The sequence below is a fragment of the Columba livia genome, chromosome Z (assembly GCF_036013475.1).
Source record: "Columba livia isolate bColLiv1 breed racing homer chromosome Z, bColLiv1.pat.W.v2, whole genome shotgun sequence".
Classification (NCBI taxonomy): domain Eukaryota; kingdom Metazoa; phylum Chordata; class Aves; order Columbiformes; family Columbidae; genus Columba; species Columba livia.
In genome coordinates, this window is record NC_088642.1 from 35,551,465 (window position 1) to 35,695,643 (window position 144,179).

Genomic DNA, 144,179 nt, shown 5'->3' on the forward strand with positions numbered 1-144,179 from the left:
GCTTTGTGGTTTTACCACCTAGAGCCTGACATTGCGCAATCTCCTAATAAAATGATATCTCTACTCTGTATGCATATTCGGCTGCTTGCACACTGGGTAGAAAACCCTGGTTTTGGGACAACAGTGCTGCTTAGCTCATGTACTTGGGAGTACCTGTGCCCTGGCAGTGCTGTGAGCTTGTAGGAGGGAACCTAAGCAAAACCCCAGGCCAACTCTCCTTCCACATGGGCAGCCTGCTTTCCAGAGCCAAAGAAAAAGTGAATTTTTTTCTGTTCGTACTCAAAATCCTGCTACAATGAAAAAGCTGCGCTGCCTTCTTTGCAACACTCAGGCAGGGCTGGGCTGGTCTCCGGGCTTGGACCTGAAGACAGCGCATTCTCCACCTTATGGAGGGTCTCTGGTGTACCCCCCGAAACTCTGCCCTGCTCTACAGGCTGCCAGCCAAGCCAGAGCCCAGCGCTGCTCAGTTGGAATGCCAGCCTAGGACAAAATGAGCATGTTTAGCACTGGCCTGTTCATTTTTCTTTCCATCATGCTGAATACATCCTCCTCCTGCCCTCAACACAGGTACAGCCTAGTCTTCAGCAGTGATGAGACTTCCTCCATCCTGTAAATCCTTTCTAGCTGGAAACGCCTTGACAAGTTTTCTTATAATCTGAAAATAGCTATTCCTGCAGCTTTGGGAGCCCCTCTTGCTTAGCTAGCTCCCATCTGCAGCAAACCCTGCGTCTGGTTGAGCATTTTTGTAAATCCCATTCTGTGACCATTTTTTTCACAATCATCGCTGCCCTGAAACTTTCAGCACAGCATGCTGTCAAGCAGGAAGAGGACACATACATTTTTCTTGGGTGCAGAAACATCTCTGTCAGACTCAGTAATGCCAACCTGCAATGCCAGTAATGCCAGTAAAGCCAGCACTTCTGTCCCTGGGACAGCTGCAGCATGTCACATCAGTGCCTTCTCCACTGCCCCACTCTGCAGAGGAGGGTCCCTACTACATTCTACAGGGTGGTTCAAAAGCCTAAGAAAACACAAATTTCAGTGAAATCCTATAGGACTTCCCTATGTATACAACTTCTGGTGTGTCTGAAATGTCTCAGTATGGACCCCAACTTGAGGGTAGATAACATCACACAGTGGAACGTGTGGTAGCTTTATTTTTGGTGGCTTTAATCACAACTCTTTAAATATATCAAGCAGCACATAAGAATGATGCTCATACACAAGTACAGTCCTCTTCTGAGTCTGAGAATAAATTTGCCTCACTACACATCTTAATTGGGTGTCCTTTAATCACAGCGAAACTTTAGTGAAAAAGGTCAGTGAATAGCTGCATGGCTCAGAATATTCACACATCATAATCCCAGTCCTTGAGCTTCCCTCTTCCCCATGCTGCGCACTGTTCATCCCCAAACAGGAGCATGTTACAGATTCCCACCTCCTGTTCTCTTCCTGCTGTTCTCAAATAAAAGCAAAATAGTCTCCCTCTTGCTTAATTGAGCTTTGCTCCTATGATGCTGAGTATGTCGCATTCTGTCAGAGTGTTTATAGTTATCAACAGTTATTTTATTAGAAAGAAACCTTTGAAACAAAATCAATGCATTTTTTGTGTGAGAAACAGTAAAGTTGTTTTGGACAGCATGGTGGTTTTGTCTGCAGCCCCCACCCCTTTCCAGCTGTGAAAGCCCAGATGGTTGCTGCAGACTCTGAAAGGTATGGTTAGTGAGGAGATGGGAGAAACAAAGGAATGAATACATCTGCATCAGAAAAGACAAGATGGACAATGTTTCTCTTCCATTATGTGTATAGCCTGTCAGTTCATGATACCACAGTACAGGTGCTTGGGTTTTTAGTTGGAAAGTTGAGGAATTGTAAGAAGGGTTTGAGAGCACAAGTGACAGTGCTCTGCTGCAAAGGTGACCTGGCAGACATGACAAGCAAGAAGGGCATTTCCTACCCCTCTTATAATTCAGTCCTGAATCTCACCTTATTCATGACAAGGCAAGGGATTACATAATGTCAGTGTCATTTTCTTTCTCTTTTTGAAAAAACTATATATCTACTCACCATAGATGTGAAGAAAAACTAAAAAATACAACTTGAATGTTGCTCTAAAGGTCAAAAAATGAGACAGCAACCACAAAGAGCCCAACCTTTATTTTAATCTCTTGATATTTTTTCTAGCTAATTGTATTATTCTGCTAGGTCCTGCAATTTTTAAACATCTGGTATCAGCAGTGCTCATTTGCACTAGTCACAAGGCTACACTACCACTCATCTCCCTCCTTCGAGCTTTGCTCAGGGGTCAGCTCCTGAGAAGATGCTCATGTGAGAGCAGAAAGTGAGGCAACCCAGTTCACATGCAGCTTCTAGCTCTGCTTGCACCTTTTGGGGCACCAGCTGTGGAGAGATGTGGCAAGAAGGATGACACAGAAAGAGTCTTGGCTCCCTGGCTTCATCTCTCCTGATGCCACAGGAACAGTGCCTTGAAGCAGTACCAATGTTGTGTCTTTTCACACTGGAAAGACGCCACATGTTCCTGCCAGCATCCTCAGAAGCATTTCTGCCTAGTTTTCTTGTGGATTTCTATGGTGAACCACTGACAGACAAGTGAAGTCCTTCAGGGGCTGTTGGGTTGCACTTCACACCAAGGTCTCACCACACACCTCGAACCGTGCTGTCAGATGTGGTGGACTGTAGAAATGGATAAATGATGAAACAGTTGAGACCACCCTTTAATTCAAGGCCATTTTTCCTTTCTCCTGGCTGCAAAAGTAAGAGAAAGCACTGTACAATGACAAGAAATAGTTGGAAACACCCTGAAAATGAGGGAAATCATCTTCAATAGACATCAGGCCTCCTGCTGTATCTGTTGAAAGTGTTCTGGGACACAAAAGCCATCCCCCAGGTCCTGAAACTGCTCATCTGCAGAGGAGTGCCAGAGTGGTCTGATGTCAAATGCACTCTTGTCAGCCATCTCCAGCTGAAGCTGGTGCTCTTCTCAGAAATCAAGAATATCTTCTCTGCAACACAGTGAACATTAACAGGATTTTCTTGGTGATGCTATTCCTTAGGTACTACTGTTTAGAAAGTAGAGCTTGGCAGTTTCTGTCACTGAGCACTACACTCTCAGGAGCAGAATTGGTCCCAGCACAGGCTGTTAAAGTAGATCTCCACAACAGGTCATTTTGTGAGTCTTAAGTGATGCTGTGGCTAAGACAAGCAAATTTCCTTGGGCAACTATTAATCATTTTTTGATAATTTCACATTTTAGTGCAGCTCTCAGATGTCAGTGTCCACCTCAGCTGCTGGAGCTTGTCACTGGAGTGAGTATTGACCAAGGAAGTCCTGGCTTTGCAGTGTGAACCTCTGTTTTATACTTCTGCAAATCTAGTAGAACATAGCCCAGAGAAGCGAAAATCATCAGTTAGACATATCTGCCTCCCAGAATAATGGGATTCACTCTAATTACAGTTGCAAAGGTGTATTCTATCTCCTTGTAAGTTCCCATGTCTCAGCAAATGCCTAGGTTTATCTCGCACTGGGGAGGTCTAGCAAGTAATTGTCTGGGACTGAAAATATATCTATGGCAAATGTGAACCATCCAGGCCAAAGTCGGGCACTCGCAGTGCTCACGAGTATGTGCATGCAGTCCCACATGTACAGTGAGTGCATCCTGTGGGCAATACCAAGGCACAACACTTTCAAATGAGGAATACACCTCTCTCTTACACTGATTATCATTAAGATTTTGCACTTGTTCTTGTTTCCTTTATTTTCCTAATTCTAAAAATAAACCATGGAGACTAATACACAGCTTCTTAGACCCATTTTTTTCCCCTTCCCACTATGCCTAAGGGTTTCTCTGCACTTTGTTATTCATTGAAAAAACAATGCTGGATTATATATATATATATCTATATATCTCTATTTATGCATAAATATGCATGAATATATGCAATGTGAGCAACAGAACAAAAAGCATTAAACAATCTTTGCTTGGTTAAACAAAACAGATCAAAAGGAGCCAGTTATCCATACCATTTGCCTAAAAGTTTCTTCCCATTCTTACTCATAATGCAAGCATCCTGCTGCAATGGAAAGGTCCAAACAGAAACATTATTCCTAGCATTTCAGCAGTTCTCATTTCTGGGTGGCAGCAGGTATACTGTAGTGAAAATGCACAAGGACATTTTCCTTTTTTGGTTCTTTTGAGATTACTTCTTAGTATTTCAGTATTTTCACTCCAGGACATCTCATTTTTTGCCTAAACACCTAATTACAATTTCCTTCTTATTACTAGTAGGCATGAACTAGCAACCTGCAAGAAAATATGTCCAACCTCAAGCTGTTTGCAATCAATATCTCATCTTGAGATATGATCCAGGTTTTTGGAGACAAACAATGGGTCTGTGATTCATCCTTGTGATTTTAAGAGGCCAAAATTACACCTACAGATGAAAACCCTGTGAAGAACTAGGGTGCTCGAGACAAGGATCTATATTTTGCAGTGTGGGTTCCGTTTTGACATTTTAAATATTCTTACAGTAGCTCATCTGAGTGAGAAAATAAGTCCCTTGGACAAGTAAAACTATATGGATAATTTGGTTTAGCTTTTTACAAGATGAGTTGCCCATGTATGTGTTCTCTGTTTCCTTGGATACTAGTGATTTCATGCCACAGTTCAGACACACGTACATTTTCTGTTCCATTACAGCACTGGGAATATAAATGAAAAATCCTTAGAAATTGTTAAGACATGAACCAGGCTGTAGGTGTAACCCCAAGCAGAAACCTCCTAGACAGAGCCAGGTAGGAGTGGACAGGTAAGCAGGACAATCATCATCTGCATAGGCTTCTCAGTGGTGCTCTCTCTTGATTTTCTAAGCAGGTAAGACTTGCGTGAGAATATTCTCTTTCCTTCACCATTCTGAAGCTGGAGTTGTTCTTGCTTTTGGCATCCACCTGACTGGCAGACAGCTCAAAATATAATGAATTAGATGATGTGTGTTGTTTGGACTAAAGGCCAGTCCAATGCATTTTCAAACCAGTTTTCATAAGCCCTTGTGCAACCATGTGATATTGTGTGATACAAATCAGAATCTACATCCTCAAAGCTACACTTTGGTGTGCAGATCGACTTAATAATCTTATGAATCAGTTCACAAACTCACTCTTTCTGTTCACTTGTGTAATATTCAATCTCTGAATATTTGCCTAGCACTTTCTAAGTCTTTTGCAGGTCATGAATATTTTCCCCAAAATGGACAGATATAAGTGGATCAAGTTATATGATAATAATAACAACAAAGCTGGTTTAAACAGTCTTACAAAATTTCACCAGAAAACCTTTAGTAGACTTATTTTGTCTGAGCAGTGAAGACCTAGAAAAATCTCTTGACTACTTTCCAAAGAGTTCTTCCATCTTTATGTAGTGATTTCTTTGTGTTTGGTAAACCTAGATGGACTTTTCCCATTAACTTGTTTGGTTACTTTAAAAACCCAAACAACTTTTACCATTTACAATGCCTTGCAGCAAGGAGTGATGCAACTTCATTGTGTGCTTTTTGAAGAGTCACGTCCTTGTCCTTGTCTGGAACCTACCTGTTTATTTTGGTCAATATCCCTGAGGTTTTTTTTCTCAGAAGAGTCCATGAAAAACAGTCACCTCCCTCAAGTCACTCAAGATTTTACAGACCCTTGATTTCTGCCCCTTTCCAGACTGAACTGTTATAAATTGTTCTCTAGCTTCACAAATCTTGCCATTCATCTCTGTAACTTCTCATTTCTTTAACTTTTTCTGAGCTTTTTCAAACCAAATGCAGTGTACAAGATGCAGGTATATCATAGATAGACATACAGTGGCATAATGGCATTCCCTGTTTAGTCCTTTAACATCTTCTGGACAACTAGGATCTTCCTTCATTTTTTCTGACCATTGCTGAGAACTGAGTTGATGTTTTCACTGGATGCACCTCAACTTCTACAAGCCCTTTCCTTTTCTTGTTGCCAAAAAAAGAGGAGACACAATTCTTAATTTAACAGCCTCAGTTCAGTCTCTAAATTAATGTGATGAATTTGGTATTTAAACCTCATCTGAGAGTAACTGTAAAGAGAATTTTAGGCAGAATATAGCAGAATGTTTACTTACAAATCCTGCCAAGGCACTGAATATTTGGTGCTGTTCCCTGAACATTTTTGTTTTCTCTTCCAACTGCAAGTTCAGATGCACAAAACTTTCTCTCCACCTCTTTGCATTTCCAGCTTTCCTCAGAGGGAGGGGAATGTGCATGAGCTGTGGGATGCCAAGGCTCTGCACTGGTCACTGAATAGGGAAAGCAAAATGCCCTTACAGGTGACACAGGATTCCACTAAAGTGCTGAGGTATGTCTTATCTCCTTCCTCACATCAGTGATGGTTGATGCTTGGTGTCAGTGTTTTCACTGGGAATCCACTGCTGAGACCTGCTTGTCCCTTATGCCACTCAGAGATATTCCCTGGGATGCAATCTGGCAGATTTGGAGACACTTTGCAATGGTAACATCTGCCTAATGGGGCAAAGGCCACCGTGAATCAAGCCATCGTAGTGAAAGGCCATGGCAAAGCTTCCTAGCTGGATTGCCAGTATGTTCTTGCCCACGATGTAGGAAGGTGGGCTGGGAGGGACCTACCAGCCACTAGGGCAGGCTTCTTGTTTCCAAAAGGCATGTAGGGGTATTACTACTCCAAGGCTCACAGTGTAGCGATATCCTAGAAAATTCGTTAGGAATCCCTTCATAATGAGGCTTGCAAACTTTAGTTTTATCAGTTACACAGCAGAAGTAGTACTAACAAGGGTGATGGCACCTGCTGTAATAGAAGGATACAGTTTTGCATTTAGAGAGGCTTCCTGCATTGGGAAGCCTGTTTGAAGGCAGGATCATCACCTCCAGTTCCCTCTCAGGAGGGTGGCTTGCTTCATGACTAATGCTCTGCACAGTTAAGTGGCACAGTTAAGAGTTCTTGGCAAAGAAATACATGGTGTTTTCAAGCATTGTAGAAGTTTCATTGCTTATGTTTCCCACTTTGTTACCTTGTGACACTTTAGGGCACATCTTTGCTGTCGATCATTGCTGCACTAGTCCTTTTTACTTTTGTTTTCAAATGTTAATTATTTACAGTATTGATATTAGAAATTCATAATTCTAAGATTATGTATACACAACTTTGGGGGTTTCTTGTAACAGAGATTCCAAACTATGCAAAACCTTTTTGATGCCAGACTCTACCACTACTGTCCATCATATTCTACATGCTACTCATGAAGTGGGGACTCCTTGTGCAAAGCACTGAGGCCTTGGCTTTATGCCAGCTAGAAACTCAATACAGTTTTTGACTGCTTGCCACGTGTCCTTTGGAATAACAGCATTTTCATTTGCACAAGTGGCCTTTACATAAATAAACTTGGTTCAGAGGCAGCCAGAAAGGTATGTACACAGAGCAATAAAGCACAGCCATGCCAGGGAGGCTTACCAGTCAGTACAGCATGTTTATTCAGGGAACCACGTTTGCCTTCTCTGGAAAAGCCATTGTGATATTTTCTTCAGAGTCTAATGAGCCAGTCCCAGAACAATCTTTATGAGTCATCAGTTTCCATTTGCACAAACCTAGTGTTAAATGAAACGAGAGAGAGGCAGATAATCTGTTTATGTTCACAGGACTGATGACAGAGTGAAATGCAATGCTTCAGAAGGAACCTGCTGGGGGGTGCAAACTGCACTAGCCTGGACTGCTGAGAATGGAGGTGGACTCACCAAAGAAGCCAGGTGGCTGTAACTTCAGTTCTCTTCCCAGCCCTGTGTCTTATTTATTTCTTGAGTATACACTGAGGAACAAGGAAGCAGGTTTTTTTTTCTGGGGTCTTCTTGAATCTACCAGACTTTCCATCCTCTGAATATTCAAGGAAACAGCTTGTCATATAAACCAAACAGGAGTCTATGACAGCAATACTAATGTCAAGAGGCACCCTGTCCTGGAGTAAATGAGAACCTTTGTTTTTTCAAGAGGATGTGGCCAAATCATTGACAAGTGATCCATGCACAGTAAGAAATCTGGCATGAAAAACGTAAATACATGTAGGGCACCATTCTGTGCTGTCAGCTAGCTGCTCCACCCTGGTTCAGCACTGTCACCCCAGCCTAGAGCAGCAGTGTGGCACCTCATCTGCAGAAAGCCCCAATATTACCTTTGCCACACTGTTCTTGCTCCCTGCAGAGACCATTTCACACACAGGGGCCAGAACCAAGCCACTCTTTTCCCAGAGATCTTCAAGATGCTGAAACTGTCACAGGATGGCCCTACTACCAGCCATAATGCACAGAGACTTTGAGTCTGATCTGCATTTTGGTGGGGTGAGACATAACCTACAGCGAAAAGAAAGCAAAATTTGTCCAGCATAATATTGGTCTCTGAGTTTTGTAGCAGGTATCTTAGATATCAAACCTTAAGGCTTTCTTGTGAGAGGACAGTAAACCTAGGAGCTCCATGACCTTGGGAACATCAGGATAATGACTGCCTAAATCTCCACTGCTGTGGGATGTAAGGAGCTGGGGCTCCTCTCTAATCCGTGTAGGGTTCTGGCTGAATATCACCCCAAACCTGGAGAAGGCTGAGTGGTTTTCAGCCCCTCTTCTGATGACTTTTAAGTCTCTCGGAATAAAATAGAGCAAGCAAACACTCACAAATGAGCTAAACTAAAAAAAAAAAAAAAAAAAAAAAAAAAAATGACCTGTTTTAATGTGTTGTAATGCATCACCCAAGTCACATATTGACTTCTACAAATGGGAGAACAGCTGACAAGTAAATCAAAGCCAAGTAAATCAAGTGCAGTAAGATAGCACTTTTGCTGATCCTGAGTCAAACTGACCTGTAACTTTAGACTGCTCAAAAAACCCCACACATGCCTATTTCATTCACACTTCTTTTCAACAGCCACCTTTGTTGAATTTGCAAATATAGAAAAGGCATAATCTAGATTGCTTAGTCACTGCAGTATGTGTTTCTGAAGTTTACATTTTTTCTTGATTCATCTTCATGTTTGCAATGGTTTGTGGGTTTAAAAAAATCCTACTTCTTAACGTGGGTTTGATGCGGTCTGCAACAGGTTGCCACAGAAGAAGTAAAAGCTATAAAATTTATTTTACTTTAAGCTGATATGAACAAGTCCAGTGCATTGCTTGTGTTCCCTGATACTTAACCAAAGTTCATTTACTGCTCAGGCAACAGTTTATGTCAACCACTTGCTTCACTCACTTACATAAGCTTTGCAAATGATGTGATATGATCAAAGCAAGGTAAATCGGGCAGTGGCACTGTTCAATGCACATTCTCTCTGATAAACATGTATTTGTACTTCTGTGAAGCCCATTTTCTGCAAATCTGAGCTTCATAGCCTAATGATACTTCATTCTCCCACCTCACAGGCTGTACTGCCTTTATATGCATAAATAAGGAATGCGTATGTGATGTAAACAAAATCAGGAATTAGGCCACAAGCATTTTCATTTGGAGCAAATGGTGATCCCTGTTTTGACTTTGGAGTGGGAAACTTAGAGTAGCAGGTCTGCAGGGAACACACCAGCAGTTCAGATTACTCTGGAGCCTATTTCTGGGAAAGATTAGCTGCATATGTGTCCATCTTACACCATAAAAGTGTCAATGGTTTACCCAACAATAATAGCAATACCATAATAGTTGTAATTATACCACATTAATAATAATACCATGTAATGATAGTAATGCCACATAAATAACTTCTACGTTACTTTAGAGAAGTCCTTTGCTGGATGGAAATGCCGGAAAATACATACCGAAAACACTAAACATGTGCTTCAGATTTTCTCTTGTGGCAAATCCTCATGTTTTCCCCATTAGCTGAGGATGTTTCTTTTGCTGGAAAATTAGTTTTTAATTTGTTCATTTTTCAATATAATAAGAAATAAAACATCTACTGATGAGTAAATATGTAGTAATATGGGTAGACCCATGGAGTGTTATTTATGGAGCTGTAAGCCTCTTCAGAAAATGGACAGGCCAGACTGCAGAGCCGTACCTACCCACCTCATGGGGACCATCCATGGGGCTCCCAGAGGTAAGCTGTGTGCCATTTTAAAGGTAAATAATGAAAATACCTTTCTCAAGAGATTTCAACATTCAACCCTTAGAAATGTCATAAGACTAAAGTGCCAGTGCAGTTATCATAGAGTCACAGAATGGCTGGGATTGGAAGGGAGCTCTGGAGATCGTGTAGTCCAACCCAACTGCTAAAGCAGGTACACCTATTGTAGATTGCATGGGAATGCATCCAGGTGGGCTTTGAATGTCTCCAGAGAGTCTCCACAACCTCTCTGGGCAGCCTGTTCCAGGGCTCTGTCACCCTCAAAGTAAAGAAATCTCTCCTCATATTCAGATGGAACCTCCTGTGCTTCAGTCTGTGCCCCTTGCCCCTCACCCTATTGTTGGGCATGGCTGAAAGGAGTCTGGTCTTATCCTCTTGACACCCACCCTTGAGATATCTATAAACATTTATAAGATCCCCATTCAGCCTTCTCTTCTCCAGGCTGAACAGACCAAGATCTCTCAGTCTCCTCATCAGAAAGATGCTCCACACCCACAATCATCTTTGTAGCTCTCCACTGGACTCCCTCCAGTAGTTCCTTGTCCTTATTACACCGGGGAGCCCAGAACTGGACACAGTTCTCCAGATGCAGCCTCACCAGGACAGAGTAGAGGGGGAGGAGAACCTCCATTGACCTGCTGGCCGCACTGTTTCTAATGCACCCCAGGATACTGTTTGCCCTCTTGGCCACAAGGGCACATTGTTGGCTTATGGTCAACCTGTTGTCGACAAGAACTCCCAAGTCCTTCTCTGCAATGCTGCTTTCCAGCAGGTCCACCCCTAACCTGCACTGGTGTCTGGGGTTATTCCTCCCCACGTGCAGGACCAACACTTGCCCTTGTTGAACTTCATCAGGTTCTCCTCTCCCAGTCCTCCAGCCTGTCCAGGTCTTGCTGAGTGGCAGCACAGACTTCTGGTGTGTCAGCCCTTCCTCCCAGTTTGGTATCACAAGCAGACATGCTGAGGGTGCACTCAGTCTCTTCATCCAGGTCATTGATGAACAGGTTAAACAGGACTGGACCCTGTACTGACCCCTGGGGAACCCCACTGACTACAGGGCTCCAACCAGACCCTGCACCATTGATCACAACCCTCTGAGCTCTGCCATCCAGCCAGTTCATGATCCATCTCACTCTTAGCAATTGGAAATTAACTCGCACGTATCTTCAAAATAATTTTGAACTGTCTTTCCATTAGAAACAGTATAGAACAGTATGTTGCTTTGCATTTAGGTCTAGGTGTCTGAAGGAAAACTTCATTTGTTTTTATGCTGTCTTATCAGACTTCTTGTAAAGAAGAAAGTGAAATCTTCTGTTGAGAAAAAATAATATGCAAAATCAGGAAAGAAACTATCATAACAATATACATGTGCATTGGCAAATATATTTCATTTCAAACTGCTTTACAAATCCCAGCTTTTGTTCAGACTTAGTCTTTGTATGAGAATGTCTAAAGCTCATGTACATATTTCCAATAAGGTTCCATGAACTTCATAGGAGATGCAAAATCACATGTGTTTTTAGGCAGCACTGAAATCACAACTGTATCAGGAGAAGCCTGCTGTGAAAAGGAATGGATTATTGTTATTGTCAAAGTAATGTTTCTCAAACACCTTCCAGCTATTACTTGTGTCTAAGAATCTGTTGCAGGAAAGCCATGATATAACCATCACTGAGTCCAGAGCATGCTGGATCAGGCCTTCCTGATATGTTCTCCTGCACCACAACATTTAAAGCAGCATTTGAGTAGCCCTGGCTCTTTTTCTGTATGTGTGTGTGTGTCATTGACACTGCATCTGCCTGTATAATCATCAGCTCTCTTCATGGCTGCAGCCTGTTGATTTCCCAGCTAACATTAAACTAGCTCTAAACTAAGCAGAGAGCAATTAATTAGTGTAACACCTCAGAATTCAGCAGCTCAGTCTTTAAGTAGGGTTTCTGGAAGATTTCTGCTTGCTGGGGATGCATCCTGCTGCAGCTGTGCTGCTGTAGGGAGCAGAGCCCTTAACTGTATTGTTGCTAGCTGGTTGCTACCAGACCAACTGTGTAGAAGTCAACAGGAGAACAACAGCCAAAAAAGCTGTTGATTAAATGAGAATTAGCCCACTGTGTGCAGGAAAGGCGAGGAGACCAGTGAACTGGAATGTATACCCAACAATTAAAACTGATATTGGCTGGTCAAGTTGGAGGAAGATACTCAGCACATCTGCAGCTTGGTAGGCCAGTATAAAAACTGAGCGGGAGCAAATAATTATGTCTGCTGTGAACTGCACTCAATCCAAGGAAATAAAAATAATCCATATGAACCTAATGCCCTTTTTTTTTTTATTATTTGCCATAAGTAATTTATGTTTTACTTAGGAAAGTTATGTTTAGCCTTTAACTTTTTACTCTGCTGGCACTCAGGCTCTGAGCTTAAAGAGACAACCTGGGCTGTTGCCACTAGCACTGGACAGACCTGCTGTGTATGAGTTCCTCTTGATACAGAAATCCATTTCTCCCTGCCACTTCTTTTCAGAAATTGAATCGTCTCTTGATTTAGTTTCTTTTTTTGCTCTTTCTGAGAAACAAGGCAGAAAACCTGACCACTTTTTCCCTTTTCTCCCAGATGTTTGAAATTCCTCAGTATTTACAAATTCTGGCTTTCACAGTTCCTCTGGCAATGCTCAAAATTGCATAGGAACAAGAAAAACAAGAATTTTTCTTGCTTCCCTTACAACAGTTTTAAATGCATCAGGCCTTTTGTTACTGCAGTGGTGCTACAAGTCACTTGTCAGCTGGTTAGCCAAGTCCTTGTAGAAAGCAAGAGTTAAAAAATATTTGCTGTTTGGAATGGAGTAAAAAATTAATTTTTTTGTCACAATCTTTTCCCGCAGAAGCAGTGGTGAAAGAAACACTCTTCGAAGTGCAAAGGGTTTGCTCTGAGTAGATTTGTTATTTTTAAAACTTTAGAGCTCCAGTTTCCCTTGGTGAAATTGTCATTTTTGCAGATTAACAAACCTGTATACTTTATCTACAAACTCAGTCCAACCCCCATTGAGATTTCAAAATTTACTACTAATATTAGAAGACACATGGGATCCAGGCAACTGGGCTGGAGTTGGGTGAGGACAGCCTGAATGTCTTCCTTGGTTTCCCACAGACAGCACTTGGGACAGCCCTCACATCCCTTTTCAGAAGTAATTTTTAGGTTATTTCATTATCTAAGTTTTGAAGGCTTTCACTTGTCCAATACCTGTGCCTTGTTTCCCTCAGGAAATTCTACAATCCAAATGTTTGCTGGTCTACAAGCCCAAGCCAGAAAAAGCATCCTCTTCCTGGTAAGACTTGCAGTATGGACCAGCTATATCAAATAGGGACCCTGTCTTTGTCTGCATCTCTGCTCACTGGTGCAGTACAGACAAAAGCAAGACGAAGAGCATGGAGCTAAAATTACTGGCATTTATTTCTCTCTGTTTGCCCAGATGAAGAAATCTGACAACGGCCTACCAGCAAAAATCCTTCAAACAATCAAGGATAAGTTGAACAGGGTCTAATTTAAAGAAAAATTCCTATATAACTACATTTTTTACTGTTTTTATTATTTTGTGCCCACAAAATAAAGTATTGGAGGTATATGAGGGCATTGACAAGTTTACCCATTTGGAGAACAATATTTCCCAGAAGAACAAAGCTTAAAAACACAAGCTGGTAAAATAAAAGCTAGATCTTTTTCTGTTAAAGAGATCAACAAGCTAAATTAAAAAGATGCCATTCATAGCAGAAGTCACACAATGCAGAGGGCAACAATGGAGTCCTGTTCTGCAAACATCTGTTAGATGCATTGGCCTGTAAGGGGATACCTGGCAAGCACATGTACTTAGGATGTCTGCAGTCCATTCGTCAGCTTTGGCAGCTAATTTGGGCCTTGCAAGGGGGCGGCCATGTGTCTACAGGTGGTCACCATTCCAAAACAGATCCCCACCAAAATGCCATTACTGCAGCCTTTCAGCAGCCTCTGGGGGCAATTTCTGGATTTGTGCTGGTGTGAGCTTCCAGGCAATGGTGGGCACGCTGCTGCTCGGTGGTCATTCCCCTGTGAGCTGTGCCTGTGTTTTACCTTTCCCTTTTCTATTTCCCTTTCAGCTCATTCATTACCACTAAGGGGTCTGCCATATGCAAGAGCAGAATGCAAGTCTTCTCCTACAAACCGCCTCACGTGACTCTAATGTCATCATCCTGCTGGGAGAATAACTTCTGTTGTTGACTCATTTAATGCATTTAATGTTTTAGTGTATAATTATATTTATTTTAGTGTATTTTTAACTGTAACAGAAAAAGTAAATAAAAAGTAGACTACAGAGGTCCATGCATATATTTAGATAACCTGAACTGCTGATCAAGCACTGCAATGTTTGATGTATTTTATAGCAGGCACCATAGCACCACATTGTTTTTTGTCTAGATATCACGGAAGAACGATTAAGTGCGATAATGTTCTTCTTTAAGAAAAGTTTCTGGGAGACATTTAATATATTGACAAAATCCAAGACAATAATAATGCCCTCAAGAATAATGAAGCAGATGCCTGTGACAGCAGAATTTAATTTTTCTCTTCCTGATTCACATCATACTACTCCAGGTTTTACATTCTTACTTTTATACAGACAGAACTTTAAAATGTGGTTAGAAATCAGACTTTCACTGATTTTGGCAAGACTTAGAGGCCCGTACATTTCTGGCTTGTGAACAGAACCTTCGTAAAATGAAAATATAATCTATTGGTCCAATTCAACATTAGATTATTTTATTAATTTCTCTATCAATATTACATTACTTCTATGTTTATTTTCCAAAAGAGAGCTAAAAGCTTTAATTTTTTAATGTTAATCTTTATGTTGGATTGTATTTTATTCAAAACATATATACTGTTGTGCTCTGTTCTGCTAATAATTTAGGCAATTATGAAGATAACAGCAGTTAAGGCCTCTAATTTCATATGCACTAAAAGTGTTTACTATCTGGTTTATGGCTATGTCATTAATATTTTCGGAGTGCACAGTTTTCTGGAGCAGTTCTGCAAGCAATGCATAAAATCTGTAATACCGATCCATCTCTGGTGTTTAGACAACTGGCTTTTGCTCAGTCATTTAAAATGAAAAGCTAACACTAACCACTTTAAACCAGCTTTTTAATAATATCTACTAGGAGTAGTGGTGTGGAGGTAGGGAAATATATCAGTATTGCTATTACTAGCCTTTATAACCAGGAGACCATCTATTTTAGTTTAAATGGGGATAAATCTACTATGAAACAAAAGGGCCTAAGCTGGTTGAACCCTCCACAATGCAGGTTTGGGCAGAAATGACACCTAGGATTTAGTCCCAGATTAATGTAGTCTTTCAGAAGATTTGTGCGCAACAATGTGCCCAAAACCAATTAAAAACTCTGTTTCTGTACTTGATACAGATATTAGTTGTCCAAGTATTTTGATCCTCATATGTTCTTAGCATGGAATGGCATATCTGAGACTCAGTGGGTGTTGTCTCTATTTTGCAAGTAAACAGTGACTACTTCTTTCTGAAGTCCAAAACTTTGCTTCCCAATATCTCTTAATCACTATAATAAAAGGTATTTGAATTTAATTAGGTCTTACTTTCAGTAGCAGGCTAGCTCTATAGAACAATGTAACACACTGAATTGTACATAACATACACACAGGTTTGTAAAGACAGATGTTACTTCCATTATATAGGTGCATGCCTAGATACAGTGAGGAAGAGAGCATTCTAAAACTCTAGGCAAATGTCAAGAGTTCAGTGCAATCACTTGACAAATAGGGAAGCTTAAAAGTCTGCTCATTTTTTATTTTTTTTTTTGAGTTCTTTGTGCCTAGTTTTACAATCTGGAACAGGAAATAAGTCCAAATATTCAGGGTACCCATCTCTGGGCAGCCAGCTGTCACATTGCTGTACCAGCGGGGTGAAGGGGTTGCCCCAAGCCAGGACAGCCTGGAGGAACTGCCAAGACAGTGTTCCTGCCTCCCAGTCAGTACTCGGAGGACAGCATACATGTGGCCAGACAGTCAGAATGACAGTGTCCTCAGGAATTAAGCATGAGAGAAAATGCCATCTACTAACAGAAAAAGGTGGGTTTGATGCTTTTGGGTGAGCTCAGACAGCAGCTGCCATCTCAGGTCCTTCCCACAGAAACCCTTCCACACATGAAGAGACCACTAAGACCACTCTGTCCTGTGCATGTCATATAAGGTAGCTACAACATAGGTCTGGGGTCTGGCCATTCAGTACAACGTGATATCACATTTACTTGCAGACACCGTATTTTACACAGCATCTGCTTGGACAGCTGGAGGCTAACTCAGAAGTACACATTGGGATGTGTGGCCTGGTTCATTAATAAGCACACTAAAGCATGTTATGATTGAAACCTTCAACATTTTCGTCTTATGAATAAAAAGAATTTGAAGAACTTGGTGCTTGTGCTTTTGATTAAGATTAATTCCTGTGCATTAAGTCTCAGAAGCTGCACTGGGGTTATACAAGCATCTGTAGATTACCTTATGTCTGTTCCTTCCTCTAATTGCTGATCGTGACTCAAGCAGTTATCTTTCTTTTTCCCTGCTTTCTCCTGTGGGACTTTTGCAGAGAGGATTTCAATCTTTCTGGCACACCAGACCTAGGAAAGTACCTTGATATTGTACAATGAAGAGAGATAAGGTAGAGCTGTTAGATAAGGAATGATAGCTAAGCTTATTTTCAATAATGTTTAAAACCAGAACATGTGTATATACCAGCATGTATCACAAGAATGTGTCTTGAGACTGGTAACCAGTTCTGGGACTGGGACTGTGTAACATATTCCTCAGTACTTTGGAATCTGAGCCCAGAAATATTTCTTTCTTGGGGGACCTACTCAACCTTGTCAAGTTATCTAAGCATGTACCTGGTTAAGAGATTTGGCACTTGGACTAGGATTTAATTCTGGTGGCAACTGCACATGACATGACACAGCAGACAGGCACAGGCTCAATCTGAATGGGTGTCTCCAGGGCCACCAAGCAGCTCCTATTCCCACAGCTGTCCCAGCAGCAGTGGTAGGGCCCTCTCAGCATCTGCAAAGCTATGTAAAAGCTGTATGAAATTAAAAGGTTAAAATACATTTCGGACACTTCTCCTTCAGACATTTCCGAGACTAAGTTGTGACATGATATTTGAAGTCAGATTTGAAAGGGACAGTGCTCCCTTTTGGCTTCATGGCTGTGCACATACCACTGCATCTGCCTCTATACCCTTGCAGGAAGTTGAATTAGTGCAAATATGACAGGAGCAATCATGATGTGGAAAATAACCTGGCAGTCAGATGCTCACATCACATTGACTGCACCAAAAAGAGACTGAGGGCAGGAAGGAGAACCACAGATGCTGATCTAAAGGTAAACCACGCTCCCCATGGGGGTAACTCATCAAGCCTGATACACATCAAACCCAGCTATTTCCAGCTATGTGGCCTCCCACACTTCCAAACAACCTTCTCCTCCAGCCATGTTGCCTGATCTCACAGCTGGGTAACAGAAGAGACACGATGTCAGCTCGTTGCTTCCTGGGACATGGGTGCATTGGGAAAATCCTTCTGGGTCATTTTAGATGGCTTCAGGAGAAGGCACAAAGTGATCTTAATGCATGACAGGATCTAATGCCACGGGCACAAAAGTAGGACTAGAAGGATTACTTTTGTTTTGAATAGGTACTGAAATGCTAGTATGTATAGACTGATGTGTTAATGGATGCCTCCAACACAAAGATCATGTTAAAGCCATGCATCTCCCTGCAGTGGAGTTTGCAAGTGGTAGAACTCTCAAAATCTCCTTACATGAGCATTGTCAGAGAGTCAGTGTGCCTAATCACATGCGCATTTGCCACATGAGTTATCCCCGGGTCCCAGCACACAGTGCACTCATTTAAGTGCTCAGTGCATTCCGGTGATAGAAAATCACAAGCAAACTAACAAACAAAAGCCAAAAAATTCCTCTTATGTACTGTGGCAGTCAGACAACTCATAGTACCCTGTCATAAACGTCAATTCTTCTCAGTGCTGCAGGATACAATTGAGATACTAAAGGTTCTCAACAGTGTGGCACACCCTGATAAGTGTAATCTGACTTGCAGGAATGGTCAGAATCCAGAACTGCTCTCCCTAAAAGTAAATATAATTAATGGGAATAGCTCTCGACAGGTGTGAGAAGGGGAAGGATGGAAGAGAAAGAGCATATCAGTTCTACTGGAGTTTTCCAATAGAATAAAAAATTATATTGGGGAAAAAAATATGAACTTACCTTATACATGGAGAAAATTGCCTGAGAAGGTCTGTCTGAGCATATAACAGTTTGCTTAATTATGTGGTTTTGCAGAGAAATTGTTTCCAAGGAGAATGTTGAGCTTGAGGGATTTTTTCCAGCTTTATCATGTACGAATCTAGAATATACTACCAAATAGACTATCGTACATCCAGGGGTTTAATAACTCTCTCAGCACAGATTCAGCTAAATGTCTGTAAAGGATGCCAATCTGTATTTTGTTTTGCTCGGATAGTAATTCCCATCTGTTTATTTACAGGGCACTGAAATTGTGTGTTCATCACTTCACAGACCAGTGCCTTTAGACAAGAGAAAAGCCATGGTGCCATACAGCTCCTTGTGTGTCACCCATCCTGTGTGTCCTGAAGCTGCTACTCAGCCAGAAGGCAAGGAGAAAAGTGGTAGGGGCAAAAGTGGCTTTAAGCAATCTTTTGTGTTGACTCTGATCTGGGGATTACCCATGTGAGTGTTGTTGTGTGAAGCAGATGGTGCCAGTGACTAGTACCAGTGGAAAACACAGGAAAAAGTGTAAAGCTGTGGATATTATAATCAGCAGTGCTACAGAGTAGCCAACACCATCACCTATTTGGCAGCTGGCTTTGTGAACATACTACTCTCACCAGTATGTAAACCACTTGTAATCTCACCCTGACTTTTAGAATGTGGTCCATGCTCTGACACGGCTAAAACCATCTAATTATCCTGGCCTGTGAGCTGGTGAATTATCCTTGCAAATTCCCCTACTAACAGTCCTATCTGCTTGTATTATTCTGAAGCTATGCAATATATTGCATATTTTTCCCCAACCTGCCAGAGAGATCTGGAACATTTAGCCAGGGCTCTCACTTGCCTCAAAGCCCTCATCTTCCACAAGTATGTGCAGCTGGCTATCTTCTCTCCCAGGTGTAGTCAGCAGCATTACCCTTACTCACACATTTCACTAAGGGGAAAACCTCATTTTATGGCTGCCTGCATTTCCTTTACAATTGTCTGAAGCGTGGCTCAGCCTGGTATAAGAGCTTGTTTGTGAAGGCAAAGCAAGAATATCTCACTCTCTCTGTTGTGCCCCACAATGCTGGATTTTTTCAACCAAACCTATTTCTGTGGATTATCTAAGGGTTGTTGTGACCTGAAGAGTTGCAGTTGGTACTTCCTGCCAAGGACAGGATACTATACACATACACTACATGTTTGCATGTGATTTTTCCTAAATCGGGTATTATTTTAAAGGCTAAAAGCAGGACAAGCACAAATGCAGATGTGACTATTTATTTGATCTTGTGTGCCACAAAGTGAATGGTTAACCAAATGCTGACATACAGTTCCCACACCGTCATTCCAGCAGTGCGTGGCAATGCTGCAGCACCATCCACCCAAGTTCCCCAAGCACTACACAACACAGCATGTGTCTCAGTGTCGGGATGGGTGGTGCCTTTGTGACTTGCCTCAGGTCCCTGGAGTGGCTGTGCTGCAGGCAGGAGTGACATCCTCTGAATCCCTGTCACCGTCCCAGGCCCACTGCATTGCCATGCCTCCAGAATGAGCTATTCCACTCCTGCCACCCCCAGCGCATTACACATTTGATATCACACCATGCATATAAAAAAATTCTGCACCTACATGCACATGGCCATGTTTTATACATCTTGATAGCCCATTCTGCCCTGCTGTGTTATCCCTCCAACAGATACTGGGGTGGCTGAAGTCGCACATGAGGACCAGGGTTTGTGACTATGAGGCTGCTCCTGTCTGTCTCTAGAGGGCCTCATCGACCTGGTCTTCCTAGTTGGGTGGCCTGTAGCAGACCCCCACAATGTCACCTGTCCCTGCCCTCCCTTTAATCCTTACCCATAAGCTCTTGGTTGGCTCCTCATCCATCCTCAGGTGGAGCTGCATGCAGTCCAACTCATCATGGACACAGAGAGCGATACCCCCTCCTTCTCTCCCCTGTCTGTCCTTCCTAAAGGCCCTGCATTCTTCCATTCCAACACTCCAGTCATAGGGGCCATCCCACCACGTCTCCCTGATGTCAATAACACAGCCCTGCAGGTGTGTGCATGTCTCTAATTCCCCTTGTTTATTCTCCATGCAACATGTGTTTGCACAGAGGCATTTCAGCTGGGCCCATGAGGAAGCTGATTTACTGGATGGAGTGGCTGGAATTCCTTTATGCTGTACTACAGGTGCTCTGTCGCTGATCTGTGACCCTCCTCCAGGCTCTGGGCATCTATTGCTGGCACTGGCATCAAACTGGTAGGAGTAGGACGGACTAAGGTTTCTGTCCCCCAGCAGCTTTAAAGCCCTCTTCACCAGCCTACAACCAAAGATGCTCTCCCACGTTAACTAGCAGTGAGTGTGTCTTGCATCTTTCAGCCATATATCCAGAATAATGGAGGTGAAAATTGTGACTGTGATTGACATATGTATGTTGCTCTACTGGGTTATGCAGTTACAGTCCCAAGTCACACACATGCTCAGTTAGCTGCTTAAGCACAAGGACCTACAGTAACTATAAATAAAAAATGTATAAGTACATTAAAAAATGTAGCTTTTTAATTCTGATTAAAAAATTAATCCTGATTACTAATTTAACCACTCAACTCTCATAGCTACCACAGCAAGCTGTAGGGACTAGAACTGAGAAAAATAAAAGTAATCACAAAACCTTAGAGCTTTAATGTACCCATTATGAAATCAGTGTCAAAACTCAGAAACATTTCCATCTGTATCAATGCCAGGATATGCAGCTGAGAAAGACCAAGTGATTTTCTTTATCTGTGTATGGCAGTTTTGCTTTCCTTCACAAATATCCTTGCACTTGCCCCTAGTACAGCTCAGCTTTGCCAGCCAACCATTTTCCTCATACCCTCTCTTTTCTGTAGGACACAATTCCCTAGTGACTCTTCTTTATATTGGTAATGCATTCTTATTTGTCTGCCTCTGATTTATTTGAGGTTTTTGGAGTGCTGGTGAGCATGGCTTGAGTTACTAGACTCTTGGTCTGTATCTTACAGAAGAAGCCACAGAAAAGGCCAAAGAAAGAGAAGACATAAGAAAGTTCATCACACTTGACTGCATTTAAAAACAGTTAGAGAAAAGTAGCATAGGACTTGATAAATTAAAAACTCACGATGACAAAGAAGTGGCAGAGACAGCTGCTGAGTAAGGTCTTTAAGCCCCAGCATGACTGATGCAGTCAGCACTGTGACCTATGCAGTGTGCCAGTTTCAAACACAAGCAGCTGCTAAGGTTGTTGATCGAATATACAAATGTGTACCAGGGAAAGCATCCAACTTTTTGCTCTGTTGAAGTTTGGCCAGCCCTAAAACTTTCTGTAATTTTTCCAGAGCACATTTCTGTCCTCTGCTTACCGGGTCTAAGAAGGGAGGTATTTTGGAAGACTGGTACTTGAACTGAGGACTACCACCTTCGTCACATTCAAAATTATTTTAAGAAAACCTTTAAGGCCTAAGTAACACGTTAGGAAATGTTTGTGTTTTACTGGCATGCCTGCTATCTCTTTTTGTTTATTTCAAGTACAGTTGAGCGATATACATTCTTTTTCCTTTTATAACAGGAAACAGAGGTGAACAAGGAGAGAATTACAAAAGAACCTGAAAATATATGAATAAATTTTAGAGAATTTGAAAAAAAAAAAAAAAAAGAAGAAGGAGGAGGAAAGAATTGGAGAAAAAAAAAGGAAGGAACAGGATGAATTATTAAGAGATCAGATTCATTTGTTGTTTGCACAGTTATATATCAGGAGAGTAAAGAACACTAAAATGACATGTTCCTGTTCATTTCGGACCCTTGGATTTGTCACATGGATTTGTTCAGCTTTTTAAATTTCCCTTTTGGTCTTCCACTTCACTTCTAGTGTGAAATCTAGGGTTCAATCAGGGTTCAGATAAAGGTTTATTTTATTGAAATATATAAGCTGTGTTTTACAGAAAGGGAAAGAACGAAAATGGTATTTTAGAGGAGCAGATATTTCTGTGGACATTACGAACACAGATTTCTTTTATTCCTACCATCTACATTCTCCTGCAAACATTTACTACAATGAAGATACAGACTGCTGGCCTCGTTCTATACCTTGTGCTATCATTTTCTTTGGAGACACCTTCTACACAGAAGAAAACACGGAAGCCAAGCCACTGTTACTCACCATCATGTCACCATGCAAGGTCCCTTCCATCTAAAGCACTGCTTTATGCAAAAACGAGTTAGGGTAAGTAGGGAACAGAAAAGGGACCTCCTGTACTTCCACTGTCTAGCCTGGAGCTCCTTGATTTCTGGGGCAAGTTAAGCACTGGCAGGACAAGGTACTGGGGCACACTGACACTGATTTCTGGCTGCAGAGCAACAAACCTTTGTGTGTCCAGGCTGTCAGGTCTGCTAGCACTCCATGACAGGTCTCACAGGGAGAAAGGATGACTGCTCTTGTCAAAAGAAGGGGAGCTGACGGTGCCAGTAAGGGGCCAGGTCAGGTCATCCTGTGAAGAGGAATGGGGACAGCCAAAGGGCTGAATGCAGGTTATGTGACCTATAGACAGCAGAAGTTGCTGTTGGTTTCCTGGAAGAACAAATGCAAAAGCTACTTCTTTAATATTAATAGCCATCAGGTGCTTCTCAGATGACACCTGGTGGACAAAAACAAAGAGATGAAAGCATCCTGCCTTCACAACATGGAACAGTTCCATTCGTGCTGCATCTGCACTGCTGCACTTGCTGGGGGTGTGTGCCCTCCCTACTCTGCTTATCCCCTCCCAGAATGTATTCTTGCGGTGCTCCAGAAGAAGCACATACATCAACCTGTAACAGCTTTTTTGTGCACCTGCTTCCATTTTTTTTCTATTCCATATTCTGGCAGAGTTCATTTAACTCTGACTTGTGATCTTGAGGCTAGATTAGAGACATTGTTTTCAGAAATTAAAATACAAGGAAAGCCCATGTTGTTAGCAACAAATGTGTGCTTTTATAGTCTAAGATAGCCAGACAATTTTACAAATGTCTTCGCAAGTGGATAGTTGAACACGTAGGGTTAAACACTTTGATTTCTTCCGATCACTAATTTACACTTTCTCTTTTAAACTATTTCCAGTTTGCACATCTAACACTGGCTGTCTTTTCTGCTTGACACTTTACAACTGCCGTAATGCATTCTTTTTGACTTCCCAGAGATATGGCACCAATAAAAAAACTCACTCTGAGTTCACCTGAAAAGAAACAAGAACTTAAAGAAGTCTTTCTTCTGGGGATCTGCATCCACTGAGTGGATGCTTATGCCTCCTGGTAAGATGGGTGGTTTCTTCAAGGATCTCATGGATGTGAATACAACGTTGACATCCAGTCCTTTTCCTCTATTTGGCTTGAAGGATTTCAGTAAAATTTCACTGAACCAACACTGCGACAGATGAGGCCTTTTCCATAAAGTGGCTGTGACCAATTCTTTGCTAGCATTGTATCTTCCAGATTAGCAGTTTTTTTCTGTTACAAGGGCTTTTTGTTCTATGTGTACACAGTTCCTTTAAATTTTAACAGCTTTATTTTTTCTCCATGTGTTCCCATGCTTTATATTTGTGCAAAACCTTGAAAGCTTTTATGAAGCAAAACACACACAGAAATCAGGAACTTGCCAAATTCAAACACGAAACTGAGAGAGTGTGGGAGAGGTCAGAATGTAATTACCCTGTGGAATTACCTAGCTTGTTTCTTCTGGATCTGGATTACCTGTTTACAAAAAGTACACAGAGGCCACCCAAGAGCTGTGGTATTGTATTTGGTCTGGCTGGGACAGAGCTGATATTCCCCACTGTAGGCCACGCAGAGCTGTGCTTATGTTTGCAGCTATGTTTGTGTCTGGACATCACATACTGATGGGAAGAATAAATCTTTTTGCTTTCCTTTGCTTCCAAGTCTGGCCTTTCCTTTTATTAATTAAACTGCCTTTATCTCAGTCCATGAGTTTTTCATCTTATACTTGCTCCCTGCCCTGCTGAGGAGGGGGAGGGACAGAGAAGCTTGGTGAGCACCTGGTGTTCAGCTAAGGCCAACCCGCCACGTGTATCTTGGCTTAGATCAGTTCGGCTCCATAGAGCTAATAAAGTCACGTCTTGGCACAGCCAAAAGCCAGAGTTCATCTTTATATACCAGCGTCACAACTTGATGCCTGAGTTCTGGGTGCTTAGAGCCAGATCTAGCTAAGCCTAGCTCTGCTCAAATACCTGAAATACTTGTGCACATACTTTCCAGAGCACCTTTATACAGTTCTCTGGATTTTGAGTAATTCATGAGTAAAGTGTGTGGCAAGCAATAACATAGGTTGACCATCCAGAAATTGGTGAAATACCAAACAGTCTCTGAATTACGCTATGACCAGCTTGCTGAAAACAGGTGCTTGCTGTGGAGCAATTCCTGGAGAGCTATCAATTTGCTTGTCCTGATACAGAAACCTTGGACGGGCTCCCAGTCACCGAAGGAAAGCAAATACAAACAACTTCCAGAAGACGCACTTCTTTCTCTTACATCCAATAGTGAAGGATGAAGACTTTGAAACACTGCTGTGGAGAGAATACTTTTACAAGCCATTTCAGGTAGCAATGTGTGAGAACAATCCTCCTTAATTTATGCTGGTAACTATTTTCAGGTTTTGAAATGTTCTCCTTTACTAGTTAAATTCCTATTCAGCATATACAAAGAAATCAAATGTAAGTGCAGTCATGAAATAAAAAGAGGAAAATATAGCAGGAAAGCACTCTTAAAAACATCAATTAGGCAATAAAATGTCTTCAGCTTAGGCCATTTGGTTAGCATCTGTGAACACTTTTGTGTTCTGCAGCTGGGAAAACACCAGTTTGTAAAAATCTCTTTAGCTAGCAAAGCTACTGCATGAATAGATTATTTCTATTCTGCAGAAATGTTAACTGGCAACTCATTGAAAGTATGACTGGTGTATGTGAGTGAAAAACAAGATCTTTAGAGTCCCAAAAATTTACTTAGTAATAGGAAACTTTTATTTTCCGTCAGGATACACTCTGGTCTTCCTGAAGGAAGCTATCAACACAAAACCTTACATTCTGACCTAAATGAAACCAGAGCCAGTAACAAGCAGACTCCATGAGTCGAGAAAGCAAAATAAATAAAAATTGAAGTGTTATACATACAAAAGAGTTAATCAGTCATGGTCAAATTACAGCCATACATGGGTTTCCCCCATTAACCGCAGCCCCTGAGGAAAGAGCGGGACACAGAGACACCCTACTGCAAGCACCACTTGCAGCCATGCACTTAATGCATCTCCAGAGCGAGGACTCCTGAAGAGCCCACAGGTCAGGACAGTGCTGCCTACCGGGTCTGCAGCACGTCGCTCTGACGGGACACCTGCTTGTGACACCCAGACTACAGCCCTAGCTCCTCAGGCCACCTCGAACAGCACCGCAGCTCGGGGCCTCTCGGGGCCGCTGTCCCTTCCAACCGCTCACTCCCTGGGAGCGGGCCCGCGGGGCTCTCGGGGCTGCCGGTACTCTGGGTGGCACCTTCCCCGTCCAAGTGGCCGGCACGCCCCACACGGACACCACTCGGTTCAGACAACTGGCACCAGAACCTCTGCGCAGAAACCCCGCCTTGTTTCTGCCGAAATCCCGGGATTTTGGCGGGCTCGAACCGCCGATAAGGCGGGGGCGACCCGCGGCGGGCCCTCCCTCAGCGCCGCCGGCGAGGCGGGGCGGGGCGGGGCGGAGCGGGGCGGGGCGGCGCCGACATGGCTGCTCTGACAACGGCCGTGGCTGCGGCGGCCGCTCGGCAGCAACAGGTAAAGGCCGCACCGGCTCTGCCCGCTGCCTTTCCCGCCGGCCCGGGAGCCGCTCTCTGCTGCCGTTGAGGGGTTCCAGCCCGGTGCAAGGCGTTGGGATAGACGTTGAGACGTGTAGGAGGCAGTGCGGATTTGTTGGGCTGGCCTCTATGTGGTAGCTCTGTAACCTGAACTGGTGGTTTCGTAATCTGCATTCCAAACAGTGGTTATGTGAAGGATGTTCAGGGTCACTGTGGATGAGAGTTGGCAATTTGTGAGGAATATTAACCAGATTTCAGAAGTTAAGCCAGTTCTTTTCTTGAATAAGGTGTAATGCAGGTAATCTGCCTGGTGTAAATCCCATGCTTACACTCAGGTAGGTAGTTGCTCTGACTTGTCAGAAACTGCCATGAGACGCATGGTACTTGTCTTGATTTAGTGATGTAGTGTGGTGAGCAGCCTCTGTTAAAGCAAGCTGATGTTGCAGTCTTTCTGGTTTTGTATACAGTCGTGAGCTTGCCATCACTCATTGCTCCAGTTTTATACTTGTGCGATTTAAGATTAGTTGAGTTGTGCCGGTATAAAACTGAAATTATGCTGTTACTCTGCACTGTGGTATTGCCTGCTTAAAAATAATGAATGAGCATTTAAAAAATAAATCCTGGTTTTGAATAATATTTGATTTTGTTACGTACAGAATGACAGCTGTTCCAGTACTGCAGGTGCTGGTCAACTATTTCAGAACTGGAAGATGAAAGCTGAAAAAGCTAAGAAAGTTGAATTCATAAGAACTGCAGAAAGGCTAAAAGCTCAGTAAGTTAAACACTTCATCATAAATATATTTTCATGCTGTTCTGGTGGTAACAAAACTTGAGGATCAAGGTAAGGATTTATGGTAAAGAAACCTTTAGGCTAAGAATTCCTATTTAGGGGCTCAGGCAGATTAATGTTGCTCTTACAGTAGTTCAGGCTTATGAGCTCCAAAATGCCCTGTTGTTCTAATTAGCATTTGTACTTTGGTCAGTCATTTTCTTTGGTAAGCTATTGCTGCACTAAATGCAGAAAAAAAAGAGTCTGGTGCATAACTGAGTTCTCAGTTTTCCTACTCAGCTGTGCTTTTCTAAGGACCTACAGTCCTTAAGACACACCAACAAAAGGAGAATTGCAGCAACATTTCAACAGCTTCCTCAGACAAGACTGAAAGCACTTCATGTAGAATATCTAGGCCACTGCTTTGGAAAATGGGCATCCAAGGCAGCTTGGCATGGAAGTTACTTAAATCTGTTTCTGCACATCTTGAGTAAGTGCTGTAACAGCTACACTGGCAGCTGAAAGAACAGGGAGGTTTCTTCTTGCATGGATAAGCTTTATGAGGAAGAACTGACATAACCACCTAGCTGAAGGAGAGGTTTGTAGTTCTGAATCCTGAACAGTGACACTGAAGTCTCACAGGAGTGTTTTACACTGTGTGAACAGCTCCTCCTCGGTTGTTCTTGATGCTAGGTTATGGCTCAAAAAGTTACTGCTAGGTAAAAGAGACTTCCCAAGCAGCTTCAAACGAGGCATGCCATTTAACTGCAGCACATTGTCCTTCTGTACTTGTGTGCTGAAGGCTTTTTAGGGCAATGTATGTGCAGATTGGGTACTTGGGTCTGGTTTGTGAATTTCAGTGGACAGCAAACCATTTAAATTGTGAAACATAAACTGCACCCTATAGGGATTTGAACTACGTAATGGCAATAGTCTGCTGAAGAACCAAGTTGAGAAACAAGAGTTTCTTGGGTTGTTGCTAGTGTAACATTGGGAATCCCACCAGATCATAGAATCATTTTGGTTGGAAGAGACCCTCAGGATCATCAAGTGCAACTGTAACCTAAATCTTGTACTAAACCATGTCCCTGTGAGCCTCATGTGTATGTGTTTTAACCCCTCTGGGGATGGTGACTCAACCACTTCCCTGGGTAGCCTGTTCCAATGCTTCACAACCCTTTCCATGAATAAATGCTTCATAAGGATGTCTCTGTATTGTGTGGCACCAGTGTCCTGCTGTTCTGATCTCTAATGTGGTAGCAGCAAACTTCACAGATGTGCTCAGGACTGCAGTATCTGCAGTCCTTTTACACCCACCATTCTGAAGGTCAAACCCCAGTGTACTTATACTGTCTGGTTGTATTAAGGCAAAGCACATCCCACTGTGAGTTGTACTCTAAAGCTTCTGACTGTAGGAAGAAAGCAAAAGTCACATACAGCTCTCTGTATTATACATAAAGCACAGTCAGTAAGTAAAGTAGCAGCTTTAGTAAGTTATTTAAATGCTAATGAACTTGAATCTTCAGTTGCAGTAGTACTATCAGTAGTGTTAAGGCTAAGGGAGTGTACTTCTTTTGTCTATGCTGCGGCTCCATCTATGTGTGCAACTGCATTAATACAGTCTGTCTATGTCCCTTTGCTTTCCAATGAAAATTCTCATAAGGCTCCCTGTTAATGAGCATACAGATACAATTTCAGGCCATTTCAGTATGTGAACCACTGCCTGTCAGTGTGGTAATTTCCTGGTTAACTTCTTTTTCTTGTTCAAGTTCTTGGGTTACTTTGGCATGTAGTCTTATAACTGCAAAAAGATGTTCCTTGAAAACAGCTGTAGCAACAAACCAGTGATTTGTATAAAATCTAAGACAGTCCTGTTGACACAGCCTCAGCTGGCTACTAACCTTGGAAATCTTGGGGCTTTGTGAAGTATTTGTGTCTTGCTCAGTGTGGCCACCTTTTTTTCCAGGCTTGCAAATATAGAAAAAGACAAAAATGGACATCTTTACAATAGGAAGGGTGATTTCAGGGTAGAATATAGCCTACTAGAGGAACTGGAACGTAGCATGACTGTCACCAGGAAAACTGAAAGTAAGTGGGGTTGTTGTGTGTGGGTTTTTTGGGGTTTGTGTATGTGTCTGTTCTGGTGGGGGTTAGGGGGACATTTACTCTAATTTTGTTTGGTTAAATGGTTTAGTAACTGGGAGTACACTGAGATTAGTTCAACTGGAAGGTAGATGTTAATAAATGTGTGGTATTTTGCCACGTGTACTGCCTACAAAGAAGACTTCCATAATTCCCTTGCAATTTAGAGGCATAAACCGTTTGGGCCTTCTGTGTTATTGTTACCTTTTAATCTTGAATGTAGTGGATAGCATCTACAACAACTTCAGTGGAAAGTTACTGTTTCAGAAACCAGAATCAATTTTGTGTGCATAGTGCAAAATCTAATGTAGTCTAGTTGAGGTACAATAAATACATACTTACTGCAAGTTTTCACATGATTGCTGCCTCTATACTTTTAAACAGTTCTGTGTCTGTCTTTTTCAGTTTTGTGGATATTGAATATTCATAGTCTCAATAGTGGTGTGAGGTAGTACACAATCTGTCCCAGAATATCTGTTCCACTTAACAGACCAATTAAATGCTTCAGAAAAAAAACTGACTCCCTGGTCACAGTACCCAGATTCTTTCAGAAGTAATCAAATCATATTGTGCCTTCTGATACAGAAAAAAAAAGAATAGGATAAATGATGAAAGGGACACATAGAGACAACTAAAAATACACTTACCTTACAAATTTGCATGTGTTTTAATGTGTATCTTTTAATTAAGGAAACTTATATCCTTTACATCTTGCAATCCTTAAGAAATGTAAATAGTTTCAAGGAATGACTAAGCTAGAAAGTTCAGAAAATTGTTCAGGGGTAAGAAGGGAGCATGGAAGTATGGATGGAGATACTGTTGTGAGATAATAAAGAGGATAAAGATGAGAGGTGTAAGGACCTACATATGAAGTGTGAAGGAGTGGTAAGAGTATGATCTTTTAGGGTGTGTACTAGAGCCCCCAAGCTTGCAATTTTGCTGCATTCAGGTCTTTCAGCATGATTTATGTGCTTTTACACTTCATGTGGTCTCAGCAGGAACTAGTAGTCATGTCTTAAGTATATTTTCTTATGTTTAGGTCTTGAACTCTGTTATCCCTTCCTTGAACCAAATCTTTTAGGATAGAAGATACACCTCCTTATTACCTAAGATGTGTCCAGAACTTCATCCTCATCAGTATTGTATTTATGGACTCATAAGGATTCAAGTGGTAACAAAGCAAATAAGTGGAGCATGCAAAAACAGTGATTCTACTTTAGTTAACACAGCAAATAAATAAATAAATAAATCTCACCTAAGTAGCACATTCACATATGCTTTCCAAGTTTGCTTTCATTGCTGAGTGTTTTGAGGCCTAGGTCAGATTCTCCCTCAAAATTCCACAGGAGGAGTCATCTGCATAGGCAACGTTCTCCAAACTCCAGTTACCTGATAAGAGGTTTGCAAAAAAAAAATCAAAAAAACAAAACCAAAATTGAATCTAGATATGACTATCCCACTGACCCCTTTACAAATAGGAGCTACTAATTTTAAAATCTGTTGGCACTGTATGGGGAGACATAATGGCCTGTACAGTCACCTACATGCAGTTGCAGTCATGTTAAAATGCTTAGTATTCTGGTAGTTTCTTACGATGGAACAGAGTTTATATCCCTGCTTGAATTAAATTCTCAGTTTATTTTGGACACTTCATTGTTCTTGTTTTTGTGTTGAATATAATGTGCAAAGAAACTGTTAGACCTATCAGCCCCTTATTTTGTTTAACAGAAACTAAAATCCTGCAGCAGCTAACAAAAATACAAAATAATGTGAAAAGACTTCAGCAACAATTAAAAGATGTGAAGCCTACACCAGAATGTAAGTTGTGATGATGGATTTAAAAACATATTCCTCTACAGTCAGGTTTCTTGCATGGGCTTGTGATTCTCCTGCAGACTTGGGATACTCCTTCTCCAGTCTGTCTGCTTTTCCAGAAATCTCGGAAGGGAAAAATGCAGAAATGTAAGAAATGGTGACATATCATGCAGCTCTGTGTGAAAACAGGGAAACTTAGGTCTTAGAATTGGTATGGATTTATTTCTTCAGGCTGTTGAAAGCCATGTGTTTTCTATGTGTAACTCTTTGCCTTATTTAAAATAAAGTTATTATTCTAGTGCGGTTTAGATTCAGCTCCCTTTCATCAGCAAACTCATTTCTAGCCATCTGCATGGCTTGAAGTGCAAGTTGGAATATTCTGTGGAAAATTCTGGAACAACTCATTCAGTTTGGATGATTTGGAACTTTGGAAATACACACTGAAAGAACCACTCTCCTGTGATACTTTAGTACTTTGTGTAGAGCACAGATTAAAGCCCTCCTACTAGCTGAGGGCTTTCAGATGCTAGATAACATGCATCTCATCTCATTTATTTAGTGTCTCTTCTGTAAAAAAAAAGGCATTATTTTCTTAAGCTGTCAGCAAAGATGCCAAGAAATAACAAGTCATGAAAGCTGAACTAAGAGTTTTAGATGATGTAACTGTGCCAATTAAATTATTTTTTTTATAGTCAGGTTAGTTAAGCTATGTGTTCAATTAGTGTCTATAGAGATGTTGAGCTATTTTAAAACTGATTTGATACTTTTTTTCTACCATTGGAAAATAGAAATTCTCTAGACAGCTGTCAGTTACTGTCTTTCTCCATATCAGGACTGCAGCAAACTGACAGTACAGGATACAAAATCTAACTTCAATGTTTTGTTGTCAGCTTTGTAAAAGTAGTGAGCTGTGGGTTAAATAGGATTGCTACAGTCTGGTATAAACCAAAGATTTGACTGTGCATCTTAAGTCACTAACTGCATTGTTACAAAAAACAAAAGTGGATATTTTTTAGCATAAGGCTTGTCTTACTCTGATTCAATTGAAGGTTACTCAGAATGAGACTCTTGTTAATTATAATGGGATTTGCATCCAGTTGACTAAATCACTGTGAAATCACACCTTTTGAATACATTAGAGTTTGTCTTTTAAGACTGTTTGAGATAGAAATGCATGCTTTTTGGTACACTGAAATAAATGTGTCCCCGAATTCTCTGCAAGTGCCTGCATTTCTAAATAGTGCTGAATTATTGATAAATACTGTAGATTTCTTAAGTGATGTGCTTTTTTCTCCTTTTCAGTTATTGACAAGCTCAAGGAAATGATGGAAGAAGTTGAAAATGCAATCAATGCTTTTAAAGAGGAACAGAGGCAAATGTGTGTCTATACATACTTCAGCTATAAGAAAAAGTTCTTCCATAAGACACAATGAAAACTTTGCATTAATAAACTATTCTTTTGATTTACTCTTTAGCTAGTGATTCCTGTGGTATGTAAACCAAACTCAAGCTATCAACATTAGCGTTGTGATAAATACGCTTTTAGAGAGGCTGTTTATATAGCTTCTGCACTGATCCAGTGACAATGTTTTGCCTATGAAAAGCCTTTTCAAAGAAAGGCTGCAGAAGAAGCGGCTGGGTTTTTTAACTGGTGTCAGGAGGGGATTGAGTTTGTTGTTTGAGTACCATAAATGTGTGCTTTCACAAAACAGGTAACTTATTTCTGATATGTAGTGCTTTATTATAAGATCATTACAAAGTGCTGTCATCTGTGTTACCATTTCAGTTCTTAATCTTTGAAGCATAGCTTTTGTGTGTCATTGAACAGTTCCAAAATCAGTTTTTGGTGAATGAACAATTGAATATTGGATTTTTTTCTCTTACATCTCAATGTTTGTTCTTCTTTTTAGATATGAACACCTTTTGAAGGAGGAAAGAACTGCTATGAATGAGCTCAGTGTCTTTGAGAGAAAAGTGGATCTGTGGGCATTGGGCAGCTCAACAACAGAGAAAGTTTTGAAATTACCATCACCCAAAGTCTCAGTTGATAAAAGAATAGAAAATCATATACGTGAAGAAGAAGTAGAGTTTGAAAGAGTTCTACAGTGAACAGGAGGGTGGCAAGGAGGCTGGGATGATTATGATCATCAAAATTTTCTGAGAATATGGACAAAACACAAAGGAAGGCGGTCCTACTTGGATGAAGTCCTTCAGTATCTCTGTGGAAGAACAAAGGAAGATATTGAACAGCATGACAAATGGTATCAAGAATTTCTGATCTTATGTAGAAGAAACAGGTAAAACAACCCCTCTAGGGCTTTTGTAGCTTTAAGAAAAAGTAAGTACTTCTAAAATGCATGCATTTCTTACTTTTGTATTTGCCTCTCTGGTGGTAATGCTAGGTAGATTTCTGTTATAGCCGATGCTATGTAACTAAAGTCTTTAGCATCCTCAACTTGCCAAAAATATTTGTCTTAAAGAATTACCGCTAAGTGTAGACTTAACAACATATTGAAGTGGGCTGTGTGTTGCCAAATTATATTATAAATGGTTTTCATGGCAGGGGTCCAGCAAGTTAGATGCCAATTCCAGAGAGGTAAGTGATCCCATCTGAAATTGAAGTTCTTGTTACATCTGTCACTAAGAAGGTCTGTCCCACTGTATAGGCAATATACCTATGTCATACGAACATACAGAACTATGATCTCTTCAAGAACTATCCATCTAACATAAAAAATGAAATATAAAATAGAAGGTGGAATTATTGATTCGAATTTAAAAAATTAAGACCTGAAATACATTTGCACTTAAAAAAACTATATTACGCCAACATTTGTTGATATACTGTATAGTCAGCAAATTACTGTATAGCCAGCAATGTATTGTGTAGTGTAAGGATTTAACAACCTAACTAACAAAGATAAGGGCCCAGTTGCATCCTTGGTGGACGAGATAATGGGAATCTTCAGCATGGAGGCGGAGGACGATCCAGTTATAACCAACTCAGCAGTTTGGGCTTCGGCCAGCTCAGCATACCAGACCAAAGGTAAAAAGTGCCCTGCGAGGAAGACTGCAAACCTTCATCCAAAAGACCCCAGCCCATGACCACCAGCTGGCAGCGTGCATGCACCAAGAGGAGGAGCCCTGTGATTATAATAGCCACTCCTATTCCTGGGACTAATTGTGCTAAACCAACCCCTATCCTGAATATGTATGACATGTGAACATGAAAATGGATACCTTATGAAACGAAGCATGCTTTGGAAAAGATTCCCATGCCTGCTGGTGCCAGAATAAACATACCTGGTTTATAACTCATCTCGAATTGTAGAGGTTTATTCCACACGTCATTGTAACTAGCCAAAGTTAATATGAATCCTGTAACTTAAATAATATTAGCAGACACATATTAAACTTGCCTTTGTGATCCATAACATTGAAAAAAAACCTGTGAGAACAGACAGGGGTCTTCTTTGCCTTAAATTTTGACTTTATCAGACTTTTAATTCCTCTATGCCGTTCGTATCCTTGGAGCCTATGTTTTCCTCACACCAAGTCAATGGGAATGTGCAAAATTTTCATGGAAACGTTACTTTTTTTTTTTTTTTCCTGATGTGCTCTTGCAGCCAATTAAGAAGTGGGAATAAAAGCAGCAGCAAGAAAAAGAAGGAAGCTTGAAGGAGAAAGAGAAATCAGAAAAAATGCTCAAGGAAGAACAGCAACAGTGTGAAGAAGCTCTGAAGCAAAGCAGTGATTGAAGCATGGAAAAAAGAAAACAACAAGCATTAGCATTTGCCATGGAACAAGCATCACAGCTAAAGCTAGCAGAAGAGAAAAGCAACAAGAATGTCAGCACCACATGAAGTTACTGTCAGAAACCTATGCCTTGCAGAAGATAAAAAAGGAAGAACTTGAAAATCTTGAGAAGAGAGAGGAAGCTGAAAAGGAGGAAAGGAAGAGAACTGCAGAAGAAATTACTAAGTTTCAAGAGCATGTACGTAATTATACTCCATTTATACATTTTGTTGTTTTAAATTCACCTATTTCCTTCTACAATATAATCTGTTAAACACTTTTTAAAAATCTAAGTTTAATTCCTTTAAATCTGTTTTTGATTCACTATGAATAACAGCATCTGTTACATACAAGAAATAGGATGAAACTTTATTTTAGACAAAGATGTTCATTTTCCTCAATATTTGAGTTCTACAGGATTCTTCAAGCCTGTATTTCATTCTACAAATAGAAGTAGTTTTATTTTCTTCAATGTGAGAGTGTTTGGGGAAAAACACTTGGGCTGCATTGCTTGCCATGCCATAGAAAACTTCATAAGACCTGATTGTTGTATGCAGATACGAAATAAAAAAGAGGTTTTTGAATGTCCTGGAGGTTTCTGTTGCTGTAATGTCAACTTAGATCCCATATCAATGTAAATCTGGTTACTGGAAAACTGATATTTTTGTCAGCATTTATGCCAGTGTTCATTTTTCTAAACAGAAATAAAACTACTACAATCCATTTTTTCTCAAAACTGTGTAAATATGATTTGTTTGTGCAGGACAAGCTATAGCAAGTAGCTACCTAGTATAACTTTATTCTGTACTATTCTAATTTCAAAAGAAAAAAAAAAGTGAAAAAGCTGCATATATTTTTTCATATAATTTGTTTGCTTTTCGATTTGTTTTGAGTTTCAGGATCTACATAAACTGGAGCAAAGTATTTATGAAAACAAGCTAAAGAAGTAGAGAAACATGAAAAAGAAAAAAGGTTGGCAAAGTTAAGAGAGGAGGTAACTCATCATTTTCTTGTTTTAATTTTAGGTGTGTGCAGCTTGTTTAAACAACCTTTTTCCTCATTGATGTAAAAAGGAATTTTTCCTTACCTAAATGGTTGATAAAGGAAAAAAAATACATACTGAGTCATGCTTGTTATCAGGAGACAAAAATGCAGCAGGCATAGTTGTTTTTGTGTTTTTTTATTTTTTTTTTTTAAGCAAGAGAGAATGTCCTTATCTCCTGGCAATATTTGTTCTGAGTAAAGCCTATAGCTCATATAAATGAGCTGCAGTGTGGGTGGTGGTTTTTATTTTTGGAATGGTTTTCTACCATTAGTTAAAGAAGTAGGCTGTTTTCCAGAAGAGTTTTGGGAACATTGCCTGTTTGTTTGTTTTTTAGTTTAAGCTTTTAAATTACTAAAGCATAAATGAGAGCAAGCAATTGCTGCCCCTGTTACTGATCTCACATTTCTGACATTTCCTGTGGTAGTGAGGAGGGAAAATTCTCTTTCTGGGTAGCCAGCTGTGTACTGTTACTGTGCAGCTGTCCCTACGAGGGTGGCCTAGTGCAGGCACTCTGTGATCGATGAGAAGACCCATTTGTTTGTTTCACTCTGGGGTGGAGATTCCGCTAACCGCGGGTAACCAGAGGCTGGTCCATGCGGTGCAGACCTACCAAAGGCAGGGAGGACCACATGAGAGGTTGCACCAACAGCTTCAGAAACACTGTTACACACCCCGTGTCGATGGGAATGTCAGATTCCTGTTTTGCCTTGTTTTAGGAGCTACCCCCGCCTGGAGACAAGGGTTGTAGGTGAGCACCTGCCCGTGTCTGTCGCGGGATGATGAAGCTTATGAAGCGGCCAGCAGTCCTCGGGAGCTGTCACAAAATCTGCTCGACACAGTGACGTGTGTTACCTTTGTGAGTGGTGGATTTTAAACACCACCTGTAAGACTGGCAGGCTCTGCGTGATGACGTAGACGGGTGTTTGCGTTAGAGCGTTTGCCGGCCGGCTGCCACCCGCCGCAGCGACACAGGGCGCGGCCACCGCCCCCTCGCCGGTCCCGCGCTGCCGTGACGCCACGCGGAGGGGTGGAGTTCCCGTTGTGCGTGACGCAGTCCGTGCACGCCGGGCGCGGGCGGCGGCAAGATGGCGGCAGCGGGCCCCGGGGAGGTGGAGCGGCTGGACTTCCTGCGGGAGCGGCATGTGCGCTTCTTCCAGCGCTGCCTGCAGATCCTGCCCGAGCGCTACTCGTCCCTGGAGACCAGCAGGTGGTGCGCCGGGCTCCTTCGCCCGCGGAGGGCCTCTGGGCGGGCGGGCGCCCCATGCCCGGCCTTCGGGGCCCGGCGCTCGGGCTGGTGGCCGGGGTCTTGGCGCGTCCCCGTACCTGGGGCCGCGCGGCGCGTCGGCGGGTCTGACCCTTTCTCCGGGCGCCGCCCGCCCGTGTCGGGGAGGCGGCGGCGCGTCCCTCTCCGTCGGGCAGTGGCGTGGTGGGGAGTCTCTCCGGGAGAGCTGCCCGCACGGGCCGGCTCCCGCGGCTGCGGGCAGGATGCTGCACCGCCCCGGCCACCTGAAGGGCCGGGCGCCGCGGCGGGCGGAAGGCAAGCGCTCCCAGAGCCCGCCCGCCAGCAGACGGCCGCCAGAAAGTAGGAGTTGGTATAGGGGTTCATTCTGTCACGTAAACTCCCTGGTATACATGAAGGACGATTTGTTGATCCGTCTAATCTATTTTCAGCCCTGTGCTTCTCTCTTTTAATCCACCCTGGAAGCCGATTTTAAAATAAATGACTTAAGCCTTTCCTAGCTCAAAGTCAGCATGCAGCACCCTCTTATTTATGTAACAGAAATAATTTAAACCTTTATTAGGTAGTATGAAAGTTAAAATACTAGTGAAATACGTTTCTCACCTTGAATTAGAGGGACACTAGTCTCTTTAATGGTCAGAACACATTTAGTTCAGATTCTTAAAGTCTTCATGTAAGTTAGTTACACCTGAGGCACAAGAGACACGCATAACTTGATTGTCAAGCTGCACTTGATAAAAGCTTGGAGGCAGGTAGAGGGTTTGATATCTTATTCAACCAATAATATCATCAGATAGTTTTCGCTTTGTGATTTTTTGCATGGCACATTGTGAAGAATGCTTAATGACTTAGATCAAGTCTTTCTGCTAAACCAAGTATTATTTCAGTTGAGAGTACAAACACATGTAAGGGCTAGTATGGGTAGTGCTGAACAGTATTTGAAATAACACAGAACTTTATATTGAAAAGGAAATTTGAAAATGTTGATTTCAGAGATGTAAATCATTATGAATTCATTATGAATTCATAAAATTCATTATGAATTACCTGATGTTTTACTGTACTTTGTCAGTTATTTTAAATGACAGCAAAAGGAAGTCTAGGCATGCTGTGTTTCTACATCTTTCTAGGCATTAAAGTTACAATAACACGCAGACACATTAGAATTGTAACTCAAAGGGCTAACCTTAGTCACATTGACACACAGAGAAAGGCTGAAGCAATGGGGTTTGTTCAGTCTAGAGGAGGGAGTATCTGATCACAGCCTTCCCTTACTGAGAAACAAGTTACAGGGAAAGACAGAGGTGCACTGTTCACAGGGGAACAGCATGATGGGGCAGAGGGATATGGGAATGAGTTACATCAGGGAAAATGGTCTGAATGTAGGAAAAATGTTCACCATTAGAGCGGTTAACCACCAAGAGGTTGCCCAGGGAAGTGCTGGAGTCTCCCTTGAAGACTTGGCTTGTCAGGGTGCTGGGTCATTTCCCCTAAGGCTCAGAGTTGTGCAGAAGGTGGGACTAGTGGTCTCCAGAGGCCCTTGGAAACCTGGATATTCTGATTACATTGCCAAGCTGTCGCAGTTTGCCATTGAGCTGAAACAGGCTCTAGTTTACATGGGGACTGCCCTGATCTCACTGAATAGCACTACTAATAATAATGCTAATTGGCTTGAGAGCTCTTGAGAAATTAATGAGCTGTCTGAAATTTAATGTGTGGTTACAGTAGCTACAGTACATTAAATAACCAGTGCCCAGTTCTTTGTACGTAATGGCTGTGCAACACTGAAAACACACTCTTTTTTTGAAAATTGGAACTGTCAATTTGAAACTATTTCGGGATGTCTTAGTTTTTGACTAATGAGCACAGTCTCAGCCTCCAATTAGAACAGAAATTGTGGTCATGTGTTGTTTCGAAGTTGCCAAGTTTTTACTCAGCCGGAAGCTTTCTCTGGAAGAATTATACTGATATTTAGATCAGTGTTCTGCAGATATACATATGTGTTTGTTAATAAATTCTGAGTGGGGGATTGAACCATAAATGCATCTTCCCCAGTTTGCCCTTGAGGGTAGTTAATTTGCCTTTTTGACATGTTCAAGGTCACTGAGTCCAGCAAGCCTCCTGAGCTAGTACTGCTGCAGAAAGAGATGCTGTACGCCTTTTATTTTTACCTACCTTTTTCTTAGAGTTTTTTGGTTCCATGGTGAATTAGATGGGGAAACTCAAATTAAAAAGAGGCTTGTAAAAAAAAAAAAAAAGAAAGAAAAATCAATTTTCAGTGAGTTGGTTTTGTTTTGTTTCACTGCACTGCAGCAGAAGCAACTGCATTTGTTGTCATCAGACAGGGCGGTAGAAGATTAAATTTTCCACACAGTGGTCCTTCATTCTAACTTAAGCTGTAGTTTGTCAAATACTAAGAAACTACATACAATGATAAATTTGATTTCACATTCTTTACTTAATGGCTCAAAGCCTGCATAATTATTTGTATCTGTGATTATTACATGCAACATCAGCAACAGTAGTTTTTAAGTAATCTGGTTGATAGTGTTTCTACGTGATCAGTCAGTACTGTGAGTGTTTGCAGGAAAAGTCTTTCAGATTGTGGTACTTTATGGTGCTCTTTGTAGCATGTGTATTCAGTTTCTCACATCATTCGCTTTAGAAGTGCATTCTGAATTCTGCTGAGATACTGTAGTCTTTGTCCATATCTGAAGATAAAAACCTCTGAATCTGTCATCAGGATTGTCTTTACTTACTTGTCTTGAAGGGGAATTTAAGATTACTGATACCTGTTTTGTAAGCTTTCAGTAGGTCAGTTAACAAATTCAGCTGTCAAGCTTTGATGCTTGACTTAATAAATTAATATGCATACAGTAACTGAAGTTGTAGAAGGCATGAAGAAAAGATGCCAGATTTGGGGGTTGTCTTATAAAGGGCTACCCTCAGTGGAAATCGCTGTATATAAAGTTTTTACACTTCCAGCTGTGTGTCAGCTAAGGTCCTACTAAGAATTGTCTTTGCTAGTCTTCGAATGTGTCTGTGAGACAGGATAGCATATGGAGTAAGGATGCAGTATCTAGATGGTGGCATCTGGACCCCAGGTTCCAGTATGAGTTGGGGAATGACCTGTTGGAGAGCAGTGTAGGGGAAAGGGACCTGGGGGTCCTGGTGGACAGCAGGATGGCCATGAGCCAGCACTGTGCCCTTGTGGCCAGGAAAGCCAATGGCATCCTGGGGTGTATTAGAAAGGGGGTGGTTAGAAAGTCAAGAGAGGTTTTCCTTCCCCTCTACTCTGCCCTGGTGAGACCACATCTGGAATATTGTGTCCAGTTCTGGGCCCCTCAGTTCAAGAAGGACAGGGAACTGCTGGACAGAGTCCAGTGCAGAGCCACAAAGATGATGAAGAGAGTGGAGCATCTCCCTTATGAGGAAAGGCTGAGGGAGCTGTGTCTCTTTAGCATGGAGGAGACTGAGGGGTGACCTCATGAGTGTTAATAAATATATAAAGGGTGAGTGTCATGAGGATGGAGCCAGGCTCTTCGCAGTGACAACCAATGATAAGACAAGGGGCAATGGGTATAAACTGGAACACAGGAGGTTCCACTTAAATTTGAGAAGAACCTTCTCAGTGGGGGTGACAGAACACTGGAACAGGCTGCCCAGGGAGGTTGTGGAGTCTCCTTTTCTGGGGACATTGAAAACCCACCTGGACACATTCCTGTGTAACCTCATCTGGGTGTTCCTGCTCCGGCAGGGGGATTGGACTAGATGATCTTTCGAGGTCCCTTCCAATCCCTAACATTCTCTGATTTTGTTTGACCTATCTATGTCCAGTGGTACCAGATGTTCTTGCCTATCATATATGAATTCTAGCACACTGTATGGACGGTTCCTTAGTCATGCTGATAATATTAACACAGAGAATCAGCTCTCAATAAGTAAACTGAAACTTAACTATGTAAAACCACTTTCTACATTCATTTATCTGATATATATATTTTTAAGTATAGATGATATTTATTGTCTGTCTTTTGAGTACAGCCTTGTAGTTTTGGACCTAGTTTGCAGTAGTTTCTAGTGCTGACGCTGGCATTTTTTTTTTGCCTCATTTGAAGTAGCTTATCTGGGTAGCAGAGTGTGAAAATGTCTTCAAGTAGTTTCAGTAAAAGACTGTCAGACTTAGTATTTGTGATAATCAGAAAATATATGCTAGATTTCAAAGAAATCATTTACTGTAACAGAACAGTAAATTCCTTGTTTCTTTATGAAAGTAGTGGTTTTGCTTGAAATAGTGGGTTATTATTATTCAGAGTCATATTTTGAGTTACACAGATCTAATTAATGGCAAGAGTTGACATAGGTCTTGAAGTGTTAATTTTGCACTTTGAAACACGTTTGTTTAGTCATTAAATGGCTTAAAATTACTTAAAAGATACTCTGTTCCACGTAGAAATAACTTTTATTGCAACATACTTTTTTGTTTCTCTGTAGTCAAAAACTTTCGTGTAATAACAATAATAAAGAGACATATTTTAGAATCAAATTATTATAGACTAAATCTACATTTTCTTTTGTGCCATGAACACTTGCCATAATGGAGCTGTATGCTATTCTGTACTCGATTTTTTGGTTTGGTTTGTTTATGTGAGGACCCTGGGGTTGCATGGAGGGATTTTTTGAAGAGGGAATGTTCATGTTCGATATACAAGAAGATTATAGATGAAAACCTTTTATTTGTAAGAGGGGTATGAAAAGCAATGTAAAAGCTGAGGGTCAGAGTAAAAGGTAGTGTAAAATCAAGTAGCCTCAGCTTAACAAGTCTGCACTATTCAACTAAATTGTGGCCACCAGTCGTGCTATGTAATCCTGGATGATAACAGTTTTGAAGCAGAAGTTGTTGACTTAAATTCTTTGAATGGCCACATGATGACTATAGGAGTTGGTCAGCCCACTGGTAGGAATGTCATCCTTTGAAGTTGTGCCGTTTCATTGAGATCAGTGTTTGCTGCATCATCACTTGAGTGTCACGTTTTAATTAGAATTCTTTTGGAGGTGACTCATATTACCATTTTTCCTTCAGTCTTACTGTTTGTGGCTTGATGCAGAACCACATGCAGAAGTTAAGTAGCTGTAGAGGCTTCTGTCCACATCTGTCTCATCGTCAGAGGTACCTACTACTGATGGCCAAGTTGGCTTACTAGCTTGTGAGGTAACTCCAAATTATAACTTAGTCTGCTAAGGAAGGCTGGCATTAACTTTTGGTTCTCCTTAGCATTCTGAAGTACTTCCTGCCTGTGTAGTGGCTGTTTCACAATCCATCATTTTATCTGGTGAAAGGAGAGCAGGAATTTCCACAATAAGGATAGGCAGGTGCAAATGTGGGTGGCAAAATATACATCCAGCTAATTTTGATCTGAGTCAGAACTTCCAAAGTCCCATTAAATTAACATTTTGTCTCATAGCAAGCTATCTCAAATTCCTAACCCAGTGCTGTTGCTTTCATGCTCTGTCAGAGCAAGTAATGCAACTGTTGGAAGAGCCATGCTGTAACTAGGTGACTGCAATGGTTTGAGGTGAAAACAAAACCACAGAATCACAGGATCGACTGGCTTGGAAAAGACCTCAGAGATCATCAAGTCCAACCCTTGGTCCAACTCCAGTCCATTTACTAGATCATGGCACTAAGTGCCACATCCAATCTCAGTTTAAAAACCTCCAGAGATGGTGAGTCCACCACCTCCCTGGGCAGGCCATTCCAAAGCCTGACCACTCTCTCTGTAAAGAATTTCTAATATCCAGCCTAAATTTCCCCTGGCGGAGTTTAAGCCCATGCCCCCTTGTCCTATTGCTAACTGCCTGGGAGAAGAGACCAATCCCCACCTGGCTATAACTTCCCTTCAGGTAGTTATAGAGAGTGATGAGGTCACCTCTAAACCTCCTCTTCTCTAGACTAAACAACCCCAGCTCCCTCAGCCTCTCCTCATAGGTCTTATGTTCAAGTCCCTTCACCAGTCGTGTTGCTCTTCTCTGGACCCGCTCCAGCACTTCAATGTCTTTCCTGAACTGTGGGGCCCAGAACTGAACACAATACTCCAGGCGTGGCCTCACCAATGCAGAGTACAGGGGAAGGATCACTTCCCTTGTCCTGCTGACCACGCTATTTTTGATACAGGACAGGATACCTTTGGCCTTCTTGGCCACCTGGGCACACCGTTGGCTCATGTTGAGCTTCCTGTCAATTAGTACCCCCAGGTCCCTTTCTGTCTGACTGCTCTCCAGCCACTCTGCGCCCAGCCTGTAGCGCTGCAGGGGGTTGTTGTGACCAAAGTGCAGCACCTGGCACTTGGCCTTATTGAACTTCATCCCATTGGAATCAGCTCATTTTTCCAGTCTATCCAGATCCCTCTGCAGAGCCCTCCTGCCTTCCAGCAGGTTGACACTCCCTCCCAACCTGGTGTCATCAGCAAATTTGCTGATGATGCTCTCCGTCCCCTCATCTAAATAATCAGCAAAGGTGTTAAACAGGACTGGACCCAACACTGACCCCTGGGGAACACCACTAGTGACTGCCGCCGGCTGGATGCAGCCCCATTCACCAGCACTCTCTGGGCCCGGCCCTCCAGCCAGTTCTTAGCCCAGCAGAGAGTGCACTTGTCCAAGCCATGGGCTACCAGCTTTTACAGGACTATATTATGGGAGACAGTGTCAAAGGTTTTGCTGAAGTCTAGATAGACTACATCTACAGCTTTCCCCTCATCCACCAGGTAGGTCACCTGATCATAAAAGGAGATCAGGTTGGTCAGACAGGACCTGCCCCTCCTAAACCCATGCTGCTGGGTCTGATCCCTTGTCCATCCTGAAGGTGCTGTGTGATTCCATTCAGGATGATCTGTTCTATAACCCTGCCAGACACCGAGGTCAGGCTGACAGGCCTGTAGTTGCCAGGGTCAGCTCTGCAGCCCTTTTTGTGGATTGGGGTAACAAATAACCGTCAAAGAAGGTGTTGGTTAACAGGTATAGTAGCACACGTTTATGGAAGGAAACGAGCTTTGGGCAAGAAGGACATTCAGCATGCTAGCTACTCTACTCCTGTATTCGATACTTGGATTTGACATGATTAATTTTAGATGTTTAACTGAGCTAGTCATCTAGGCTCCTTTATACCAAAGTACAAGAAATAAGTATGTCTAGAGGATAATTAATCCTGTGTGACTATTTATACATGGTTTGGTTACAAAGGAAGCCTTGCTGTTCAACACCTAACTACTAAGTATCTGAGATTGGGTTTGGGAGACAATGAGAGACAGTTTACTGCAGTTCACAGTTACCTTGCACTTAGTGCATATTTAGGGAATTGTTCATATAAGAGGTCATCACAGAGAACTTGTGTTCCTTATGTTAATAACCTAGCTTATAGTGGTGTGTGTTTGTTTTTTTCAGATAAACAGGCCCTTAGGTTAACATCTGAATCAACATATCATTCCTATATAAAAGGAGGTGTGGCTTATATGAAGACTTGTTGAGAAAGAGAAGTGTTTACAGTACAAAGAACATAATTTTGTCCAGTAGATAAATTTCATGCTTTCTGAGTTAGGCTCTATGTGTTGCACCACTGTCAAAGCCTGAGAATTTGTAGATATTTCTGTTTCTGCAACAGTTTGTTAATTTCCCCATGATATTTACGGTGGGAAGTGTAAGTCTTATCTTTTTCTTTTAGGTTGACAATTGCATTTTTCGCGCTCTCTGGTCTGGATATGTTGGATTCCTTAGATGTGGTGAACAAAGATGATATAATAGAATGGATTTATTCCCTGCAGGTCCTTCCCACAGAAGACAGTGAGTGAGTTTTTAGTTTTTTTTTTTAATTGATATTAACATCTTTACTTTTGCTTTTCACCTGGGGAGTACTGGGATGGCTCTTGGTTTTTGTAAAATACAAAGCTGACCTTCCTGAAGTGCTGTCCTGATAATTTCAAGTAGTAATATAATGCAAATTGTAGAAATAGATCCTTCTAAAGTAATAAAGCTAGAAAAACTGATAGTTCGCCTTCTTGTGCATACAGGTTGAAGCCATGAAATTAATTTGAAGACCATATAGAATAGTAATGAAGTTGCACCTTCACGCATGTCAGAGGAATGTGTCACCTGGTTCTAAAATAAATGCATATGTTACATAATTGTTAAAAGTCTGATAGTGATCATCTTGACTTCCACTAATTGTAGCTTTGCCAGGAGCTCTGCGCACAAGTAGATAAATTTCATGCTTTCGGAATATGGGAGGTGTGAGTGTAAGACGAAAAAGGGATAAACACAGTTCCTGCTTTACAATGAAAGATCTGTCCTTGGATCTGTGAAGGCTGAATTTACATGAGATTTTTAGAAACAGTTACTGCATCCTAGCTGCCGTAAGATGGGCAGGTACATAGCAGATCCAGCCTGGGGAGGGAGCACACAAGTGTCCCTTTCCTGGTGACTTTGCAGAAGTCAGGGAGGTGCAGTTTCTGTGGGCTAGGTGGAATTGGCTATTTTTTTCTGTGGCAGGGCAGGTGAATGGCTAATAGCAGTGGGGGGGGATGGAAGGGAGGGACATGTGGGCAAGGCACTGCTGTTTTGTGACAGGAGGTGCTGGCGTGTTAAGTGCATGTTAAGTGCTGGTGTGGGGATTGCTCTAGACTGGTCTCTAGAGAAGAGGTAGTTCCAGGTACCCATCCATAAAATCACTAACATATCCTTTGTATGTTGGGTAGTTGTAGAAAGAAAATTGTGCATTTCCTCATAATATCTAGTCTATTTATATACTACAAATTAAGTCTCTTCCCTACAAACAGTATTAGGGAAATAAAAGCAGTTTTATGAAGTAAGTATATGAAAGTCAAGATTGCTGATGCTTGATGTTTGCAGTAAAAGTGAAGTTTGCAAGAAGAGAGATTACAATAGACATTTTTTTGTTTCTTTGATAGTATGCACTAATTCTCAGTGAGATTTTTTTAATATACTGGATACAGTGTTTGGAATAGTCCCATTGTCACAAGCCTCCTAGGGAGGGCTTTGTAAATCTCACTATCCAGATGTGGAGGCTAACAGAACAGAGCACAGCTCAGATGTGCTGCTTCTTATCTAGCTATCATTCCATCAGAAGATTACAGGACAATAGTTTTGCAGAGGGTACTTTTGGCAGTGTATTCTGTGCTTTTAAATAATAAATTTCTCCTTTTTATCAAAAGAACAAACTTCCATCCAATACTGTATTATTGTATTGCATTGTAAAAACTGTTCATCTTAAGTTCTCTTGCTTTTGGTAATAACACTATGCTGTCTGGTCATTTAACCCCTAAAACTTCAGCATTATTTTTATTCCATTTTTACCTCATCTAATGGACAGCAGATAATGTGAGATGTAAATTGTACCAACAGCAGCAAGTTGAATACTGGATGACTAAATGTTCAGAAGGGAATATATACGTCTCAGTAGTGTCTACTTGCAATAAAACCCCAGGCAAATCTACAGGCTTGGGAAAGAGTGGCTGGAAAGCTGCCTGGCGGGAAAAGATCTGGGGGTGTTGATTGGCAGCTGGCTGAGTATGAGTCAGCAGTGTGCCCAGGTGGCCAAAAAGGCCAACAGCATCCTGTCATGTATCAGGAATAGTGTGGCCAGCAGGACTAAATAAGTGATTGTGCCACTGTACTTGGTGCTGGTGAGGCCCCACCTCGAGTACTGTGTTCAGTGTTGGGCCCCTCATCATAAGAAAGACATTGAGGTACTAGAGAGAGTGCAGAGGAGGTGACAAAGCTGGTGAGGGGCCTGGAGCATGAGTCTGATGAGCAGTAGCTGAGGGAACTGGTGCTATTTAGCCTGGAGAAAAGGAGGCTGAGGGGAGACCTTATCGCTGTCTACATCTACCTGAAAGGAGGTTGTAGCATGGAGGGTGTTGGTCTCTTCTCCCAAGTAGCAAGTAATACAACAAGAGGAAATGGCCTCAAGCTGCACCAGGGAAGGTTTAGATTGGATATTAGGAAAAGGAGGTTTAGATTTGGTATCACGGAAAGGGTTGTCAGGCATTGGAAATGGCTGCCCAGGGAAGTGGTGGAGTCACCATCCCTGGGGGTGTTTAAAAGGCATTTAGATGAGGTTCTTAGGGACATGGTTTAGTGCTAGAGTTAGGTTATGGCTGGACTCGGTGATCGTGAGGGTCTCTTCCAACTGAAATGGTTCTATGACTTTGTGGCTTTTCAATCCTGGGTGTGTGTAGTATTTGTTAATGGACAGCCTCCCAGCAGTAGAGCTCTGACTCCCTCTTTTGGCCTGTTTGGAGAAGTAGCTGAACTCTGGCAGGCTGTAGCAGTGAAGCTTTTAGTTTCAAAATGTTTGTGGATCTCTAGTTAAAAGATTGATAGCTTGATGCATCAGAATCTTTCCATGTTAAAAAATTATCTATCTATCTATCTATCTATCTATCTATCTATCTATCTATCTATCTATCTGTCTTTACTCTGCTTTCAAAGAAGCATTCCATTGCAACTTCTTTGACATGCTTCTGATAAACCACTATTTCCAGGGAAAATTTATTTTCAAACTTTTATATTATAACACTGGTTTATTATGTAGGTTCTGGAATGTTGAATTCCTATAATCTTGCCCTAAGTAACTGTATTGTACTTGATATAAGTCTTCATTACTTTTGGCTCTGGGACTGAAAATCTATTTAAAGCTTGTATTTTAAATTGGAATATATTGTTACAGAATCTTGGTTCTTTGTTTTTGATTGCATCACTGGTTGAATTCATAAAATGAGCAAAAAGAGAATTCCTGTAATTCTTATCAGAAAAGTAAGTTCCTCTGCTGTTCATTTTTGTCCCTCCAAAGCTTCCATATCCATAGCATTTAATTTGATTTTTATATAAAGACTTTTTTTAAGATGGCAAATTCAAATTATTTTGAGAACTACTACTACTTTACAGTAATTTTTTTTTCCAGTAGGTGGGAGACAGAACAGTCAATGTTAATATCTGTTTATCAATAACTGTTAATATAGAAGTACTGGCTGGGACAGAATTTTTTTTTTCTCTAATAGCTCGTATGCTGCTGTGTTTTGGGTTTGTTACTAAAACAGTGTTGGTAACCCACCAGCGTTTTAGCTGTGCCTGTGCAACATCAGGGGTGTCTCTTTTTACCCCTGTGCACCCCTTCTTCTTCTGCAGATGCAGCCAGGACAGCTGACTCAGGGGATGCTCCATACCATCTGACACCATGTTCATCAGTAAAAGCTTGAGGAAAGTAGGAGAAAGGGGATGATATTTATGGCAGTGGCATTTGTCTTCCTGAGTCACCCTTAGGCATGCTTTCTGGGACATGGCTGAACACCACCTGCCTGGCCAGTGGGAAGTAGTGAATGAATTCAAAGTGAACGAACTCAAATTCGTGCCTCACTTTGCTTGTGCCTGCAGCTCTTTCTTCTCCTATCAAACTGTTGCTATCTGGATCCATGAGTCTTCTCACCTTCCCACAGAAGCGGGAAGTGAATGGGTGGCTGTGTGGCTATGTAGCTGCTGGTCGGGGTGAGCCCACCTCAGCAGGGTGTTACAGAACTTGGTAGAAAATTCAGAATATAGAGGTTTAGAATTCTTAGAATCTCACAGTATACTAGGATAGTTTTAGGTAACATGTTTGTATTTACTGGTATGTGATATGTCTGATGGCTAATCAAAGCTTCAATTCAGAGGTTTGTAACCTTTGACGTTTTTGTGCGAAACTAAAGAAAGCTCATGAATGCAAAGCAGTGATATTTTGATCTTGCTGAGCAAGAAAGCCAATATATACTCTGTGAGTCGAATTGAAATGCACTGAAGGAAACTAAAGATTAAGATCTGTCAGGACAGACTCTGTTCTTCTGTGAGTTTATTGTAGTTGTGATTCAAATAATGTCCTTTAAGTACCATAATTACAGCTCGGGTGTTTTAGAGACTGACTGAACACGAATTCTAATTAGGGAATGGCGTCTCACGCACTGCAAGCTGACCCTCACATGCTGACCCTCACATACACCTTGCTGTATTCTGCTTTTTTAAAGGGCCCCTGTATTCTCTTAACTCAATAGTGTGGCTTCATATTCCATAGATTTTTGCCATTATTACTTTTCCTTCACTTCTAGTAAATGCTCTGCTTAGGTGCGTGACTAATACATCTGTTTTGTTTGTGTGTTCACTGCAGAAACACCTTGCTGATTTCCTTTAGAAAGCCTCACTGGCTTTGCTGTATTAAGAAATGTCAACAAAAGGAGAGCTGAGACAGATTTCATTTGTGGGTCTGAACTCAAAGGGCCCATGCATAGCAGGCTGAATATCATTGCACTACATCAGGGACTTAAAACTTTCTTCTGTCGAAGTCTAAACTTAGATTTGTAGTAATGCTTCTTTCTTCTTTACTTGTTTATCAGTACTGAAAAAAAAAGCATAAAACGTGACTGACTTTTTTGAGGTCATGGTTACATGTAAGCTTCCTGATCACAAGTTTCTTCAGCAGAAATACAAATTTTTCTCCAACATGACCTTCTTTAATGGCTAATTTTGATGTATTTATCTGGATGTATAAAGGACTTCTGTTTTAGAGAATGCAACTTTGCATTTTATGACATATTCTAGTGCTTTGATTTATAAGAATTATTTTTCAGCACTAGTTCAGTAAGAATCGCTTATGCTTACTTTATCTAGATGTATTGGCTGTGTCAGCCTATGTTAAAGCTGTGGGGTTTTTTTTGTAGTAGAATTTTAATGCTGTGTGTAAACTGCCTTTTGTACTTGGCAAAATGAGAAAAGCCTGGGAACCAGAGGAATGCATAGGAAAACCTGAATGGGAAGAATTAGTTGTAAAGGTATCAGTCTTCCCATGGAAGTCAGGATAAATAATAAGCATGTCCCGTTTGTAATAAATGAGCTCCAAGGATGAGCCATCTGTGGTCATCGCTTGGAGCTCTGTTACATGTCTTAAGGACTTTCTGGCTTACGTACAAGTAAGTAACATGGTTTTCTTCACAGGAAACTCTAAGCTTTTAAGTGTGGAGTCTTTTTGTTTGGGGAAAGGGTCAGTTTTCTTTATCATAGGGTCATAGAATGTCCTTAGTTGGGAGGGACCCACAAAGACCATCGAGTCCAACTCCTGTCCCTGCATATGACAACCCCACAGTTCACACCGTGTGTCTGAGGGCATGTCCAGTCTCTTCTTGAACACTGTCAGGCTTGGGGCTGTGACACCTCCCTGGGGAGCCTGTTCCAGTGCTCCACCACCCTCTGGGGGAAGAACCTTTTCCTGGTGTCCAACCTAAACCTCCCCTGGCACATCTTCCTGCCATTCCCTTGTGTTCTGTCGTTGGTCACTAAAGAGAAGAGATCGACGCCTGCTCCTCCTCCTCCCCTTGTAAGGAAGCTGTGGACTGCGATGAGCTCTCCCCTCAGTCTCCTCCAAGATGAACAAACCCAGTGACTTTAGCCTCCCCTCCAAACCCTTCACCAACTTTAGTTCTGTTGTCAGAGTTTTGAAAACTTGTGAAAAGTTTTTTGAGGTGTGTTTTGTTCAGGTTGTAATGGTCATGCAGCGATTGATGAAACATTTATTTGGTTTTGCTCTGTCTTAAGGTCTTTGAGAAAGTGTTTAAATATACTGAACTATGAAAGTGAACACTAGGTGGTACCATTTCATAGCTGCAGTTGTACTTTGTGCTTCAAGGGACTTTGCTGGAGCTGAACTGGTCACTCCAGCCGTTTTTTACAAAGGGTATAGACTATGATCATAGTGTTTTAATTAGGGTGGGTTTAATTTTTAATTCTGTTTTTGATTCTGATGTGCTGTATGTGGTTCAGGAAAGTAGGCAAGAGTTTGATTATCTCTCCTAAGCTATTATGTAAGACAAGCATGAATACTTTGCAACAAAATAGTAAAACCAACTTCACAGAAGGTGAGGTGATGTGCATAAACTGAAAGACAGTGTTGTTGTTTTTTTTCAATTCCCCTTTAATTTCCATTTAGTTTTGAAGTTGTATGTTCACAGGAAGCTAAAAAAAAATTGAGACAGGACGTCAATGTGCCAGTCATCTGACTAGAAATGAGCTGTTTTCACTTCCTGTTTTAACACTTCCTTTATCAGCTCAGAAGTCTGTTTTTCAGTTCAAGAACTGTAGCTAGAAATTTAGCATTTCACTTGTAATACTGCAGGAAGCGTCTGTTATATGCACATTAATGACACAGTTTTTTTGTTTGGAGGAGGGAATAAAATGATCTTGAACGATTTTGCAGTAGTAAGGACATTGTGGAGCTGTGCTGTTCTTCTGTTTTTCCTAGGAGCCTCTGCGTAAAGTCTAGGAAAGTCACTGACATAAAGCATCAAAATAGATTTTGAGTCACTGATAGCAATACAGTTAAAAAACCAGCATTTTAAAATTACTAATGCTTGGTTTTATTTGGTAGCAGTTTAATAGTACAAGAAAAGTTTAAAAATATTACATGAAAATTGAACAACTAAAGGGAATAATCAGTCCTGATTTCATTCATGTACTTTAATTTAAATCTTTCTTTTTAATAGTAGCTGTCAACTCAGAAGCCAGTTGAAGTGACTGCCTAAGAGCACACTGCACTTGTTATTTCTGCCTTGGTAATGAATTATAAACTGCAGTCTAAAAGGCTGTGATGAGGATCAGTCTTTCTGAGATCAATCTCCCCATCTAGCAACTAGCAGATGAGTTCTGTTTGACTGCAGAGCTGTCCTTATTGTATCACTTTTTCATTTGCAGCCAGCCAGAACAGCTGTGTGCTAGCAGGCCAGCAAATGTTTTCTGGATGAAGGGTTTCCACCTTAGTGCCATTTCAAAGTGAATTTTTTAGTTCACTTAAGCACTTTAAAACACAGATTCATTTTTACTGAAAATGGGCCAAGTGAATGATGATTTTTCCACAATGTCACTTAGGAAATCTGTTCCTCCTTGTACTGATTTGTTCACATTGTGTCATTTTTCAAATCATGATGCTTTTTGGGCAGTGTCCTTCGGGACCTTAGATTAGTCCATAAGACTAATATTTATTGTGCTTTCCAGAATGTGTTGCAACATGAAATACAAGTTTTTGACTCCAGGAGCTAGTGTTCTCCGCTGAGATTTATATTATAAAAAAATATAAGTTATGCACTTTTTTGTCTACAAATCCACATGCTTTTTCTGTTTCCTCCTTGTGAATACGACTATACGTAGTAGTTTTTAGTGCAGATTGAAATGAACCTGTACTGAGCTCTAGACAGTGTCTGGTGCACATGTCTGTATACTGTGTGCTGAGGCACTGTGACACATATAATACTGAATCTCTAACAGAAATGTTTGATAGCTATGATGTTCATGTACCTCTGTTTTGAGTGAGAGAAAAGTGTCTCAAATTAAAACTTTGCCTTTCACTCCATTTCAGCTATTTCACTCTGACAGTATTGAGTTAGACTGGTGCTAGCTTAAAACTGCAGACAGTTTGTTTGTCCTTGTACATGTTGCAAAGTGTCTTAAAACAATTCTGCTTGGGAACAGATGGCATTCCCAGGCAGGAATCCAGAGAGGAAAAAAATCTGTTAACTCTAGGCACTTTTTCAGGGGAGCAATCTTTTTTTTTGGTTTTGTTTTTTTGTTTTGGAAAGCATGGAAGACAATTCCGTGCTGATGTGAACATTGTAGTTCCACCAAATAACAAAAATCTGTTGCTTTGTTATTACTGCAGGATCAAGTTTGCCTGTGCTTTTTTTTTTTTTTTTTTTTAATAATCAGATTGATTAGAAACTGAGGTTAGGAACATAGTGAAAGACACATGCAAACTCTAGTAATACTGTTGAACTAACAGGTCTTGATCTGGACTAGAGAATTATGGTTTATAATGCATGTTTCAGCAAAGCAAGTTAGTTGAGTCTTTATTTTTTTTTATCTTTCCAGGATCAAACTTGAATCGCTGTGGCTTCAGAGGCTCTTCATATTTAGGGATGCCATTCAATCCCTCCAAGGTCAGTTAACTGTGTGTGTGTGAGGGGGAAATATTTTCAATTAGGCAATAAAGGATCTTTTGTCTTTTGTATAATATTAACTGCATAATTATGGAATATCTGGAAAACAAAGATTTTTTGCACTGCTAGTAGACTGAAACCTTTGCGGAACTTCTAGAAACATGTAAGAAACTTGCTAAAATGGTATTGCTTGAGTTTCCAGGGCAGTGAAGAAATTGCCATACAAATTGTGGTTTGTCTCAGTATACTCTCCCACTTCTCTGATGTTACTGAAGTAGGTAAATTTCTCTAACACAAGAACTGTAACCTGGTAAAGAAGGTTGGAGTAGCTCTGTATTAAGTGCTGCAGCACATGCTCTTCTTCAGTATTCCTCTTCCTGTGATGAAACGTGTAATTTGGTTGCATTTGGTACCCACTCAAACAAAGGCAAGGCTCTCCTCATCCCCCCTAGTCACGACCATAACAGAGGATGCTTTGAAGCCTGTGAGACTGATGTTCAAGAGAGTTATATCTGTATACAAAAATAGAGTGTCCTTAGTACAAGAGAGACGGGAGGTTTGCAGAGGCTGCTAAAGATGGTATGGAAGGATTGATGTGGTTGGAAGAGGGAAGCTGAGGCCAGGTTGCAGGAAGGACTGTGAAGGAGGTGCAGTAGTTCTGTGTTTGATGGATGAAAAATCCAGAAGAGCTCTAAATCATCACCAAGTATTTGATTTTTGTAATGGACAGATAACAAGTTTTTAAATATAAATGAATTAATTAATCTTGGAGTCCAAAACTGAAAGCAAGGAAGGACATCTGAAACAATCATGACTGTAGTTGAGTGTAAAAATGCTTGAACTAACTTGAGTACAAAGAGAGTACAGCAGCCTAATTTGTGCTTAGTTTTGTTTACTCTTAACAGCTTAACTTCATGCTTCTGAATAACTTGTGGGAATGTTAACCTACATTGGAGTAATAACTGCATAAGCCTTTTGCATAGCAAATCAACCGAGTACTCATAGCAGTAGTATTCAGAGGTTGCACTTTCTAACAAGTGAAAAATAATAGTGAAGAGGGATTTTTACATCTCTGCACAGGGTGCTACAGCAGCATGTGACAGGAAAGGTAATTTGTCTCTTGGCTTTTTTGGTATTCGGTTTTACACTACAGATGGTGTCTGCAGAGAGCTTGAACTGTAGTAGCAAGATGAATTCATCAGCTGTTTTAATTGGAATTAACCTCAGTGGCAATCCAACCACCCGCTGAGCATGAAGGAGAAAAGGAAAACTTAGCTTAAAACCTAAAACAATTTGGGATATCTAGTGGTGACTTACTGGGATACTTTGTTAAAAATAATGTTTAAAAACAAAACTGTATACAATAATTTCAGTACACTTGTATAGGCAAAGGTTGGTTTTACTCAGAAGGAAGATGGTTGTCTTTGGTAAGTCACCTAAAGTGGTTGAGGTTGTCATGCTGTTATTGTGGCATTGACAGCATTATAAAATGAATAAAGACATAATTTTACCAAATTAAGATAGTAAAAATGCAGCAGTTGTGTTTCCTGAAAGGCTTGGGTCACTGCCATGTGGTATAGTACATTAAATTAGCGCATACTTTTTAGAACCTTTTTCAAATCCTTCCCAGTGTACAAAGCATGGTGAGTGAGTTCTGGATGTAGTTCTGAAATCTTGTAAAGGCCCCTAAAGAAAAGAAGTCTGTTAAGATTGGCAAAGCATCATTGTTCCTTCATAGTCCTTTCTAGAGTTTTAATTTAACTTTCAAATTCCAATAGTGCATGCTTCATACTTAAAATTCTCTTTTCAGGAAATGTGTTGTGGCCCATCTTGGCCTCATGATGTGTTAGCCAATCTGCAGAAAGGGCAAAGGAGTGGAATCATGTAACCTGTGGAAGTCAGTTACAGATCATTTTCTGTAGAAAACTGTTTGCACATGGATGTGCTTTTCATTCAAGCATTGCAGTACTTTTTTCGGTGCATCTGCGTTAGAGGGATCAGGTCGGCTTGTTTAATTGGCATACAAAGGTTTAAAGTATTTCCAGCACTATTGCCCTAAAATGTTCTGAAATAACTCGGGAAAAAAAGACTGGAAATCCACTGCGATGACTTTGAATTATGTGTAAGTTCTTGCCAATTTTCTTTATTCATAATTTTATAATGTTCTACTAAATGTATGTCTTGATAACTTTTGAAAAAGCTTGTAAATGTTTTGGATTTGCATTGACAGTTACTATTTATTACATGCCAATACAATGATTTCATTGTTGAACTCTGAGAAAGTGCAATACTGGAAGTAGCCAAATCTCTTCTGTCACTAGGGACCCTTCAAAATATTAGAATAAAGCAAGTGATATGTTAATTTCCAACTTTACTAAATGTTATCAGGATAGCCCATTTGTTTTTGGTTTGGGGTTTGGATTTTTAGCTGTTAACCCTTCCAGTGTTTGATGGTAGTGTCTGTGCAGCACGTGGGCCTGTAGCAAAAGTGAAGCAAAACCCTTTCCACTTGACCAGCTCACCACACGGAGCCTTAACAAGCCTCAACAGTCTTAACCGTATGCGAAGGCTAAGAGTGCTGCATCTATCATTGCATTTAAACATGAGCATTTAAAATTAGATAATTATTTTTTGTAAATGGCTCAAGCTTCTTCAGTCTCTCTGGTTTGGTATTATTTGAGTTTAAATTAGCCTTTTAATTTAGGGGTGAACAGTCTCCTAGAATTTCAGATTAGCCTAGGTCTTTTAAACCTCTTTAAAGTGTTACGTATCAGTTTTAGGTTCTAGATTTAAAGCCAGTACCTGGAACTTTAATGTAAGATAGAGGTAAATAACATATGCTTTCACTTGGTTAAAAAAAGATCTGTTCTGTCTTCCTGACACAACATTGTACTTTTTCAAGGCTGAGACAATCCATGTTTGTAACACTGGTCAGATGTGAGAAGGTTTTTTTGAAAGTGGGACTCTTGCCTGCCTTCGTAGGAGTATGTTTAGTAGCATTCTTCATTAGTGTTCAAGAGATATTGCCTATGCTTTCCAGCAGAGAGTTTCTTAGCCCTCTCTGCCGTCATCAGGAGGAGTTGTCAGTGACCATGAGTTATGTTTAAGTAGCTGTTCTGGATAATGTGATAGGGAACATTATCGTGTCACTGAACCAGGTTTTAACGTTTGAAAGCTTCCCCTCACCTTTCATCTTCAAGTGTTAATTCTTCTAAGGAAGTCTCAGATGGTCCGTACAATGATGGTAGCAGCCATAGAGCGGAACTGTTTTACTCAATTGCTGAGAGCCAAGTGAATCTGTTTTCTGTTTCACAAAAGGTGAAGTGTGTAGAGAGAACAGGACCTGGCCCTATCCCCACTGTTGTCTTCTCAGGGTATGTCTGTACCACTGTATTAGTTCAGGTCAGTAATGTGCTTGCTCCAAAAGAGCGTGGCGTACAGACTGGACTCCTTTTGAATGAAATTGAACCAGAAGTTGACCTCTGAATGAACTTCCCCATTAGTGGGCCATTAGTCCATGGGGCCACACTGCAACTTGCACAAATTGTGAAATGCACGTAGTGTGGCACTGGTTCTGCAGGACCCACTGTTCTTTCCTCCAGACCCTCTCCTTTTGCCTTATTCCTTTATGGAGACAGCTTTAAAGGATTAAGTGTATTTCTTCTGGTTGTTTAGTCTTAAGTGTTTAACAATCCATCCATAGTTTAACAGCTTTCATGTTGCTAGCTTTTGAAGTGGAACTCCTGCCATTCTCAAAATAACTTCATTCTGTTAATCTTTGTGTCCTTTGCACGTGAAGATTACAGTTTGAGGTGATGGCAATAGTGGGGTTTTTGTGCTTAAACTGACAGTTCCCTTAGTTGCTGCTGGTGCTTTAGTCTATAGTGTCTGTGAGGCAGAAACAGTTCTGTTCCACTAAAAGTAGGCTTTGTTCATGATACAGAACTTTAAAAGTAGTTTTTTTTTTACCAAGCCTGAGGTTGCCAGTTAAAAACCAGGTGCTTTGACTACAGTGTCTTTGATAAATTTGGGACAGACTTCTACACAATGACTGACTTACTTTGCCCTTCCAGACAGAGGCAGTCGAGCCACACTTCCTCCAGCCACGCAAATTTTAGACGTATTAGCAATGATCTCATGAAACTTTTGAGACGTGCTGTAATTTTTTGCCTTTGGAGAAGCCATTCCAGTCCTGCTTTGTGATGTGAAATTACCACATGACCATTTTTTACAAATGTCATTAATTCTCAATTTTCTGCAAAAAAAGTATTGTTTCTGTGGGTGTTGGGTGGGGTTTTGTTTGTTTTAATTGTTTTGTTTTCATTTTTTGTTTGTGTTTGTTTTGTTTTATCTGAAGTGTCCAGTTATTCTGATTGTTGTCCCCTCAAAGAAATCCTGTTACTTGGGTTCAGGTGTTTTATTGCATTAGTCTATGTAGTATATATTAGTGTGTGTAGGTACAACATAAATTTTGTTAAGTACTATCACAGTTAGCTTGAAATACTTACGTGAAGCTTAGAAGATAAAGTTAATTCTAGTACACTTCAGATTTGAACAGTTATGATTAGCGTACAGAATATATTATTCTTGTATTCTTCTGGTGAATATCTATTTTCTTTATTCTTTTTTAAGTCACATGTGATGAACAAAGATCTGTTAGGCTCTCAAAAGCTTCCAAAATCTCACAGTAATTACCTATATGAAACATAATTTTGGCCTTTGTGAGTAAACTTTATAGTAATTCTGGTATGATCTCATATTTGATTCTGATACTTCTGTGTTTAATTTAGTTTTATGGAAATATTGGCTGTATTTGTTGGGATTTTTGGCCCTAAATCAAATGTTATCAGGATATTGGCTGCATACCAGTATGTTGGACCCTCTGTTGCTTTCACTGGCTTTTTAATAATTACATATCAAGATGTCTAGCAGTATATCAGCTTATCATAAAAGAATTTAATTACTTGCCACATGATAACCCTGTGATGAAAAAAAACTATTAGTAGTAAAGGTAGTTGTGTGACCTACAAGCAGCTGGTTTTGAATGCTGAGACCATCTCCCCAAATCCCCACATAATGATGTTTCAAAACCATGTATCCTAACAGTCTTTTCTGCATTACTTGTACCTAAATATTTGTTTGATGTTCAAGGACAGAAGTAGATGGCAGTGCTAATTTAGCTGTGAACTTCATGGTTGTATGTAAAGGCAGCAGACACTACTGTTTGGTTTATATATATCATACAAGTATAGTTTGTGCTCTTTACTAAACCTATCAACTTGCAAAATTTTATACAGCTCTAGTGTTGCTGAAACCCTGCGTTTGAACAAGCAATGTGCTCCTGCTACTTGTTGAAATTTCTGCATAGGAAAAGAAGTACAGATAGAATTTATACATTGTCCAGGTACTGTAGTGAGTGATAATGTTTGTTTGATAAGGATGCTATTATTTAGTTTCATAAGCATAGAGTATATCTGCTTAAAACACTTTGTTTGCAGCATGTTTTTACTGCAGAGAGTGATGGTGTAACAAAGACCTGTATTCACTAAAAATAAGGGCCCAGTTATTTAGACATGTTTGTAGGCTACCAAAGCTTTATGGGCAGTGTGGAATTAGCATGGGTATAGAAAATTACAATTTAAAAGAACCTTGTAAAGCAGGAATTTTCAGATACTTTGTGTTGACACTGTGTGAAAAATTGTCACTTGAAGAATTACAGATGTCTTAGAAAATTTCCTGAATATTCAGGGGTGTTTGTAGCAGTTAAAACATTTGGGTAGTTTTCATTTAAATGGTTTTAGAAAGCAAATCTGAATATCCTTAGAGTAAACCTTCTTTGCTTAGTGCATGTAGTCTTCCTCTGGAAATATTTTGAAAAGTAAAGTTGAACCATTTCACTATATCTATTACTGTTCAGTATTCCTGATGACAGCATTAATTTGGAGATGGACTGCCTATATAAGTGTGTAAACAGAGCAGTGGTGAACTCACAGACTGCGGCATTTTCAGTGTATTTATGTGAAATGAGCAGGGGCAACTTCTGGCTCTAGTTTATGCCAGGTAGGGAGAAATTAAGTGTTCCTCTCATTCCAGTTTAACTTCAATTACATGGATGTCTGGAAACATAATTTTCTTTGTTGTTGCTCCTGGTAACTGCTGGGACATTTTGTAAACAGTTGGTCCTAATATCAGAGAACATTTCCAGATATTTTTCATTGGCAAATCTGTGTCTTGGACATTGAGAATCCTTTTAGGGCAAGAACTGGTTCGGTTTTCGCCTTTTAGAATAGAGACCTGCTGTAAGTAAATTGTAAAATAAATTGATCAGTTATTTTAAACTGAATGCTTCTTTGTGTCAAGGCAGATTTGTATCACCCTATATGTCTGGATTTTTGGAGCAGAATTTTATATTTGAAATAAATCGATGCGTCAGAAGAGTTAAGTTGTTGATAATAAAACTTTTAAGGGAAAGGTATTCTGAGAAGAATGTTTTTGATTCTGCTAGATTTAAAATGCCTATAATTGGTATGATAGGCCATGTTATTCTTTCTGGGATTAAACCCTGTCATCCACTCAAATTAGAACGTGTTTCATGATTGCAGTAGCTTTTTCTAAGCTGTTTGAGGGCACAGCTGTCCTTCATCTGTGGTGTGCTCCATGGGGAAGTCAGCCTGGAACATCTCTCGCATGAGGAAAGGCTAGGTGAGCTGGGACTGTTCATCCTGGAGAAGGTTCAGGAGGATCTCATCAACATAAATACATAAACTGCAGGAGGGGTGCAAAGATGACAGAACCAGGCTCTTTCAGGTGGTACCCAGTGACAGGACCAGAGTCAGTGAGAACAGGCTTGATACACAGGAGGTTTCCTTTGAACATCAGGGAACACTTTTTCACTGTGAGGGTGGCCAAGCACTGGCACGGGAGGTGGTGGCGTCTCCATCCTTGGAGATACTCAAAAGCCATCTGGACTTGGTCCTCGGCACCCAAATCTAGGTGACCCTGCTTGAGCAGGAGGTTGGACCAGATGACATCCAGAGGTCTCTGCCAGCCCTTGCCTCTCTATGTTTGTGTGCGACTGGGAGATGTGGAGGGCAAGAGACAGATGGGCACTGGCAGCTCAGGGGTAGTTCTGGGAGCTGTTGAGATTTGTGCCTTCTTCTCAACAAGGAGTCCAGGGCTGGAAATGGAGCAGAGGAGTTGCAGCTCTCAGCACTCACTTCCTTTTTCCCTTTCTCTGTTGCATAGCTAGAGTTTTTTCAGTGCTTCTGCAGCCACTTTCACCTTGTTTTCTGCCTCTCTTTCCCAACTGTGCTTGATTCCCTAGGGTGAGAATAGTCTCTTGCTGTCTAGTGGGTAATAATTATTTTTTCTTGCAGTTTCTTATTAGAAGCAAAGCTTTTTGGCTTTGAAAAGAAGCATAAGTTGGCTGAAAAATACCAATTACACATAACATAGTCTTACTTAATTTGTTTTTTGCATGTGATTTTAGCATGAATTGCAAAATAAAATGGCGACTAGGCAATAATGCTAGTAAAATGTGATTTTAAAACTTAGTTGTCTGTGTTGCTCAGTATTGAAATAGCTTTTATCCTGTTTGAAATCATTGTCTTCCAGTTGCTCAGTATCAGGTATCTGAAGTTATTTTGTTGCATGTGACTTCTGTTTTCATTAAGTGGTAGAGTCCAGGATGTACCTATAAAATATCAAAAGGAAAAATAATAATTTTAGTACAGCTGTATCAATCCCTGCCCATTATTGTAATTTGTGTCATGTATTTAACTCAGTATTTAACTCCCATTTTAGCTTCTCAGCTGACATCATTTACTATGTGAATACTGTGTTTAAATTCTGATTATTTTAGAGTAGACATTAAAGTAGATGAGAAGCTAATTTGATATTGCTTCAGTTCACAGATTGCTAGTCATCCCTCACACTGCTTTCTACGTGTTGATCATTAGTTTGTAAAGTCTTTGTGTAAAGGACCTCCAGAGATTTGGCAGTTTAACAGTGCTTAACCAGCTGCCAGGAAGCTGATGCCTGGTGATGCGTCAGGATAAACTTAGGTACAGTTAAGCACATCCCGTCTTTTTGCTGAACTCTTACATAAATATTACTCCTGGCAAAGATTTTTTCCAACTGACCAACTGTTTACAAGAGCAGCAGAGCTGTGCAATAGCCTATATGATGATAAAAGTTGGGTTAGATGCGTTCAGTTTAACCATAATGAGTGAAAGGAACAGAACTTCATTTACCTCTTAGTGGAGTTTGTTTTTTAATGAATGCTAGAGTGTAATATAAGGTCTTATGATGTTTCAGTATTTTTGTCTTTTCCCCCTTTTTTCTAGGGCCCAGGTATGTCGCATCCCTATGATAGCGGGCACATAGCAATGACTTACACAGGTCTGTCATGTCTGGTTATTCTTGGAGATGATTTAAGTCGAATAAATAAAGATGCCATATTGGCAGGACTGAGAGCTCTGCAGCTGGAGGATGGAAGGTAAGAGACAATTTTGTATTCTGTAACTCTCTGGAAGGTTAATAGAAAACCCATATATGGAATGAAACATAAGAAACATGGTTTTTACAAAGTAGCTATATAATCTTTTCTTTCTATTAGAAAATTCTATGGTGGGTAATCAATACCAGTCGTAGAACACATGCCAGTTTAAAGGACCCAGTAGCACTTTGTGTATAGATTTGCTTTTGTATTGGAGAATGAGGATACTTACTTACAAGATTAGATACTTACTACTGGGAAGTTAATTGATTGGTTTTGTCCTGGGGATAGTAGTTTTTCTGCTCTGTCCTTCAGGTAAGTGTGGTTTTCTGTGTTCATATTCTCCATTTTTTGCAGTGCCCTGGAACACTGTAACGATGTTTTTTCTGCTTTGTGGGAGGATGGGCTTTATTTAGTTTTGAGTGATCCAGAATAACAATATACAGGATGAATTACCTTGTACATTTTTGAAATAGGAGATAATATTACTAAGCTTCATTGTGAGATCTGTCCTTTTTGTGTACATTTTTAATAGATGGTATATACTCCTCGATCTACTTCTGTTGGTGGGTTTGTTTGCTTGTTTTAAAGCAGGCTGAAACTGGTAGCTAATTAGAACTTCTACTAGGGCTCGTGATCTGTCTGTGTTGTTAAGTTTTACTGACTGCCATTTTTTAAATAGTACTTTAAGAAATGCAGAATTATCCAAATGTTGTTTCTGAAGGAATTATCTTTTACTTCACAAGGAAATTGCTGTCACCCTTTGAAGGTTTTGTTTCGGTCGAATGGCTTGTCACTTAGACATATTCTATAATTCAAACTTTTTTTGCGGGAGCAGCACAACTGTTAAAATGCAGTGTTGGGTGTGTTTTTAGAAAGAAAAAAAAAACAAAACCAAACACAAACTCCAGAATGTAAGCGGTGAATATGAACTGTATGATATGTAGTTTTCTGTTATAAATAACAGCAGCGTGTGCTTAATGGGCCAGCTCCTGAAGTATGTATACAGATATATATACATGTATTTGTTGATCTTCTGTAGTTTGCAGTTTCTTCAAGCATATGGAGGTGCCTGTTCCATTGCTTAAAGCATTTCTATTATATGTTGGGCTATTTTTGTTTTTAAAGTATATCCGAAAGGCAGGAGTTGCTTCCTAGCCACTAGCATCTTCAAATGGTTACTTGCCACCTTACCTGGTTACAGTAATAGGCTACATGCAATTAACCTCTTCTACATGTTTGTATCAAGTGTGGTTTTAGTGTACAGACTGAGAATTCTTATGTGTGATCCCAAGTTTTGTATTCTCTGTTGAAGAGTGCCAGCTAGCCCCTACAGAGGAGTGCTTTTTATGTCTCTGGTATAGAATTGTTGCTTGAGCAGGAGTCAATTTCTAGTGTGACAGACATTTTTATACCTAGGAAAACCACTTTTACTGTCCCAAAGGGGTAGGACGTTTGAAGGCCAGAGCTTGAGCTAACATCTTGTCCAGATGGATATGCTCACTGAAGGAAAGAGACATTTTTCTGGTGTCACCCTTGTATAAGTATGCTGGTTTCTAGTTACTAAAGGACAGGTGTGAATAAAAAGAAACGAGGAAGAGAAATTGAAATTGTATTGTGTCTTTTTTCATTACGAATAAATGTGTGTATTTCAGTTTCTACCTTACTTTAGCTGAATGTGATATGAAGCGTTTGGATAACAATGCAGTTGTCACCTCAGAATGGGTCAAGATTGTAAACCACAGTACTCGCACATCTTAAGAAGTGTCTTGGTTTCTCAGAATGTCCTGTGCCATGTCCAGAGAGCAATGGAATTCATCCCTATCTGCACTGCAGAGAGCAAGGCCTGGCACCTTTGCAGTTAGGGGAGGTGAAAATATCTCCCAGTAAATGTTGAGGGCTTTGCTATGCAGGAAGATGATGGGATACATGCTTGAATTACAGGGTCAGGGAGGGAGCATCATGTTGGTGATAGTCGTGCTTAAAAGACTCTCTTTAAAGTCAGAAGTACCTATTTTTCTTCTTTTAGAAGAGATCTGTCAGGAGGACTTAGCAATATTCTGTTGTGCTGGCTTTTTGCAAATAGTTGAGTGATCAGAATATACTGAGTAGCTTTTTGAACCAAGTGGAGGCTTGTCAGGCAGCAAATCAGATCTTCATTTTAAGGGTCTCTGAAAGAGCACAGGATTGTACCTACGTAACCTAGATACAAGTTTCAAACGTTGGTAGAGTTTGGAAAGAATGTAGCCATAGGAAATCAAAAACTGGATTGAGGAGAATTTTTATCATTTGTATTAGAAAAGGTAATAATAACAATTACATTTATGCATATATGAGAAACTGATCTTAAAGTTGCAGTCAGGAAAGAAAGCCTTGTGAGCTATTAAGATTTCTAGAAAGGCAAAGAATTCTGCCCCAAACAGTAAATCTTAAAATAATTATTAATCCATCAGTGTATATTGTGATCGGTGAATTTACACGTTAACATCTTTGAACAAATAAATATCAGTGTGATTACATTGCTGGGAATAAAGTCACTCAGGCTCCTAAATGTTTATAGTTCTATTCATTTTGCTCGACTTAGTTAGAATCACATAATCTAAAAAGAAAATCTAGCATTGCTTTGGGTTATATTTATGTGAATACGGTCAATAGAAGTAACTAATTTTTGAAGGAAAAATTACACAGTCCTCAAACTGTTTTTCATATTTTCTGATATAATAGGCCATACCGTGCATAATAACAGAAATGTTTCTTTCAGTTTCTGTGCGGTGCTGGAAGGAAGTGAGAATGACATGAGGTTTGTGTATTGTGCTTCCTGCGTCTGCTACATGCTCGATAACTGGTCAGGCATGGATATGAAAAAAGCGATAGACTACATTAGAAGAAGTATGGTGAGTACTCACAAAGTGGCATTTCCTGCTCAATTTTAAAGTTACTAGCTTTATTTCTTAACTATAACTAAAAGGCCTCCATCCAAATTGAAGTATTGTAGTAATCTCTTTTCTGTTCCTCCTTTAGCAAGTTGAAATGAAAAAGTACATTGTCTTTTGTATTTGTATTTTCATTGTAATGTGAGTACTAGGAAGGTAATTTTATTTGGCGTGTATGTTAAATTTGAGGGTTTTTTTCTATTAAAACTCAAAATTGAGAGCAAGTTCTTGCAAACTGGAGCCTGATATTCCTATAACTTAGAAAAAGTATGTACGTAAAGCACCACATCAATAAAATCCTCACATGTCAATGAACTGTAATTCTAACTCTTAAATTATATACAGAAACAAAGAAAAAATAATTATTGACATCAGCTCAAGCTGATTAAATGTTTCCAGTCATACACTTCATTATTTATTAATTAGGTATTTGGAATGAAGGAAGATATTAGTATATATATGCTTTTCTCTGTGTCTGTGCCAAGTTGTCTTCATATTTGGTTGGAGAAAAGAGTTTTCAGGTTTATTTCATGATGTTTTTGTTAATTTAGTTGTTTCATTTTCCAATATTAAAATGAATGTTTTTCAGAGAAGCTGAGTAAGCTTGAAAACTACAGTTTCCTGAATGAAGCAAACATATATAGTAAACTCTTCAGGTTCACAAAAAAGAACCAAATTTATGATGACATACAACTTGTCATGCAAACCAGCACATTTTAGTAGTTGCTGCCAACAGTGAGATTGTAAAATTCAAGTGAGAAACAAGTAAAAAAGACTTAATCTCCTGCTTCAGACCAAAGTGAGGGTTATTTTTTGTTTATTTCTTAAGGAGGTAGGTAGGTACATCACAAGAAGCTTTCTAGCACAGTGCGATAGACTGATTAGGCACATAATTTTATTCATGTTCTTTTCAAAAAAACTTAAAATAATCTAATTCATAGTTGGCACGCTCATTACATTAGCCTGCACCCTGGAATTCAGAGTATGAACAAAACTTTATACTATCACACCTACATTGCTTTTAATGCCTTTTAATATGTTTCTTCTCTGCTTATTCCCCCAACACCCTCAGCAAGACAAGGGAGAGAGTAGGAAGAGCAAAAGCAAGAAAACTCATGGATCAAGGTAAAGACAGTTAGCTAAGTGGACAAAAGACTTAAAAACAAATGATGAAAAGGCAGTCAGGCTTTCACCACCTCCCACAGGCACACCAATGCCCAGCCAGTCTCCAAGCATCAGCTGCCTTGGAAGACACCTTGCTCCTCCCCACCCCTTCTTCTGCTATCCCAGTTTTATTGCTGAGCATGAGGTTAAAACATATGGAATATCCCTTTGGCCAGTTAGGTTCAGTTATTCTGACAGTGTCCCCTCCCAGCCTCTTCTTGACCCCCAGCCTTCTTGCTGAGGGGTGGTGAAGTGGAAGAAAAGAGAATGCCTTGATGCTGTACTTGTTGCTGGTAGTCCATCTAACAGCTGTCCCCTAGAGCCCATGTCTCCCCCGTTTCTGGGAGGTCAGCCTACGAGCCCATGAGGTTCATCATCTTACTCTAGTTGGTACTCAGACCCCTTGTGTAAATGGAGTATTTAATATAGTAGGGCTCTTCATACTGGCAATGAGATGGTTAAGCAGAGTGTGACAGAGGTGTGTAAAGCAGTAAGTGGCACTGAAAAGGTGAAGTGAGCATGAAACAATTGTTTCTCTCTAGAACAGGAACTAGAGAACATCATATGAGGCCATTGATAGTGCAGGCAAGTGGATTTTTTTTTTTTTTGAATGTTTGGAGCTTTGAAATGGCACTGGAGGTTTACTGTCTACAGTGATATTGAACCGAATTCATAGTTTGCTTCTAAAGCCTTAGCATTAGTCCTTGTACCTGCAAATTCCACATGTTATGCTCCTACTGTGAAAATTGACACCACTGAAAAAAAAAAAAATGAAGCCTGAACAGAGCAAGACCTCTTGGAAGGGCCCGTAGTAATACTTCAGTTGACCAGTGAAGTGGTACTGGAGTCTGGACACGGTCAGAGTCCAGAAGGTACTGTGGCTTATCACAAAGACTAGGTCTTTTCTCAGCTAGCTCAGACAGTAACTCACAGAGATCCTGTAAGCAGTGTTCTGTAGACAGCAGTCTCCTTAGGACATGCTGAGGTGTAACAAGAAATACTATATTTTTGTGCACGTTTACTGTGAATTTGTAGAATGACTACACACTGTGTTAAGTAGGACATCCTCCTGGAAAGTCTTGGTTTGCTGTGGATGAATGCCCTGCAGAGTTGGTACACACTGATACACTAGTTGTGTCCAGATTTTCTGTGTGTGCACTGCTTGACCAGACCAGCATTTCAGTGTGGTCACTCACTTGCAAGGTGTCTGGTACTTCTAGGCAAATACATGCATCCTACTGGGTCACATTGTACTGTTGAAGGTGTGTTTGGAGAAGTTTCAAACACTTAGAGAGAAGCCCATTGTGAAAATAATTTGAGAGTGCTGGTTGTTCTTTCCTCTCGTTTGTCTCTTTCCATGACCATCCTTGAGATGTATTCCAGTTCAGTTACCTATCATAAGAACCAAGTATTAATGTGTATTTCGTAAACAAATGCAGTTAATGTGAAGTGTGGTATCCAAGAATATTAGCCTGGTTTCTCTTGTTAAGATTCTGTAGATAGTGCTAAAAATAACATGTATATTATGTTCAAAGTAAATTCTCTATTTCATTTGTTACTCCTTGTATAACTAACTATACAATGAATATTGCTATAGACTTTCTTGCAAATGCTTATTTCTGTTTTGCGACAATGTTACCTCATTCTAGTCCTTCCATTAATTATAAAACAAAACAGATTGTTGCTCAGTAGTAAACATCTGTGACAGAAAGATGTGGTTTTGCTTGACTACCGTAAGTCCTCATGTGCCCATAGATGAAGTGAGTGAGAGGTAACAAACTTTCTTGTTCAGTTACTCAAATCAGCATACATGAGAACTGCAACTAACCTGGATGAAGAGTAACATAAGTGATTAAAGCCAGTAATCTCTGTAATAAGCTTCTGGATTTTAAGCATATTGTTTGGAATTTGTTCTCTGTAATGGTGCAGTGTCAGAATTGTTGCAGATATAATTCAGTACAGCTGAAGTCGGGAAGGGGTTTATGTAGTTAGGCTTGTTAACAACATCAGAAGTTTGGAACATGAAACAATGGTGTTGCTTTATGCAAACAAGTAGCTGTGTTAAAAATAATTTAATCTTCATAAAGACTGGTTAGTTGGCCCTTCACCACTTGACTAAAAAGTATTTATACGCCACTGATCTCAAAAATAGTTCTGGATCATATTTATTGTCAGTAGGATAGTCAGGTTCCAATCACACAGTTTTTATCAGCCTGGTCTGATTTTTGGCTTTCTCATTTAAAAGTCAAATGCATCACTAATCAAAAGCAACAGACACTAAGATTATGAAATTTGGAATGACTTAAGCAAAGACAGACTCCAAAGTACTACTTCTTGCAACATTGCTTTTTTTACTGCAAACTTGATTTTTAGGTAGAAATATTCCTAGAAGTTTAAGTATTGCATCTGTTTATTCTTGTATCATAGAGTCCTCTTGAAATGCAGCCATATGAGCCTGTTGATATAATTAAGCTGGTTATGCAACTTTTAAATCCCAGATGGATTTACACATTTCTGAGGACAGTATTTAAGTATGCAGTTTTCATGTTGCAGTAACCTAGAGCCTCTTTCGCATATAATTTCCTAGGCCTTTTCAAAAGGACAAAGAAAATAAAATATTTCCCCAGTTTTTTAATGCACACAGGTCTCCAAAGAGCAGCTGCTGTGTGTTAATAAATAGGCATCAGTCAGCCAAAGGTCAGCTATTGTCTATTTAAATTTGAAGCTAATTGTACAGCCCAGCATAGTACTCTGTCTGGGATGCACACTTAATAGCCTTTCTCCAGAGCTAATTACTTTGTCATACATAAAGCAAACCACCTCCTCTTACAATTTCTGTTTGTAGAGTTAATTAGCTTTGCCAGCATAGCTTTGTTAATCAGCTTTGCTTTGCTTAGCAATTAATGGGCCTGTGGAGTGTGGTACCACATTTGGATTGCATTCTCAAAACGCAGTGCACAAAGTTTACATTGTGTGTTTTTAATATTCAGATGTTCATAGGAATTACTTAAAATCGACCAGTTCAAAATTCAAAAGGTCAAGCTGCAGCATGAAGTGTTAAAGATGTTACTGGGTTTAGTTGCTCCAACTTGCAGAAACAACTCAAAAACTGGGAAATACAGTCTAATTGTAGCTTCTGTATCTGCTTCTGTTTCCCTTTTTTGTTCTCAATGGCAGCTTTAAAAACAGATCTAAAAAATAATCCATAGGTTATTCCTAAAGACGTGCTAGCTCTTGTAGTAATTCTTTGGTTAGGACTATGGGAGTCATGAGTGGTCTGTCAAGGTGTCTTTCATCTACTAACCACTGTTAAGTGTTTCATAGAAAACGTGAGAAATTCGTAGTCAGCACCTGGTGGAGGGGAAGGGTAAATTGCTTTCTAGCTGTCTGAACAGATATTGAACTAATAATTAATTGAGCAGCTGATGTAGAGAGATTAGTGTCTGCAATTTAACTTTGAAAGTTAAAAGGTTGAGTCATTTTTTGTTCCTACTAAACAGGTTGGTATTTGTCCAGTGATAACTAAGTAAGTGTTCTATGAACTCTTGTAAAATAAATGTGTTCCATTTTGTGAATAACTTACTCTGTTCTCTTGTTTCTTATCATACAAAATCATTTAATAATTTTTTATGGAAGAAAGATTGTTGTTATTACATATCCAATATCACCTGCTCTATCACCTCCTCCTAGGCTGCCTATAAAAGACCTGTACTGTAATATTCTTGGTGCTTTGTTCATCAGGCTCAAGTTTCTCCTTTTTCTCTTACTTAACAAAGTAATTTTTCTGCATTGTTAAGATATTTTTAATAGTAGCATTTTATAGGGCAAGTTAAGCTTAGCCCAATGGCATGCTTTATTATGTTGTCACTTCTGGTTCATGTGTTCCCCAGTTCTCCCCCTCCCCACCCCTTCTTTTTTCTTAATTTTTTTTAAGCCTAACTTTCTTGCTCCTTACTAAAGCGTTTCTTGTACTTCGGTATTATACACACAGTAGTACCTTGCATTTTGCCTTTATGTGTGTTAACCGGCTTTTGGGTTATAGACAGATTTAGTTTATCCATTTAATTTTGTTCAGAGTTTTGTATCCGTTTTCTCTCTCTTTTAAATACTTTTTTTTTTTCCTGTAGTGGTTATCTGCATCACATGCTTTCCCTTTTTGGCAGAGACATATTTATGCATTTTCAGACTTTTAATATATGCCACAACTAAAATGAATTCCATAAAAGCTGCCTGCATTGGAACAAGGCTGATTTGTTAACTGTTTTGTGCCAAGAGCTTTTTGAGGTTTAGGTTCAGAATTTAATCAGGTTAAATGGTGGTTATGATCTGATGGTAATTTTGCTAGTAGACTGAGGAATTGCAATATCTATGGAAATTACTTTGTTCTAAAGTAACTGATTTATGTTTTTTTTTCTTCAGTCTTACGATAACGGCCTAGCGCAAGGACCTGGACTCGAATCTCATGGTAAGGATGTTAAAATGTTCCATGCCTTTTTTTAAGATTGGGATTGGAAATGCTGGAAGAGATGCTGTGTATGTCATGCCTTTCCTTCTTTTCTGATTTTAAGGAAGTGGGATAAGAAGCAAATGCAAAACATGCCTCAGAATATTATCTGCCTTCTTCCCTTAGTTCCAGCTTTAATCTCAGACCAGATGGGCTCTTAATGTATTAACGCCATTAATCTTACCTTATTAATGTTTTATTGAAAGGTGTTGGCAGTTGTTCTCATCTCTTGCTGACAGAGCAAACTTTTCCACATGTAGCATTGCTACTCTGGATTTATCTGCAAGAGACTTTGTGTGATGCACCTGATAATCTCCAATTTCAGCAACTATTAGTAAAATGTAGGAACATTTCCTCTGATATATCGCAGCATCCACTGGGGCTCAAATCTTGAAGCAGCAGTTAATTTTTGTAAACAGTTGGTAGTTGTGAAGATAGGAATTTCCAAGGGACTGATACTTTTAAGCCAAATATTTTCCTGTGACATGAAGTAGTGGTCTGATCGTGAGGGAGAACCTGTTGACTTCTGTGTGGCTGATACTATGCCTATCAAATATTCGCTAGTTCTATCCTTAGTATTGAGCTTTGATAGTATTCCATCATTTTTCTTCCTGCAGGATGGATAAAGTTGAAAAACTTGAATTTATACCGTTACATATTTAAAAAACTAAATAAGTTACAGTAGATTACTAGCGATAACAGATAGCATTACTTCAGCTTCCTTCTCCTGCATTTTGGCATCAGAATGAAAACAACCTCAGAGTTTCTACGGTCTTCGAGCACCAGGATAGCGTAAGGAAGTATGGGCCCCACGTCTTTGATCAACAGCTGGCTTAGCCTTTCCCAGGCTTTAATTTTATCATACCAGGTGATAGTCTCAGAATGAGTTTCGATGGGCTTTAAAAAGTGATGGCCATGATAAACAAAGAGCATGAGTTCTTCTTCTGATTCCGAATTTTATTTGTAGCTTCCTTGACAACAAAAAAATCCTTAGAAATGTAGAAGTGTAATTTGTGTTTATTACAACTGTGAGAATCCACCAATATTTTCATAGTATTAACCATGTCTCTTTCTTTTTTTTTTTTTTTTTTTTTTTTTGTACTGTCTGCTACTTTTTTACACTTCTGGCTATTTATAACCTCTGGGGAACTGTGTCTGAGACTGTCTTTGGCATCTCTGCCTCAGTTTGATTGCTGGCATCCCAATAGTTTTCTTTTTAAAGTTACATGAGAAGAAATGTTTTTCCGTTGCACTGGAATTTACTTATTTCTGGATTACTGTGTAATGTAAATTGTACAGCATTGAAAGGCAATCCAGCTTTAAGAAAATGAGTTAAGGTTTATTTGTGCAAGAGTTTGGTTGGGTTTTTTCTGCCTTTGACATACATGCTGAACTATAGTGGGCTTATTTATCTGGTTTTTTGGACTTAAATGGATTTTTAACGATATGGAAGTGTTATTTAATTGTTACTACCTTAGTTAGAAGTCCTGACTGAGATCATGTGTGCTTCAGTGAAAAACTGGATATCAAAACATTGCAAGAACAACTGTCTCTTCACAGGTGGCTCTACATTCTGTGGCATTGCATCGCTGTGTTTGATGGGTAAACTGGAGGAAGTTTTTTCAGAAAAAGAGTTGGACAGAATAAGAAGGTGGTGTATAATGAGACAACAGAATGGCTACCATGGACGACCCAACAAACCTGTAGACACTTGCTACTCCTTTTGGGTGGGAGCAACATTGAAGGTAGTGTACAGAATAGCTACAGCATAGTTACTGACTTGTTTGATTTCTTTAAGCATCATATCTTTTCTTTGCTTGGAACAGTTACATATTTGGCACAAGTGCCTGAATGTGCACAGATCATTATGAAGGTCTTTCATCCTGCAAAAATGCAAGATATGTAGGTTTACCAGATCAGTGCTATCTCTGTTATCACTACTTATCTCATAAATAGGTTATTATATTTTAGTATTAACAGTGTAATAATATTTAGTATATAACTGTAACAGTCTGATTTCTTTTCAGCTCTTGAACATATTCCAATACACAGATTTTGAGAAAAACCGCAATTACATCCTGTCAACTCAAGATCGCCTTGTTGGTGGATTTGCCAAGTGGCCAGATAGCCATCCAGGTAGATTTACTTTTCAAAATTATGGTGAGTGTGTTCTAAGCTAGAAATACATTCCAGCAGTTAGACATCTGAGAGAAGTAAAGGAAGATTTTCCTCTATTTTCCTCAAAAAATGGGAAAAACCCGTGAAATCTAATGAGGTTTTCATAATTTAAAGGGAAAGATGAGGAATACAATAACAATATAGTTTTCCCTTGTATAGCCACAGTGTAAATGAGCTATTGTTTAAACTATCAGTGAAAGAAAATCACAGTCTGTTTAGAGCTGGGGAAGCTTTTCTGTGTGTTTAAGTGCTCTCATTAAAGGGAATATTGTCCAGTGGGCATCTTTGTAAATGGCCTGAGTAAAATATTTCAAAACATTTCTTTCTTTAAAAGAATTCTTTAAGCATATTTAGAAATCATTTATGTATTTAAAAACAGCCAAAGTTTACATAGTTAAATATTATTTATAGATTGTAGTTATACATAGCAATTATATGTAATATATAAGTTAATTATTATCCATTCAGAAATGGATAATTTAATGAAAAACTTGAAAATATACTAAAAACTTTAATTTGAAATAATTTTGAAGTATGGTAGAATTCAATGAAAATATAGGAAACTTAGAACAATAAGCCTCGTGCCAGTAGCATTGCACAATAGCATTTTTTACAGAAAAGATAAAAATTTAGTCATAATAAAAGAATCTCTGCCTTGATATTTCATCCCTTCATTTTGAACAACAAATGAGAGTTTTTCAAGGCAGACCCACACCAGAAACACAGTGCTTGTGGTAGATGTGCTCTCCCTGTTTCCCTGAAAACCAGTGTAGGATTCATGAGGACTTAGCTGTATTTACTGTGCTTCCTGTAGATCAGTCAGTATCACTTGGAGGAAATATTTCTTATATATCTTTATGAATTATTTACATAGTGAGCTGGCAATGAAAAAATCTGTTTAAAACTCCAATCATGTGAAGTTCCTTAATGTGTCCATTAGCATAGCTGTGAGTGTTTGAGATAAAAATTGAGAAAAGCAAGGCTTATAATAAGGCTGTTTTACTTTGATTTGTGTGGTGTTCCAGGCTGAGCCCTGGTGGTTCCTATAAAGCAAGCTTTTTACTGTCTCTTTTGTTTTCTTGTGGTAGATGGGCTTGTTGCGGCACTTTCCTCATGCAGATTGTGACATAAGTCTGTGTTCATATTTTGGAGGAAAGAGTAAAAAGTTAATGCAGTTCAAACGTGAAGAATGACTATAAAGGAGGCATTGCAAAGATTGTTGTTGTAGAACTGAGATTTCATTGTTGTACATACACAGCTGAGCTTACTACAAACTCAATCTGGTATCAGAAAGGCAAGCTGTCTTTTGATTGTTGTATGTCTCCACAATGAAGATTTCACACTTTACTAACATAAAGCATCTGTGCAGCTCGACTGTTCTCAAAAGCCTGCTTTTGGTTAAATGTAGAGTCTTCTGACTTCAGTGTAAATGCAAAATGTGAAGGTAATAAGAATGCTGTGGATCACCTTGCAAATGAGTTAATTGTTCTATCGGGGCTCAAATATGGACAGAAATTATTCCTTGAGCATTTGGCATTTGTAAAGCTGATAACAGTTTGGTTTTGATGAAAAGCTCAGATGTGACAGAATATTCTAGGGAAAGTTTGCAAAGTAAGAATATGCAATTTTTTTTAAATGTGCTTTCTAAGTTAGACTCAGAATTTGAATTTCTTTAGCTCCTACTTCATAAAAACTATTTAAATTTGAATAGTAAACCTGTCTTTGATGTGCAGTAATGTTTTTAGGAAGAAAACTAAAAGAAATTTCAGAAGACAGTCAGCTGCTTGTGATAATCTGTATATTACATGGAATTCTAAAGTTGCAAGCATATTTTCACAACTGTTGATTCAGGGAAATATTATTTTGTAGTCCTATTGTTCCAATGTTAAGACATCAATACATTGTTGGTTCTGGAGGCCAGTAGCATTATTTAACAATTATTCTTGACTTAAAGTAGTATTTGGACCAGTGTGCTTATTGAGTAATGAACTTGAAAACCTACTTGCCTTTGAAAAGGAATGTAAAAAGTCAAAAGACTCTTCAAGTGCTAGTAATCCTCTGGAAACATGAGCATAACAAAGTGATTCAGGACATGACTGTTGTTTTGTTTATAGTGATATACAGTGTGGTCTGTGGGTTGTAAAATATAGGAAAGGCTTTCCTCTGAAAAATCTTCTAAATATCATAGTAGTAATATAACTGTTTCATAAAGCAGGCATGGACAGCAGCTTAGTAGGGAGATTGATACTTGAAAACAGAACTGAACTCCTACTCTGATTGTTCTGTTCTTTGGTTACAAGTGACTGATAGTTTGTTGTTTTTTTTTCCCAAGACTTTCATGTTGAGCAGTTTGATCTGATACTTTGTGTTAGTATGACTTGTTACAAGCATTAAACCACACTGTTATGGTTTAATGGAGTTCAATTTTTTTCCCTAGCAGCCCTCGTGGTGCTGTGTTTTGGATTCATTACCAAAACAGTGTTGATAACGCAGGGATGTTTCAGTTGTTGCGGAGCGGTGTTTATACACTGTTAAGGCCTTTTGGGTTTCTCATGCTGCCCTGCTAGCAAGCACACTAAGGGTGGGACTCAGGAGGTTGGGACAGGCACAGCCAGGGCAGCTGACCCCACTGACCACAGGGGTACCCCAGACCGCATGTCACTGTGCTCAGCAGTAAAAGATGGGGAAGGAGGAGGAAGGGAAGGACTTTTGGAGTTACAGCATTTGTCTTCCCAACTAACTACTATGTGTGATAAAGCCCTGCTTTCCTGAAGTAGCTAAACACTTGTCTCCCATTGGGACATAATGAATGAATTTCTTATTTTGCTTTGCTTCTGCCAGTGGCTTTTGCTTTCCCTATAAAGTGTCATTATTGTGAGCTACAGGTTTTCTCGCTTTTTCTCTTCCTTTCTTCTTCTCACACTGGGGGCGGAGGTGGGGAGGCAAGTGAGTTAACAGCTGCGCAGTGCTTAGCTCTCTGCCAGGGTTATTCCACAATGTTTTGTTGAATACATATCTAAGCTGTTGGGGGTTTTTTCAGGCTTGTCCATAAGTTGTGACTAGATTTAAACAAAAATTTTCTTTTAAATCAAGTGGATGTACTACTGCATGCCCCAGGAGGTTCCATTGCTGTCACTACCCCCACAGGGCATTTGCCACCATCCATGAGTCATTGTAGAGAGAAGGCAACAGCCAGTTTTTTAATTAAGCAATGTCTAAAGACAGCTAGATATCTTTCACCTCTTTCACTGACTCGATTTCACCTTCTCCTTCAGCAGTTTCTGTGACTTGTCATATAAGACTCCATATAGCAGCTTTCCACCTCTGATGCTTTCACACAATACGACAGGATCCATCAGTGAACAGGCCATGTTGCTTCTCATTTTCCGATACAGTGAGGTCTCTTCAGCCCATGTCACCTTCTGTTCTGGTGATGTTCTGAAATCTTTGCCCTCTGGCCAGCCTGTGGTCACTGCAAAGATCCCTGAGCAACTGGGGTTTCCCAGTCAAGCTCACGGTGTCATCAGTACAACCTGCTTACTGCACGTAGCATAAGCTGCATGATGCATAGAGGGGACCCTCCCTTTGAACATCCAGCCCAGCACTGGCAGTCAGGGTGCCAGGAGGAGCTGTGCTTCAGTTCCAATCACTTCTAAAGCGTCTCAAACCCTTTCGTATGCTGCTAGTATCTCTTTTTCAGTTGGAGTACAGTGGGCCTCAGATCCTCTGTATCCCCAACTCCAAAAGCCTTTTTAATTTGTTCAAAGCTTTGTTGTTGCTTACGACCCTTTCCTCATGTCCTCTCTGTAGTCACACAGGTAAAACCACAGGGTGGCCTGTGATGTGTACCCTCTATATCATCTCTTTGAGCAGAGTGATGCTTACTGCTAATTACTGAGATAATGCTTCATACAGATGGGAAGTGGGACATATCTTCTTTGAGTTGGTGGACTTCCCAGGACAGTTTCTCCACAGCTGAGATGAAGGAGGAAGAGAAACTTTCTTTGTATTGCCAGAGTTGGACAGCCGATTCATCTACACTCTGCTGATCCCTCTCCGTCTTTCCAGGACATTACTGCCAATGAGTTGGTGTACGACAGTGGTGCACACTATAGAAACTTCTGCCACATAGGCCATGTACACTTGACTTCATCTGGATCTTTGGATAACTGCTTGTTGTCCAAGTCATCATAAATCACCTCCAGCATGGCTGATTCCCTCAGGTACTGGATACCTTTTTCGATGGTGGTCTACTTGCCTGGATGACATGTAACATCTTCCTTGAAGGGACACCTTTTCTTCACACCTGATAGGAGTTGCCTCCAGGGACTGAGGACTTGTGCCCCTTTCCAATTACTTTGTCAGTGCCTCTTTCCCTAGACAGGCATCCCAGCTGCTTGGCTTCCTTACCCTCTAATTCCAGGCTACTGACCCTGCTAGCCCAGTGTTGGAGCAGCCAGCAAGATCCGGCAGCCAGATCTGGACAGGCTGGAGGACTGGGCAGAGAAGAACCTGATGAAGTTCAACAAGGGCAAGTGTTGGTCCTGCACCTGGGGAGGAATAACGCCAGGCACCAGTACAGGTTAGGGGTGGACCTACTGGAAAGCAGCATTGCAGAGAAGAACTTGGGAGTTCTGGTGAATGACAAGTTGACCATGAGTCAACCATGTGTCCTTGTGGCCAAGGCGGTGAACGGTATCCTGGGGTGCATTAGGAAGAGTGTGCCCAGCAGGTCGAGGGAGATTCTCCTCCCCCTCTACTCTGCCCTGGTGAGGCTGCATCTGAAGTACTGTGTCCAATTCTGGGCTCCTCAGTTGAAGAAGGACAAGGAATTACTGGAGGTTGCCTTCAAAGGGCTGACTGTAATTTTAGGACTGTATAAATGTAACTACTTCTACATTTATGCAGTCCTAAAATTACAGTCGGCTCTTTGAAGGCAACCGCGAGCCTGATGGGGCCCCCGGTTAAAATAGCATTTGATTTCCCTGAACTAGACAATCTCCAGAGGTCTCTTGCACTCCCAGCCATTCTGTGATTCTTTGAATGTGCTTGCCCAAATGACAGCTGAAATCTTTTTGTGTATCTTGCAGCTCTCTCAGGGATAGGGACCAGGTGGTTACCATCTCATTAATGAGTTCTTAGTCCTCCTCCTCTTCTCATGATGACCGTGGTTCTTCACCCCTGAAATCTCTTACTAAGTGTGCTGACTTTTGCTTCCAAGATTTCCTTTTCGTGTATAGCGGCAACTGATAGTGCAGCAGGTGGGTTCTCTAGTTCAGCTGCGTTGCCTGTCGCAGGGGCTGCCTGTCGCAGGTACCTGCAGTACGTGTCACTTTGTCATCAGACCAGAGGCCATCTCTTCCCCTTAAGGGCACCGGCAGTCAAGGTGCCGGGAGGAGCTGTGCTCCAGTTCCGATCACTTCTAAAGCCCAAGCTGTCACTTCTAAACAGGTCTCAGTAGCCATGCAGCAAGGCCCTGCATGTTGCAGTGATTTGTGTCTTCCCAGAACTGCCAGGATGACAGCATACTTCTTCCCAATTTTTCACTAGTTTTTCAGGATTCTGCAATTGTACAGTGATGAAGCTCCAAAACACTGGTGGTGTGCACTATCCTAGGCATTTGCCCATGCAATCCCACACACCATGCCACTCATAACTATCCGGCCTCGGGACAGATCTCTGGGTGGCATTCTTAATTGGTTGTTTAAACAAGACTTGAAATACGTTCAGGAGACATAGCAATAGGAACATCCTAGTTTGAACATCCCAAGGGTATTCAAAATTCTCAAGACCTGTTGTAACTAGCCTGGAGGAGAAGGGGAAGGTGAAGGGGAAGGTGAAGGAGCAGGGGAAAGTGTTCCCCTTTGTCTCCTCCATAGACTGGCTCTCCAAGGAGAAAAGGTAGAGAGTGTAATTATTAATAGTTTCCAAGAGATGACTCCTGAAGTAGAGAGGTGATGGCAATGCTGAGTGCAAATGCCAGGTTGGTCTCACAACCCCCTCATAATCCAGTGTTACCTGACACAACAGAATGATAACCTTGGTCCAACTCCCAGAGGTGATAAACAGTGCAACAGGGAACATATGCAGCCAGTAAGGTGTTACATACCACAACTCTGAGAACGAGCACAACAGCTCTGAGAGCAAATAAATCAACATTGTGACCAGCAACTATCAAATTACTGTAATGAATGCTTATCACAAATTTGCTTTACCACGCTCTGGTCAGATCTGTCATTATCTCAACCCTTTGTGCCCCACATTGGGCACCAAAAAGCACTGTTGTTGTTTAACCCAGCAAGTACCTGAACACCACACAGCAGTTTGCTCACTTGCCCCCACAGTGGGACTGGGGAGAGAATGGGGAAAAAAGTGGAAGTTGTGGATTGAGATAAAGACAGCTTAATAGGACAGAAAAGGAAGGGAAAATAATAATTATAATGATGATGAATATACAAATTAAGTGATGCCCAATGCAATTGCTCACCTCCCACTGGTGCCCAGCCAGTTTCTGAGCAGCAGCCACCAGCCAGCTTTGAGCATGATGTCACCCTGTCCCACACTGCTAAAGGGTGTTCAGCGAGCTGTAGTGCTGGTATAAGGTGTGCAGCAGGAGTAGTGTGGGACAGGGGAATCAGAGCATCCCTTTTTGGTGGCAGTCATCTGTTATGGCTGATGAAGCCAACTCATGAATTCCTATACTTAGGGTATTCCCTCAGGAGGGGGAGAAGCTAGGTAATGTACTTCTAAATCTTGCTTTTTGGCAGTTATTGGCACTAATTTTGGTTTCAGTAATCATCTGTTCATCAGGTAATTAACTAAAAATTCCTTCATGCTTTGGAAAAAAATCTGCTTTGTGGACAGAAATTATTTCCATCTCTTCAATCTCCTTTTTTCTTTGGCCTGAGCATTAGGAAGGAATAAAGTAGTTGGCAAGATTTGTTATAAAACAAAACCAGACTCTAGTTTTAGAGATTGCAGACTGTCAGTTCACACTGGTGGCTTTGAGTAGAAATTGATTTTTTCTGATCAAAATTCAAGTTTAAAATGTAACAACTGTTTGTTTCCCTTGGCTTTGATAATTCAGGGAGGTTGGAAACCAGGAACATTTGGCTGTTACAGCCTGACATAATTTTCTTTTTCCTTTTCCGTCCTTCTTTCAGATGCTTTACATGCCTACTTTGGGATCTGTGGTTTGTCATTAATTGGAGAATCTGGTATTTGCAAAGTTCATCCTGCCTTGAATGTAAGCACAAGAACCTCAGAGCGCCTTCACCACCTTCATCAGATCTGGAAAACAAGGACTCTAAATAGTGTTCAGAAGACACACACCTCTCTACATGACTGATTTAGACTTGATTTTAGTTCTGGTAGCATAATTGTAGCCCAAGGTTAAAAGCCATGTGTAACCAATGTGCTCTTTTAAGTGCTGGAGTCATACAATCAGATCTGTGTTGCTGGCTTCACTTTGATAGGAATTGCCTTCAGCAGTTTATTCTGCGTTGTGAAATGGGGAAATATTTTGATTATATAGAAGCTTGTCACCACGGACTGTAAATGGCTCTTCAAATGGCTTTACTTCTACAAAATCCCTTGAGGCATATAAACTTCATTTTTATTTTATATTTTAAAATTTGTGCATACTGTGTCAAAATATATAATGAGGAAATACTTTCAAAGTCTGTTTACATATCATACAGTATAGCACAGATCCTTGGAGTTCTTTATGATTTTAATGTTTGACATATTTTAGTAAGTCTCAGTTAAAAGTTACCTTTTATTGTCTACTTTCAGGTTCCATAAACTTTGTTAAAAAAAAAAAGGAAGTAAATACAAATAAAATTATTTTATTCAATATATTTGATTTCTAAAGTTGTGTGACCTTACTAAATGGATTTCATAATTCTTATGTGTTGCTTCTACGGAGATGCATTGGATCATTAGCCGGACAAAGCGTTTTCATCAGAAATATTCTGTTTGTGTGGAATTCAATTCAATTCATATTGATGTGTGTCAATAGGAGATATTCAACACAGTCTTCTTGAAGAATAGCTGTGTGTGAGAGAGTAGCATTAGAACCTATTTTCGAAGTCTAGACATTGCAGTGCATTAAAATTGTACAACTTCACTCTGATTAATTTTTATACGTTTTCCTTTTAGAGTGAAATAATTTTGAGTTTTTTAGCCATTCTGTGTAAAGAATGAAACATTGGAATTTAAGTAGCAGAGTTTCATTGTTAGAGCAATTATGTACATTCTCAGCTTATTTAGTAGTTGTGCTTACTTCCTATGCTTAAAATGCTGCTCAGAAAGGAAATAACTTTGCGGCTGTTGGTGTTTGTGACAGGTCACTTTTTGCATTTCAGGCCTGCAGTAGACACCAGGATGTCTTCCTACTTGCCAGTCACTAAGGCATATTTTTTTTCTAAAGGATTTCCAAACACAGATCAATGAAGATCTCTCAAGCTAGATTAAGCACACCATTTGGCACCACTGAGCCCAAAGAGACAGGATATAGACCATTTCAGTCAGCAAAAAGAGCTTTGGGAGTAACCGTGGTTCTGATTTTGCAATGCAGTGCAAGTGGAAAGGGTAGAGTAGTTGTACCCCTGTCTCACATCAGGGAGATCCAATGGGCATCTTCAGGCTACCAGGACAACCCTGGTGTCCAAACCTGTAGCAACCTTCCTGCTTAAAGAAATTGGTTTTATTTCTATAAGCAGATTGATTTCCCTGGCATTATTAGGAATATCACCAGTGGTGGTGGTGGTCTGCTTGAAAAAGCAGAGAAGGAGCATGGGGGGCAGGACCTGGAAGTAAGACGTGATCTAGGCATGTCCCAGTAGATAGTTTCCTTGCAGGAGGAGAGGCTACATAGCTGGAAGAACTGCACAAGTCTGGAGTGGTGGAAGCAAGAGGACTGTAGGGCTAGAATTGGGGAGGAAGAATGAGGTGCTTGAGTAGGACTGGTACAAAGTAGGAGAATATGAAAACTCAGAGATACAGAGGGTGGAGGCAAGGGAAAAATAGGGAAGGGAATATGGAGTAGGAGTGGAACTAAAATGGTGGAAAGGATCTGAGCTGCTTTGGGTAAGTGCGTACATGGGGGGGCAAGAACAAGAGGGAGGTACGAATATGAGGGAATGAAGTGAGGAGGATAGGGCTTGGGACTTCTAGTTGCCACATCCTGAGATGATGTGAAATTCGGCTACAAATAAAAGAAATAGTAGAGATCCATAAAAGAGAAGATCTTCCAGGCTGGGGCTGTATAACAGCAGTTCCCCTAGGAGTCCATTTTCATAGAGGGGCTTAATGTGATATTGGTCAGCTTCCCTGAACAGAAGACTGTCAGGTCATGGGGATCTACCTAGCTGAGAACCCATTGAAAACAAAAGCTTGGGGTAGAAGTCATTCAAAATAGCACAGTATTTCACAGAATCACAGAATCACAGAATCGACTGGGTTGGAAAAGACCTCAGAGATCATCGAGTCCAACCCTTGGTCCAACTCTAGTCCGTTTACTAGATCATGGCACTAAGTGCCATGTACAATCTCAGTTTAAAAACCTCCAGGGACGGCGAGTCCACTACCTCCCTGGGCAGGCCATTCCAATGCCTGACCACTCTCTCTGTAAAGAATTTCTTTCTAATATCCAGCCTAAATTTCCCCTGGTAGAGTTTAAGCCCATGCCCCCTTGTCCTATTGCTAACTGCCTGGGAGAAGAGACCAAACCCCACCTGGCTATAACTTCCCTTCAGGTAGTTATAGAGAGTGATGAGGTCACCTCTAAGCCTCCTCTTCTCCAGACTAAACAACCCCAGCTCCCTCAGCCTCTCCCCACAGGTCTTATGTTCAAGTCCCTTCACCAGTCGTGTTGCTCTTCTCTGGACCCGCTTCAGCACTTCAATGTCTTTCCTGAACTGAGGGGCCCAGAACTGAACACAATACTCCAGGTGTGGCCTCACCAATGCAGAGTACAGGGGAAGGATCACTTCCCTTGTCCTGCTGACCACGCTATTTTTGATACAGGACAGGATACCTTTGGCCTTCTTGGCCACCTGGGCACACTGTTGGCTCATGTTGAGCTTCCTGTCAATTAGTACCTCCAGGTCCTTTTCTGTCTGACTGCTCTCCAGCCACTCTGCGCCCAGCCTGTAGCGCTGCAGGGGGTTGTTGTGACCAAAGTGCAGCACCCGGCACTTGGCCTTATTGAACTTCATCCCACTGGAACCAGCCCATTTTTCCCGTCTATCCAGATCCCTCTGCAGAGCCCTCCTGCCTTCCAGCAGGTCGACACTCCCTCCCAACTTGGTGTCATCAGCAAATTTGCTGATGATGGTCTCAATCCCCTCATCTAAATCGTCAATAAAGATGTTAAACAGGACTGGACCCAACACTGACCCCTGGGGAACATCACTAGTGACTGCCGCCAGCTGGATGCAGCCCCATTCACCAGCACTCTCTGGGCCCGGCCCTCCAGCCAACTCTTAACCCAGCGTAGAGTACACTTGTTCAAGCCATGGGCTACCAGCTTTTGCAGGAGTATGTTATGGGTGACAGTGTCAAAGGTTTTGCTGAAGTCTAGATAGACCACATCTACAGCTTTCCCCTCATCCACCAGCTGGGTCACCTGATCGTAAAAGGAGATCAGGTTGGTCAGGCAGGACCTGCCCCATCCTGCTGTTGGATGGTGGCCACAAATTGACCCATGGTAGAGTGGGGTGAAGTTGCAATGAAAATGTGATGTAATTGTAGCTACCCATCTCTGCTTGTGCCTCTCTGCCTTGCTGGAGAACTGTCTACCAGTTTTTTAGTGTTCAGTATATCCCCTTTTCAAGTAAGTAGCTTTGAATTTCAGAAGAGTTTAATAAGGTACTCTGAGTCTCTGCTTGGAACAGCCCAAATATTGATGCTTACTTGGCTTCATGAGCAATGATGTATTTAATTATCTTGGGGCAACTCTGTACTTGGAAAATCCTAACCTGTGGCTCATAAGTTTCCCTGTGACCAAATTCTCTCCTGTGAGAGACATCACAGTAGAGAAGCAGAAGCAAAGGGACAACAGTGAAAAATCATATTCTGTGAATAGCTAGTTAATTTCTCACGGCAAGTAATTTAACAATGTTCTGCTTCAAAAGGCATCTGATATTTCTTGCTTTGTTTTCTGTATCTGTAAGCTACCTTGGATTGTTTATACAGATTTTACATTTCACATTACTTTGGGCCCCAGTTATTCTACAGCTTGCACCCACCTCTGGCTAAATAACAGTATGTTTTCAGGATGAATGTTGTCAGCAAAGGTATCCTTTTCTAAAGGTTGCTGGAGGCATATTTGTTTCTCATTAATTACCATAGTTTCTTCTGGAGCTGGCAAAATGTGTAGGCCTTCACCCACACTGAGAATGTAATTACTTTAATTGATTTGAAATCTTTAATCTTTTTAGGCTGACAAAAATCTGTGCTAATAACCAACTCTGTACGGATGATTTGCCATTCTTAACATCACAACTGATGTCAAGCAAACAAATGGTGAACGTTGAATATTGTTGTTGAATTTTGAATTTGTTGAATATTGTTGAATTTTGATTTTGACCGTGTAGTAATGCTAGATTGCGGTGCCTCTCCCATTTTTGTGGTTACATGTCTTCTGACTAGAAAAATTTTGGATCATAAATTGATGGACAACAATTTCATAGATAAGGAGTCCATAACCTAAAATCTCTTTTAAAACAGAGACGTCCAAATGCAGCTAAAATGTAAATGTGAACTGTGAAGCTTAAATATAGCTAGAGAAAGCAAACTATGCCATCGCTATCCACCTGTAAAAATTTTTTGTTAACCACAGCTTTACATTGCTGAGGCTGAACCTAAAAAAGAAATTAAATTAAATGACTTTACCATCTGCTTGAGGACGTCAGAAACATCTTGGCTATGAGCTTGCACTATGCAGAACAGCTACGTTGCCACAACCTTTCGGTGTTCCAGCAATGTTGGTGTACAACAGACCCCCTCCTTTGTTCTTTCTGTTTATCAAGAATGTATTTATAAAATTAATGCCTGACGTAGTCCTCAGCAGCACTCAGAGCTTGCTGATGTTGGGTTGGGCTGACAAATGCATGCCAGCTCGATGCCCCTGCCTTATCTGAAAGGCTCACAAACTGTCTGTGGTTCTGCCTCCTTTTCCAGAAAAACAGCTTTAAACTGGCTTGCTGAACAAGGGAAGTTAATCGTATCCTTTCAATAGGGTCTGAGGACTGAGGTTTTAGACATTGTCTTTAGGGCTTTCACAGCAACTTGCTTTGTACATAGCTGCTGGCAGATATGGTAACAGCATTTTGGAAGACTGTTGCTACATAGGTTTGTATTTATGAACTTATTGAGAAATTTTGTTCTAAATGGAGCAATCATCAGCTCTGGAAAAAACAAACAAACAACAAGTAAATTTGGCCTTGGATGAATATGTGAAATATGTCTGTTGAAGCACATATTAAGTCTACCTTGCTCCATGCTCAGATGCCCCATAACAAAGTCAAAGACAACCTAAGAGGAGCTTCTTCAGGTGCATCAAATGTACTGTTCTCCATGCAAGCCAGTATCAAAAATGGAACATCCCTTAGAAACAATAGTGTTCCCAGACAAGTACATGTCACCTTTGTAGCGAGTCCTCAGCCATTCAATTTGGTGTTACTTTCTGTAGTGGGGAAGGAGCAATTATTTCCAAAGTTGGAGCCTTTGTAGACAGCCCATCTTGCATTTCGGAAGAACCCTGCTGCTGGCACCCCTGCAAGGCTGAAGACATGTTGTCAAGACATAAGCAGGAGAGAGATGCCCCCAGGTAAGCAGATCCTATTGCTGCAATGACAATGTGAAATGGTTCTGACATTCATCAGTTGCGTGAGAATATTGGTCTGTTTAGGTTGATGTTAGATACTGTGGTTGTTCTGAAAAGCTCTTGTTTTGTAATTGCAAGTTGCGACCACTTATTAGGTTTTCCTCACTTTATGCAAGGACTGGGTGAAAGAGAAGATGATTTCATCATCTTTATACTAAATGACTATTAAATTACTCCATGGAGTGGTTACAGTATGTGATAGATTTACCCTTTCAGCCCACCATTTGAAAGCTTTTGTCTTCCTGGCCTCTGTTTGCCCAATTAGTTTCTGAACTTAATAAAAGTCAATTAACTGTTGCTTTGGGAAGCAGGGAGAAATCTACTATTCCTTGTGAGCTGTAGCTCTCATGAGGTGGGTATTTTTGCAAGCCAGTCAGATGTTCTGGGTGAAGAACTGCCCATACAGCGTCCTCTCAGTGCCTTGTTTGATAACTGCAGTGTGAGAACATCCTTGAAGATGTCCACCTGTAGCTCCAGGCTCTGTCCTTGGGAATGGACTGGACAGAAGTGGCTGTTACCACTGGAGAATGAGCAGGATCCTGAGTAAGGAAACAGTCCCACCTGAATAAAAGGAGGAATGTCACAGAGAAGGAGAGAATCTGTGTGAGAACAACCTGCAGCCTCTCACTTCGAGAACTTAAAAATATCCTTGGGAGGGGAAATATTTGTGGTAAGGAAAGAGCTTTCAGCTTGCCAGATTAGGTTGTTATGAAAATGAAAGGAGAAAAGTGCGTGTGTGTAAGCCTGTGTTTAGACAGTTTTAGTCATGTGTGCATGTGGAGGTGGCTTCTGTGTTAACTTGTAACAGTGATGATAGCCCAGCTGTGGTAGGAGGACCAGGAGACATCCTCATCCTGTGCACCAGCTAAACCTGCCCCTTCACATGCTTGCACTCGGAGTATGGAGCCCCTCATGCAGATATTTCTGCAAGAACCGTACCAGGGTTTCCATCCAGATCTCTCCCCTTGTACCCTTTGCTACAGCACAAGGAACAGACGCCACCTTATCCTTTTATAGAAGATCTGCAAAAGGACAATATGATGTGCAAACAACAGAAGAGAAGTCAAGGCACAGCTTTCTGTTATTCATCCTTCCTGAGTGTTTGTGGGAAAGGAGTGGTGCTTATGCTTCCTAGAAAGCTAAATATGTAGGGCTGCTGCTGAAATTGCATGCTGCCTTTGGATAATTTTAAGGTTTTCCCTAAGCACAGAGCTATAGTTGTTCGCTGTTATGCTGTCCAGGAGTTTTCATTTAGCAACTTCCTTTAAATTACGACTATGTCTTACTTAAATAGGCTCGCTTTACAAAATTATATTTTAATCTTGGACCCAGCCTTTGTACTGCTTGTACCATTGAAAGTTTTCTTAGCTGCTTAGACCATTAAAGTCTCCTTTAACTTTGGACCCACAGAGGAGCATCACACCAAAAGGCATCTGTGTAACCTGTTGTCTGTGGAGCTTTAGTCAGAGGTCCTCTTTCACAGCGGGTTAGACTGATAAAGTCTAGACTGATCAGATAGATGGCAGGGGGTTTTGTGTGTGTGTGTCAGCAATGATGTGGGAGCAGTCGATCCTGCCTTGGGGCAGTTTGATGGGCTCTTAAGGACCCTCCTGGACTATTTTTTACAGTTCTTCAGTTCTACTTTAAAATTCTATTTTTTTTTAATCTCCCCCAAAGCCTGTAAATTCTTAAATTAAGGAGAGTTCTGTTGACAGGACTGTTTTAACGTAGTGCTGATTTGCAAGGTACATAAATGGGAATGGTGGGGCAGTTGGGGTGTCTCTAGCACACAGGTATGCTAGAGGAAATCAGAAATCCTGGAACGATTGGACATATTTGCACTCTGGTCTGTATGCTCATACTTTATAGATCAGCTGCCACGGGGAAGGCAGTGCTGGCTGCCCAGCACCCTTCTGAAATACACAGTTCTCTGATGGGGCCAAGGACAAAATTCTGCTAGAGATGTGTCTGGATGAGGCTTTCCCATACAGCCACAGGGCTCTTTGGTATTTTTGTATATGGCTCTATATATAACTCCCTATATATGGCCAGACAGAGTGTGTTCTGCACAGTGGTGATAACATGTGCCCTCTGTGGCTTCCCAGTTGCTATAGATAGCTTCCAACACAGACCATGGAAACAGCTACTACCACCAAACTTCTCTGATGGCTCCTTGCCTCTAACATTTGTTCTCAGAGTAAATAAACTCCAGCTTCAAGCAACTTCCTCTTGCAGAATGAGGAGCAGCTGGTACAAGTGAGGACTGCGATGGTGGACTTCTAAAGAAAAGGTGTAAGCTGTGGTAGTGAGGTGAGCTTCCCCAGCTACATGCCAAAGCCTGTCCCCTTCCCCTCTGCTGCCCCAGGCTTATCCTCATTTTTATTAAACCCAGATACAAGGGAACAGCAGAGGCATGTGTTTTATCCTGCACTACCTGAGATCCGCACCCTTTCCCACTGAGGGGTGTTCCTGGCTCTGAGAACAAGTGGGGAATGGGCGGGAAAGCTGCTGTACCAGCTGCAGGGAGCTCCTGTGCTCAGTGGCCCTTGTCACAGGATCCAGGTGGGCCTTGCAGAGCCCCATACATAGCAGGAGGTAGCTTCCAAACACATTTCTCCTCCTGCTCCCAGGTGCCCCTAACTCTGCACCTCCCTTACCACCCGCCCATAATCCCTCTCGGCTGTTGCAGGCTTTCTCACCTCCTGTGACTCCAAGTCATGGTCCAGGAGCCACACAACAGGGAGGCTTCACAGGTCCCTGCACAAAGCAAAGGCAACCACACTGCCTTTGGCAGCAGCAGAAACCTGAGCAAACGTGCAGACCAGCATTTGAGATGTTACACAGTGTCTGGCCCGCAGGGAGGGCAGTTTTTTAAGCTGAGGACTCCACAGGCTATGAAGATCAACAGTTCCCACGATCTCTCTTCTATAAAAGGCAGTTAAAGTCTGCAGCAGCTGTTGATCTGATAGCCAGTCTGGACTGGATCTCCCTCCCAACCCGTTGCTGGCTGCCCAGGCTATTCCAGCTACACACAGACAACTTCTGCCATCAGAATAAGCTGAGCCTTCTGGTGCCTGTTGATGCTAGTGAGATTTGGAACAGACAAGAATGTTGAAGAAAGTGTTTTTTCTTCTTTTTTTGGCCTTTCAAAAATAAGTGCTTGGATATCAGTCACTGCAGTGAAGGTCTGTGCGCTACAAACCCTGGCAACGGAAGAGTCAGACACTTCAGATGTGCTTTGCCTTGTGGTCTCAGACAGCTCTAGCCTGCACACTTCTAGTCATCTGCTAGTGTCGGTCAGGAACAGGTTGTTCTTGATTGCTTTAATGTTTAAAATAAATAAATAAAATCAAACCAGGCTGAAATGTTGTTTTGCCAATATAGTTTATTTCAGCCACCCCAGCTCTACATGAAAACAGTAAAAAGGTAATAAATAATGCCATATTCCTACATAGTAGGGGCAGGGTCTGTCTTGTCTTTAGTCAGCTTGAAACCCTCAGCTAGCAAGTTATTTGGGGAGGACTCTGGGAGGAGCCACCATTGGCAGACCAGCATGCATTTGACTTTCCCCTCCTTCACAGCAGGGCAGAGCAAGCATGCATCCATGAAGCTGGTGTGTTATAGCTGAATCAGAGGGAAATCCATTCCACTCAGACTGCTGCATCAGGCAGCCTGTTTTAAGTGCTGAGGAGAACTTCTGAAGTTGCCAAGAGACCTGTAGGAGTCAAAGGAAGGAAAAGAAACTTGCATGGAAAACAAGGAAGATTTCCTTTCCTAGAAACTCCAGAACAGTGCATAAGTGCTTGCCTGCCCATGTTAAGACCTGGACTCCCATCATCAGGGAACGTGCTTCTGCATATCCGCTGTGTGATAAAAGTGACCAGGTTCACGCAGCAAGGTTTGTATGAGCTCACTCTGCACTGCAGCGTGTGTGGGACAGGAACGTCTTCCAGAGCAACAGCCAAGCACTCGGGGGTGCAGCTCTCTTACAGATCACCCTGCGGCTGACTGCACCTTGTAGTGCTCAGCTTCACTTGGCATTGCAACAGATTTGAGGAACCAGCCAGAACCGTGATTTGGGGGAGTGGCCCCAAACAGTGTTCTCGCTCCTTCCCAGATCCCTGGCAAACCTTGGCATCTATCTGACATCCAGGACAAATTGCTGTCCCAGGTCCTATCCATGTTCCACGCAATGGGACCGGGAGCATGAGTGTCACCATACTTCAGCTTTTTAGCAGTACAAATAGCAATTAGCTTTATTATGACTTCAAATAAACTCACCTAAGTGACATTTTTGGCCTTTTGCTCTGCACTGCACATCCCTTTATCTACATAAGCCAACTTTGTTTAAGCCACTGGTTCTGTGAGGGGTCACCAGCACCTTTGTCAGCCTTCAGGGAGGGAAGGTGACACAGGAGCCCCCCATCATCAATCCGGTGCTGCCAGTACCCAAAAAGCACGACTCCTGCCTATGTGGTGATCCCAACCAGACACTGGTGCGAGAGGCAGGTGCTTGGTGTTGGGGTCTGGAGAGCCTCAGGCAGCCAGAGGGACCACAGGGACAGGGCAGGCTCATCCTGGTGTGGTGTGAGGCCAGGGGAGCGACAGTGGCCCGGCTCACGCAGAGACCTCCGCGCTCTGCAAACTTAATCTGCAGGGAGCTTAATCCACTTTCAGTGGGGATTAAGAACTGTATTAACCCGTGGGTAAATGCCAGGGAAGAATTGCATTGCAGGAACATGGGGCGTGCCATTTTGAAAAAGGAAAGTTAACTCAAACCTAATCCTGGTGTGGTTAAGCTGCAAGAAAAGTGCGGGATCCCAGCTGATGCATTTGAACCTTGAAGACCTAAATTAGACAAGCTTTGTAGAGATGCATAATACACTCGGAAGGCCAGCTGAGTCTGAAAAGCTTTCAGGTCTATGCCATCTTCTTCAGAGTCCTCACTGTCACAGACATAGCTCATCTGCAAAACACACAAAATCACTAAAACATGCATCGCTGCAGTTGCATGCAGATCTCAGTAGCACTCAGCTTTCCCTTATCTTTCCCTCATTTGCATGTCTCTGATTTCTTCATTAGACACATTCTTTTAAGCAAATGAATTTAATCAGTAAATTAAGAGACTCAAGCCTGCTGTGTTTTGCTCAATCAATATTTGTTACAACTCTGGATACCCAAATTTCTCTTTATATTGTCAAACTTGATTAACTGTAATTGTCACAAAAAATGGCAATTACATTATATATTAATGGTATGCATCATTATGTACATTAGCTGATTCCTTATAAATATCTAATAACATACTCAATATATTAAATATTTATAGTAGTCTACCTACTTAACCCATATTTCTTAAATGAGCTTGTTCCCAGGGGCATGTGATATTGTATTAATATCACATGGGACAGGGTAGCAGGAAATCATACATAAAGAACGTTTTACACAGCACAGTTGCAGTTTTCACTCTGTAGTTTATTTTGTGTGCTTGTGCCTCCCAAATACTGCATGGATATGTTTACAGTATTTGGACAGATGTCTTTAAATGAAGCAAGACGAAAAGCGTAGAGGTAGGTATCTCTGGTGTCAAAAAGGTCTGCGCATACTAGTACAAAAGTGTGCCTCCAAAATATAGTAGCATTGAAATTAACCTTTTAATTTTACTACATTTGCCTTTGCCCAGGGGCCTAGAGCCAGGAATAAGGGAAATGTGAGGTACAGGCTACGGGTGGGACTCTTTCTTCTGGACATCACCAGTGGATGGTATTGACTTAGCCACAACGCAGCGGCACAAATGCTTTAGTATCTTGTGTTGATTGCTGGCTGTTTGCCATATTTAGTGTTGCAGGTTTAGTGACCTTTTTGGTTTTGCCAGTATCTATTAGAACAAAGTATTAAAAAATAAATAAAACCTGCTTCAGTCTGTGGTGACGGGGCATAAAAATTACGTCTCCAAGGAAGACTAGAGACATTTAGGAAGTAAAAATCAAATTATCCAACAGAAAGTGAGGATGTGAATTGGCAGCTGCATTACAGAAGGACATCTGGGGATCCCAGGGAATCACAGGCTGAATCTGAATCCTGAGTGGGATTTATTAACATGAGTGTCAGGGAGGAGGTGTGGAAGTTTGTCTGCTTGAGATGGTCTTGGTGGAATCTCAGCTGATTGTGGAATAGACACAGAAGCATATGGTTCCCTGACCACTCACCAAAAGACTCCAGATAGTTGTGCTCTGTTTTCTTCCCCAGAGCAGCACAGATGGGACTGGGAAATTAAAAAAAAATTAAATCTCCCTGTGGTGCCTAAAGAACTAGAAGGAATGGGGTTTTACTGCAGGGAGAGGTTTAGATCTGCATGCAGCTACTGTGAGCTTTGAAATATGGTTTGGTATCATTTGTCCTGGTTGTAAAACCCTTACAGGCATCAGAAGGTCTCATCTATTTCACGGTAATCTTTGTTTTTCTGCTAGTGACAGTTCCAATTTACATCACTCCCAGCAGAAGGAAGCAGTTTATATAAAATTCATAAACTATTTACACTAATTCTCTTTAGAATTGCTTAAATTGGATGCAGGCCTCTGAACACTGCTAGCAGAATAAAAGCAGGTCACAGTCCTTACCAGAGGCATGTACCCATGGGTGTGCATTCAAGTGGCAGGTTTTTTCATGGTTTCAAGCATTTGTTCAAATATACAATTTAACAATAAAGGAGTTCATACTGAATACTGGCACAGTTTTCCACCACCTTTAATATCTTTCTTGCCATCGCCATTGCTCTGGCGTTGCAGTTGTTAGTGACATCGGAGTCCTCTGAGATGGAAGTACACAGTACACAGATCCATTTCCCCATGCATACTGTAAAATGGAAGAACACCTCCTCTCCTCCATGCTGAATTACTTGTGCTAGCCCTTCCTGTATCCCACCTGCAGCTAGTTTCAAACACTCTTTAAGTGGACTTCCTCAGGTAGTGATGACCAACACATTCAAGCATGGTATACAGGTACATGCTGGGAAAAGACAGGGGAGCCGCACTCAGGATGCTAAAGAGCTGCCAAGGGTGCATGCCTGAGTGGATTCCCCGTGTAATGGAAATGGGAAAACACCTTACCATCTGAGGGGACCAGTAAAAAAAGAACATCTGAGTAGGCTCCACTGCTCAGATTTACTTCAGAAGTAGAAGCTAAGGCAGAGAAGGAGATCAGCCAGAAAATCTAGAGCTGTCACTGCTGTCCTGGGAGAATCAACATAATTCACAGGTCAGGAAACAGGAATTTCATGTATATTTTAATTTCTATAGTGATGTGCCAAGACAGAGCCCTGTGTTGCATGACATTTCAAGATTTGCAATACAGGGCCAGATTTTCCACTGGTATAAAATTATACAAGTGAGTTTATATCAGTGGATAATCTAGCCCAGGATCCTTGCATTTTTGAAGGTATACTTGAAGTTTAAGTTATAAAAAGCAAATTAAATCCTTCTCATGATACATTTTAACGTAATATGACATGCTCTGATACTGATAATTTCATAACAACTGAAGGTTTTAATTCATTTTGAGACATCCCAGTTCCAAAGAAATGAACCAACCTGAAATACAAAATGATGAAAAGCAAATTCATATCTGCGACTGATGCGGAACAGTTGAGGAGCTCCCAGCTATTTGTGAGACGCAGCGTACCTCGGTAAAGGTTGTGTAAAACACAGCAAGGGGTTACCACGAGGGGTCAAAGTCCCTGGGCCACCAGCTGCAACACGAAGCTTCTCCATCTGTCTCTGTCCTTCCAAGTGCACATTCCCCTGTCAGCCTGCAGCCACTCAAGACAAAGGCTAGAACAAACTTTCTTCCATGCACAGAAATGTCAACAGGATCCCTCAGAATGGCTACAGGAATCGATACACACTGCAGAGAATAGTCCCAAATTCCTGGCTAGTCTGGATCACGGAGACAGCTCGTGTTAGTGATACTGAACCGTCTGCAACGCTCTGCCCAGCCTTGCAGGACTCTGCAGAAATAAACTGTTCTGCGGGGCTGATCCCAGACAGCACTGGCATACAGGGGCCAGGATCATCCCAGCAAGAGCTGCCTAGGAGGATGCTATTGCTGAAGCTGTGAAATCAATGTGAAAATGTTTTGTGGCATCTTCCTGCTTGCTTGTCACTGGCAGCCGTCCAAACCTAGAGTGCTAACAGAGCTAAAGCTGAAACAAGTCTGCTTTGAGAAAAGAGTATGAAAGAACCATGAGCTTCTTCTCTCTTCTCCGTTATCCTTCTTGCCCTGGCTGACTTTCTTACTTGAGCTACATTTACATTTCTTTACATAAACAGAGCACCCTAATGAGAACAACAGCACTCCGTCCTCTGGCGGACAACGCAAGTCAGCCGTGACTGGGGTGTTGATCAGTTTATGGAAGCAGGACATGAGGAGGTGAAGGGAGTGGAATCAAGAATCATCCTTTCTGTCCCAAGTCCTCAAATTTCAGCCCAGGCTGGCCATAACCTACAGCATGTAGCAGAAATGGAAATACAAAATCACACTGGTGCAGCAAAAATTCATAAGATGGCAGCCAGAAATTCAGAGCATGCAGTTCAAAATACCAGTGGGTCTCATGGCCAAAGAATGCAAGATAAAAGTGCCTCTTCAGAGCAGGCACATGGTGCATGGACCAGAGAAGACTCTTGTCTCACAGGCTGTGGGAGAGAGTTGTTGGAGGCCATTTAACATGAACATAACAAAATGCAGTGGGATTCAGGTACAGACGTGCCTCCAGCTGAAAGAGTGCTAGTGAAGTAAACCACGGCATGTTGTCTTCTTATGCTGTGGAACAGAAAGGGTTTTAAGTTCCTTGGCTTTTCACAGAGCCTGTCATTACTGATCAGTAAGGTCAAACATATGTTTGCTTCTTGGCACTGGTTATTCATTTGGAGATTCACAGTGATACTGTGGTATGAACTTCCTTGACATGGGAGCACTGCTTTTGCTGAAGCCACCACCAGCACCATGTCCTACAGTTGACTACTGGACATGAGCAGCTTGGGAGAACTGAGGAGCTCCTTCAGGCTGTCCCTTGTCCCAGCCTTGGCCAGCCCTGCTCTCTGGCAGCACTCAATACTAACCCAAAGAAATGACAGTAGCAAATATTTCCTTCATGAGTGCCATTTGGTGAGCTGGGATTAGACCAGAGAAGCAAAACATCTTGCATTGAGTTAAATTATGTATCAAGAACCTCTCAGATGCGTGAGTAATGACAGCTGACTGTCCCCTGTGCCACTGCCCATTGTTTGCCTTAAAGCAATATGTGGAACACTGAAAGCCTGTCTATATCCCAATAACAAGCTATTTGATTAATGAGTCATCTGATATATATAATTGTACAGTACTTAGTAACAGAAAAGTCTGGTAGCTATTCATGAGTTCCATTTCCTGAAAAAGAAATGGTATATTGTTTCAGTGAGTAACCTGCGGAGAGAAACTGGGATAACATTACTACTGTATCAGTATGCTTAGGAAATACAGCCTCTGAGGGGACACACTATACTGTCATAAAACACCCTTTGATATGTTTTCACCACACAGGGGTGATGTGCTTCATGGGCTACCTGATAGCTGCAGCGAAAGGGTGGCTTGTCCCCTTCCACCCCTCAGTTTGGGAGGGAGATGGTAAGAGGGCAGTCGATTGGCCACTCACCTCTCCCACTCCCCCAGTCCTGGGGGCAGCTGGGACCTTTGGCTTTGGGGCAACCTGAGACCAGAGGAGGAAGAAATGAACCTGCTGCTGGCTGAAGTGACTCATGGTACCTCCAGCAGAAGCTGTTGCGGTGGTGTGGAGACAGGCACAGAGCAGGGGTGCGATGTCCGTAACATCTCGAACACCATTCCTCAGCCTCATTGCCCACTGTTTCTGAGTGGAGTTTTGCAGGCTCTCTCCTGGTACCTGGACCTCTTGCCTGGTGCGAACATTTTGGTGGGCCCTGAGGGTTGCTGGGGTTCCTCAAGCAGCACAGGGTACTTGAATTGCTGTGACCAGTTTTTCTGCCACAGTTGTATACAGGCATATTGTATCTGTCTCATCTTGAGTGGCAGCATCAGGCGTAGGATGCAGAAAAACAGATATGAAAGATTTTCTTCCTGAGTTACCCCACAGGCATGCCACTGGCCACATACAAACACATGAAACAGACCGTGCACACAATTATGTATATTACATTAGAAGGTGCTCTTCACTGGTCATATTTTTAGATACAATTTTTCATCTAAATAAAAGTTTGGAATTTAAGAAAACCAGATGGAGCCTGGGGACAAATGTATCATGCTATGCCTCAGCATGCATCCCGCTTCAAGCTGTGCTTTTAAGTGTCTTTGAGAAGAGCCATACCCTACCTTGAGTGCTGCCCTGGGCACACCTGGGCACGGCATCAGCCCCATGCCACGGGCTCAGCAAGGACCGCGAGTACTTTATACAGTAAGACACAGATCTGGTGGGTACAACCTCATCAGCTTCAACCTGGGTCTCGTGGCTGCAGCATCTGAGTAGAAGAGACGGTGTTTCTGAGCACCCTGACATGCCCTGACGGTTCGTCAGTGCTGCTGGGTGGGTGGTTTCCACGGGCGCCCACGCTCTCGTGAGCACCCTCCGCGGGGGCGGGAGCAGAGGCGAGGAGACCAGAGGCGACCAGAGGAGATCACCGCAGGCTCCGGGGCTGCAGGAGCGGCGGAGCGGGGTCATGGCGCTGACTTCGAACTGCAGCCGCTTCGGCTACCTCTTGGACCTGCTGAAGCGGGACAAGGTAGGGGCGGCGCGGCCGTGGAGCAGCCCGCGCAGGGACGCAGAGGTGGCCGGCGGCGGCGTGTCGGTGGCATGCACTCAGGCACCCCCGTACGGCTCCGGGCGGCAGCCGCCGCCGGGGAGGCGCCTGGAGGGGAGGGTCTGTTCCCTCACCGAATTTTGGTGAGGGCGGAACTTGGCTCGTCTTTAGAGCTGATGTGCTCGAGAGGCTCTCCTGGTCTTTGCCGCGCACCTCCCCGGCTGTCGGATGAAAAAGTTAAAAATTACATGCGAAGTGTCACTCAGCTCAGTTAGGCAGAGTTGGGCATCTGGCGTTTTTGCAACCTTCTGCTCTGTGTGTAGCAGTTTGCCCTTCTGCTAGTTGACGGATGCGGTGCCCTAACACAGGCTGCACCCATGGCAGGCTGGTACCAGGGGCTTTTTCTGTTTTCCATGGCTGGACTGGCTGTGGGCAATATTGGAGTGAGAAGTGTCACCGCCAGGAAATGATTCAGAGTTTGCAAATACTTTGAGGGAAAGTAGCATGTGCGTTTCGTGTAAGAAGGCAGGGGTGGGGAGGAATCAGTCTTCTTGTATTGGTGAGCTGCTGATTTATGTAAAAAAAAAAGCAGGGAGCACTTCTCCTCTCCCCCCAAAAGCTCTGCTCTGTCCAGTTTAACAAAAAATGAAGTAGTCACTGTATTTTTAAACATAGAAATAAGTATGATAAACAAAGGGCTTATTTGAAAGACTGTTTATTCCAAATGCATCATGAAGACCTTGAAGCTCATCTCCAGAGGCTGCCTTGGCATCTTGTTTTTTGTGCCCAGGCTTCCTCCACCTCCCTCTCTTCCAGTCCTTCTAAATGTTGTGGCTAACCCTTCAGAGTGTGGGAAAAAGGAGTTTCCTGGGTGACTTTCTGCTTCAGCTCAGCCAGGAGTAACCACACCTGGGGCTCCAAAGGAAAGTTCAGTTGGCCAAGTCTTGTTCCTGTCCATTTTACACAATGCACAAATTCATAAAGGGTTTCAGGCAAGAAACTCCTTTTGCCTGTGATTTCCCTGTAAGAGGGTGATATGGCTATCCCTTCTGTCACAGTCTGTGCTGGTAGCTTCAACCAGACAGCCTCTGGAAGAGCATATGCTGTGGCAGACAGCTGAGCTAGCACTTTAGTGTGAAATATGCATGTTTATGACAAACAGTGCTGTTCTTTACACACAGAGCATCACACTGCCAAATCCCACCTTCAGACATACTTGATGCACCTAAAGAGGAGCAGTAGTAGTTGTGTGATGTTCATAGACTTTCCATAGTGGCAGTCACTGCTTGAAGCTCTCCAAGGGCCAGCCCTGAGACCGCTCATTCTCCACATTTTCCTTTTGCATTTCTTTACCTCTGCACAGGGACTTTAGGTTGCAGAGCCTTTGTAATTTATTTGTGTTATCCAGGAGCTTGGAGGCATTCTGCTGGGATAATTAAGCTGCTTTCTTGGGTGACATAAATCATGCCAGCAGAAGGACTCTTCTGCATGGTAAACTGTATTTGCTCAAGGGCAGGGTATTAGTGCTTAGAGGTCCCAGCACTCCAGTTTTCCCTCTCCTGCTCTCCCCCATCAATAAAGCTTTTGCAACAGAGCCTGAGAGCATTAACATGCTCTGAATTAACTGCTAAGCATCTAGCTTTCACTGAACAAAGAACTATTAGAGCAACAGGACCTAATAACAATACTTTAGAGTTGTATACTCACCTCTCCGCTGTGTGGGGTCCCAACAGGTACGATACATCAGCTCTTAGACCCTCGGCACATGGCCTCTTTTGGCACTCATGCTGTTAATCCACTTAGTTTGCAGTCTCTGCCAGGCCTCACCAACAGGGCAAATCATTATACATTGCTTTTCCCTGTGGGAATGTCACTTCAAAAACCCGTTATCTCTTTTAATGATTCGTATTGATTATTCCCCTGTGACTCTGTTTCAGACACACAACTTGCACATTGTACCTGCAGCAGAAAGATGCATGTAACACTTTTAGGCCCAGTAAGACAGCCCTTGTGTAATCCATATATCCATAACATCTGTTTAGGCTCACTACAATACTCTGAGATATTCTGGGCCTCTGAGGCACCTGTCACAAGTATCACGGCAGCATCTGAGCACTCCAAAATATCCCTGTGATACAGATCAACAATTAACTGCATTTTGTGGCAGAGGCACTGAGTTATAAGGGAATTGTACAAACTTCTTTCAGGACCCTGAAATTCCAGTTAAAATCACAGCAAAGACAGACGCTCGACTGTCTCAAAATGACATCATATTCCAGAAATGATTTGGGGCATTTTTTTTTCCCTCTCTCTTCTTCATTGTCTGTAAGTTTCCTTTTGCCGTGTCAAACACGTGAATATCGCTACAATTATTCACGCTCACTCCATTCAAAAGTTGTTTTACTTGCATATATCTATGTTTTCTTCATTGGAATGCATCTGCTTCTCTTGCAGTATTAGCTTCAAAGAATTTTTAGAAAATTCTCTTAAGAAATATTTGTGTCTGTTGGGGTAACTGATACCAATACTTATAATCCATTTTGTAGAACCTTTTCGTGCATTTTCTTGTAAGTGAATAAAATCAATAAAGCAATATAAACCAGTCTGAATTTCAGAGAAAGGCTAGCAACACTGACACCGTCCTTCTGCACTAACAGTTGATTTTGTTGAAATATGGATCTTGGCATACTTCATTTTTTTAATCAAATCCTTAGTCCTCTCTATTTTGTTCCTCACTCCTTTGCCTTGTTTAACTATCTATTCCTACCCTTCACATGGTTTGCCCAGACTGACAGTTTCTGATTCATAAGGAACAGCTGGACAAGCATTTCTCCTGAAAATAAAAAATAAATAAATAAAAAGCAGAAATAGATTTAGAGAAATAGATTTGACTAAAATCAAGCCCCAAACTCCATAGGATGTGAATATGAGAAATTACTAGAAAAAAATTTAAGAGCATTTTAAATTCTGCATGCTCTCTACCTGGAGCCTGCAGGTGACACTGATTTCTTTCCCTCCCTTCTGCCTGCTTTCATATAGTGACTGGGGTTCAGCTTTTCGCCAGGTGAGGGTAAGGGATAGAGCTGTATAGGGATACAAAAAACTATTTGCATGAGGAACTGGAAATAGCTCAAAGTTTACTAGTGGCTTTAGAGGCTGGTGCATTGCTCTGGGCTGCCTGACTCAGCTGAACTGCAGTTCTGTTTCTCATATTTCAGAAGATAAAGCTTTACATATTTCTTGCTCATGTGTCTGTAGCAGCTCTTTGGATCCCCTGCAACTGCTGCTTTCCAAGTGTCCTGGCATGAAGAAGAGTACTGTCCACATGCCAGTAAGTGGAAAAATAAAGATATACTGAGCCAACTTAATACACTTTGAGATGTTCTAGCTACAAATCCTACCCAAAGCTGATCTGGCAGTTCGATTAGCATGGTTTTATTGGCTCCTGTGCATACTGGTGGCTTGTGTGATGTTCCAAACTTGCTGGGTCCAGCTGATCAGGTTATGGGATCTGTTAGGAAACCCATCCAACTGTGGGGGTTATGGGCCTGGAGCACATCTCTGCAGAGCAGATAAACAACCAGATTAACAGGATTAGGGCTTGATATTTTTATTTTATGTCAAGAAATCCTCAAGTCACTGTTATTTTCATTCTGAAACACCCAAAGTCTATAGGCACTTGCTGCTATTTAGTGTAACCCAACTGAAGTGTCACCATCAAGAAAACAAAGGTGAGCCTGTATTCCTGAGCCAAAACAGGCACATTTCTCTCAAGCAGCATAAATTCCTACCTGACTGCTAAGTGAATGACAGAACTTTCAGCCTGCATGACTGATAAAATCCTGGGGAAAACAGTGATCCTCAAGGTTCAGATTTTAAGGACTAAATAGAGAAGCAAATTGTATCACTGACAATTTACAGAGAGCACGATGCAGGCTAAAAGCCCACTGGATCCATCCTGACAGAAAATACTTCAATTGCACAGGGAGCAAAGTATCTCTCTGGGAACTCAGTGCCCAGGACTGTCACGTCAGCAGAGGAGCAAATCTCATGCTCCACAAGAGCATGCTCTTCATGCTCCACATCTCTGCACTGGCTCTGCTCTGACACAAGCCCAGTGCAGGGCAGGTAGCAGCCGTTCAGACAGTGGAGTGCAGATGAGTGGGAACTGGCTCAGGATCAAGCCATGGCTGCCAAAACAGCATTAAAAAAATGTCTCAGAAAGCTTTGGTCTGAGGATTTGATTCCTGAAGGCAGGGTAAGTGTTGCCAGACTGCCCTGGGCATTTTGGGGCAGGGCTGTGTTGCTTCATGCAGTGGGAACCCAATCACTCTGAAAACCAAGTGTAGGATGTTTATGGCTTGTTGAAAATCAGTGCTGCATCCTTCTTTGAATTGTGCTGATAGTTAATGCAAATGAGCACCCAAGAGACTGCTGCGTACCACTGATTAAATTAACAAGCACACCTAACCTGAGGTAGGAGGTAAAATAGGATGACAAATCCCCACCTGTCCCCCCAGTTTCTGTCTTGTGCTGCTGTTTTGGGAATACAAGGCATGCCAGCCAAGCCCCAACACACCCCTCCTACTGAGGGGGCAGGACTGAATTATGAAGGATGAGTTGAACTATCTTGACACTTTCCAGGTATTACTTAATGTAAAAGGAGTCCCTCATTAACAGAAAAGGTGTCCAACCGATGAATGCCTGTGCCTGCAAATGAAGGAGAAGGGTAGTTGTTCTGACTTCTGTGGCCACACTGGTTTTACGGAACCCTTCTGCAGAAGCTTACATCATCAGCCACTTCTAACAGTGGTTTGCACTCTTATCTTTTTAGTGTACCAGTGATTCCTAACTGTTGCATTTTTTTGTCCTTAAAGCTACTGTGGATTCTGGCAACGCAAATGCAGTTGTCCTAGGCTGAGGAGGGAACAAAGAGCTAGTAAAAGAGTATGAGTAGAGTTTTGCCTTTTGGAGATCTTTGAGGACCTTGTAATCCATGTAACATCTTCATGTGTTGGAGGAGAAGGTAGTAATGAAAATCCTGCTCTAAAGTACCTTGAAGCCAGAGCAAACAGACACACAAACAAGCTAATACCTTAATGATCTATTAAGGGATTGAACAAAGAGTCACCTACAAGTCCCGGCCATAACAGTAGTTGGCACTGTGTTGCATCTGAAGGCTGTGGGAGGACAGGATGAAAATACATGCGCCAGGTTTGTCCATGCTAGCAACATCCATCTCCGCTGGCATCTACACATTTCGCACAAAGAGCAGAATCGTTTGCCTTGCTGTGCTTCTGAAGATGAAATTTCTTCACACTGTTTTAAAGATGGCAGCATAGCCAAAGGGGCTTGGTTTTTGTCTGTGGCTGATTGTACATTTGGCCCCAAATGAGCCACATCCACTGCCAGCAGTGGGTAATGTGCTATTGTAGACAAGGGCTTCTTAAGAGCTACATCATTTAAAGCCTGCCTGTGACATTAGGAAATCTGGGGGTAGTAGAGGTGGTTAAGGGATAATATAGTTATTCAGAAGTTTGCAAATAATTGCTTAAAACATAGTTGGAAGTCTCGTGTTCTTACCAACCCGTTCTCCCTTCAGCTCTAAGTGACATGTTTCAGTTTGAACATACATACTGTGCATTGCTGGCATTTCAAGCACAGTAGTGTGTATTTCTATGAGGGTGGTTTCTAAAGTAAATGGAAAATAACATCTTTAAACCTCTTTTCTACAAAGTTCTTCTTTGTAATCCCAGACATGCAAAAACATCACCTCTGTCTTCATGACTTCTGAGTGTAATTTTCCATTCATGTGCAGGCCACTGGAAGCCCAGATGTAAATAAAGACCAAAACTCAAATAAGACATTTAAAGCATGTTTGTTTTACTGACTCATGTAAAGGGTGATTCTGCGGGGAAAAAAGAACTCCTTATCCTGATATTAGCTTTTTAAACATGCAAGTAGTTCAAATTTAGGGTTTGCTGAACTGTCAGCATTTCATCTCTCACATAGTCCAGGCTCCATCTGTTTTAATTAATCAAACCTCCTTCCATTGTGTAATGTAAGGACATTGTGTGTTTTTTACTCTGAGTTTCTTAAAGACTGATTTTTCTCCATTAGCCTAATGCTATGTTAACTACAGACAGCATTGGATCTGCAATGGCTGTATCTGCACCCTCGCCAAAAACTGAAGAAGCTGGAGTATTTTTGTTTGTTCTGGCTGTGGTGAAAGGGTATTTGCTGCACCTTTTCCAATGGAAGCATGCTGTAAGGAGAGGGTAGGAGATGCAGACAAGCATAACCAGTCCACCACTTCTTTTTTCATCCTAGCTGCCACGAAAGCCGCCTGGCGCTTGCCCGCTGCACCCTTAGAATGCCCCGGCCCAGCTTGCCTTCCCACGCCCTGCGTATCGTCATGTTTTTGTCCCCACGGGCAGACACACACCTGTGTGACATCTCCGTTCCCAGAGGAGGCTATTAAAGGAAGGGCCCTGAGTGGGGAAGTACTAGATACTCCCCGCCGCTGGAATGGGCGACATTCGCAGTGCCGCTTGGCGAAAGAAAAAACAAAATAAAACAACCAAACAAAAAACCCCACATTTTTTAAAAACGCCGATTTCCCGTGCGGACCGGAGCGGCCGCCCCTGGCGCTGGGACGGTCCCGCCCGAGGGGTGGAGCCCGGTGCCGCGCCCGTTCGCCATCGTGCGGCACAATGCGGTTATGCCGCACTCCCGCCCCGCTGGCTCCGGGTCGCCACGCCGGGCTGGCAGCTGCTCCCGCGGAGCCTGCGGGCGGAGGGGCCGCGGGGATGGAGGGCGATCGGCTGGAGACCCCGGTGAGCACGGGGGGAGCCGGGGGACGCACCGCCGGGTCGGGGTTTGCCGTTCGCTCCGCTGTTGCGCCTTGTGCTGCGGGGGACAGGGCTGGGTTCGGGGTGTCTGCTCTGGCCCCGCCCGGTACATGCCGGCAGCCTCGTCGCTGCCGGGCTGGGAGCGGCACCGGCGGCAGCGCTGTGGTGCTGGCACGGCGGGCAGGGCTCGCACGGGGCTTGATCCGTAGACGGGGCTCGGTGCCGCTGGGGAGACGGTCCCGGAGGCGCATGAACGGGGCGGGTGTGATCCCGTGGCTTGCTGAGCGCTGCAAACCCCGAAGGGAACACGCGGGCGCTGGGCAGCCGGTGTCTGCGCTCGCCACTTGATGCTACGCTGGGGTTTCGCTTGCGGAAGGCTGGCCCGGCCCGTAGTCCGGCCTCGGAGCGCGGTGCCAGATGGCTGTGGAGTCATTAAATTACTCAAAGGCTGCATGGATCCACGGGCTGCTCTTTGTGTAGCAAACAAACAGATAAATAAATAATGTTCCTGGCTCGAACTGTTAGGGTAATGAAGTCAAGGCAGCTTCAGTCCCTAAATGTGAATTACACGGCTCGAAAGCCTGTCGTTTAACCAGTCTGACACTTAATTTCTTTATATATATATTTTTTAATTATTAATAATATTTTAATCTCCCTTCTTGAAAAGCGAGAGAGCAAGGTGAGTTAAATGTATGGAAGTTAAATGTATGGATTCCTATCGTTGACAAGTATGGTTGCTTTCATTTCACTAGGTCGTTAAGTGGAATTAAGACTACTCCCCACCTCTCCTCCCCTGCAATGCAGACATGACCTGAAGATGAACTGAGTTTGCCTAGTGGCAGTGTTAAGTTCAGCTGAAATGAGTGTTGTCAGTGCTTTCATAAATGTTAATTGAGATTTGTTTGCAGTGTTATGGAGAGGAGTGTCTCAAACCAGCTAGCATTGTGTGCAATAGAGTATTCTACAGAGGTGGGGTTTGGTGACATACAGCTGTGCAATAAGTCTTGCTGGCTCATGTTTTCTGTGCTTACGCTTGTTTTTCCTTCTTTCTTTCATGAAGGTTGCCATTAAGGGTATTGAAAGAGAGCTCATCTGTCCAGCATGCAAGGAGTTATTTACTCATCCACTTATCCTTCCTTGCCAGCACAATGTCTGTCACAAATGTGTGAAAGAAATACTTTTTGCATTTGAAGACTCATTTGCTGATGGAGGCTCTGAATCCTCTAATCAGAGTAGCCCTCGAATTAAAATCTCTTCTTCTAGCATGGACAGAATTGACAGGATTAGTAGATCAGGTACGTATCAGAATTTTTGTGTGTTTTCCTAATTTTATGTATTAGACTCACGAGCTGAATGATATCTGCATTGGTAAAATGTCTTCCCAATACTCCTGATGTAGTTAAAGAGATGACTTAGGGACAGTGGAAGCCTTGTTCATTCTGTGGCAAGAACAATGGGAATATGCATAAGGACAATGCACTTTATTTCATATATAATAGATTTGTCTTCGTGGCATCCTGTAAATATTTGTAAAAATTGTGTTTGTTTATTCCTGTATTTCAGGTATACTGAGATGCAATAGCATCACCTTCAGTAGCATTAAGATGTAGATTTTGGCAATTTTATTGCCTGTCAGTAGTGTGGTTAAGATCGTTCTCTCAGGTTTTGGCCATTTGAAATTCAGTAGTTCCACTTCCTTCTGAGCTTCTGCAGTCTTTGCAAATGAGAGTTTTGTCCCGCCCACTTCATTATGCTTTACAGTAAATCATTTTCCATAGATGATAAATGTTGTATGGTTGCAAAACTGGAGGACAGATGACTATAGGAAGACTGCACTGTTTCTTTCAGTGTGATCAGCTCGCAGCTTTAAGGTGCATGTCACTGTAAGGCTCCTCAGGCTCACACTAGAGAGATTTTTACAGCTGTCTGTGTGACCCACAGGTGCATTAATTTGCTTTTACACAGATATATCAGAAGTACCTTGCGCATCTTGAAAGAAACCTCACCTTGGCTTGTAGGCTTTCTTCTGACATATCCACTTTAAAACCACAGTCCACAGTGCTCTGGAAGAATCACCCACAAGACAAACCCTAAAGCTGTATCTTGTATTTCATGTGTTACTAACACTGATCCTCCCCTTCGCAGTTCCTAGTTTTCAATATTCAAGGTTTTTATTTCACCTCCTTATTTTAAGCATCTCCTGAGTTGATCAGTACTGGTACTCTTTCAAATCAGTTTGATAAGTGAGTGTGGTGTTTGCTGTATCCTGGCTGGTAGAGGCTTTTGTGGTTTGAGGGAATCTGCAAACCACATGGCTAGTTATCTTCATTATAGTCCAGTTTTCTGGACATGGGGCACATACCCACACAGTCACTGTTTATATACTTAATCTTCAGCTGCTTTCAAAGCCCTCTCTAGCTATGGTGTTACGTGAAGTTGAATGAAGAGAGCCCACTGGTAATTGCCTTCTCCCAAATCCAAGTCTATGCCCCTTCTGCCTCAGTAAGCATAGTCATGTTCTGGTGTGGCATTGTATAGATGGAAGTGGTCACTGGTTTCCACTGCTGCTGTCTGCTTCATGTTTGTATAATGTGGACATTGGAGAGCCCCAGGTTGGGTACCTGGGGAGTGGTGGATGCAGCGTGAGTGAGCTGACCTCCCTGTGATAACTGGGGCTCGGGAAGTGAGGGAGCATGGGCACAGTCCACCCTATGCACAGAGGAGGCAAAGTTCCATTGGAAACCTGACATTCAATTACTATTAGGTTTGCAGAGTTCAATTTGCAGTGCTGCCATAATTGTTGGCAGCCCTTCTGGCATGGTTTAGTGTTACTGCTTTGTTATGTCCTTAACGACAGGGCAAGACGGACCTGTTCGTGGTACTGCTGCCCCCCAAATATACATATATGTGTACAAAAGTTGTTGCAGGGGCTGTGATCTTTAAATCCACAGTCATCTGCTACCATCCCAGCAAACTGATGGGAAGTTATGTGTGTTATCTCCTCCACTGAGCTGCTAGTAGAGGGAGATGAATGCCTTCCTAAAAACTTCCTACCTGTTTGATCAGTAGCAAGATAGTGTTGAAACTTGCAAACAATGGGCTTCCCTGTGTTGCCCCCAAAGAGCTTGGGCAGAGCACATCGCAGGAAAAGTTTTATCTCAAACAGTTCAAATTTGCAAAATGAAAAGCATATGGAAATGGGAAGTTTAAAGGATACATTTGGACATTCAGGTTATACTGTCTTTGCTTCTGATGTTATAAGCATTATAGCTTCATTGCTCTGTGGAGTATGAGCTTTCCTTTCAGATGTTTGATACTGGTTATGTTCAACCAACTTGCAACTTAAAAATGTAAGTTCTCATCTTGCATCTGAAGTACTCATACTGGGCACTGCCTTGCTTAATTCATTTTGTGATCCTTAGGGGACTTTGTAATAAAACAGCTCTGTAAGAGAGAAAATGTACCAGAAAACATCTGGAGTAGAGCATCACATATACAATGAATAAAACCACTAGAATTTCTGGTAGGCATGTGCAGGGCATGTCCCTGCTTGAAAATGTGTATCATGCATCCTTCCTGATCTGGGTGGGGTAGTGGGTTGGTTTGGTGGTGGTGCTGGGTTTTTTGTTTGGGTTTATTTTTGTTTGTTTGTTTGTTTGGGGTTTTTTGGTTATTTCTTTTTCCCTAGTTCAGGAGTATCATGAGGAGTATCATCTATTTAAAATGATTTGGGCATTTAAATTCTTGAGATGCCAGAAGGAGCTGGTCCACATTCTGTATTTGTGGTGCACATACAGCTTGCATTTACAAATACAATTTATCTTAATGGAAAAAGGCTGGAACTGGTAGAACACTTTATTTTTCAGTTGAAATGGAGTGCATGTGCTTCTTAAGATCTAGTCTGTTTGTTTAAAAAAACCCACTGTCTATATCATATGTAAAATAATTTTTGATTTGAAAATACATGTTGCATATAGAATGATAATAAAGGATATTTCTTATTTTAATCCATTTTCTGTCATGTTGGTGTAATTAAAATGTTCATGTAATTAGAGTAAAGCATGTAATGTAGTTATGTGGTTACGCTGATACTTGGGTAGCAATGATGGATGATGCCAAAACTGAATGTTTGAAATCTCTCTCCCTGCATCCCCCCCATATCTCTTTATCCCTTTTTCTGTTCTGCTTAAATACTACAGTTGTTTCATGTGCTAGTGAACAAGACATTCTTGCCTTTCAGCCCTGCAGTAAATTAACAGCCACAGGAGAGAAAACAGTTGATGCTTTTTACTTGAACCATTGTAAACCAATGGTATATATCTTATTTTGTATTCTAAACAGCTTTTTGTTCATTGTTTGCAGCCTCACAGAGGAGGTCTTTTGGGTGCAGAGGTAGAAATGCTTCATTTCTTGTATTGGCTAGAGGTAGTCTAGCATTTAGATCTCGAGTTAAATATTGTTGGTTAGCATATCACTTTCTGTCAGTGGTCAAGTCCACAAAATTACTTTTTCAGCGAGCAAAGGTACAGCAAAGGACTTCTATAAGGAAAGCTTTTCATTCTGTTTAACACAGACTTAAAGGTCAACTGGACCAGAATTCGAGGGTTGGATTATTATTATTTTTTTCCATGGCCGAACATCTGTCGATGGGTAAAAAAACTCACATTCTCTTTTTGCTTTAAAACAAAAATCCAATGACCCTCTTGCCCCACACTTTATTTTTTAAGAGTTTACATGCTCAATTTTCGATAAAACTCCTGTCTTACTGGTAGTGAAGTGTAATTATTAGACTGATCTTTGTAACTTTTAAAGGTAAAACAAATTCTTCATTGTGCAAAAGCTGAACCCACTCAATTTGATAAAGAAGCAGATTGAAATTTACATCATGTTAATCTGATTAGGTAGTTCTGGATATGGCAATCTAGCACAGCACATGAATATATGAGGAAAACAAAATATTTTAAATTTATACACTTGTAATGTTTGGCATGCTTAGGGACACAGTCCAGTTGAAGGACAGCCAGTGTCTCTTTAAGTGTGTTTGATTTCCAAAACTGAGCTAGTCTGAGCATCTCAGCCACTGTGTGGGCTTGTTAACCTAAGTGTTTCTTTTCTTGTTGTGATACTCTGTCAAAAATGGAAAAAAACTTCAGATCTCCATCTTGCCATGATGTTGGCAGGCACATGAACAATCCAGTGAAATATTGTGTCCTTCAAGAAGGCATGAACTGAGCTACATACAAGTCTGAATTTTACACTCAGTGGAGGACAAAGCAGCTAATCAGAAGGGCAAGTTTAAGTTGCTTCAGTTGAAGACTGAAAGTGTCATAAACCAAAAATAGTGTAGTACACCGTCAGAGCCCTTCAAAAGCTGTCCTTAGCTGCTCTTTTTGCAGAAAGCACCCTTGATTCTGGGAAGATTAAAGTATCTGAAAGCATTAACTGAATTCAGAGGGTGGCAATATATATCTGTTTTTAAAAACTTTTGTGAGAATCCAGTTGACTTTTAAAATCTTTATTTTTTTAAACTCTCATACATTTAACTTCCATGTCTTCCATAACCATAGAATTCTGGTGATAACTGTTTACTTGGAAAAGACAATTTCGTTTTTAAGATGTCTTATCCCTTTGCAAACTATCAGCTGCAGGTTTGGCTTTTCAACATTTTAAGTGGTTGTACCCCTGCTTAGGAAGAGGACATTTAAACACTGTCTTTAAAAGACATGATTATGATTGCTCCTTGACTTGAGTCTTTGCAGTCTGTATCCTAATACTTGTGAGTCCAGAGTCTGAGCATGAGCACAAGTTGTGCTGATTTTTTGGTTACCGATTTAGCTATTCATTGCAAGTGAAGCAGTGTTTTTACAAATCACAGTGGAAAATCTCTTGTGACCATACCTAATATTTCACAAAATGCATACTTGTTTGTTGTAAACTGAATTGGCAACATGAAAAAAGAGAATATGGGGAGGACCTAAGTTTCTCTGAGCTCCACATCTGATTAATAGGTCCATGAATTTTGCTGCTCTCTTTTTATGTTTGGTTGTTGTTGGTTTTTTTTTCAGTTTTATCAAACTGAACACAAGGCAGGTAGTTCTCCAAGTAATTTATCACTTCATCAGTGCTTCCTTTTTAAAATACAAGCATAGAAATCCTACAAGCAGAAAGCAGAGTAATTCGTACTGCATGTTAATATTTTAACACTTGCTAGGCAAAAAGAGAGTGTTTCCATACTCTAAGTATTCAAGTGGAAAAGTGTGCCAAGAAACTTAGCAAGTAAACTTCCAAGGTTTAAAATGGGAAAAAGTCCACAACCCTAGGCCGTTAGAATGCTGTCATTGAAAAGGGATGGGACATCTGAAGGTGGGCAGAACTCCTTCACACCGATTGCTTTCTGTAACCAGTGTCACCAGTCTTCACAGAGCATGGCTCATGGTGATGGTCTCATTTCGGTCCACCATGGGCAGAATGAAAGGCCTCCATTGGGATGCAGCTGAATTCACCTTTGAGTTAAACAAACACTCCTTCCACATTTGAGCCACTTGGGCCAGACTACCAAAGCATGCTACTGGATACAAATTTCAGATTATGTTTTTAAACTTGACCACTGCACCATGTTTGTTGGTTTTGTTTTTGTTTTTTCTTGTTATCTTGCTTTTTCATTGCTTGCTCTCTGCTATAGTGTACTGCTTGCAGGCAGTTCTTGTACGTATGACACTGTATCATTATTTTCTTAGTTTTAGAAATGTAAGTATACCAGATGCCTTGCTGTAGCTGTTGACTGCATGGTACTGCATGCAAAATCATCTTTTTGTTTAGGCCATTGCAGAAGCACCTGTAGGATTTCTCTCTGTGTTCCTGTGTGCAGTGCTAGCTTGGAGCATACTTTGGAGATACAGTTTGTGTTTCACTGCTGTTGCCATGCTTTGCATGTGTGTGTTGCTGTGTATGCCAAGTTACAGGTACTGCAGGATGTGCAGTTTGGGTAATTAATTCACTTCAAATAAGTACTAAAAAAAATTCTCAAATAAGAAAAAAAAAAATCTAGTTGTTCTGTTCAGGACCTACAGAAAGGCATGAGACCAGCTGAGTTTGAGAATACCAGTTCGTACGTACGTATTCCCGGTCTGGTTATGGCTTCTTAGCTGGTGGTCATGCATAACTACCATGGGGCACATTTCAAAGATTTTTCAAGGAACTAGTTCCTTATTAGGAAATTTTAAAAGAGACTGGTAAGGGAAGAAAGGTTTTGGATTGTTGGATGAAGCAGCCACAGGAGAACACCACAAGGCAAGTGTCTTTTGAGTAGCATCAAAGGACACTTCAAAATAAAAGAAAGCATCAACACTTCCAGAGATAGCAACTCCTCCACTTGCCTTGGCAGCCTATTTCAATGCCTGATAACCCTTTCTGTGAAGAATCTTTTCCTAATATCCAATCTAAACCTCCCCTGGTGCAACCTGAGGCCATTTCCTCTTGTCCTATCACTTGCTACTTGGGAGAAGAGACCAACACCCTCCATGCTACAACCTCCTTTCAGGTAGTTGTAGACAGCGATAAGGTCTCCCCTCATCCTCCTTTTCTCCAGGCTGAACAGCCCCAGTTCCCTCAGCCTCTCCTCAGAAGACTTGTGCTCCAGACCCCTCACCAGCTTTGTTGCCCTTTGAATTCTCTCTAGTTTGCTTCATCACTTTATTTTTTGAGGGGAGGGGAAATCTTATCTGTAGCTGTTTGGTAGGAGTGCAGCTTCTCTGCTACCCCATTTTTGAAATGAAAAGAGAGAGACATACCATGTGTAACCATGCAGATCTCTGGTTCCCCAGTTCAGAGTAGAGGAATCTCTCAGATGTAACCATCTCAGCATCTCCTTTGGTGTGCAGGGCCTACTTAGCAGCCTTGTTTTATCAAGGCCATTCAGTAAGGGCCAAGTCAGCCTCTGCATATCTTGACTAAATTATTTGGCTGAGATTTCATACTGGTACTATCTAGATCTCTTGTTTTCCTCTTGATTTTTTTTTATAGTTCCTCTTGGGACAAGCCAGATCATTTTAACTCAGATAAAGTAAACTTCAGGGAGCTCCACGTTGGCTATATTTGTCTGGGAATAATTAGTCTCACTCTGGGAATAATCATCTTTCACTTCAGTATATTATGAAGCGATGGGCAGCCAGTTAGCCCAAAACCAACTGGCTTCCACAAGGTTTTGTGCTTGAAAGACTGCAGCTTGAGTGCATCCAAAACTAGACTAAGAAGATAGGATTGGAACAGTTAGATTAATTTTAACATAGAACTAAGTTTTAGAGTAGTAGTTTGTAATGTCCCATGGATTCAGACATTACACTGCTGTATCGTGGCAAATGTGTTCTCTTTGGCTTGGCAGACTGCATATGAATTGGTATTGTACTGGTTTGGATGATGTGCTATGGTAGTTTGCAATTGGTTCATAAATTCCTGTGCTTCTGCCTTTACAATTTAAACCTTTTCTGTTTATGCTTCTCCTAAATAAGAATTTGGTGTCTACACAGGCAGAAAACGCAATTCACTGACCCTTCGATCGAGTTTGTTTCCTTGTCCGGGTTGCCAGCGGGATATTGATCTTGGAGAACGTGGCATTAATGGCTTATTTCGCAACTTTACCTTGGAAACCATTGTGGAAAGATACAGACAGGCAGCCAGGGCAGCCATTGCTATTATGTGTGATTTCTGCAAACCTCCACCTCAAGAGTCCACGAAGAGCTGCATGGACTGCAGTGCCAGCTATTGCAACGAATGTTTCAAAGTACACCATCCTTGGGGAACTGTGAAAGCCCAGCATGAATATGTAGGGCCAACCACCAACTTCAGACCCAAAGTAAGTAAGAATTTGGGTTTCAGTGTATTAAGAACATATTTGAAGGGGACCCTACAAATAAGGATTTTTTTTTTAATTTGGGAAATGGTTTGTGTTACTTGTGACTTGAGGATTTTTTCTTTTTTCTTTTTGATAAGACTTAGTAGTCTTGAACATCTAGAATGGAAGTGCTTTTCTCTAAAATTCAGGTCAAGGAGGATGACACTGTGTGGTAAACTTAAAAATGCAACATAACTGCCTGCCCCCCTCACCCATTCCGTTAAGGCTGCTTCCCTTTGGATGTTTTGTACCTGAACTTGATTAATCTCAAAGCATCTTCTTTCTCCTACTTTCCTGCATCTAGCAATAGCAAAAGGTGGAGTTCAGGTCTGTGATGTTCTTGCACCCTGTTATTTTTTTATTTTTTTTTAGCTATAGCAGAACAGCAAAATGTAATGGCAAGTTTTCTATACACAATCTTGCTGCTGTATTCAGACAAAACAGAGTGATTGCAAAGTGCTGTTACCTTTGTTTCTTCTGCCAAGTGTGGTGCAGAACATGGCACTGCCATATTGAATTTAAGTTTCATGATGGGAGGAACTGTCACAGCTGCCATCCCCCTAAAAAAGGACCACAACAGGTGGTCCAGCACTTGCTACGTGCCTGTGGCCAGTGATCTTGCTGGAGGTCCCACGGATGTCGGAATGCTGATATTCAAGGTGTCCTGATTAATTTTGATTAAATTAGGTTGATTTGATTAAGGCTCAATGTACAAGAAGCCTTTGACTGGTGGTGTACCTTCTTTCAGAGGCTGGAAAAATTTGAAACTCAAAAGTTAGCAAGCTGGCAGATAGTGAACATCCAGAAGTCCACTTAGTGCTGTCTTTCCTTAAGTCTAACACATTCATTCCCGTTAAGAGCAAGCATGTGCTTGATGTGCGTTAAAATGCATTAGCTGTCTTTGTGAAATGTCCCTTTACTGGATAAAAAGGTAAAAGTTTGCATGTTGTCTTGCAGCTATTAATCTACAATGCTGCACAGCACCTTGAAAACTTTGCTTCTATGGTATCTAAATGTTCACTGCCACAACATTACTAATTAGAAGTACCATCTTTGTGTACCATATGTTATTCTACATGGAGACTGAATCTGGGTTTAAAAGTCAGTAGTTGAATTCTGTTAAAGTAGAGTTGAAAGGGGTAGAAGTGCTTCAGATCATCCTGACCTTGATGGATCAAGTGTGTGCCTATGTGTGGGATTTAGCTTTTTAAAATTATACACGCAGATGTACTGTTTAAAAAAAAAAAAATTAAAAGGAGGAAAAATGTAGGTAAATCAACGATATATAGATCTACTTTGTAAACAAGCTTCCCAACAACAGTAAGCTGATCTTTTACTCTGCTCTTATAGAGACTTCTTTGAGGTCTGTTTGAGCTTAATATAAAGAAAGTGCATTTTTCATTGTGCTGCATTGTTAAGACCTGAACTGAATACATGGAGTATTTGCTGGTCTCCTCAACAGTGTTCGCAGTCACCACTTTAATTTACAACTGGACTGGAGAGCACTTTGTAACGTGCATGGTGGGGATGGGGGAAGCACATACTGGGCTGATTGTTCTTGAATTATGAAAGAACTAGACAAGGTAGTCTGCTGACCTCTTCTGTTTCTAGCTTGTAGGCTGTAATTCTTGCTTATACAAGGAGATGAATAAAAATACGTGGTTTCTGTTAGGTGTGACTGCCCACTGCTGTGGAAAAATTACCTCCACATACTAGCAGCATGATTACAGTTTTTGGAGATGTCTGCCTGTCCCTCTGATTTTCTTCTTAAATCCAGCAATGACAACAGGATAGTTCATTTCATGTGCTTCTTACTGACAGTCTTGTGTACCAAGGTGCTAGTGAGACTAGTGTCTTTGGCCTTTTCACCATAGCCTATGTCAAGGTTTAAGGCAAGGTGGCAATAAACCGTGGCAGACGCTCCCTGTTACCCTCTTATCTCCCACCACCCCTTTTCCTTTTTATCAGAAAGATGATAGGAAAGATAATAGGGAAGGAAGAGAGACTTAGACTTCAAGTTGGAAGGTTTTAAAGGGTTTACTAATGCTACTAATAAATAGAGAATATATACAAAATACACAAAACCGATCTGGAGTGCTGGATGTGGAGCTGGCGCCACTCAGCAGCAGAGCTGGGTGTGCGGAGCTGGAGGCTCCAGCAGCTGCAGCTCAGGCCCCCGGAAGTCACGGGCGGGACTGCACAGCAAACCGGAAACTGGATTTCAGGGATGCGGGGCCTGAGGCCTGTAGGTCACAGGCAGACAGGCACGGTCCTCTCTAGATGGCGGACACGGTCAAAGAGAAGCGAGACCCTCGTGGTCCCATCTTATATAGGGGGTATGATGGTTATGGGATGGAATACTCAGCTGGTCAGTTCTAGTCACCTGTCCTATCCACCCCTCCTCAAAAACGCCCCTCTCACAATGGAATGTGGGAAAACATCAGTCTTTCTTAGCTACCAAAGTAATAAATCTAAACATGAGCTTCTTCAGCATTCCGTTGGTCTCTTATCAGCACCGAGTACAGCATCCGAGGAAAAATATGCAGGCTAAAACTCAGAAAATTACAGCCACCTAGAAGAACTTAGCTGAAAGAAAAATCACTAAAAGAGAACTGGTCTTGTTTTTAACAAAACCAGGACAGTCTAAGATAACATTTGGGGCTTGAGAGCTCGTTTCAGAGATGGTCTTCAATTTTAGCTTAGTGTGTCCATATTTATGCTACCCACAATTTTCTATTTTTGTGCCCTTTCCTGTCTCTGTGTGTGTTAAAAGACGATATTTTAGAAGCTCGACTATTGGCATCGCTGTCTTGTTCTTCTCCTTGATATGAAACTGAAAATTTGTCTCAAGAGCTCTTCATTGTTAAGATGGAGTAGATGGACCCAAATATTGTCTTTCAGTGCTCTGGAATGAGGCAAAGGTTGGGGCTTTTTTAACACCTGTTCACCCTGCCTTTTAGATGGTTTTATCTGTTGCTTGAGCTTGGAGTTAAGCAGCACTTTTTTTTCCCCTTTGAGCAGTTATTGCAACATGTTTAATTTTTGAAAGATGCGTTTTTTGTTTTTTGTTTTTGTTTTTGTTTTTGGTGTGTGGTGTTCTTTTGTTTTGTTTTGTTTTTTCCGCAATGCTGTTTAAGCTGATACAAAAATTAGCACTCAGCATAAAAAACTTGTAATTGGAGTCAGACAAATTGGAACACTGGAGCCTTTTGTCTTTAAACTGACTGTGACTGGTGACAGCGGCTGCATTTCATTTGTTGCTCCAAGAGTGATGGCTGTGTGGCTGATCCGAGTCTAGCTTAGACTTGAGTCATTGCAGTATTATGTCAACTCTTGCTTTAAGAAATAGTTTGTAGCCATTTCAAGAGAGAACTGAAATGCTGGCATGGACACAGTTAAATTTTACGGGCTGGGTGTGTTTTATATTGCATTTACAGCTCTGAGCAGCAGTGTTAGGGAGCTTGAGACAAGCAAACAACTTCAGCGATTAGCAGAATGGTTTATTGCAGCCTGGTATGGAGTGTGAATGATGTGCACACTGACATTGCTACAGGTTTACTCCCTGTAAACCTCGTGAAACTGTGTGTTCATCTGCTGGCTTTCACTGGCACGGCCAAATGTAAAATGTGGAAGATAAACTGAATCTAAAAAATCCACAGGTGGAATCAGATGCTGCTGTGGGATTATTGAGTGTTTTGATGGTTTGTTGAGCAGCTCAATTTTTGGAAGTACACCTGCATTCTCTCTGCTCCCCCCTTTTTTTTTTAATTTTCTTTTCCTCAGATTTTGATGTGTCCAGAACATGAAATGGAGAAGGTAAACATGTACTGTGAAATCTGCAGAAGGCCTGTTTGTCATCTTTGTAAACTGGGTGGAAGTCATGCAAACCATAGAGTGACAACCATGAGCACTGCCTACAAAACCCTTAAGGTAAAGTAAATATTGCTGGACTTGGCCTTGGGAAGGGGAGGAGTACTGAATTTCTGGTGTAAGGGCAAACTCACTCTGGCCTGAAGCCAGGACTTGTGTTTAGAGGACACTGAGCTAGTCATGAGGCATGCTGTTGTGCAACATCTGTTACTGTATAGATTAGCGAGACACAGTGCATGTCTGAGAAACTAAACTATATTTTCTGTAAGGCTTGAAACATAACCCTTTAAAAATGCTTCCACCTTATTTTAGCCAATTGTACAGCAGTACTGGCCAATGCTGAAGGTTTAAGCATTTAGTACTTTACAGTCTAGCTCTTACTCCTGCATGTTCAAATAAGTGTCCTTGGGGTTTGATTTAGCTGATACTTCAGAAGCACTCCTGGAAAATTTGCATCTGAAATATCTGTTGGGACCTTGTATGTTTCTGAAATTGCATAGCTGTTAATTTCCTGAGGACAGTACAACAGGAAAGTCTTGCAAGCATTGCTTTGTTATTAGAGAATGATTGCTGCTATCTCCTCTTCTTCCCCTTCTTCTGCTCACAAGAGAGAGAAAGAGAGAGCAGACCAGCTTTCCTTGTGCTCTTTGGCCTCCTTGCCTGTTTGCAAAGGCTTTTCCTGTACAGCTGTTAATTCTTGCAACTGAGGAAGTGCAGGGACACTCATAAGTTTGTGCTTTGAACCACTCATTTTTGTAGCAAATCTTACTATGCATGAGTTAATAACTAACAAGGCTTTTCTGTAAGTTTCAGTAATGTCCTGAAGCCTCATGTTCCTAGCCTAAGAGAGAGTGGCTCCTGAGGCCGGGGAAGAATGAGCCACCTGAGGCTGTTCCCTCTTGTCCTTAGAGGCTGTGCCCCCAGTCCTGCTTACGGCAGTGGCCTGGTGTCCCTGACAGTCATCACAGGTCACCGAGCAATTCTCCATGGGGCTGTTGTTCATAACTGGTGACAGGTGTTTGTGACTACATAAACCGAGCGCTAGCTGGACGACCTGCCTGTGTTCGTTGTCAGTTTTATCAGCTGTTTGTACGAGCTTGCTATTTTATTTTAACAGGAGAAACTTTCAAAAGATATTGAGTACCTCATCAGTAAGGAGAGCCAGGTGAAAGCTCACATCACACAGCTGGATCTGCTGCAGAAAGAAACAGAGGTAAGAGTGGCTTGTAGTGGTCTGGGGATGGCCCTCGCAGAGACACAGCAGGGACTCTGTTTTCAGTGGAGTGTTTAAAATCCTTTGGGTGTTTTCAGTTAGCAGGTAAACCAATTTCTGAACAGTTGATTTTAGTCTTGAATCACACATGTTAAGACCTAGTGCTGACAGTGTGGGAAATTTGGACAACATACAGAGGGAAGTTAAGTTTTGGGTGCTGCCATAAATTTAGTTGAAATAAAGTTTATTTGATACCTTAACCAAAGAGAGATGAGTTAGGTTTACAGCTCTTGTGTATTCATGGCGTTGCACAATTGATGCTGTTTCTTTACCTTGAGGATGTTGCAGTAAGGTCAGAATTAAGGGCAAAGTTGCCCTGCTAAAGAGTCAGAGCTGGGAGCTCACATACAAGCTGAAAAACGCGACGGTGGAAAGCGCAGGAGCTCCTGGCCCTACCTGTATATTGATAGAGGTTGTCTCCGTCTTCTGTAGTTCCATTTATCCAGGGCACTCATCAGAGGTGGCACTACAGTTCTGAGGGCGTATGTGAGAAACTGGACTGGACTGATGGTTCGGGGTGATGGTGGAGGGTGAAAGAGCACCTGGCTCTTGGGCATGAAGATTTCAGAGGCTGACCTGCTTTTACAGGGGTTTTCCATGAGCTGTGGAGTTATGTATAAATTCCATGCATAACTCAAGGCATAATCAGAGGAATACTTTCCTGCTCTTCTTTCTATGTGTTAAGATAGTAAACGCTTGCTAGCTTGGGTGCAGTGCTGATCGCATTTTCAGTGCTGGAGAGCATAACGAAGTTCATTAGCCTCATCTGTCAAATGGATTACGAGATTGCTATGATATCTTGAACAACCATAAGTATGTTTCTGTGCACAGCCACAGTGCTGTGGAAACTGTCTAAAATGGCTTTTGTCCCCTCCTAGCGCAACAGTGAAAGAGCTAAAGAAGAAGCACTTCAGAGTTTTGAGAAATTATATCATGTTCTAGAAGAGAAAAAATCTGCAGCTCTTAGGGCAATTGAAGCTTCTAAGAGTTTAAGGCTGGAAAAATTGCAAATGCAAGCAGAAGAATATCGAGGGCTCCTGGAAAATAATGGTCTTGTAGGATATGCTCAAGAAGTGCTTAAAGAAACTGATCCATCCTGTTTTGTTCAAACAGCAAAGCAACTTCATGTCAGGTATCTTAATTATCTTCTGTTTGAGGTATAGATACTGTTCCATCTTGTTTGGTCAGTCATATTCTTTTGTTACCTGCTAGCAAAGCGCTGAATGCAGTACCTTGTATTGCAAAGGCTCAGAGATGGTCCCGGTACAATTCAGTAGAAATTACTACGTTACAGTGTGCATGAAGAAACAGCACACGGGGGGGCTCTGTCCTACAACATGTTGTCCTCGTTCCTTTCTGTAGGACTGCAGTGGAAGGGTGGCCCATTCAACTCACTGTCACATTCCTTTGCTCAGAGATTGTATCGGGCATTTGCAAGTTAATCTAAAAGGTGTCTTCTGACTTTAAAGTCTTTGATCTTAATAGTTGTTCTCCATTAGTGCTTCACACCTGTTTTGTTCTTTGAACATAATGTTACAAATTGTTAAATGCTCTGCCAACTGAATGATTATCTGTTCATCATCTTTACAAAAGGCCTATAAATTTTGCATTTGAATTCTGCCTAGAAAAACAGAGGTTTCTGGGAGACATCAGTAAGTACATGAAGACAGAACTTTTTTTTTAAAGCAAAACCTATCATTTTTACTTCAAATAATGCACACATGTGAATTGCTTTTCATCTCTTCTGCCATTCCTCTGCTTCTGCACTTTCAGAATCCAGAAAGCTACTGAATCTCTGAAGAGCTTCAGCCCAGCAGCTGAAACTACTTTTGAAGACTTTGTGGTAGACATAGCCAAACAAGAAGAGGTTCTTTGTGACTTGTCGTTCCATTCCAATGGTAAATTCAAAGAGCACCAGGTCTTTTTTGAGTTACAGCTTTAAAGGCTTCTCTGGAAAGAGACAGAACTTATGCAGGGCTGCAGTTGCAGAACTCAGTCTTGTGACTTACAGTGTCCTTCTTGCCTCCGTGATCCAAAAGGCATTACCTGGCAGCAAAAATAAATAATACAACTTTCAAAGTAAAAACAGAAAGTAAGGGATTTAATGAAGTGCATGAACAGAACCATCCTCATCTGCACTCTTTAAATGAGTGAAGCAGATTCTGCCTCCCCCCACCACCTCCCTGGCCCCCATGCTGTAACCGCTCAGCAAAGGGCTTGTATGGCTAATTATGAAACAGTGTCTATAGAAATGTGAGCTTTTTTTCTCTTGAATCTCTGGCATTCCAGGTCTAGAAGTAGCAGAAATCAATGAAGCACAGAGCAGAATGTACAACAAAGCCCTGATCAGTGGGGAATGCCCTAGGAAGACAGACTCATCTGACATCTATGTTCTTGAGTGTGATAAGCTGAGCAGAGAAGAGGAGAACATGACGCGGCAGGAGATCAAAGTTTGCAGCAAGAGCAAAGTAATATCTGATCTTGATGAAGACAGCGATCAAAGGTATAAAGGGTCCGTCTGTAGCCCCTGGAGACGAGAAATTATTATGCATACACCTCCAGCTCCAGGTATTGGTTTTTCTTATGTCCACAGGGTGCTGAGTCTGTGTCTGTCAGTGTGAAGAGCTGTAGGTGGTTTCCAGTAGCTCCTGTTATGCAGCTGTTACCAGTTGCATAAATGTTTAGAAGCACTGCTAACAAGCAGGTTAAGTATGTAGCATACTTAGATTGTGTGAGCTTGCATGATTCCTGATAGCCTTTAAAAGTGAGAAACTCTAATGCCAGTGTGACTTAACAGGCACAGAAGGTCAAATATTTAACTAAGAGGATTATTTTGGTTTTCAGTTTTCAGTTTTCTTTTTGATGACAAATGTGGGTACAACCAGGAACGTCTCCTGCTGAACCCAGGAAGAACCTCTGTGGAAAGCAGGGCTGGATTGCCTCTGCTACTGGGATCTGAGCGTGTGCAGGTTGGATGCTACACAACCCTGGATTACATCATTGGTGACACCGGCATTGCCAAAGGGAAGCACTTCTGGGCTTTTCATGTGGAAGCCTATTCATACCTGGTGAAAGTGGGAGTTGTTTCTCTCAACAAGATACAGAAATTGTTCCATAACACCCATGATGTGAGCAGCCCAAGGTAAATTGTAGACTTTCACTTAATACGTGTTTTATATAAGGAGGTCACTTTTTAAAAAATGAATTATGAGTCCCATCTCAATTAGTACACAATGTGAACCTAGCCAGTGGAAAGTCACTTGAAGAATATGGTGGAAGCAGGTTTTCCTGTTCATCCCCTGTGGTTAGTAGAAAGATGTTCTAATTATCCAGAGTCCTATTTTCTTTCTTTTTGGGAAAGAAAGCAGGTTCCTATAGATGTCGAGATATTTCAGTTAAGGCAAATGGGTTAAAAACAAAAATGCATCAGTTGCAAGATTGAAGCAATGCTTAATTGTCAGTAGTAAGACTCTGCCTTAATTCCTTTAGCCTACTAGGTTTGGCAGCCACTCAGAGGTACAATGTTCACTGTGCATATCTGTGTATCTTTGGTGTAGCTTGCATCATGGTGGATTCCAAGTCACTGACTTATCCCAGGCCATACACATGCATGCAGTACTGGAATGCTACTGAGGACAAGCCAAAGTACAATGAACAAAACAGCAAAAAGATACATCTCTCAGTTACTGTTACAGTAAGCCTGGATGTGTCTAGGAGTTGCAGGCTGGGAGGATGTCTCCTGGGGACTCTTAACCTTTCCAGGAATCTAACAAATGTATTGGTTTTCTCCTGTATAACAAGCTGCAAGTGTAAAAATGCCAGTGTCTTTTGCTGCTTAAAGTCAGGTGGAGTCTTTTTGCAAAGTGAGAAATTAAATCCCGATTTCTTTTTCCTTATTCACACAAATATCTGTAAAACTTTAGCTGACACACAACCAACCTCCCCCCTGCCCCAGACACCCCCAAAATGCAAACTAAGCTAGGGATTGTCTACACAGAAGGATGTGCTTCTCCAGCCTGTCTTTATCTGGGGATGGAAGTAGAGGGTGAAGCATGTAGACTGAACAAATCTGACTATGAACTTTCCCCAGTAACCAGCTAGGAAACACAGGTTCAGGGAAGCCTCCAGGCAGAGCACTTTTTTTGTTATTTTTTTTTAACAACAACTAGAAACCAAACAAAAAATTTCAAACAAAAAGTTTAAACCACTACTTTTTGTGTTTCGAATTTTAAAGGCAATGTAATACAGGAGCACTGTGGAAAACTCATAGGACAAGGGTAATGTTAAATGTATTTACTGGTGTAATTTAACATTATGTAAATAAAGTTAAACATATCTTGCTGGTAATTATTAGTCATAGTCACTAAATTACTTCTCAAGTTAACTAGTTTACCTGTAGGTTCATTAATGATTACCTAGCATGAGTACATTTAGATACATCTGCTCATTAGTAAAGCCTTCTGTGGTTTCATCCTCATTAGGGTTTAGCTGTTATTAATTTTTCTAAGTGACCCAAGTGAATGGTCTCCACCTACTAAATGCATCTTCCCTCTTACCTTAGGTATATTTTTACCTTGCAAGGCTTTGCAGGTGTGGCAGGATGCAAACCTCCCTCTCTCCCCCTCCCTCCTTCAGTATGGAAGGAGTAGGCACATCTCCCTCTCTCTCTGCTACTTGGGGCTAACAGCTTCTTTTGTTTGGCCCCAGAGCACCCTGGCCAGGGCCGTTAGGAGAAGGGAGTGCCGAGGCGCAAGGGAGCTGCTGGGTGCCTGTGGCCAGTGTGGGGGATGTTTGGAGGCTTCAGGGGCACCCACAGCCAGGGTGGGGGTGCAGAGAAACTTCTGGAATGCCCACAGTCAGATCTGATCAGCCAATATAAAAATGGGACTCTCGTCGAGACTCCACCCATTGTCGCGGGTCTCTTGGAGCACGAGCGAGATGCTGCTGCCAAGAGCCCCCCTCCCCGGGATGGAGACTCCGCTTGCCTTGCCACCACGGGTGTGAGTAAAACTTCTCCTCGCAGGATTGCGAGTGTATTTATACTTTCCGTGCACATATGCACGTGTAACTTTCCGTGCTAAATATGAGCACGTGCGAAATTAATCCTCGCATAATCGCGGGTGTATTTTCCTCCCGTGCTTCCACATAAGCACGTGTAATATTCCATGCACATTTGCACGTGTAAGTAAATTAACTCTCACAGGATTGCGAGTGTATTATAAATTTACCCTCGCAGAACTGTGAGTGTACACTTCCCGTACTCACTACGAGTACGTGTATCTCTTTAAAGTAATCCCACACCGTGTTCAGGCAAGTGTGTACTTCTCTGGGACTCAGGGACGGCTCCGCCATTGTTTTGGGTGAGGCCATGTGCATGCACTCTGTGGACCGCCTGTTGTATTAGTTGCTGCCCCTTAATAATTTTCCTCAACTGATATCCAAACCTGTATTTAAGTCACTTTTGGAGTGCTAAAACCCTGTTTCTCACCGGTTTAATAAAAGTTGTTTTGGACTCTGTTGTCCCTTAAACTAACCTCGGGGTGCCTCCGTGACAGCAGGTGATCATGTGTTGTTACCTGTCTTACAAAAATGTTTTCTCCAGTTCACAACACTGATTCTGCTTCAGAATTTGATAAAAGCCAATGGTTGTTTTTCTGTTCTAGACATGAGCAAGACAGTGGTCATGACAGTGGAAGTGAAGATGCCTTCTTTGACTCATCACAGCCTTTGACACTGGTCACTTTAGGCATGAAGAAGTTCTTCATCCCCACAACATCAGCTGACACCAAGGATCCAGCCAGCAGAATCCTTCCCTTACCATTATACTTGGGCATCTGCCTTGACTATGATGAAGGCAAGATGGGGTTTTACGACGCAGGCCACATGAAATGCCTTTATGAGTGTGAGGTGGACTGCTCTGGCATAATGTACCCAGCATTTGCCTTAATGGGTGGCGGGGCAGTTCATCTTGAGGAAGCTGTCACAGCAAAGTACGGGGAGTACCATGATGACATCTAATGCAGTAATTTCCTCACATTGCTGTCCTGAGATGGAAAATAAGAGCAGAAGAGTCCAACCTTATTTTTCAGTCCTGATTAATTACATTCTGCCTACATGTTGCTCACAAGCCTTTGGGCTGTGCTTTCTTTTTTTTAAGATAACTGTCCAGATACTTCCCACACCAGTGGGAAATCACAGAATGTTCATGGAAGGGACCTCAAAAGATCATCTAGTCCAATTCGCCTGCTGGAGCAGGAACACTTCTGGGAATTCTTCTGCCTTTCTTGTGATCTGGATGATGATGTTCTCCACAGACTTTCTTCACAGGAACAAGCAGGGAGGAAGTTTGACTAGCAACCAAATCGCTCTTCAGGGTAGAAATCTGCCTTTTGTGTAACTTAAGTCCTTACATAGTTTTGCATTTAATGAAGTCAAACCCAACAGTGTGTGATTGCTGTTCTCCTTTTAAGAAATCTGCCTGAATGCCTCTGAGCGGTCAAGTGCTTTCCAATATGCCCCTGAGCACCAAGGGTTTGGCCTTTCAGCACAAAGTAACATTTGCAAAAGTATAACATAAAGCAGGGAGAAAACAGAACTGCAGCTGAACATTTAGGTTGTGTTTGGAAAGAGGAGGGTGAACTAGAATCTGATTGCATGTCATATACCTTTAATATGACTGGATGCTAAAACTCTCCTTCTGGCACCTGGTGTCATATAGTTGGTGGCATAATGGTAAGTTTCTTTACTCTTTCAGGCTTTTACTGTATGCTATATAAAGAAAGTGCAATTCTACCGTAAACATCAGAACTCAGAATCCTAAATCAGAAGTGTTTGCATGTGTGAGTAGTATTACCTGGTACTTAGGCAAAGGCAAATGAGTTATTGACATGAGTAATAGTATGTGAATTTTTAAAAAATCAGGTATTGCTTTAAATACTTGTTTCTGTAAGTTAATTTTTTTAACTAGTAGCTTTTTTTTTAGTAAGAATGTTAAAAACGCACTGATTACTTTTTGAGACCCAATTTCTGCCTTAAAGGATGTCTTCCCTCAAACTTCCTCTCATGTTAAAAACTGTATCATACAGTAGTTTTTCATAGAATCACAGAGACGCAGAATAGTGTGGGTTGGAAGGGACCATTAAAGCCCACACTCCCATGGATGGGGCATCACAGAATCACAGAATGTTAGGGATTGGAAGGGACCTCGAAAGATCATCCAGTCCAATCCCCCTGCCAAAGCAGGAACACCTAGATGAGGTTACACAGGAATGTGTCCAGGTGGGTTTTGAATGTCTCCAGAGAAGGAGACTCCACAACCCCCCTGGGCAGCCTGTTCCAGTGCTCTGTCACCCTCACTGAGAAGAAGTTGCTTCTCATTTTAGCACTCCCTGATGGTCCTCAGTCTCTTGACTGCTCCTTAAGTTCCACCACCATGCTGAGCAGATCTTGCACCTGCTCACACCTCACACAGATGGAATGCTGGCCTCCCTCCTCTCCCCCAGCAGCAGCAGGCTCTGGCACTCCCGACAGCCAGAGACCTGAACAGCCCCGGTTTGGGGCAGGCCCGCCATCTGGGTCACCACAGTCTTTTTGTGACAAGCTCTCTGTCTGGAGGAGACCATGATTAGCAGCAGTCTGGGACACTGGCAGCAGGTGAGATGGTCTAACAAAGCAAGGGGTGACAGCACCCTGCTGCACGGGCTACCACACGTGCTGCTGCAGCACAGTGTGGGTGGGACTCACTCGTTTCACATGCTGGTTGCACCTCCCAATGCCTGGTGGGCAGCATCACTGCTTTTTCAAAGCAAGGGGACATCCACAGCTTCTCTGAGCAGCCTGTTCCAGTGCCTCACCACCCTTGTGGTGAAGAATTTCTTCCTTGTATCTAATCTAAATCTACCTTCTCTCAGTTTCAGCCTTTCTTTACAGGAGAGATGTTCCAGCACTCTGACCATTTTTGTGGCCTTTCTCTGGAACCCGCTCTGTGCTGGGGGCCCCAGAGCTGGACACAATACTCTGGGTGAGGTGTCAGGAGAGCAGAATGAGAGAATCTCCTCCCTTGCCCTGCTGGCCAGCCAGCAGCCCAGGTTACATTTGGTGTTATGAGCTATAAGCCCACATTCTTAAGCTCATGTCCAGTCTTTGATCCACCATGGTCCCCAAGCCCTTCTCGACAGAGCTGCTCTCCATCCCCCAGTTTGTGTTGATACTGGGGACTTCCCAGACCCAGGTGCAGGACCTTACACTTGGCCTTGTTGAACCTCATGAGGTTCACATGGACCCACTCCTCAAGCCTGTCAGTGTCCTTCTGGATGGCATCCCACCCCTCTATCAAATGAACTGCACATCTTGGTGTCATCTGCAAACTTGCTGAGGGAGCACTCAGTCCCACTCTCTGTGTTGTTAAGGAAGATATTAAATAATATTGGTGCCAGTACAGACCCGTGAGGGCCATCACTTGTTAATGGTTTCCACTTGGACATTGAGCTATTGACTACAACTCTTTGGACATGGCTATCCATCCAATTCCTTATCCATTGAACAGTCCATCCACCAAAATGGCATCTTTCAAGTTCATAGGTAAGAATGATGTGGAGGATCGTATCAAAAGCCTTACAAAAGTCCAGGTATGTGACATCTGTAGCTCTTCCCTTGTCCAGTGATGCAGTCACTCCTTCACAGAAGGACACTAGATAAGTAAGGCACAATTTGCCCTTGGTGAATCCATGTTGGCTGTCTGTAATGACCTCCCTGTCATCCATATGTTTCAAGTTATCTTCCAGAAGGATCTGTTACATGATCTTAATGGGAACAGAGGTGGATTGCATCTGTTTATAGAAATCTGTGTTAAAAAACATGTGGGTATTTGCACTGTTAACTTGTAGAAAAATAAGGATATAAAGTGCAGGATGTTTCTAATACACACTTGGTGCTTTCTAATTTGGGGATATGCTTTCTAATTTGGGGATAGTGTTGCATTTTGATGAATGTGTGTGAAGTATGCTTACTATTTACATGTATACAACTATAGATCTGTGAAATGGGACCCGAAAATCACAATACACTTAAATGAATGTAGGTAATAATGTAAAAACTTCGTGTGCTTTTCTGTCTGAACTGTTGTACTGATCTGAGCTGGAGTTCATCCCTCTTAGTGTTCTCTCTCTTAAGGCTCTGCCCAGTGGCCACTGTCAGAAGAAATTGGCAGAAATGGTAATTGACAGGAATGTCATCTGTGCCAGGGTGAGCATCACAGCCCTTTTGGGGCTAGAAAGGCCCAGCTGGGACAACTACCTGTCTGGATCTTGCCTGCAAATGTTTGTATCTTAGTAAGGCTGTGTGGAAGTATCTTCCACAGCTTCATTGTGTGCTTGGATGAGAAACACTTTGATGTCCCAGGCAGCAGGTGTGAAGCAGTGGGTATATCTTCTGGAACTTTCTCCTGCAGGAGAAATGGCAAATTGTCACTTGCTAGTTATCCTTTAGGTAATTTCTTTTTGTAATAGATAGTTATTATAGCCTTTCTTTCCTTCATGTTGCCTCTTGCTAGATGGAAGGCATGCTGTACTGGTGACCATTCTGCTGCCCATCTTTCTCCTCTTGCTTTCTGAGGCTGACTGAAGGAGCTCTTTAAACAGACACTGCTGCTGTGAGAGATGACAAAATTCTGGGTTTTGCTTCTTTCCATAGTCCTAAGACCATATTTACTGTTTTGTTGATATCAAATATTAAGCTGACATTTGCACAGTTTCTTCTACAGTGTTTTCCACACAATCCTGATGGCTAATTGTAAACAAGATGTGTACATACAGGATTTCCCCACCTTGTGTGTTATTTTGTATTTGTTAATGTTGAGTTTCATCTGCTCATTTAGGTAGTCATTTACTCCCTGTAACTTTTCAGTCACTTCCAGATTTGAAATGCCCCTGAGTAGCTTCATAGGTAACACAGATGTGATCATTTTTTTTCTGTTTGCTTACTCTTCTAGGTCTTGGAGCAACTTCAGTTGTAATGAGACACAGCAAATCTCTTTCTGCTGTTAAAATTTATTGTTCCTTCCCCTTTCTTTCCACTCAGTCATTTATTAAACCATGATTAGCTAGTAATTACTGAAAACTTTTACAAGTTTGTACACTTTGTTGAGTAGGTGGCTCAGGTTCTTGTGTGTGTGAGCTCGATAGTCAAACAGACCCAGGAGACAGGATTCTTTGACAGTACCTGTGACTCCTCCCATTTTAAAATCATAGAATAGTTTGGGTTGGAAGTGACCTTCAAAGCTCATCTATTCCAACCCCCCTGCAATGAGCAGGGACATCTGCAACCAGATCAGGATACTCAGAGCTCTGTCAAGCCTGGCCTTGAATGTCTCCAGGTATGGGGCATCTACCACCTCTCTGGGCAACCTGTTCCAGTATTCTACCACCCTCATTGTAAAAAATTTCTTCCTTGGGTCTAGCCTGCATCTCCCCTCCTTTACTTTAAAACCATCACCCCTTATCCCATTGTAACACACCCTGCTAAAAAGTCTGTCTCCATCTTTCTTATAGGCTCTTTTTAAGTACTGAAAGGCTGCAATAAGGTCTCCCTCTCCAGGCTGAACAACCCCAACTCTCTCAGCCTGTTTGCACAGGAGAGGTGTTCCATTCCTCTGATCATCTTGGTTGCCTCCTCTGGACCCCCTCAAACAGGTCCATGTCTTTCCTGTGTTGAAGGCTCCTGAGCTGAACACAGCACTCCCTTGACATGCTGGCCACGCTCCTTTTGATGCAGCTTACGATATGATCTGGACCAGTATCATCAGGCTTTGGCCTTTTCTTATTTTATGGAAATATTAAATAATTGAACACTCTATCTTAGATATGAAGACAGCCCCTCAGACTCATTTATTAAAAAAAAAAAAAAATACTTGTTTGAGAATATAGAAGAAATTAAAAATGTAGTGGGGTTTTCTACTATAGCTTTATCCTGCATTCGTTTAAGATGTGCTCTGCTATGCAATTACTTATTCTACTGTACAGAGACTGACACTACTTTAAACAGTTATCTACCTTTTGATATGTCTGTATTTATCTCATTCTGAGTTTAAAAAATGATTTGGCTTCTGGTGTTACTTGAATACTTAGGATGCATTCATTACTGTACTCTATGGTGCTTACTCCAGCTTATAAAGTAAAAAAAAAACCACCACGTTAGAGGCACTGACAACACATGGTCATTTTTTTTTCCCCACTCAGTGGAAGTGTCACCTTTCAGAAACAGAGTTCAGCAGTGCTTGCCTGTCCAGGAACTTATTTTTCCAAAATAATTTTCTTCCTACAAAACAGCACTTTACAATGTAGACTAAGCTAAGAATGGTGTGGTATTGTGTGGATCTTTGTGCAATATAGCTGTTTAGTGACTACTGTGTGATTTGCAAAGCTCCATGCAGGTGTGAATCGTGTAGACATGTTTTAGATATCTAAAGCTTTAACCAAAAGGCCTTGTTTTAAAATATTCTGAAATGTGAATGTGATGTCTTTTTTTTTTAATAAAGGCTGAAAATACAGTGACTTTGTAATTGATGTTACTACATCCCAGTTCTGAAGTCTGCCAGTTGAAATTTTATTTCTTTCAATAGATGACAATAGGTGACTTGCGGGGAGAAAGCAGTGCTTTTGGTTCTCAAGTCTGCCCATATACCAATACCTTTAATTTTACGAGGACTAAAGAGTCTAGTTTGGACAAACTGCCACGTCAGGCTTTTAATTAAGATGCTGATGTTAGGAACTTGGCTGCCTGAGGCTCTGTTTCCAGGCAGGGGAGAAAAGGTGTGTCCAGGAGGAACGTCACTTTTGGGCATTTTCAAGGGAATCTACCCCTTCCTTAGTGGAGGAAGCATATGGTGCTTAGCTCTCCAACCTGAGCAACCCAGCCAAGAGACTGAAGTTAGGTTGGATGGACCTGCCTTGCTCTGCAATTCTGAAAATGGAGGCTACTGTTTAAATCTGCATATCTCTGAAAGTTCAGTTTTTACGTTTGTCAATGCTGCTGCTTTCAGGTGTTTTAAGTTCCAGCTTCTGGTGGTTGCTGCCATCAGGCCTGCTGTGTGTGCACCCATGAGCACTGGAAGCTGTATTCACAGGGAATGTCCCATGAGCAGTGCTAGCGCAGTTAAAGCAGCCACTCAGTCAATAATTGTATGTGTATGCTTTAGGAGAGAAGGGCTGACATTCCTGGGAAAGCTGGAGTGTTGAAACCAAGTGCAGTATTCTGCTGAATTTTTTCAACTTTCTGATTTGACTGCTATCCTCAAGTATGTCATTCAAAGGTATAAATGACAGGTTTGTTTATTCATAGAATCATAGAATATTTTGGCTTGGAAGGGACCTTAAAGATCACCCAGTTCCAATGCTCCTGCCATGGGCAGAGACACCTTCCACTAGACCAGGTTGTTCAAAGCCCCATCCAACCTGCCCTTGGAACATTTCCAGGGGTGGGGCATCCACAGCTTCCCTGGGCAGCCTGTTCCAGTGCCTCACCACCCTCATGGGGAAGATCTTATCAATCTAAATCCACCCTCTTCCAGCTTAAAACCATTACCACTAGCCTATCACTACAGGCTCTTGTAAAAAGTCCCTCTCCAGCTTTCTTGTAGGTCCTCTTCAGGTGCTATAAGGTCTACCCAGAGTCTTCTCCAGGCTGAACAACCCCAACTCTCTCAGCCTGTCTTTGTAGGAGAGGTGCTCCAGCCCTCTGACCTTCGTGGCCTCACAGTATCACAGTATGTTTGGGATTGGAAGTGACCTCAAAAGATCATCTAGTCCAATCCCCCTGCTGGAGCAGGAATGCCTAGGTGAGTTCGCACAGGAACATGTCCAGGTGAGTTTTGAATGTCTCCAGAGAAGGAGACTCCACAACCTCCCTGGGCAGCCTGTTTCAGTGCTCTGTCACCCTCACTGAGAAGTTTTTTCTCAAATTTAAGTGGAACCTCTTGTGTTCCAGCTTGATCCCATTACCCCTTGTCCTATCATTGTTTGCCACCGAGAAGAGCCTGGCTCCATCCTCGTGGTGCCAGGTGGTATATATTTATAAACATTAATAAGGTCACCCCTCAGTCTCCAAACTAAAGAGACCCAGCTCCCTCAGCCTTTCTTTATAAGGGAGGTGCTCCACTCCCTTAATCATCTTCGTTGCCCTACACTGGACCTTCTCCAGCAGTTCCCTGTCCTTCTTGAACTGAGGGGCCCAGAACTGGACACAATATTCCAGATGTGGTCTCACCAGGGCAGAGTAGAGGGGAAGGAGGACCTCTCTCAATCTACTAACCACCCCCCTTGTAATACACCCCAGGATGCCATTGGCTTTCCTGGCCACAAGGGCACAGTGCTGGCTCATGGTCATCCTGTTGTCCACCAGGACCCCAGGTCCCTTTCCCCTACACTGCTCTCTAATATGTAATTTCCCAACCTATACTGGAACCTGGGGTTGTTCCTGCCCAGATGCAGGACTCTACACTTTCTCTTGTTATATTTCATTAGGTTATTCCCCGCCCAACTCTCCAGCCTGTCCAGGTCCCTCTGTGCAGGCCTCCTCTGGATTCCAAGAAGGCCATGTCCCTCTTACGTTGGGGACCCCAGCTGGGCAGGGCGGGGGGAGGTTATTGCTTGAAGCTGAGTAAAACCAACACTGTAGAGGCAGAAGGGTGCCTAGAGATGCACTGGAAAAGGGCTTGGGCTGAAGAATAATCTTGGTGTCATGTCAGCAAATGAATGTGGGGCTGACTGGCGTCTCCTGAGGTGCTTGCCATCAGGTGAAGACTAATATGGTTACTGGTCTTTGGCTCAGCTCCTATTCAGTAACAACTTTCTGGAGGCTTATTTTGAGGTTTGGAAAAAGAAACTGTGCATCTGTTTGAGAGACCTACAGTTTGTGCTAGAGTCTCAAATTAGAAAAAAGCGGCTTTGACTTGGCCTGATGGATATTTCTAGCTCCTTGGCAAAATAATAAGGCCTTTTTGTCTATTTATTGCCCAACTATAAACATTGCACCGGGCAAATGCAACTTAGCATGAAAGGATCCATTTGTTTTAGCTAGCGTGCCTGGTTTGACAGGCTTAGTCCTTGTTCTTAACCCTTTTATTTCTCCTGCCTCCTATCTCCCATAAGATATTTGAAAGGGAGAAATGGGAGGCTCAAACACTATCAAAAAATGATTCTTTCAAAACATTTTTTTTCTGCCTATTTATTAAATTAAATTAAATTTATTAAATTCTGCCCCCCTTTTGATCCATCACACCCAGATCAGCTCGGCTTTGGTGCAGTTACTGGATTTCCTGCTCTTTTCTCAGATGAGGAAACAACTACAGCAGCAGTATCTGCTCCTCCATGTACTGCAACTGATGTAGGAAGGAGAAAAACAAAATACAGAGCAATCCCTAAACCTACCAGAAGGAGAGGAAGTGCCCTAGGTAGATAGAGAACCTTCAGCTTGGAAAAGAAAGAAAAAATGGTTTCGGAGGAGGGGAAAAATTACTATTTTCTTCCAGTTCTGCATGGGTGGTGAGCAATGCAGGGAGCCAGGCAGGCAGAGGAGGGTCTTGCTGGTGCTGCTAGACATATACAACCCACAGCACAACCTGGCACAGTGTCCAGAAATGGCTGTTTCTGGGGCTGGTAACCCACTGTGACCTGGTGGGCTAAACCAGGGAATTTTAGTGGATTCCTCCCATTTTCTGCCTATATAACATAATGTGCAAATGACAGTTTCTCCCTGAGCTTAAATAAAAACATTATATTTGGCCTTTGTCTGTGTCAGTTGTTTTAAAAAGTGTCCATCTCTGACAAAAAACTTGTCTGAATGTCTATCCATCCTGTCTTAAAAAAACGAGCTGCGGTATAACTTTTTAAGAGTAGATTTATATTAATGCAATTTAAATGAGTTGTAAACTCAGCAGGCCACCGAAACACCATAACTAAACCAGTGGAGTGACAAAATTTCATTAAGAAATAATCTCATAAATACTCGTTCAAAACCAAGTTAAGCAATGAACGAAGATGATTAAAAATTAAGGATTCACTTGAGAAGTCGCTTTGTAAAAGAACTGCAGGGATCTCAGCTAACTACTTTTCTATGGAAAACAAGCAGCATGACATTTCATTCATCACTGAGACTACCTACATTACATGTAGTAGCATTTACATTTGTATATGCATTCACATTTGTGTGTATGTGCATGTCTTTTTTTTTTTTTTTTTTTTTTTTTAATCTGGAAAGTTACCTGACTACTCATGAAGCTGTTGGGAAGGTCAGAAAACATTGAAACTTATTCAAACAGTACTGACAATTGTTCAGAGGACCATCTTGTTTGGGATTTTGCATATTACTGGGCCAAGTGTGCTCACTGCATCTGGGTATTTAGACTATGGGAGGTGACAGAGGATGGTCCTTTCCTATGCAGCTGCAGGTGTATGGGGCGAAGGGACTGTTTACCGTGGGGCAGAAGGACCTGGGGTGATGCTGGAGGTGCATCTCCTGTGCACCTGAATACTAAGCTAGAAGAATATGTGAAGGTGTGACATTGTACCCCAGCGGAGTTGACAGGATGATTTTTCCTCAGCCTTTCTTCACTGATCCTGGAGACACCACAGACATTTATCACCTCCCTACCCACTGTTTCTTGGGACTTACAGGAGGACTCTGGAGTTGAGAATGATGTTGATTGGTTGCGAGCAATTGCATTGTGCATCAGCGTTTTGTATATTCTTTTACCATTATTACTGCATTTTTCCTTTTCTATCCTATGAAACCATCTTCCTCTAAACTCTCTTGAAATCTCAGCCCAGGAATTTTACCTTTTTCCTGATTCTCTCCCCCACCCCACTGCAGCAGAGTGAGTGGCTGTGTGTGGTGTTTAGCTGCTTGCCAGGTTGAACCACAATGCTTTGTGAACAGCAGTACAACAGGACACATGGGCTTAGGGAGCCTTTTGTCAGGGCCCTGCCATCGTGTTTGTTGGGTCCCAGCTGCTGATTTTGGAGCTGAGTGAGCAGACCCTAGAATGTGGGTAAGGCTTCACTTTCATTGACTTTCAGTGTCTCCCCCTCCACATAGTTTTTGCCTTTTCCTCAGGTTCTCCTGTCTCACTAGCTGCTGGAGTTCTAGTGTTAATTCAAGCAGAAGGGTTTTTTTTAGAGAAATAGTGCAAAGAACATGCCCTTGGAGACCATACTGTGATACTGTGATACCACATAATCACTTGTAAAGTTATTATATATGGTAAGGAAAAAATACCAATGTTCACTTGGTAACAGCACTTATATACTGCCTGGTTTAGTATTTTATTATTTACAATTATTAAAAAAAATAAAATAAAAACTGACAAACCTAGTTTATAAGCTTGATTTTTAAAAATCTTAAAGAAGACTTATCACTATTATTTTTAAAAGTGTAGTCCATATTGTTTAAGAAATACTGATTTCTTAATTGTGATTTCTGTGGTTCTGGTCCAACCATTAAGCATGCCCATTTTTTTTCGCAAAGACAGAGCAACAGCAATCAACATTAGCACCAAATCTCAGCTCAAGCCTCCTGCTGCCGCATTGTGTCACCCCTTGACTCTCCCCCTGGTCACCTTTGGGGAGATCTTTCCTCACAGGACCTCTTGCTGCAGATTCACCCGAAATAAGGCTGCTTGCATGTGTTGGCAAGACAGGAACACACAGCAGTGCAGCAAGGAAGAAAAGCTGAAATATTTTTAAGAACGCACAATCAAAGCATATTGGCTGATAAGCAGAAACTAAAACAGGAGAGATGGGCTACGTGGTTTCACAGCAGCCAGGGGCAGTATTTCCTGGGAGATGAGCTGAGTCTGTTTTGTTTGGCTCCTATAGTCAGTGTGTGCTTTGCCTTATACAATCTGCAGTCTCACAAATACCCATTTACTTCTCAAGCAAGAGGCACAAGATTTAAGATTGTGTGAAGTGCTCTTTGACGTGGGAGCAACCCAGGCTTTAATGTGTTTTTCCAGTGCTGCTGGTACCGTCGGGCTGTCCTCCACAGAATATAAAAGAAACGCAAAGGCACAGGGGCTGACTGCTTTGAAGTGAATCTGGGAAATGGTTTCATCTCCTTTGAAATGCAAACCTGGTGGCAAAGCCACTGCTCTAGTGGCTGCCGTTCCTTTTGATATGGCACATACAATGCAAATGAATGGTAGAGAGTGATAATCAAAAGGCTTTGAGAAGCAAAGGACCAGAGAAAACACGTTCTTATTTTCCACTGCTGTTATGCTAAGAGATACTCAGCCTGTTGAAATAGAGTTCAACAAGTAGGTCTGCAGACAATGCACTTAAAAGACTGCACCTCCCCAGTGCAACTCAGTGGATGATTATACTGTGTTTCACCATTGAGTTCAATATTGCTCACATTTACAATGTGTTTGTAATGATAAAATTAGGTTTGGCTTTGCCAGCTTCTACAGAGATTGTTGAGAAATCTGATGGAAGTTCTTACGTTGTCAGAGTGAACTCTTGATTTGAGAAGAATGTTCTTTATTAATAAGAGAAAGAGTTCTTATTCACCAGTTGACATTTGTTCCTGTTGTGGATTTAGCAAAATGTGACTTTCTTACAGTCAGTTATTTCTTTTTAAAAATTATACAAAACCTTTTTTCCCCACTATGGCTCCAGCATTTGCTGATGATACCAAAAGGAAAAGCAAGTTCTATTAAGAAAACAAAACAAACCCATCATCAACTTTTCTAATTTCAAAACAATATTAAATTTTATTAGAAAATACTAAAGTCTAAGAAGAGACCACAATACTCTATGGGGTGCACCTTCCTGAACTGAGACATCACTAAGAAAGCAGATGTTTGATGCAGGCATAATGATTTCTCCTTTTCAGTGCAGACAGGATTTTAACCATGTCCTTTAACCACAGCATAACTATTTTTATGGTCTGGATTTATCCAGTTCACAAAGCATTTATTTATTAAAACTTATTGCTGGATTCAGCAGAAGAGAGAGAAAACATGCGTTGAACCTCAATCAAAAAAGATAAAATCTTTCTTTCTTTGAAACATAGCTAATTCCCTCCAGGAAAGCTCAGCTCTCCTGTATTTAAGAAAGTGTACTCTACTGACAAAACATCAACTGATCATTTGCTTTTGCAAAACATCTTTCATAGAACAAGATTTTCAAAGGCAAAGCCAAGCAAATGGGATAAAACCAGCTTTGAGAAGGTAATTTAAACCCATCTTGCTTGCATTAGCTTCAAGACCTCATTGCAGCATTTCAGCAACTTCATAAATTCCAGAGCAGACCTTGGAAGAAGCCAAGAACAACACATTTCCTTCAATCCCAAATTAGCTTTCTGCTGGACGGATATGAGTGTCTGCCTTCATGGATGTCATGGAATGATGAAGATCTTTACTTAACAACAGCTGTGATCTGTAGCACATTAAAAAGAATATCTAGATTACTGCAAACAAAATAATCTTAGAGTCCTTTGTGTTCCAAAAATCTCAGCCGTTGCCCTTCTCACTCACCTGTGTGTTTTACTTCTCATAGCATGACCATTTTTACACATAGTGTTGTTAGACAACTGGACTTTTCACCTCTGAGATTGTGCCTTTGGGTAATCAGCACGGCCTTTTCTGTTTCTACTGGAACACTCAGATTCAGTATGAAATACGTATTTCTTCAGGTGAAAAGCCACGTTTCTGTGGCACCGCACAGTTTGCAGCCTTCCAGGTCTGATGATTAATATAATTAAGTTATGAGCTTAGTTGCCTTAAGTTGCTGTCATTGGCAATTACAACACCTCTTGTGAACTGCTGTGGGTACAGTGCAGTCAGAACCCTTCTCAAACAGAATTCCTAGTGAAGCAAAGCATTCAGTCCCTTATTCTAACTCATTTTATTTTCATTAAGTGCTGGAAATCAAGAAGTAGAAGCTCTAAGTTAATGACTTGCTATTTATCTATTTTAAGAGAAGCAATCAGCAAAATCTGCTACAAGAGATGGACTGAAAGTACATTGCATGTGAAAGTTGCAGCTCTTTGTCTGCAACGTTTTTACTACCACTCCAAAGGTTAGTAGAGGGCAGTACTGTCCAGAAACGCTGGGCAATAGGTAACTTCCTCCCAGAACGTCTATGAGGTGGATGTCTGGGTGAATTATTAGGGAATGTTTAGGTGAGACCACGCAGAGATGATGCAAGAATACAGGTGGGGCCCTGCCTGCATCCTGGCCCCAGCATGGCTGGCAGACAGTTGAGGGGCATGGCAAAGGCTGAGACTGCTGCCCCACTGCAGCTTGCCCAGTGCCACCCCCTGCCCCAGGGCCACCTGGAGGTCCAGGAGAAGTCTGTGTGCCTATGCTGGCAAGCAATCAAAGTTTAGATTTGTATTCTTTTTGTTTGATCTGATGACAGACCATAATGCCATAAAGAAAAAACTGATTAGGTCAAGTAAGAGGCTAAGGACTGTGCATTTCTACTTGGGGGGCCATGACAGGCAAGAGGCTGGGGTAAGAAAAGGGAAAGTTGAAAAGTAGGATGCCTGCTTACATTTAAAACCTGTGGGTACAATCAATACATTGCACTGTTTAAAGTCAGTGACTGAATTGCTGCAGGTGGTAGAGGTATAGACATTAATTTGTGATGTGTGGATAGAGGAAGCTCTCTGTTAGGGTGTAATTCAGTACAAGCAAATGCAAATTAGCTACTATAAAGGTAAAACATTTTGAAATAGCAGTGAGGAAAAAAAAAAGGAACAAATACTACAAGAATGAAGGCTAGCAATATCTGAATAGTCTATCCCAAAAAATATCTGGTCTTAAGCACCCACAGTACCAATCATTTAAAAACTTGATTGCTTCAAAGCACGAGGTATTTGGTTTAACCTCGGCTTCAGTGTGTCTGGCCATCTGTTTGAGATAGGTAGGGTTTTTTTTAGGAATATGACTCTCTCAATGACTTTGAAAGGAGTCATGTCTAAAAGTGGCCCAAATTTGCTTTCAAAATGAAATCCTGCTATATCCAGAACCAGCCTTTCCAAATTGTGTTTCAAGAGACCCAGCCAAAGAGTAGGATAGCCCCGTGGCAGGTTTTTAAGTGCAGCAGGAGTTGCTATCCAGCAGGAAGGGGAGGCAGCCTTACTGACCTACTTCAAAAACAACGTCAACAGACCCCAAACCTCTACAGCAACAAAAAGGCCACACCACTTTGCCTCGTTTTCCCTCCTGGCGTTTTCAGAAGCATCAACCAGGCCGGCGACCCCGCCAGGCTCCCGCTGCGCTCCGCCGCCGCGCTGCCGGGAGAGGGCAGCCCCGCACCGGCCGCGGGCGCAGCCGCCGGGCCGAGCGGCGCCGCAGGGACGCGCTGCGCTGCGCTGCGGGAGGCGGCGGCTCCGCGGGGCCGGGGACCAGGGCAGGGTCAGCCACCGCCTTCTCGGGCTGCAAGCGCGGAGACAGGGCTGGGCTGCTGCCGCGACAGCCCAGCGTCTCTCGTTGCTGGAACCCAGAGGGCTCTCACAAGGCGTTTTGTCAGGGTTTAAATAGATGCCTCTGTCATAGTAAAATATGACTCAAAGAAATTTAGAATAACTTTTATGAAAGATAAATGAGCAAAAAAGCGCTGGGCGGCCGGGGAGTCACTGCTCCACCCAAAGGCACGCAAATTGGTTACAGAAAAAAAAGTGTTTATATACCGCCTGTAAGTACACTTCTTCTCAGTAAGGGTGACAGAGCACTGGAACAGGCTGCCCAGGGAGGTTGTGGAGTCTCCTTCTCTGGACACATTCAAAACCCGCCTGGACATGTTCCTGTGTGACCTCACTTAGGCGTTCCTGCTCCAGCAGGGGGATTGGACTAGATGATCTTTTGAGGTCCCTTCCAATCCCAAACATACTGTGATACTGTGATACACACCCCCCGATCTTCTTTCTGATTGGTTAGATGGGTTGTTATGCTGTCAATCAGGCTTCCCCGCACAGCGAAGCACATCCCCCTCCCCATAAGCACACAACATCTTTCCGGCCAAAACTTGCAAAAACTGAATGTGACAAACTATGGCGGTTTAACATTTACACAATTCAGTGAATCGTCAACTACTAACGTATTCTTGGTTTGATTAGCAAATTTACTTTAGTTATGCAATGTATAACACCTCCATCTCCCAGAAGTAAAGCCGGGGCACCCCAGAGGCTGTGCACAAAAGAGCAGCTACAGGGCTAATGAACAACAGAGGCAGTGGTTTACAAAGTCTCCCTTGTGCCTTTGGGAGGTCCTCAACCTCATGGGAAGTACCTGGGACTGCTGAAGCCACTCCAACAGCTGAAATTGCTTTGCCAGCAGGTTCCCACCCAGAGCAGGAGACGGCAGTCGCCCTTGGATTGATGAAGAGCTGCTGAATCTTTGCTTACCCACATGTCCCACACAGAAGGATGACAGTTGAATCTGTGAACTGCATTGCTGGCAAAACTGGGTAGCTACTGATGTATGTGACTATCTGCGGGCCATCTAGATGTGGTAGGAGATGCAGGACTGCAAATCCTGCACCATCTGCTTTTGTTGCACTGGTATTAAAAAGACTGGTTCAAAGTGCAGTGACAAATCACAAGATATATATGCTAAGTATACATTAGATATCAGGCAGGATATACACATTAGGTATACACTTACAGGGATAAAAATACTCCTGTACCCTAGTTCATTTAACTAAGAGAGATTTCAAAGGCTAGCCAGCAAGCAAACACATAATACAGATGCAGTGAAGACAGGTATAATGGAGGAAAAGTATATATGATCACTTGGTAGTGCTGAGGAGCAGGCCTCTTGACAGCAAAAGAGATTTCTACCTGAATTTGGTTAATGCATGTATCTAACACACTTCAGGCCTACAGCTCTTTAGAAATGCCAAAAGCACTCAGCTTTGTGCCACCATACACAGTAGTGACCAAAATGGGCACTGTGCAACGGGTCTGCTTTCTCAGCTGCTGGATCAGCAAGTAATCGGGGGTTGCTTGTGTGATTACACAAGCCAAGTGAAAATGGTACATACCTTGTCACGTGCTGAAAAAAGCGTCGAGTTCCGAACATGCCTTTGAAATATCTTTTCCTTTTTTTTTACTTAACAGTAAAGTTGAACAGCTACCAACTTCCTTCCCTTCTGCATCCCTCCCACATTCATACACAGAGGCAGCGTCCCGTTCACAATGCCAACCGTTCCCACAATGCCTATGCACTGCCTTTGCTTCCCCAGCCCCCACTTGCCGAACGCAGAGGCAACAGTATGGTTTGTGGGCAGCAGCACCCCAGGGGAGATGAAGCAGAGCCTTCCTCTGGCTGAGCAAGCAGGGACTGTGCTCTGGTTGTCTCAGCTAGAGGCTCGCCTTTGCATATGTTCATTACATTTCCAGAAGGACATGCAACTTGTTCTAATGCTGAACACTCAATTTGCAGTCACTGTGCATCTGAGACAATAAATAATTGTAAAAGAAAGGCACTTGAAGAAGACCACACTACCAGTTCTTATGCTGCTGATGAAAATATAGGTGGAAAGGGGACACGACACCCATTTACACTGCAGGCTCCTCAGTCGAGAGGACAATTTCTAAATTTGTTGTTCAGATGGGCCTATAGCCATCTAAAGCAGTTTCCTGGATATCTGAATCTTTTTGAACCTCCTACTAAACAATACAACTGTTCAAGTTTTGAAAGGAGACCTGCAGGTTGCTGCTGCCCAGCAAGTATACCAGCAAGAATATCTATGATTTTTTTACTTTCTTTTTTGCAACACATAGAAAGTAAAAATGTTTACATTATCAGCTCAGTAAACGATTGCTTTGTAATCAAGTGTCAAATATCAGAATAATTGACCCAGAAGATGACAAGCTATGGTGTGAGGTGGGGCCATTGATAACTGTGTCCCAACAAAGGATTACCTAACATATACTTAACCCTCCCCAGCATGGGAGTTTCCACAGAGTCCCTGACAGTCCTGGTAGTGTCTCCCTCTCATGCAGCAGTGTGACTTGCTAGATTAAGTTTTATGTAGGATGAAATTGAACAAATCACCCCTTTGTCTGTGCAGAACTCTCCTAAATTTTTAAGACCTTTATCAAATCCCTTCCTCCTCTGTAATTTCTTTTTTAAGCGTGACTCCCTCCCAAAAGTCATGCTTTCTAGCTTGCTGATTGCTTCCCCCACACTCACCCTGTTTCTAGACCCTCTTAAGTAGCTTCTATTTTTACAGAAAGACAGCCCCCAAACTGAATCTAGAGCTGGGGACAGAAGATAATTGCTTTGCATCTCTCATGGATGTGAACCTGTAGGATAGATTCTGAATTACTGATGTACTTTTTCCCAGTCTTAATGACTTCCTATCTGTAAATTTCAGCAGATATATGTGTTTTTTTCTGAAACAGGAAACAAAATGATTTTAAGAATGAAAATGCTTCTCTGAAGACAGTCCAGAAACCTTCTAATTAGTTAGACACAAGTCATTTATAAAAAACAGTGGTTTTTTAAGGAGTTGGCCAGAAGCCTCTTATTTCACCTACATTACCAAACCAGTATCTCAAAATGTGAGACTTGGTGCCCCCGGTTTTATAAACTGTGCTATTGAAGAGGGCTGAAGGAGAATACACTGTTTAAGGCAAGTTCAATTATTGTAATGTCCACGAGTCTTTCATAGCTCACATTTCCATGCATTTCTGTGGGACCCAGCATGCTGGGTATTTCCCCATGTGTTTTACGTGCTTTTCCTGTATTTGTGTTGTGTGGGCTTTTTTTTGTCTCTGTTTGTTTGTGTGTGTGTGGTTGTTTGTTTGTTTGGGGTGTTTTGTTTGTGTTTGTTTGTTTGTTTGTTTGTTGTGGCCACTTCTTTAGCTCCACTTAGGAGCATCATGACTCAACCCTTCAGTTAGCACAGAAATTGTTGCAGTCATCTCTTCCTCAATGACACATGTGCACTTGTTCCTGTGAAGCATCTGGGTCTTTTTTAAGGACTATGTTGTCAGCACCGTGACATGATTCAGTCTGATTCATGAAGAAGGCTGCTAAATCACATTTTCTCTAAAGAATAGTGATGTAATTCTGTATTACAGTTTTCGGCAGCAGAGCTGGTTTAAGATGTTTATGGCCACACTGCCACCAGCTGCCCCTTCCTCACATCCCCAGCCAAGTGTTTTTAAAGGGATGATAGCTGATATTGCATGGATGACAACAAATAAGCAACACACAATGGGAAAGTGGTAACCTCTACAGCAATGAAACCACATTATGAAAATGTAATCTGCATTTATGTGCTAGGTACTCTATATCCTAATACTGAAGTTCAGGATACGCCTTAAATTCAGTACCTGTAGTCATAATGGCCAGCACAAATGCAGCTGGATGCAGCACAAATGATGGAGTCACCAGGTCATCTGGGTTTTTAATGCTAGTGTGGGGGATATCATCACACAGAAGTGGAGAGTACTGTGGTGAGGGTGGGGAGCCCACTCAGTTGCTCTTGACCTTGTCCATGAGCCCTAGCGACCTCAGGGCTTACTAGCTCCAGTCAACAAGAGGGAGTTAGCCAAGGCATGACACCAAAGGATTTGGGTCAGCACTCCTGTTAAGAGGCGGCAGAACCCTTGAGTGCACTGAGCTGTGACACCTTCCTCATTTTAGGAAAGATACTTGATTTCTTAACTGTTATTACTCTCTGAAAACTGGTATGTGCACAGAGGGTGCTAGAGGGAATGGCAGTTTTGTGAGCTAAGTATTTGTCCATGATGCTGAGAACACTTTGCTGATTAAATGAGAAGTAATTCCCTGGGACACAAAGAGCTGTGTTCACTTATATCAATAGTGAACGTGGCACTGTTTCATTAGTGACTGTGTGCCTCTGCATGGCAGATCTACAGTTTGGATGTTGATGTCCTCTCTAGATTTGGCAGTACTTTGAAGCTCCTTTTAAAGGAAAAAAAAAAAAAAAAGGTTCTGCCTCTATTCCTGGTTCTGCTTGAAGTGAAATTCTATGCTGATGTCATGTATTTCCTAATTCAGGGACTCTCTCAATCCATTATCAGTAAATGTCATTTCCTTCAAATAATCTTACTGCAGTTCAACAGACCAAGACAAAAATGTGTGTCTGAATACCCAACCTGACCGATTTTAACAGTTTTTCTTCTTAACTTAGTTCCTGACACAGCCTAGATATGTGAAATTCATTCTCCTGGCAGTTCATACATTCTCTTTAGCGCTGCAAAACCAGGAATGGATATTAATAAAAGAAGGAGGAGACCACTAACAGCCAGGTTCACAAACATCAAAAAAGCAGACAATCACTACTGTCTTAATTTTTGGCTCTCCCTGTATTGTTAGGATTGCTCTTGTAGCTGGGTGGAAGGTGAAAATAGACCTTTTCAACACAGGAAAAAATATGCTCTGTTCCAGTACCCAGCCCTGCTGCCATCTCACCACTGTCCTCCACTGCTTTTAATTTTGAAACTCCAACGTGGATGAAGGACATAGTGGCCTAGTAGATAAGCTAAGGAGAAGTTAAAAAGCACAGTACAGGTCACTTCGAAAGAGAACCTCCCCAGTCTGAAAGGCTGCCTGTGTCATGATATTTAAATACACGTTTAGTGCAGGATAGTCAATACTGTTCATGTATTTAAATAGATAACTAAATGATAATAATAATAATAATAATAATAATAATAATAATAATAGATAACTAAAGCATAATAAATGTATTAAACCATCTGTTTTCTGCAATGGATGCCATTGGCTAAGATGCTGGAGCATGGAGGAGAAAGTGTTGAGCTGTCAGTGAGCAGTGACACCATGAAAAACGCATTTTATTGGCAGTATGCTGGCAAAATAAACATGAAGTCTGGGCCTTACAGGCCTCAGCAAAGAGCTTCACCTCTGACTTTAACATGGCTGAAACGCTCCTCACTATTCTCCCTCTAGCCTTACAGGGTGCAATGGGCCATATCACACTGGGGCCTTGTGACCTTGGTGCTAGTTTAACTTGTGAAAACTCCCTCTGAAGATGTCGGTAACATGCTCACTTTGCTGGGCTGCCCTGAAAGTTAGAGATAAGTCTCTTACATGAGCAGTCACGGTGTAAGGAAACATAACAGCGATGCTCATCTGAGGATATCTATGTCTCTTACTTTCAGTCACTTTCATTTAATGATTGGTATTCTCAAGCCCTCTACCAGTCCGTCACGCATTTTGTTGTAAGTACTAATTATTTGAGAGACTATTCAGTCTCTCCAGTCTATTCCAGTCTATTGTCCCCTCTCCAATGCTCTTTTCTGATACACTAGATTTTTTTTCTTATTATTATCATAATCACCATAAACTCTGGAGAAATAAGGGTTTTGATGGGTATGGTTGTTGAGAGCGTAATGAAGAGGGCTCTTTTGAAAGCAATGAGATGGTGTTTGGAAGAAGAGGAGACAAAACCCAGGGTCCTGAAAGGAAAATTAATTTCTAAGTCAGAAATTTAGGCCTATCCCAGTCTGAAGGAAGATGTGTGGAGAAAGGTAAATCCAAGAACAAACAGCCTGGTAATGCTGTAAAATGTTAAGATTCAGGTATAGGTTTAGAAGAAAAAAGATCATGTAAGCATTGCATAATCCAGAGTAAGGGCAAATTATATTTGAGAGGGATTTGCTTATTTTACTCAGTGGTCTTGCCATACCCCCAGTCTGCAGCACAAATGAAGGGGCAAATCCTCTTCCCTCCCCTGGTTATACCGACAGATGCTGCTTTCCCAACATCCAGGCCCTTCTTCACAGGGAAAAGTGAGAAGCCTGAGGAATTTTGCAGAAGTGCTTGTTGCAAATTTCTCAGCACAGGACTGACTGCACCCTAATATGCACTAAGATTTTGAGGAGTGAATCACCAAAAGTAGTGTATGGGAGCAGCAGGGATTAATGAGATCCCACCTTCAGACCTTGAACTTCCATCCTTTTGACTCTGATAAGGGTACCAAGATGACCGAAAAATGCTTGTGTTTGTAGTAAGTATCTCTGGGCTGTGTCTATGATTTCTTGTAAATTTATAACTATGTACATTCCAAGAGACTAGGGACAGCGTGAAAGTCATAACAATATTTTTAGAAAGGCAAGTGAAATGACCTGAGTAATTTTAGGTCAATCTTGCATTGA

At 41.7% G+C, this 144,179-nt stretch overlaps 3 protein-coding genes and 1 long non-coding RNA gene across 6 annotated transcripts; 3 read left to right on the forward strand and 1 right to left on the reverse strand.

Moving 5' to 3' along the window:
• The first annotated feature begins 25,920 nt into the window (after positions 1-25,920).
• CCDC112 (coiled-coil domain containing 112) lies at positions 25,921-44,983 on the forward strand. Its single transcript, XM_065045382.1, is given in 13 exon segments — positions 25,921-26,321; positions 26,998-27,113; positions 29,077-29,198; positions 30,981-31,070; positions 32,370-32,445; positions 32,978-33,364; positions 33,660-33,663; positions 34,694-34,913; positions 34,916-35,061; positions 35,762-35,789; positions 35,792-35,856; positions 36,624-36,763; positions 44,868-44,983. Coding segments are annotated over 12 exon segments (1,341 nt in total). The 5' UTR covers positions 25,921-26,270; the 3' UTR covers positions 36,660-36,763; positions 44,868-44,983.
• On the forward strand, positions 36,915-79,789 carry PGGT1B (protein geranylgeranyltransferase type I subunit beta). The gene is given in 10 exon segments (XM_065045380.1): positions 36,915-37,114; positions 44,868-44,986; positions 53,102-53,169; positions 61,515-61,666; positions 64,428-64,560; positions 70,183-70,228; positions 71,828-72,012; positions 72,295-72,403; positions 79,609-79,740; positions 79,743-79,789. Coding segments are annotated over 10 exon segments (1,113 nt in total). The 5' UTR covers positions 36,915-36,992.
• A 16,185-nt stretch (positions 79,790-95,974) lies between these two features.
• On the forward strand, positions 95,975-128,571 carry TRIM36 (tripartite motif containing 36). 3 transcript variants are annotated; one of them, XM_065045379.1, is made up of 11 exons: positions 95,975-96,124; positions 104,054-104,288; positions 107,356-107,385; positions 111,519-111,844; positions 115,667-115,813; positions 116,871-116,966; positions 117,905-118,158; positions 118,800-118,924; positions 119,316-119,594; positions 119,871-120,168; positions 122,690-128,571. In XM_065045379.1, exons 1-11 carry the CDS (start codon positions 96,062-96,064, stop codon positions 123,042-123,044), a joined length of 2,208 nt encoding a protein of 735 aa, XP_064901451.1. In that variant the 5' UTR covers positions 95,975-96,061; the 3' UTR covers positions 123,045-128,571. The 3 variants fall into 3 exon arrangements, with proteins under 3 accessions (XP_064901451.1, XP_064901449.1, XP_064901450.1); XM_065045377.1 differs by lacking the exon at positions 95,975-96,124 and adding an exon at positions 102,822-102,978; XM_065045378.1 differs by lacking the exons at positions 95,975-96,124; positions 107,356-107,385 and adding an exon at positions 102,822-102,978.
• Positions 117,175-139,564, reverse strand: LOC135577254 (uncharacterized). The gene is made up of 2 exons (XR_010468843.1): positions 139,067-139,564; positions 117,175-119,072 (listed from the first exon to the last, which is right to left on the reverse strand). It is a non-coding gene; the product is annotated as an uncharacterized LOC135577254 (long non-coding RNA).
• Between the last annotated feature and the right edge of the window lie 4,615 nt (positions 139,565-144,179).

What these genes read in the sequence shown, in the direction of transcription:
- TRIM36 (XM_065045377.1), top strand. Translation starts at nt 102,856, where the DNA reads ATGCGGTTATGCCGCACTCCCGCCCCGCTGGCTCCGGGTCGCCACGCC. An exon ending in TGACAGGATTAGTAGATCAG is followed by an intron (nt 104,289 to 107,355) that starts GTACGTATCAGA and finishes CATTGTTTGCAG; the next exon opens with CCTCACAGAGGAGGTCTTTT. An exon ending in GCAAAGCAACTTCATGTCAG is followed by an intron (nt 118,159 to 118,799) that starts GTATCTTAATTA and finishes CTGCACTTTCAG; the next exon opens with AATCCAGAAAGCTACTGAAT.